At 43.3% G+C, this 144,179-nt stretch overlaps 1 protein-coding gene across 2 annotated transcripts; it reads left to right on the forward strand.

Annotated features, from left to right (window-relative positions):
- The first annotated feature begins 19,454 nt into the window (after positions 1 to 19,454).
- Positions 19,455 to 106,093, forward strand: Fam78b (family with sequence similarity 78 member B). Of its 2 annotated transcripts, XR_007212595.1 has the most exons (3): positions 19,455 to 19,857; positions 96,251 to 97,178; positions 105,696 to 106,093. XR_007212595.1 is itself a non-coding variant. In XM_048357490.1 (2 exons), exons 1-2 carry the CDS (start codon positions 19,595 to 19,597, stop codon positions 96,771 to 96,773), a joined length of 786 nt encoding a protein of 261 aa, XP_048213447.1. In that variant the 5' UTR covers positions 19,455 to 19,594; the 3' UTR covers positions 96,774 to 97,804. The 2 variants fall into 2 exon arrangements, 1 of the variants encoding a protein (XP_048213447.1); XM_048357490.1 differs by lacking the exon at positions 105,696 to 106,093 and having other exon boundaries at positions 96,251 to 97,804.
- Positions 106,094 to 144,179: the final 38,086 nt, after the last annotated feature.

A 144,179-nucleotide genomic window follows, 5' to 3' on the forward strand; every position in this document is an offset into this window, starting at 1 on the left:
TTAAAAATTGCCTCATCTCACACATGAACAAGTGTTCTACATCACTGGTCATAAAAGAAATGCAAATCAAAACAACAGTGAGATTCCACCTCACACCAGTAAGAATGTCCATTATCAGGAAAACTAACAATAACAAATGCTGGAGGGGATGTGGCCAAAAGGGAGCCCTATTTCATTGTTAGTGGGAATGTAAACTTGTTCAACCACTCTGGAAAGCAGTATGGAGATTCCTCAGAAGGCTAAACATAGAGCTCCCCTACAACCCAGCAGCCCCACTCTTGGGCATCTACCCAAAAGACTACAAACAAGAACACACTAAAGCCACCAGCACAACAATGTTCATTGCAGCACAATTTGTCATTGTTAAAATATGGAACCAACCCAGATGCCCCTCAGTAGACAAATGGATCAGGAAAGTGTGGTACATATACACAATGGAATTTTATGCCTCTAATAGAAAGAATGGCATTTCCCTATTCATAAAGAAATGGAAGGGCTTGGAAAAAATTATACTAAGTGAAGTGAGCCAGACCCAAAGAAACATAGACTCTATGGTTTCCCTCATAGGGAATAATTAGCACAGGTTTAGGCAAGTCACGGCAGAGGATCACAAGAGCCCAATAGCTATGCCCTTATGAACACATAAGATGATGTTAAGTGAAATGAACCCCATGCTATGGAAACGAGTGTTATATCACTGTTGTAATCACTTTCAACATGCCATGTGAAACCGTAGCTTTTTGTTGTTGATGATCCTTTTGTATCCCCTTCCTGTGGTTGTCCCCGCACTATCACTGTATCTCATCTGAGTACCCTGGATACTGTACATACTAGTATTAGAACTAGGGAAGGGAAAGGGAATATCAAAATCGAGAGACAAAGGATAAAAAGACAAATGACGGGGCTGGGAATATGGCCTAGTGGCAAGAGTGCTTGCCTCCTACACATGAAGCTCTCGGTTCGATTCCCCAGCACCACATATATGGAAAACGGCCAGAAGGGGCGCTGTGGCTCAGGTGGCAGAGTGCTAACCTTGAGCGGGAAGAAGCCAGGGATGGTGCTCAGGCCCTGAGTCCAAGGCCCAGGACTGGCCAAAAAAAAAAAAAAAAAAAGACAAATGACTCCAAAAGCAATATTTACAAAACCATTTGGTGTAAACTAACTGAACAACTCATGGGGGGAGAGGGAAAAAGGAAGGGGGAAGGGGGAAATGAGGGAGGAGGTAACAAATTGTCCAAGAAATGTACCCACTGCCTTATGTATGAAACTGTAACCCCTCTGTACATCACTTTGACAATAAATAATTATTCAGAAAAAAATGGTCTGACCTCATCTAACAAAGTTTAAAAGCAAACCTCAAAAAGATCACACTATTTGATCCTCAGATCAAAGCACAAACACATTTAAAGGAGTATAAAATTTCAGCACCCAAAGTATAAAATGTAAAACGTTGGGCACCAAGTAGAAAATTGCCAAGCACACAAATAGAAAAATAAAAATTTTAAGGGCAAAAATTATTCAATAGAAGTAGATCAGAAACAGCACAGGTAAAATTATTAAACAATACCATTAAATAACTATCACAAATATGTTACATAGTCTCAAGAAGATACAAGAAATCATGAGTATGATAAAGGTAAAGATAGTTCAAAAATGTGGCCAGGCATGATGGTACACACTTGTAATTCCAGCTATTCAGGATGCTGAGGCAAACAGATAGAAAGATTAAGGCCAACATGAGCACTTTAGTGAGACTTTGTCTCAAAATAAAATGAAAAAGATGTTAGCTCAAATGTAGAGTGCTTACCTAGCATGAGCCAAACCCTTTGTTCATTGCCCTGTACTTCCCCCCAAAAAAAGAAGAAAGAAAGAACAAAATTTAGCTTTCTACATAAAAATTAAAAGAATACAGTGGATGGCATTAAACTGATCAGGCATTATAAAAGTAAAGATTATTAATAAATATGTTTTAAATATTGACAGAAATGAATGGACCATGAGTGAGCCATGGAGCAGCTTCAAAACACATAAAGTAAGTATAAAAAATTGTGAAGTTCAAGGAGAGAAAAAAAAATTCCCAGGAAGACAGGAAGAAAATAATTTCAGAAAATGATGAGGAAAGAAAAAGCTTCAAATTTGATGAAAACTTAAAAACAGGCTTAAGAAATGTAAAACAAGGAACATTATAGAAAGTATACCAAGGCACTTCATAATCAAATTGTTAAATTCCAAGGTACAGTAAAAATATTTTTAAGTCCAGGTTTTTTTTTGGGGGGGGGGGGAGAAATACATCACATAAAAGGAACAAAGATAAAGGAGGCATCTGTGGAAACAGTGTAAGAATTGTATGATACCTTTATGGTAACAAAAAAAGAGTGTCAACCATGATTCACCAGGTATTTTGAAATTAACAACACAGCATTTTTTAAATGCTAATGAAAGACATTATTAATAAAGACAATGCTCAAAAGAAAGTTGATAACCCTAGAAAAGAAGCAAAGTCTCAGATGAATGGTGGAAGCAAAATCTGATTCTATAGCAGATTCATAAACTCCTACACAGATTGATCACAAATTTAATGATCACAAATTTTAAAAAGTATGATGAATGACACAGCTTTTATCACTACTGAGAGAGTAGCGGTCCCAATAGATTCCATATAATTAAAAGGTAACATGGGAAAATTATGAAGAACTAGCTCAGGCTACTTTCAAACCTGTACCACCTTGCCTGACTTTTTTTGTCATTTTAAGCCAATAAATGAACTTTAATTTGTCACAAATAACAATAGAAAATCAATACATGAACTGAACACTTCTAACTTACTCCATGAGGCCAGTGTAATCTTGACTCCAAAACCAGACAACAACATTACAATAAAGAAACCTACAGAACACAAGCACAAAGTATCATTCAATTCAATCTAACTATATATTCAGAGGATAATCATCATGGCCAAGTGGGATTTACCCCCATGAAAGCTACTACGTGTTCAAAGTCATTGCTTTACTACTATGGCCCAAATTCCTTTGGATTTAGCCTCCAGCCATCCGGCCTGTGTCATCCACCTTTCCCCATTCTTCCTCTAGCTTGGGTCTTATCAGCCATCCTTATATTTCCTAACTTAGTAAAGACTTTCCACATCCTCATGCCTTTCTCATATTATTTCCCTGAAAATATTGTCTTCTCATTCTCTCTTTAAGCAATTCTTAAGTGTTCATTGCACCCCAGGAAAAACATAACTTGATTCTCTGAGAAACTTGGCACTTCCTCTTCAGCTCCTCTGCTCCATCTCACCTGTCTTTCCACAGCACTATCTTAGGACTTCTACTTTGGAACTTCACTTTCTATTCGACCTATCTTTTTTTTTATTTTTATTATAAAACTGATGTACAGAGAGGTTACAGTTTCATATGTTAGGCATTGGATACATTTCTTGTACTGTTTGTTACCTTGTCCCTCATACCCCCCTATTCGACCTATCTTTTTCTTCCTAGACTATAGATTGCAACAGAGAATGAATTATGTTCAATATATCTTTGAATCTCAAATGCCTAGCACAGTGACCAGCCCTTCATAAACTATTGATCAACAAACAGTTTAGTGGAGATACAATCTATGGTTTGGGAGATAGAGGGAACTAATACAAAAGAAGAAAAATGGTCCTCAGAGAGGAATGCAGAAGTTCCAAAAACAAACATAATATCTTTCTACTCAAAGTTACATCACATAATTTACATGCATTCATCAACTTCACCATGTCAAAACATTGATAGGATCGTCTCTTTGGGGCACTAGGCAGAATGCAGTTGATCCTCTTTTTTCAATGAGGAAACTGAAGTTTGTGAAAGACGTTATTTGCCCAAGGCTGTGGTATGAAATAATAACTTGGCACAGGATTAATTTCTAGCCCGGTTTACTCTTCAGTGCCTAACTCTGTCTACTCTTTTAAGGATATGTCATAGTTCCCTACAGAGAGAGAACAGAAATGAAAACTACCTTGGCACTAGACTCTATACCTCATCTATTCTCTGAATCATCTGCCTGCTGGATGAATCTCATGGCAGATAAAGTGCTAGAAATCCACCATCCCTACAGAAAAACAAGCTGTCTATCTGATCCTTAGACCTGGGCATTATTTTATGTCTAGCCACACCCTCAGTATCCTTTACTTCTCTCTCTAAATGCTAGTACAAATGGAAAAGAGGATACATTTGAATTGAAATTTGATAGTTATAGACAAATAGGATAAGAATCCAATGAGTATTTCTCACATTACATGTTAGCAACCATCTCATCTCTAAGGTTCAGCCCTCCAGATCCATCAAGATCATTGGTGTGTTCTAAGGGTCATTGATTCAGCCTAATGTGCTGAAAAGTGGCCCTTTTTATTCTTATTTGACATGGTGTTCATTACTCTACTACATCTTACTACATCTTACTCTACCAATTTCCCATTCTATCCTTTGGCCTTTACTACTATTGCTCACTTGTTGTTACATCTCTATTCAACTGTTTCCATACCCATGTAAAACATGGTCAATGTACAAAATATTCCTTTTTGTTTTTTACCTTTACTCCTTATCTTGAAAATTGCCTTTAGATTCCCCCCTGCCCAGTCTCTCACACTGTCACCTAGAAAAGAAGCTGAATTTCCTTTTGTTGATTATTCACTTTTTCATTTGTCTGTCATATTTTAGTTTCTTTTCAAGCAGGAAATTTCTCAGTCTCTTCAGATCTCTGCCAAATTTTTCACCTCCAGTTCATTTTGACTATTACCATAGCATTTTCAGAAAGAAGATATCCTGTTGAATAGCCCTTGATCTACAACAACCAAAAAGAAGAAAGAATCACCCCTATGTAAAGTTTCCCAAATCATAAATTGAGTCACAATGCCTGGTAATACAAGAATACAGGGTGTTAAGCCCTGTAAGAGTAATAACAGGCTGGTGCCAATGAGTCCTGCCTGTAATCCTAGCTACTCAGGAGGCTGAGAGCTGAGGATCATAGTTCAAAGCCAGCCCGGAGAGGAAAGTCCATGAGACTCTTATCTCTAAATGACCACCAAAAAGTTAAACGCAGAACTGTGGCTCAAGTGGTAGGGCATTAACCTTGAGCAAAATAGCTCAGGGACAGCATCCGGACTCTGAATTTAAACTGTAGAACTAGCACACACAAAAAATTAGTAATAATTATATTGGGCATTGATTTAAAAAAAACTTTTCATATGCATTGTACATCTTAGGATAACAATGTAAAGTCATCAAAATTGATAAGTTTCTAGCAGTAATAAAACTTATTCCCATCTTAAGTGCACACAAAAACTTCTGTTCTTCAATAACAAATGTTGGAGGGGATGTGCCCAAAAGGGAACCCTACTTCATTGTTGGTGGGAATGTAAACTAGTTCAGCCATTCTGGAAAGTGGTATGGAGATTCCTCAGAAGGCTAAACATAGAGCTCCCCTCTGACCCAGCAGCCCTACTTTTGGGTATCTATCCAAAAGAACACAAACAAAAATCACACTAATGCCACCAGCACAACAATGTTCATCGCAGCACAATTTGTCATAGCTAGAATCTGGAACCAACCCAGATGCCCCTCAGTAGACGAATGGATCAGGAAAATGTGGTACATATACACAGTGAAATTTTATGCCTCTATCAGAAAGAATGACATTGCCCAATTCATAAGGAAATGGAAGGACTTGGAAAAATTATACTAAGTGAAGTGAGCCAGACCCAAAGAAGCATGGACTCTATGGTCTTCTTTATAGGGAATAATTAGCACAGGTTTAGGCAAGTCACAGCAGAGGATCACAAGAGCCCAATAGCTATACCCTTATGAACACACAAGATGATGCTAAGTGAAATGAACTCCATGTTGTGGAAACGATTGTTATCTCATTGTTGTAACTACTTTCAATGTCCCATGTGTAACTGTAGCTTCCATTATTGATGATCTTCTTGTATTCTCTTCCTGTGGTTGTACCTACACTATCTCTGTATCTTATCTGAGTATATTGAAAACTGTGTATACTGGTATTAGAACTAGGAAATTGAAAGGGAATACCAAAATAGAGAGACACAAGGTAAAAAAAGACAAACAATTACAAAAGCAATACTTACAAAACTGTTTGGTGTAAATGAACTGAACAATTCATAGGGAGAAAGGGAAAGGGGAGGGGGGAGGGGGAATGAGGGACGAGGTAACAAACAGTACAAGAAATGTATCCAATGCCTAACGTATGAAACGTAACCTCTCTGTACATCAGTTTGATGATAAAAAAAACTTATGTTCTTTTACTTATTTTCCCCATTTTATGTGTGACTTGGACATACTCAGGTCCTCCTTAGCCTTAAGAAAAACTTAGATTGATTCAAATGACCTTTCTCTGCCCTCAGAAAAACACCAACAGAGAGAGAGAGAGAGTTTATATATAAAGAACACTTTTCTGACTTGGAGACACAGAATAGTAGCTCTTTACAAAAGAATAATATAAGCCTCTTAAAACACTGAATAACAGATCTTCCCTGTAATGAGAAGATGTTCCTACTCATTTTGGTAAGAGCTATGGTTTGGATATCAGGGTCATCCAAAGGCCCCTGCACGGGTTCACTAGTATTTGCTCCACCAGAACTCCCATATGATAAGCTTCTTTGACACAAGAAAAAGACAACAGGACCAATGAATCATGAGGCAAAACCTCCAAAACTGTGAGCTAAAGTAAACCTTTCTCTTTGTAACTTGATGATCCCAAGTGTTTGTTATAAAAATGGAAAGCTGATTAACTCAGCAAGCCTCCCACTCTCTACTCTCTCTTGTTTGTCTTCTTTTTCCTCTATTCTCTCTCTACCCTCAAAATTCATATTAATTTCCATGGGAGAACTAACTAACATCATTTTATCAGGTCTCCCAAATCTTTCATGATCCAATGGTCATCTTCTTCCTCAAGTATTATCAAGGTATTTCCCAGGACAAACACAGGAGGAAGTTGAAAGACATGAAAATAGTCTTTTGAAATACAAATACAAATGGAGAAAGTGAGGCTCAGTGAATTTCTGTGACCTAAGACCAAACGAGCTAATATCATTGCCAACTTTTTCACTGAAAGACTCAAAACCTCAGAGATACAACTCTTCAATAAAGCTCCCAGTAGCAGGCTATGGGACTATTTTAAGACACAATCAATTGTGCTTTGAACATTTTAGGGAAACAGCATGCCTTTTTCCATCCAGCTCCACAGGGGGGTTATGAAATGGAATTGTGATGTGTGACGTGCCCCATACTAGTCTCATGTTGGTACAGGATTCTGGGTGTTGTCTCCAATTGCCTCAGGAAGTGTAAACACCAATGTTATTTTACTTCTACTGTGTGTGATACTTATTGAGTGTTTCAGATAAAATTAGTTTCTATTCCAGTAAATACAATACTCAATTTAAATGGATTCTTGGGTTTTCTTCTACTCTTTTATATTATTTTCTTCTTATACTGCTCATTTCCTCTACTATAATGTGATTTAGAGTTGCTTTCTATCCATAAATCAATACTTTCTCAGTGGTAATAAAAAATAATTACTTATTCCAATGGTAAATGCTCCCAAAGATTTCTGCTTTTGTGTTGTATATATTTAGCCTGTACTAAAGCCCACACTGGATTTTCTAAGTTAATATAACACACACTAGTGCTCCACAGACAATCAGCTCCTACGAACCCCCTCACCAGTGGCTTATAGTTTCATGTGGAGGCACTTTTCTCCAACAAAATTTGGGTGAGGCCAGATTGTGGTAGCCAGGACCTGGAAGTAACATGAGGATCTCAAAGCAGGTGCTGGAAGAAATGCATCTTATCCCAAAGGTTCAACTCATTGTCCAGAGGAATAACACAATGTTGAGAGGACCTCACCTTAGCACAAGATCATCCAAGATGAAGTCATGAGTATGTCCTGGAAGGGGGAGAAGAAGGACAAATTCAGCAACAGTGAAAGGTAGGCAGTATCCAGCAAGGTGAACTCTAAGTAGCAGGGTCCAGTTACCACGATAAATGAACTTCAAGGATCTTTTGCCCGCAAAGAGGAAGAGGAAGTATTAAGTGTTAAGGGCAGCATATCTAGGAAGACTAATATACAGGAAAGTCTACCAAGGAAATGTCCCCAAATTAATTCATTTAATAAAGAAATCATTTTTAAAGTACTATATACAAGTTTTGTTTTTAGGGCTGGAGACAGTGATTTTTTAAGATAAAATAATTTATCTCTTATCCCCATCTAGCCAAGAATACAGGTCATAATTAAATAATCATACACATGTCTAATCTCTCTTATGATAGATGGCATGAGGTACAGGGGAGCTTTAGGAACACAAAATAGTGATCTCTCATTTGAACTGAAGTATGGCTGAGAGAGTGGCTTTTGGGTTAAGTATAATGGATGTGTTGGCTCTGTGAAAGGGTAGATGTCAGACATTGGAAGTCAGCAAAAAAAGAAGGAAGAACAATCCCTTCAGAAGAATGAGCTTGCACAAAGGCCTTGGGACATTAATGAAAGAATATGTGCAGGTGGAACTGCTAAGCCAGACCCTGGTGCCTGACAAGGCAGGAAAGCCAGGAGCCAGATCATGAAGTCACTTGTCATAGTCATGGTTTCAGTTAGTTGGATAATGAGGTCCCAGAGAAGTGGAAAGCCATTGGAATATTTTTTCCAGAATAAGTGACACGATCTTTTTGTAATTTAGAAAGGATTATTATTGACTGTCCATAACAAAATAGTTTGGGGGCAGGAAATAAAGGCAAATGTGGAGAAGTCAGATGAGAGGCTATTGAGAACTGGAAAGAAGCTTGTTCTTCCTCATTCTTAGGCATGTTGGGCATGTACTGGATAATAGGTGTAGGGAGGAGTGTTCCAAGGGAAGAGATGGTGACTCTGGGACCAGGAACAGAGTGAACACTGGCCCTTCAGAATGAGGCTTTAGCTTCAGTTTGCAATCATAGTGTCTTGGCACATACTCAATAACCCTATATCCTAATAAGCTTACATTTTAAGGTACTGACAGTTTGGACTTGTCCCTCTCAGAACACATCTCAACGGAATAACAAGAGAGTTATATGAAATGGAGACCACTGGGCAAGACCTATCTTTTGATACAGCGATAAGACTATTTATCTTGATGAGAACTTTGCTTCCACTGTTCCTCTTCTTTTTATTTCTGAACAATTTACCGATCAGCACCAGGAGATTTATTGAGAAATTTATTGACAATTTATTGACAAGCACCAGGAGACAAAAATGAAAAAATATAGAGTGACCACTCTCAAAGGAGCATACACACTGGTGGGAGGCACTGGCATCTAAATCAGCAATTCTAAGATGTCCTGATCATTGCTGACGTGGGGAAATATACAGAACAGTGAGAAAAGGGAAAAAACTCACAGTACACAAAGAGTAAGTCTTTGAGGGTAGTGGATACCTTAAAGTCTTCACAGAGGAAGTGACAATTAAAGGATAGGCAGATGTTCTCCATAGAGAAAAGAGCTTGAAGAAGGGAAATTAGCACACGTAGAGCATTCAATCTTTGTTAAGTGCCTACTGCATGGTAGGATCAATTAGTAAACAACAAAAAGGCAAAGGCCCTTGCTCCTGGGGAGCTCTCATGCCTAAAGGTTTGAAAAATAAAAAGTACATGGGTGTGGAGGGGGCGGGCTGGGAAAATAGCCTAGTGGCAAGAGTGCTTGCCTCGTATACATGAAGCCCTGGGTTCGATTCCTCAGCACCACATGTATAGAAAACTGCCAGAAGTGGCACTGTGGCTCAAGTGGCAGAGTGCTAACCTTGAGCAAAAAGAAGCCAGGGACAGTGCTCAGGCCCTGAGTTCAAGGCCTAGGACTGGCCAAAAAAAAAGTACATGGGGTGAGGACATTAGGACAATGCTAAGATCCTCAGTGTGGCTACAAGTAAATCAGGTGGGATAGGTGTCTAGGAAGTTGTGTAGGAAAAGGCCAGAGGACAATGTATTTTTCATTACACAGAGGATCATGAGTTCACAAGAAGCCCCCACATCTGAATTTGCAAGGGCAAGGAGAGTATTTTCATCTATCTCTGTCTCTCCAACACTTCATGTAAGGCCTGATGCATGGAAGCTACTCATAGCAGCAAGAGAATGAGTTATTGAATGAATAAATGGCTTTAGACAGGCCACCGAACAGTAAGAAACATGTATAAGAAAAATATTTTGAGTATAAAGGTAAAAGAAAGGATTGAGACAAGAGGACTAGTTACAACAAACTGGCAATTGTCTAGCTCCATATTTGTCATTCAGGTTTGCTTATTTGTAAGTAGTACACGTCAATACCACAACACTGATATATTCATTAATAAAACATGCATAGAAGTTTTAATTGAAAATAAATGGAAAAATTAAAACTCTATTCTTTTCCTTCCTCTGTCTCTGTAGAGACCACTAGGCCTGAGTGGTGGCAAGGATGAAGGATATGTAGAGGAGGGGGTGGCTCTGCCTTACATACAGCAGAACTCAACATCAGCTGGACCTGCTGATGAGCAACACCTGAAGTGAGGTGTCAGCACTGGACTGCTGCTCCAGTACTGAGCTGGACAAACCTTAAATCTTGATCCATTAGCTGACCTATAAGGAAGTATGGTGGTGAAACACACCTTGCCCAAGATTAGCTGCTGCTTGGCAGGAAAACCCAAGGGTACAGTAAGAGGAAGAAGAAAATATATTTAAGAGAACTATGAATAAGGCCAAAGCAAATCTAGGAAAAGGAAATACTTTCTGTTAGACGTTTACAAACCTGGGTCTCCTGAAAATTGAAATTGTACCCAAGGCCCTGAACCATGTGATCAATTTACAACTTACACCCTTAAGCCATAAAAATCAAACAGAAATGGAGGAACTATAGCTAGGAGGCCCATCCACTCTGAGGATTTGACCACTGTGGAAACTCCTACATGCAAGGGTTATTGCCTGAATGAGTTTTTCCATCTGCCCAGACTTCACATTGTCCATCAGTGCTAATGGTACCAGGGTGTGCAGATTCCACACTTGTTCATCAGAGGTAATGGTATCAATTCTCACTACCACCCACTGAGTACCTACCAGGTACCAAACATTACACCAGATGTACATTTAGGTAATGCTCATAGCAACCTCATACAGTAGACATTGTGTGTTCTCCTTATTCTCATTTTTATAGGCAAGGAAAATGAGGCCGAGGGGTGTTCAGAATATACAGTTAGTACTGGCCCAAATCAAAATTAGGAACCAGGGATGTCTGACTTTAGCTGCATTAGCTTTCCACTGTACTTCTCTCTGCATTGTGTAGACACTGGAATCTACAGGCTTTTGTCCTGCCTTCCCTTTTTAGCCTATCTCTCTATTCCTGCACCTCATGTGCTATGACTGACTGTAGTAAACGTCCTGCAACTCCCTAATATCCCATCTGTCCATCATGCCGCTCAGACTCAAATACCAATGCTGCTGGTCCTCAAAGAACACAAGAAAGGCAGGCTCTCAAGTCCCACAGGAGACCTACTGCATCTGAATCTGCATTTTAACAAGATCCCTGGGTAATTTGTATATGCATTATAATTTGAACCTTTTCCCTTACTCATTACTAGATCTCCTTTTCGTTTGTTTGTTTTGTCAAACTCAGGGCTTAGGCACTGTCCCTGAGCAGTTTTGCTCAAGGCTAGCACTTTACTACTTTGAACCCCAGCTCCACTTCTGGTTTTTGAGTGACTAATTGGAGTTAAGAGTCTCACAGGGACTTTTCTGCCTGGGCTAGCTTTGAACTGTGATCCTCAGAGCTCAACCTCCTAAGTAGCTAGGATTACAGGCATGAACCATCAGCACCCAGCTAGGCCACCTTTTCTTCACTATCACTTTATATGTATAAGGAGCCAGGCATTGTTCTTGTAATTTGGGACATAAATGAAATAAATATGACACACACACAAAATAAACCTCAAGACAATGATAATGTATTCACAAAAGAGATACAAATGTTACATTTTTAATGTGAATGCTGTGCCAGGTATGGTAATACGTACCTGTAATCCCAGAACTCAGGAAACTGAGGCAAGAGAACGTGGCAAGACCCTGTCTCAGAAAAACAGAGAGAGAGAGAGAGAGAGAAAGAGAGAGAGAGAGGTGAGTGCTATGCATAGGGAAGAACAGAGTTTTGTATCTTATATGCTTCAAAATCTTCAAACATCATCATAATACCAGGCACCATTGAAAGGCTGAGTGGTATTTCTGGAAGAAAAGTAAGGGAGGAAAGTGATAGAGAAGAAATGAATGAGGAACAACAGGAAAGAATTTCATTGAACTGTTGTTTTCAATCTGACCATGAAAACAACATGGGTCCATCCATGGCTTCTCCTGAGCAGCTTTCCTTAAAAACTTTGGTATCAAAAACCAAAAGGCCCCAAACCACCAAACTCATTTCTTCCCGTGCCATTAACCCGAACAAGTGTGTTACTATCTTTTCAATTCTTGGTCTAGAAATCCTGGACTTATCTTTGACTTGTCCTTCTTCCTTGATCTTTCAATAAAGCTATCATAAAATCTCATTCATGTGTTCATTCATATTTCAGTGTCTAGTCTGTGTTCTGAGCAGGGCTTCAGGGATGGAAAAGATCATCTATAATGGAAGTGCTCACAGAATTTGTCATGGGAGTCAGAAAGTCATTTGTGTGTACTTAGATATACTCTAGGTTGTGGCCCATCCACTTGCCCCCTGTGACCTTAGGGAAATCCCTTGCTCTCTCTGCCACTGTGCAAAGAAGTTATCTACAAAAGAAGATAATGGCCCAGTGCCAGTAGCTCACACCTGTAATCCTAGCAACTCTTAAAATTGTGATCCAGAGTAATACAGTTTGAAACCAGGCTAAACAGAAAACTCTGTGACATTCTATCTCCAAAATCACTAGAAATAAAGCAGAGCTGGAGGCATGGAGCAAGTGGTAGAGTACCAGCCAAGTAAGCAAACAGCAAGCATGAGGCCCCAAGTTCAAACTTTATACCACCAAAACAGGGATAATAATATCATTTTATCAACTTGTACAAGTAATAAATGAAACACACATCACTGGTTTAGTACTCATCACAGAATAGGATGGGATATGAACATACTGTGAGAGAACATGGCTTAACCAAAATAGAGGAGAAGCCTCTTGATGAATTATGTGCTTGAGTTGAGGCCTGGGGTTGGTGAGAAGCAATAGGAAAGAAAGCTAGAAAAGGAGGTTGGTTTGGGTCCCCTCTTGAAGAAATAAATACCAGTCTGAGGGATCTGGGGTGAATTTGATGGTAATGATTGAACTTTGAAGGTTTTTACAGTAGTGAGAAAAATGATCAAAATTTTCTCTGCTATGTTAGAATAGAATGACAAAGGAGAGGGAGGAGGACACAAGGTTGGTTGTTTTCCAGACTGTGAAAACACTTGAGCTATCAGCCAGAAACAAAGCATCTGAAAGTAGATGATGGGAAGTGTCAAGTCAAAAGAGAATGATCATAATACATACAAAAGGGAAATAATTGAGCAAGCACATAGATGTAGTGGCCTCCATTAGAGAACACAGAGAAGCTTAGAAGAAAAACTTCTATGAAAAAAAAAAGTTAAAAACCGATACTTTGGTAAATGCCATAAGGGGCTACAGGCGGAAGAGGGGAGACTCTTAGTTAATGCTACCTTGTGGTATGGAGAAAGCAGGAGTCACCAGAGAAGCTATAAGGAGAATATGAAGATTCATAGGATTAAGGGGAAGAAAGAGCCTCTAATCCAACTGACAGGATTTGAATGTGGCAGAGGCAGAAACAGGATAGCTGAAGAACCAAGGCATTGTTTCATGTAGCACTCAGAGACTAACATAATACAAACTGGTAAATGCTTTTATAAAACTGGGTTTAAGTTGTTACATATATTTCACAGTATACATTTTCACAATGATTAAAATTGTCATTCTACTCTACATAGCTTATGAAGTCTATGATCTTTAACAATAAAATCACTTTCTCCATTTTGGATGATATGTACATTACGTTCCTTTTGTTTAGTAACATCTGTTCCCTCCTTCACTCATTCCTTCCTTCCCATTACTACCCATGAGTTGCTTAGTTCCCTTTCATCTGTGTCCAATGTGGCGATAGTCACTTTGTTGTTATTACTATTCTTACACACCTTTCACTCATTATGTGTCCTCTTTGCTTTTTACTGTGTTTTTGTATCTTGAGACCTACAAACTGGTAAGTGTTGGCTATTTGAAGCAACTATACTATTGGCCTGGCCCAATCTATGCTGAGTTTTGCCTATTCTAGAAGAGTAATTAGTTACTCTAACTCTGAATTGGTGGCCAGCAGAGTTTCTAACCAAAAAGAATTGCATCTTTCATTTCACATTCTTGGAACTTGAGCATTCATTTAACCTCTTGCCTGTGTGTAGGTCATCTGAGTTCGATGGAAATGCGTCTGTAATTGTAGTGATGTCAGAGGGAATTCCTCGACTTTTGGTAGTCTTTTCTGAAGTTTCTGACAATCCTTGCCAAGGTCAATGAGAAAATAGGACCTTCTGACCCAGACTTTCTAAAAAAGCACACTTGACAAATGAAGTAATGAGTCAATAAATCGGAAAAATAAAGTCAGAGATGACCCTCTTCTGAAAGGACAGAGTGCAGGGTCATGGCAGCTAAGGGAACAGATTGTAGTGGTGGCACAGAGGACAGTCTCTTAGCCAGTGTGCTGGAGGGCCAACGCATGGGGAACTGAGGAGTTCTGTCCCACTCAAGAACATCAAAAGCATGAAGTACAAAGGAGCATTTGTGCTGTTCCCCAAGAACAAACTCCAACAAATTGGTTCTGAAGGAATAACTATCATCAAGGTCTTGCCTTTGGAGGCTTTCCAGTTCCTGGTGCCTAGAACTGATGATCCTTGGTGTTGTACACAGTGCTCCAAGATACTATCAGAGAAGAACACTGAGAAAAACAGGGCAGTAGGCACAGTGCAGAATGGGTAAGGCTCATAGGAAAACCATGGGAAATAAGGTTTTAACAGATTTCCAAGAATACTTTTTTTTTTTTGCCAGTCCTGGGCCTTGAACTCAGGGCCTGAGCACTGTCCCTGGCTTCTTTTTGCTTAAGGCTAGCACTCCGCCACTTGAGTCACAGCACCACTTCTGGCCATTTTCTATATATGTGGTGCTGGGGAACTGAACCCAGGGCTCCATGTATATGAGGCAAGCTCTCTTGCCACTAGGCCATATCCCCAGGCCCCCAAGAATACTTTTAATCTGTCAAATGTTCACTGAACAGTAACTCCATGCCATGTACTAGACTGGGAAACAGGAAATGGTGGCACATTCTCCCAAGGAGAGTACTGGGAGAGGTAAATGTAACTAAACAACCATGAACAGCATGACAGAGAAACTTAGAAGGGTTTGGGGTATAACTAGAGTGCTTGCTTACTATGTTTGATGTCCTGGGTTTGATCCCTGACACTAGAAGACTGGGAAGGAGAGGGAGGAGGGGAAAAGTAGGGAGGAAAGGAGAAGAGAAAGGAGCAGGGAGAAGGGAAGAGGGAGAGGAACTTACAGAAGCACACACCTAAGTGTTTCTTGCATGTGTGAGGACTTCATTTATGCAGAGCTGCACTGGCCTTTGCAGACTAAAGATTCAGGAATGGTAATGGCCTCCAATGAATGACCTGAAAGGCCCATGTTGTGAGGTTATCTGCTGACACACAGCTTGAATGGACTCCTGGAACGGGTGGGAGGACCTCATCCAACACCTGGCATTTGTGTCCCAGTACAGCTTAGCTCTTCTCCTGGACATCAACATAGTATTATCATGCTATAGTTAATTCCCTTTCTTTGCAGAATCAGAGAAAAAATAAAATTAATAAGGTAGATGTATAAGGTAATGAGGTACATTTATTTTAATGGTAAAATTTATTTAAATACTTTTATGAATTACCTTGGTCAAATATTTGTAGAATTATTAAAAGACAGAACGATACCCTTCATTTTCTAGTTACACTTCACTGAATTTTATGGTGGAACTTGTATGTCATGGTGACATTTATAATTTTAGAGAGTCACTAAGGTCTTGACAAAATCAAGAGTCCAAGCCTGTGGATAATGTGTGAATTATGTTTTATTGATACTCTACTGTATATAACAAGGTCTATTTTAAGTTTGAAAAATAAAATGCATCCTTCTTTACATAATTTTCCTATAACTTAGGGGAAATATCATTCCCTTTCCATTTGTGAAGGCTTACCATATGCTACTAGAAGACAAAGGAGGTATTTATCCACAAACTACTGCCTGAAAAGTAACTCAAATTAGAGAGATAACCTAATTACCCAGCTGAATGATTTTCTTTTTGGTCTCTTTCCTGGAATCTAATAGCTACTGAAACTCAAACTCTGACCCTTGTACCAAATAGCCTCCAAGAACCTCAAATTTAACATGATTTTTCCAAACCTCAACTTGCTTCTTTTATCTCCTTTTGACCATATATATTTGATCAATGAAAATTGGATCCAATGTTCCTTGGATATCCAGACACTAAGTATATCCAATTTACGTCCTAAAAGCTCTTAAATACAGCTAGGCATCTGCAGCCCCATAGCACTACCCTAACTTAAGGCTGAAGCATCTGTCATCATAGGATTCTGAAATCCTGACTTTCCTATTTTTCCACATTGCTTCCATTGTAACATGTATAACATAGTGTTGCTTCTATCGGCATTCTGTTAAGAGCCAGCTCTGTTCTTATCAACAACAGGTTCTTGGACAGTGATCTGATGCCCAAGCCCCCCCCTCAATGTGTGTGTGTGTGTGTGTGTGTGTGTGCTGGTTGCAGGTACTAGGACTTGAACTCTCAGCCTTGAGTTCTTATTTAGCTTTTTTGTTCAAAGCTTGCTCTCTATCACTTGAGCCACATCTCTGCTTCTAGTTTTTTGCCATTTAATCAGGGATAAGATTGTCTCACTGCTTTTTCTTCCCAGGAGGATACTGAACTGCAATTCTCAGCTCTCAGCTTCCTGAGTAGCTAGGATTACAAAGTGAGCCACCAGTGCCCTACTCCAGAGATAACATTTTGAGAAGTGTTTTGACTATGAGCTGTTCTGCCTCTGAGCATCCTGAATTCTTTGGTACCTCACTGCATACTCTCATTTTATCTCACACTTTCACTATGGTCTTCTTGGAAAGCCTCTATCAGTCCTTCAGGACCTATATATAAGTCTCAGTAGCCCTCCTGTCTAGTCTTTCATGGCACTGAATTGGATACATATCACTACTAAAGCCTGTGTCACCGGTGATTGTGACAACTTGTTAACAGATTTATCTTCTCAGGTGGTCCATGTGCTTTTGTTCTACTTTTAAACCCTACTACTTAGCAGTCAGGAAAGAAAGGACCTGGTCTGTGGCCACATGATAAAATGAGAGGCCTGCCATCAAAGGGGAAAATGCCTTTTTTGCTAACTATAAAGTGAAGTAAGGTGTCGGAAAAGTTAAAATAAGGATGAAGAGTGCTTTTAGATCTCAACCAATTTTTAAATTACTCATCACATCTCTTCTAGCTAAAGACTAACTCTGGTAGCCTCCTGCAGCCTGTTAAGAAGTATTTCACACTAGGGTACCAGGCAGGTCCAGTAAATATTCAATGATCACAGAACGTATAGCTAAAAAGCAGCTACTGACTTTGAACTATAAATGCAAGAAAATGCCCAGTAAAAGCATCTGCTAGATATTCTTTCTATTTGGCACATTTAGCCACAATTACACACACAAGACAGCAGCCTCACTGTATACACAGCATCCAATCAATGTATGTGGCAGCAATTCATTCATTCATTCAGTGACAACTGCTGGGCAGTCACTATGCACCAGTCACTGTGAAACACTCTGGATAAGATAAAAATGGATCCCTGAGAGCCCAGGCTTTCTAGATGAGTTGCTACAGATGGGTTTGGCAACTTTGTCTGATTAAGCAGTTACTATCTAATCCTGCTGGGTTCCAAAACGTTCTCAAGTTCCCTTTTGTATCTAGCAGGCCTTGGATAACCTCCAGAAAACCGCTAAGCATTCTAATCCAGCTGAATGGCTACACTAGGCCTGTGTCAAGATGCAAAGATATTCAGACTGCAGGGTTTTTCAAAGAAGGGCAAGTTTATTACTGCTCCAACTCTCCAATGTGTGTTGTTTTTCTTTCTAAGAGCTCATTCCAAAGATGGAAAAAGAAAAAAAAATACATTGAGAGCGGGTAATGAGTAAAGGCTGAACTGGTGCCTCACCCAGCATCCTGGCATTTCGGTGGTTTTCGCGTTAGGGTAGGGAGGGATCCCTTAGGTGTTCTCACTATACACAGTGGAGGAAAGAAATGCTTCCAGTGCAGAACCAGTTAAGGAAAGATGCGAAGCCACTGCATGTTAGCACCCTTGCTGGAGTCTGCACTTCAGCCTTCAGGAATGCAGGTCCAATCTAACTACTCTAACAAGCTGTGCTGTGTACACAGCTACCCATCTAAGGCAAACCGCCCCGTGGCCCCTCAAACATTCACTATCACTGTATCCTCAACCGTACTGCTCCTCCCACGGGACTCTGGACAGTGCGGCGCCCTCCGGGCCCCACCCTCCCACCTCCACGAACCCAGGCCACCCCTGTACCACTCACCCGGACCCCACATGCAGGGTCCCACCCGGGCGCTTGACGGCCCTTTAAACACCCCCACCCTGACACACCAACCCCCCCCCCCCGCCCGGACGGCAGCCGGAGAGGGACAAAACTCGTGGCGTACAGCCAGTGTCTTCCGCGGAGCACGTCCGGGGCAGCCCCAGCCCGTGGGGTTCTCCACCCGGGGGGGAGGGGGTGATAGCCCCCTTGCGCCCCCGCCAGGCCCCGGCGGCCTGGCTGTGGAGTGTTCTCGCGGCCCCGGCTACGGGGCGGGGCCGGCGGAGCGCGGTCTCCCCCGCTGCCGCCGCCGCCGCTGCCTCCGCCTGCCGCTCGGGCCGCCCGCTCGCCCGCCGCTGGGTGCGCAGCGCGCGGGGAGCAGCCGCGGTGCAGAGGTTCATGCAGCGGCGGCGGCGGCGGCGGCTGCTACTGCTGCCGCCGCGGAGGCAGACAGACCGGGCGCTGCCGCCGCCGCCCTCCCCCGGCTCCATGCCGCCGCCGCCGCCGCCTCCTCCGCCTCCTCCTCCTCCTCTCCGGCGAGGGGCGGGGGGCTCCGGCCCGGGCTGGGCAGCTCTCCTTACAGTGCCGCTCCCCTCCTTGCCCTTAGCCCGGGCGGCGGAGCCGGCGAGGACACCCGCTGCCTCCTAGGAGCGCACGCTCCTCCGCGCGCCCTGCCGGAGCGAGGGGGCGGGCGTGGGCGGGCGGCAGGGCAGCCGCGACCCGGCGCGGCTACAAGAGGAGGGGTCTTCCCTGGAGGATGCCCGGAGGCTCCTCACTCCTAAGCGCGAGCTGAAGCGGACCGGGAGCGAGCAGCGCGTCGCCATGCCAGCGTGACGGGCGCCCCCCGGCTGCCCGCGCGGGCCCCCACGCTGCCCCACGCCGCGCCGCGCCGGCGCCGGGGAGCAGGATGGGCTGTATCCAAAGCATCACCTGCAAGGCGCGGATCCGGCGCGAGAACATCGTGGTGTACGATGTGTGCGCCACCATCGACCAGTGCCCCACGCGCATCGAGGAGACCTCGCCCATCGTCCTGCGCTACAAGACCCCCTACTTCAAAGCCTCTGCCCGCGTGGTCATGCCCCCCATCCCCCGCCACGAGACCTGGGTGGTGGGCTGGATCCAGGCGTGCAACCAGATGGAGTTCTTCAACACCTACAGCGACCTGGGCATGTAAGCGACCCCGGCGCGCAGCGCCAGAGCGGGGTCCTGGTCCCTGGCTCTAGCTCTACCCCGACCCCCGCCCCAGCCCCTTCTTGCCGCTGCCCCTACCTTCTTTCTAAACCTTCCTCCCGCCTCCCCACCCACCTCCCTCCTCCCTGCGCTTTTGTTTCAGTGACAGGGCGGGTGACGGGAGGCTCCTCGCGAAGGCATTTTCTCGTGCTTTGCTTCTGACTCCCCACAAACGCGAGGAGAACCGTGCGGGGCGGGCAGAACGCGACCGGGAGGGTTTGAGGGGTAAAGAGCGGGGGTGGGGGAGGTGGAGGTGCTGGCAAATAGCTTTGGAGTTGCTGGGCGTCTGTGGTTGTGGGGTTCCCCCAGGAAGAGTTTGGAGGAAAAGGTGGAGCGAGAATGGATGGAGTCCCGGGGGCGCATGGGCTGTGGCGCGCGCGTCCTTTGGAGAAAAGCAAGCCGGTTTAGAAGAGAAGGTCCAGGGTGGCCGAGCAAGGAGTTCGTGGAGCTGCCCTGGCCCCTTTCCGACTGTTGAATTTGAGCCTCTGTGCCCCAGGCTAGGGCGGCCGGAGGCATTTCCTTCTGGAACAGCAATTGCTGCAGTCACCTCTGGCTCCGCGGGCCGGGTCCAAGAGTTCAGAGGCGGTGGGAAGCTGGAAGGCACTGGGCGCGTCCTGGCCAAGCGGGGCTGGTGGCCCTGTGCTTGCAGCGGGCTAGTGTGGCGCGGGGTGTTTCTGATGCTTAAGAAAACGAGGAGTGCCTCGATGTGACTTGTAGGGTCTTTACTTTTCAAAACTTTCCTAATTGCTGGAAGGGATTCCCCAGCGCCCACCGCCGAATCCTGGCGTCAGGCTGGGAGCTCTCCAACTTCTTTCAGCAGCGCTGGTTGGTGCGCGCTGGGTTTGGCGGCTGAGGTGGCCCGGCACGCAGTGGCTCCGCCGCCGCCAGGGGCCGACAGCCTGCCCGGTAAGCAAGCTTCACTCAGGTCCAGGGCTTCTTTATTTACTAAATTTTTATAACTCCTCGTTTTCTTTCGAAACGAGATAGCTAGAAGCTTTGGGGCCTGGATTCTACTTGCTGTGACAATGTAGGTCTACAATATCCTAATTAGCCTCTAGCCTATAGGGAAACGCTTTTTCTGGAAACGCAACCTCATTTCATTCCTTCATCTGAAACTCTAGAGCTCCCAATTTTTACCTATTTAATATGGATATGGGGTGGGGGAGTTCTCATTTTAAAAGGTCAAACCATCTTTAGCATCAGTTTGCAGGCTTTTTCTTTGCACATTGAGAGCATGTAAGTTAACACTAGTCATAGGCGCTAAAAGAAATTTTGACAGATAGCTTTGTTTTCTCCAGAGTTTGCACTTTTTTCTTTAAGCATGAAAGCTCAGTGATGGGGAAAGCTCATTCCTAGTGAAGAACCGTGGATCTCAGTTTGCAATATGCCTCGGCACACTGTGTTCTTGTCTTTCTGGAAGACAACTTGTTGTGAGAAATGGGGCACATAACTATTTGGGGTGAATCATGCGATTTCAAAAGACACGCCCTCAAAACTATGTGTCTATCTTAACACATGTGTCTGGATACCACTTGTTTTTGCTTGTCTTTCTTGAAACTCATTCTTTCCAGCCCAGTCAGAGAAAGCCACAGACAGGGCAGTGGCCCGCATCATCTCATCCCCTTGGTGGCAGTGGCTAACCATGCTGGGGAGCATAACCACTTTCTCTGGCAGCCAGGAGCCCCCAGTAGAGAAGCCAGGAAGGATTGACCAGAAGCAGACTCATTTTCCAAAGACTGCCCAATGAGGCTCTGTGTGGCTTCAGATCTCTTGAACTATCCTTTTCATGAACTATAAAAGACATTCTGCTTCCAGAAAAGTCAAGTGGAGATAGAAACAGTCAGGAACAGTAGCACTTCTTGAATCTAGAAGAGGAAGCTCTATCCATATGGGAATTCAACCCCATGAATCAGCTGCAACATATTCCCTGCCCTCCCCTACTGAATTCTTGCATTGGGGATTTGGAAAGAGGATTTTTGTTTCCTTTTAACTACCACTCTTGATATTTCAAGATGTTGGGTTTTTGTGTTGTTAGTGCAAGAGAGCCAAAATAAACCCCTAGGAAATCATAAAATGTATTATTATAGATCAGTATCCAGAATCTACCTGTCTCTTAATGGCTGTAATAATTGCTCTGTGTTGAAGGCCACTTTGGAGCCCAGATTTTACTAAACCAATTTCCACAAAATGTTTACACTCTGAAAACTTTGCCAACATAAACTTTTTAACGGGTACTCCTCCTGCATGCAAGTCACTGCAGTCTATTAGTCATGTCCACTTTCGCCAGTACTTGAGTGGGGAAAAAAACACTGCCAGATGAATTTTCACTCCTGCTCAAGCTTCTGTTGTGTGAAGAATGATATGACAAAGGGGTTCGGGATAGAAAGGTGACTTTTCAACATTTTTAAAAAGCATTGTGCCAGAGGAAATCCACAGCTTAAAATGGTAATAAACCTCTATTTGCAGTGTTAAAAGAAAACATGAGGTTTTTGTGGTTTAAATGTTGCACATTTCCAAGAAGACCTAAAAGAGCAGTTGAAATAGCTGATGGCATGATGGCTTCATTTGAACTGGAGCTCCAATGACTTGGCATTTCCTCAAAGGATTCTATAGAAGCCAGGTTGGTTAATACTTGTAGCACTTATTTATTTGGGCCTGGTTGGATCCTGTTAATTCAGCCATCAAACAGACTTCTGTAAGACTTCATCCTTCAGGGAAGAAGGGCCCTGCTTTTTCTCAGTAAGCATACAATAAACAAATGTTTACCAAGTGCCTCTGGTGTCCAAGCACTGCAAAGAAAACAGTGAAATATGCAGGTACCCTCACTGCGTGCTGGCTCTCTCTCTCTCTCTCTCTCTCTCTCTCTCTCTCTCTCTCTCTCTCTCTCTCTCTCTCTCTCTCTCTCAGAGAAAACCAGTAATCTCCAATGCTGTAGGAGAAATGCCTGAGAGAGGAGGGGGACCAGCCAGGGTTTTGTAGAAAGGAAAAGACTCAAGCTGGACTCCAAGGGATAGAGAACATCCAGCTAGGCAAAGAAGAGGGATTACATTCACAGGAGAAAAACAGAAGATGTTAGGAAAATATAAGTTATTTCAAGGAGGCATACATAGGCTGCTGTGGAATGTTTAAGGAGAGCAACACATGAAGTTTAAAGGGTAGGGCTTGCAATAATAACCTGGAAAAGAGAAAGTCAGATGATCTTGACCACACAGTGGACATCAGGGGGCTCTATGTGCCTTCTTCATATTTCTTGAGTAGCAGGAACTAGAGGCAGAAGACTTTCAAGTTGAGCATTTCTGAATGCTGGAGGACAGCACCCAAAAAGTTTCCTGTGTGATATTTGGGTCAAGGAATGGGGCCTTCTGTCAGGGCTGAATGAGGTGAAGCTGAAGTCTGAGGAAACCTGTGGTAGATAAAAGACCTTCTATTTGCATTATGTTCTACTGCTAGAAGCGAATCTTCCAATCCACTGACAGTGGGTAGCACACGAACTATCTCAGGTGCTCATTTGAATTGCCTATCTTTTATCTACCATGCTATTTTTCTAGGTGTTCTTCTGTATTCCTTTAAAATCTAGTTCATCAGAATGTTTCTCTTCTCCTCTTATATAGTCCCTGGGAATTTTACCCATACCAATGGCAAGAGGTGCTCTCTGAAGTGTGCAGCCATTTCTAGTCCATGTATGTGTGGCTATGTAAAATTTCCATTTGATTGTTAGAGGTGTAACAACCAAATGGAAATTTTGAGATGTAGGTCCCACCCAAATGCTGCACCTCACCCATCCCTCCCCATCTTAGTAAATAACAACCCTATTCTGTGAGTTACTCAAATTAAAACACCTGCCTGTCACCCTAGATACTCCTCACCTATCCGGTCCATCACCAGTCTCTGTAACATACACCTGTAACTCAGCCACCACTCTTTGTTTTCACTGCAATCTTTAAGACATGTCACTGTTAGCTACCATCAACTAGTTCCTGCATGAGCTTTTTCACTGAACTTACCACTTCTGTTCTTGTCCTTTCTCCAGTCTGTTTTCCTACAGCAGGGAGAGTGGTGGAGTGAAAACATAGATGTTATAGCTTTCCTGCTTCAAGTTTCTAGTGACTTTCTATCACAATGGACATTGAAAAAAATCTCTTCACCCACATTATCTGTGACTCTCAGAATCTGTGGAGATTTCTTAAAGGCCTTTCCTCATTGAGTCTGGCTCTCCTAAGCTGGAGCTGAGGTACTGCTACATGTCCAGCATGGATTGGAGAATAGCCCTCATTGATCCTAAAAATCCTCCTTTGGGCATTTTGCTCTTGAAGTCCAAATCAGCCCATCTGTCCAGGGAGCCTTGTGAGTCTAGATCTCTTGATCACACCCATGTCTCCATCCCCATTACATTCTAGTCAGGAGGCTCATGACCTACAACTCACCAGAAACACAGGGGACCCTGGTCTAGAGCATCAGGTGGGAACACAGGATCCAATTCCCTGCTGCATGTCCTGAGTGCCCTTGAGGGGAAGATGGCCTAACCCTTTTGCCTCTAATCTCCTCCATCTCTACAAAAGAGGAGCAGCAGAGGATTAGCTGGTTTTATCAGCAAAGCATTAAGCTCACTGGAGATAAAGCACAACTCTAGGGTGGGGGTGAGGAGAAGGCTGAAAGGATATGGGAAGAGACAAATGGTTAGGGAAAAGGAAGAAGGAAAGAAAATGTGGCTTGTGTCGCCTGGGATGCCAGTCTGAAGCTTCATGAACACTGGGTAGATTAAGGAAAGCAAGGAAAGGAGGAAAACCTCAAAGGCATCAGTCACCTTCTTCAGGGGAGCAGGGGGAAATGCTGTCTTTGAGGCTAGGTCTGCTGGGGCATCAGGTTCCAGGTTAATAACGAAGCTGGCAATTGGTTCAGGAAATTAAAAATTGTGGCTGTGTGGCATACAGAATCCCAAACATCTCCCTTACCTCTTTCTTGTGGGCACTCTGAGCCCTCCCAGCCCTCCTGGGTGAAGGTATTATCATCATCTCTGTTACTGTAGCTCAGTGTATGAAGCATCTTGCCTGAGACCAGATATCTAGTCAGTGGCAGAGTTGGGATAGCAACTGCCATGTCTTCTGACCCAGTGTCCTGCCATTCTGTACATAGACACAGATTGACCTGTAATGAGGACAGGTTGTCCCTCCATTCATAGAAAATCCAGTACATGCTGAGAACCCTTTATCCAAAATGCTTGGCATCAGAAGTACTTCAGCTTGGGGATTTTTTTTTGGAATATGTGCATATACATAACAAGATATCTTGTAAATGAGACCCAAGTCTGAACACAAAATTAACTTATGCCTGATGGTAATGTTATACAATATTTTTAGTGTGCCTGTGTTTTGACTATAACCCATAAGATGACATCAGGTGTAGAGTTTTCATTTGTGGAACTGTGTCAGAGCTCAAAAAGTTTCAGATTTTGGAGCATTTATAATTTTTTCTACAGCTTCTCAGCTGTAGTTGCAACTGCTATATCACTTGTCCTAGCTCATTAATGCAGAGCTTCTTGTGGGAAAGTCAGCATTGCTCAAAGTCCTCAAGTAAATGTACATATGTATGTATGTATGTATATATGTATGCATGCATGCATACATGTGTGTAGAGAGAGAGAAGAAATACGATATTTATAAGATATATAGACATATATATAGATATATATTCCACACCATTTTACAATATGATGACAGAGGCCCCTTTTCTTGTTAGGTTAACACTAAACAGGAAGTGGCTAGAGTTTAGAAGTCGATTATTATCAACTCCCTTGAGAAGAGAAGTAACTGGAAATTAGCAGTAATGGCGTATTCTGGTGAACACTTACAAAGAAGCAGAGTCTTTGTGGTGCCCATAGTCCCTGGGAGGTCTGGAGCCTGCATTCCAACAGCATAATGCTCTCATGTGGGCTTGTTACCCACATAGACAACCTACAGCAAGTACCTTTTGTTTTCGTCAGTCCAGATCAATGAGGTATTTAAGGATTGTTCTGGAGTTGTCATCAATTTTAGTAAAGAGAGGGTAAGTGTGTATATATTGGACAGTTTTCCATATCAAGGAATGCCTGAGGAAACTAGCAGCTGCTGCTTGGGAAGGAAAAGGAAAGGAAAGATAACACACAAGTAAAGGTTTATGTGTCTGCCAGTATGCCTATATCCTTCATACATGGCTTCATGGAAAACTTACCCAGTGAAGGTTTTCCTATTGCCGGGTTCAGGGAGGCTTGATAATGCTCGAAGGCCTCACAACCAGCAAGCACTCAGACCAGGAGACAAACCCACATCCTCCGATGACTCTATTTCTAATGGACGCCTTGCCTCCCAGGAAAGAGGCTCTGTGAAGTTGTTCTGCAAGATAAAAATATTGAATTTATCCTTATTGTTTTTAATCTGACATGTGCCTTTCCTCACTCGCTTGAAACTAAGCTTTGAGATCATAAAGGTAGACCTCTGAATTCCCTTAGAAGTGATGAATACTAAGAGTTTATAGAAGGGTAGGAACAAAGATAGCAGGAGCTTCTCCTCTGTACTGCAGATCACTGCCTGGGACCTAGAGAGTACCATCCTCTCTTCTCAGGTACCGCACACTAGCCACTCTGAACCATACATTCTAGCTATGTGCCAACAGCTCCAGAGCTTTCCTGGGGTCCCACATCAACCTTGAAAGGCAGTCCTGGGTTCCAGTAGACAGTGGCTCACACCACTCAGGGGCTGGATTTGGAGCTCAGTTCAGTTCTTAAACTCTGGGTGGATGACTATAAGGAAAAAGAAGATTCCATTCTAGTGGTGGAAGATACTTATGGCTCTACCATAGCTCTTTGGATGATCTGAATCCTCAGAAATCTTCTAACATTCCTCTTATCAAGCCTTATGAAAGCCTCTCCACTGTGTGAACTCTGCTTCCTGGTCAGGTTCTGGAATACATACCATTTGGAATGACTCACTGTGCCAGCTGGAGATTTAGCTGCTGGCTCCCCAGCACAGGGGTTCAAGCCAGAAGACCTCGGTTCCAATGCCTGCTTTGTGACCTTAACAGGTTCCTTAACAATTCCATATCTACTTTGCCTGAACATAGATGAGCAATAGTAGTCGTGTGTGTGTGTGTGTGTGTGTGTGTGTGTCCTCTCTCCTATATACTAGATTCGAAATCAGGTGAGATAAAAAGTATAAATGCTCTCCAAACCATAACATACTACATACATGTCTTTATCTTATTTTATTTTATTTTATTTTTTATTTTATTTTTGCCCATTGTGGGGCTTGAACACAGGGATAGGGCTCTGTCCCTGACCCTCTTTGTGCTCAAGGCTAGCACTCTACCACATGAGCCACAGCACCACTTCTGGCTTTTGAGTGGTTAATTGGAGGTTAGAGTTTCATGAGGCTTTTTCTGCCTGGGCTGGCTTCAAACCAGTCTTGAAATCTCAGCCTCCTGAGTAGCTAGGATTACAGGCGTGAGCCACTGGCGCCTGCTTACCTGTCTTTATTATTACAAAACTTGTTATTGTCAGTAGAGGGTCAGCGTTAAGGAACAGGGAGAGAATAAAAGAAAGTGATTTTGATCAAAGTACATTATATACATGTATGGAAATATCACTGTGATGGTCCTGTACAGTTAAAATACACTAATTTTAAAAATGAAAAGAATGACAAAAAATAAAAGAATGAGATACGTAGAGGTACCAAAAAAAGGCATTATGGAGTAATTGTGGAAAACTCTCCAAAAAACATTAAGTGAAATACAAAATGTACAAGGTAGTACATTAAAAATGAACAGCAAGGTACTGGTTGTGTCCTATGACCTCCAAGCAGACAAGGCTTCAGAGGCTGAAGGGGAGGCCCTGATATATCAGCTCCCCTCAGCCCCACTCAGAGCAGGAGGAGAGGAGAAAGGCTTTCTGTGTGACTGTGAAGCCAGGGCTGTTGTTTTCTACTGATACTCAGTGAGGGAGTCACTCCTCCTCCCATTCCCCCCAGAAGTCACCCTTCAATTCTGTTCCAGGTAACATCCAGGAACTTAGCTTCTCTGATTGATAACTGTGGCCTAGAAGAATCTTCATGGGGACAGCCTGTCCCATCCCAGTCCTCCTTTGGTGATAGTATCAGTTGAGCTTGAGTCAGGCGCTACAATGTACCCAAGGCAAGGACTTGGGGACAGGGCCCTACTACAGCCTAAAAGCCACATTGTTCATGTCCAGGAAAGGTGTGGATTTACCACATTAGAGGAGACAGATGAGGCTAACACCCAAAAACATTTATATCCAAAGCAGTTTTTGTTGTTAGTCATGAGGCTTGAACTCGGGGCCTAGGTCCTCGGTGCCTGAGCTCTTTTGCTCAAGGTTAATGCTACCACTTTGACCTACAGAGCCACTTCCAATTTTCTGGCAGTTAATTGCAGATAAGATTCTCAAAGACCCTCCTGCCTGGGCTGGTTTTGAACTGGGATCCTCAGATCTTAGCCTCCTCAGTAACTAGGATCACAGGCATGAGACCACCAGCACCCACTCCAAAGCTATTTTTAATATTACTTATTCTCTCTCTTTCATAATTTTGTCTCATATAAGAGGACCTCATGATAATCATGAGACATATTTAAGGGCAACAGATATTCCCAATGCTAGATAGGCAAATTGAGGCCCAAAGAGATTAAATAATGTGTTCATTGTCATCCTGGTAAGCACTGATAGAGCTGGACCTGGTGCTGAGCCTCCTGCCCCACTGTCCTTTCCCAAGCCATAGTCAGCCAACCAGGGACAGAGACTGGTGACAGGTCATCCTCAGAGGTGTGTTCAAGCCTCTGGATCAGCCAGCATGTGGGTATCTTTAAGGGCATCACTTATGGCCATTGAATACCAACATGAAGGCAGGAATTAAATGCATTCCACAAACACAAAAGAGAAATCTTTCAGGCTGTCAGATTAAAACAAAATAATTGAGGCCATGTGCCATGGATGGTCCATCAGTAGGGTGATTGTGTCAGTCCTGTCTCAGAAACCTCCATTGGTTCTTGCTCCCAGAGTCTGACCTTTCCCCGGATGGCTGGTGGGCCTGTAGCAGGCTGATGCACACAGAGGCTGTCAGAGGTCTAGCTAATGGGAAGCACTAAATCGACATCCTCAGTAAGCAGCCTTTACAGCATCCTGAAGGGCCAGACGGTCCAGGGCTGCCAGGGATAAGTGGTAACAGGGACAGGCTTTGGCAAGGCTAAAAGCTGCCAGAAACAGGCAAATTAGATGTTGCTTTGCCCTTCTCCTGGTGTGATGGGGAGTCAGGAGCTGGGAGGGAGCATCTGAAGGGAATCTGAGATGCTGCTTCTAGGACAGTAGGATCTTATCTGCTCATTCCTCTTTTTTTACTGACAGCCATTTCAAAATGGCAGCCTCCTTCTACATCAGGGCTGAGGAAATCATAATGCTCAACTCTGAGTACCTATTTCAAACTTTCTTAATCCATTTTCACATTCTATAGGGAGGGCGAGAGATTTGTGCTACCAAACTAAACCCCAGACTGCAGTTGAAAATAAGAAACCTGCGTTTTGATAGGCATACCTGTATGCTTTGAGTGATAGATGCATGCTACTTACTTTGTCTCCCTCTGAAACTACAGTCAGCTTACTCAATGATAACAAAACTATTTATTGAACATTTTGCTAGTGCTAGATACTTTATATGCTTTGTCTATATAAGGTAGTTACCACCATTATTTCTCTTGGATTTAGATAATAAAACTGAGGCTTAGAGAGGTTGGGTGGCATGCCCAGCATTACCCAACTAATCAGTTGCAGACAGATTTAGAAACTAGATTAAACTAATTCTAATGACTGTGATGGTTTCTTGCCTCATAAGAGTTGAATGGGGGAAAAAAAGTGAGCGAATGAGTAAATGATGTATAAATGAATGTGTAAATAGGGAACTGAAGACATTGCCTTCATACTTTCTAAGGGGATCTGGGAAACAAAGAATTTAAATTAAATCAGAAATATCTAGTATACTCACCTCTTGAGCTGCCTGACTCACTCAGTAAGATCAAGGTCTTAGATCCAGATACAAAGATCATCTGAGCACCTGAGTCAGTCTCTTTGCCTTTCCAGCCTACTTTGCCAGTGACTGCTACCACCTTCAGTCACACCTTCTACTCTTCAGACTGAAGAGTAGAAAAGCAACTAGGAAAATGCAAGTGGTGGGTCAGCAGAATCCTTCTGAACTCACAGATATTAGCATAGGAGATCATCTTTTCAGCCCTCTACTTTTCAGATGGTGTTGTTAAAACACAGGGAGTAGCAATGTGAGAATCTGAAGGCTCAGGACTAGGAGTCTGTCTAACCCAAGAACCAATGGTCTTCATCTCTAGACCTTTAACAGTCGTGGCTAAAGTCACCCAGTCTGAAAACCAGTCATCGGAAGTCAGCACCTCCTAATTTTTTTAATCACTCCTCCTTCCCTGTTTGCTGAGGGTCCAGATCTTCAGGTACAGGTGGCCACCTGCCAAAAAGAGAAAGCAGATGGTGTACAGGAAGAGCCCATCCCTTGGCAGTACAAAGAGGAACTCAAATCAGCCCAAGGGATATCTCTGCAGTTGCCAGGAGCAGTGAGACCAGCCTATTCCCAGCGTCCATACACAGTGATTAGCAAGTTAGAGAAGAATGGGTTTCCCCAGAGACATGCTTCACAGATGGCAGGAAATTGGAGGACCTGTCAATCAAGGTAGGAGGAATATATGGAGAAATTGAGATTCAGCTGGGATGCCCTAAACCCCGACCTCTGTTCTCTACCCAGGTTACTCCCACTCCTGCCAGCCCCGTTGCCAATAGCAGGCAGGCATGGACCTTCTGGCTCCCTACCCACAGACATGCAAGGTATCCTCATGGCCCCTGGCAGCTCCAGAAGAAACAAGATCCAAATAGTGTCAAATATGACAGATTGTGAGGGGGCCAGAGGCCCTCCCCTGACAGCAGGGCTCAGCTGGGAGGGCCTGGGGAGAAGAACAGATGGAGGGAAGTCTGAGAGGGATATCCTAGCAGCCTGGGGACTGTCTCTGTTGTGGCTTTTCAGTTGTGTTTCAGTCAATTTTTTCATTTCTTTTTGGGGGAAGATTGGTTGGTTTATTTTGTGGAAAAAAAAGCATTTTAGTATAGGGGCATGATCTAATTGTGCTGTCTGCTTACTCTAAAAGAGGCAGGATGGGGAAGAGCAAAGAAGAACAAATCCATCTTACTACCTTTTGCTTTACTTTGGTTAGGATCTAAGGTGGATATAGAGAAAGGACTGCAGAGGAGGCAAGTATAGATGTCCTAGCAATCCATCACTACTCTGTGCTGGCTGACTCCAAAGCTGTCCCTTGTACCAGTCCAGGCTGCTTCTCATGAGGAAGACTTTTTAAATCCAGGGTGGTGTCATGGGATTTACTTCTATTTACTTCATCCTGTTTCAACCTTGCCATGCTCTCAAAACCTCCTCTAGAGCCTAGTTCCTGCCCTTGGAGAATAAGGTATCCCCAAGTCTTCTAGCCAATTTGGATTCCCATTCTTGTGTATCCACCTGTCCAGCATGGCCTTTGTAAGCCCTGTTAACTTTCAGAGCTCTGGATGCCTGTCTAATCAGTCCTGCTGCCTGATTTTTTTTTAGTAGTGGTTATCAGGATCATGCCTGCCTTTGTCAAGATCTACTGCTTTTCCTGTTCTTATGCCCATGTCTGATACTGTATTTAAGATGGCCACCATTTCCAGCTGCTAGATCTAACTGTACTGCCTATCCAGATCCACTGTCCTCTTGGATCCTCTGGCTTCTAATTAGTTCTCTGTCTTGGCCTCACACATTCCCTCTGAGGCTGAAGAGACAAAAACAGAGAGAGACACACAATTGAAAGACCAAAGCTGTCCTCCCCCTTTCTCCTCAGAGCTCATAAGCCATTCTGATTTCTACCTTCTCTCCAAACCTGGCTGGGCTTCATGGTTTTATTTCATGAGTAATCTAAAGGCCCAACTAGATTGTAGTTCTAGATGTCTGATGAAGAAATCAAAACTTAGTTCAGATTAGAGCTTTGAGGACGCAGAGCATTTGAATTTGGAATTTGGGGAAGAGGAGGATTGAACTAGCAAGCACTAAGGACCAGCTCATTCACAGTAAGTCCACAGGAAAGAGAATGGGCAAGAAATAATTTGGAGACCATAGTTTTCTACCATTGTGTTTTTGATAATGATCAAGAGCATACTCTAACATGTGAAAAAAAAGATAACAGAGTTCTGAGAGGTCAAAGGAAAATCACAATGGGCCTAGTCCCTGCCTGATGAGGCCAAACAAATTCTCCACCTTTTGTCATGCTCCATGTTACCAGGTGTGAAACAAACCCCATGCAAAGTTAGTAGCTACTCTCATCCCTCTGCCTGGTACCCTCTGCTGTGGTACAACCACCATGGTGTCCCCTCCTACAAAGTTCCCCCAAGGAATCCATCTCTAAATGAGTGGCTAAGCCTAGTAGCTTTAGCTCTTGAAGAGGTTCCTGAGAGGAAGGGAAGGTAACAGCCAGAACACTGAAGTGGTTCTTATACAGCCAAGGTGGGTGTCTCACTGTACTGCACAGTGCCTGGGCCTCTGGAACTCTCAAGTGTCTCTGAGACAGGATGTCATTGCAGCACCTGAATCCTAAGTGAATTTAGACCACTTGGATACCTGAAGGTTGGCTCCATCACAATCCAAAAGACTTTCAGAGATCAGTGTGCTACATAATTAGACCGTGAACTGGACTGGAATGGTGACTTTTCAAAAAGAATCATAGTACAGACTTAATGCCAAAGAGCCCCTTTCTCCCACAGGAGCTATCAGGCCCTTGAAATTGAATAGGAGGAGAGAAGTAACTTCTGTGGATGTGATAAAGTTTTTATAGAAGCCCTGTCTGTTGATCTTAGGGTCTGTGCATTGTTACTTTTTCATGAACTAACCAACTCTCTGGAGCTAAGTTATTCAGTAGTTAAGTGGATCTGGCACTTGAAGCACAGTGCCTTAGAAAGAGCCCTACTGGAAATTGTTTTTGAATGCCCAGAACCTTGATGCAGTCTTCTCCACTTATTTTGCCTTTTATGTCACTGTTTCAAACTCTAGAAGTCTGAAGGGCTTGTAGACCAGGTTATCAGCACTTAGTCAAGAAGAACAAAAATACACAGGAATGTCTTAGTCTTCATTCTGAGAGGGAAAGCCACATGCATGTGAAAAAGTTTTTGTTGTGGTGGTGGTTGTGTTTTAAATTTTTGTTTGCTTTAAGCATCTGATACTTCCTGAAGTGTTTGGTTATCCAAAGTCATGTTCAGAATTAGACTGTAGAATCTTTGCTTTCCAATTCCTCCTTCCCCCTCCCCAAAAATCTCTGAATGTTTTCATGCCACCTCTCAGGTGAAAAAGCACTGAAAAACATTCTGTCAGAAATGCCTTTGGTGTGGGCTGCGGATATGACCTAGTGGCAAGAGTGCTTGCCTCCTTTACATGAGGCCCTGGGTTCAATTCCCCAGCACCACATATACAGAACGGCCAGAAGTGGCACTGTGGCTCAAATGGCAGAGTGCTAGCCTTGAGCAAAAAGAAGCCAGGGACAGTGCTCAGGCCCTGAGTCTAAGCCCCAGGACTGGCAAAAAAAAAAAAAAGAAAGAAAGAAAGAAAGAAATGCCTTTGGTGGGATAAGAGAGTAAACCAAGGGGATGAATTTGATCAAAGTACAGTATACATGTATAGGAATAGTACAGTGAAATTCATTTGTATAATTTATGCTAATACAAAAAAGACAGGGGAAGAGAAATGCCTCTGGTCGAGAAGAAAATGGATGAGACAGTCAGGAATATATCCATAGTTCAAAGGGCACAGACCAATTTACAGGGTAGTACTGCATTCCTGAGCAAGTCTACACATGATCATATTCAGCCTCAAGTGTTCTGCTGCTTCTCCAATGTTGTATGATCATAGCATGATACTGAACTATCTCCCTGGCCTACAGCCTCCTACTTAGAACAAACATCTCAATTCTGAGTCATTCTGTCAAACTTCTGATTTGCTTCTATGTGTGCTTTTTTAAAAATCTGTATTTCTTATGTGTGTAAGTTCAAGCTTATGGATTGTATTGAGCAGATGTTCTACATTATTCTATTCTATAATTTATTCTAAATTATTCTTGGTAATATTGTTGGCTTGATCTATCAGTGATTGAGATCTGCTGCAGTTTTTCTCTGTGTGTTCATGATGCTTCTTGAAGTTCTTGATTTTTACTTCATACCTTTTGAGGCTAACTGTGCTTACCTCTTACATTTTTCTTTTCATGCATCCAAAGAAGAAATTTGTAATGAACATATTATCCAAGATATTTAGTTGATAATGATTTGCTTACACTATTCCTCAGTCCCTCTATTATAGACAGAAATAAGCTTTTAGTGGCTACTTTTTCTAGTTTGAGTGAATGTCACTTTGCAAAATAAAGAAGCTGTGTAGGCAAAACTCTTTGGTTAAATAGAACAGATTTTGTAGCAATCTGCTATTAAGGGTTGAGAGAGGAGCCAAGGCACCATGAGAGCTATGGGTCTAAGGACAAGGACAAGGGAGCTCAGCAAAGCACCCCACAGTGCATTGGGCATGGCCAACGGGCAAATTGCTGCCTCAGCAGACCCAAGTTCTCCAAGGTGTTGGAACGGACTCTGCCGAATGACTACGGCCTTTGTCACCCACCCGTCCACACTCTAGGTAGTGCTGACTCTGCCCTGATAAGCCTAAAGTTTTTTCCAGAATGAAAATTGCATTCCAAGGATGTTTCAAGGCTCTCCTGAAATGTAGCCACCCTCAGCATCTCCCTGCAGCATCAGAGTGACAAAGAGCTGGCTCCACGTTCCCCTGCACCTGTTCCCTGGCCTTACCCTTAGGGTTCATTGTGCACTGGCATTGTGCTCTGGCTTCTGGCTGGCAGGAGCTTGTCTGCTTCCTTTTTTCCAGATGGTTCTGAGAAAGACAGAGGGCTAGGGAGGTTTGGCGGTGGGGCGATGGGGCAAGGAGGTTAAATGTCTGCCATTTGAAAGGTGTTTTCTGGGGACAAGCTACACATGCCTAATTTCACCCTGACAATCAGCAGGCTGACTTTCTCTGTCTTTTCATTCAGCTCTCTCCAGGCAGAATCAGCCAGTTCCTGAAAGTGCCTTGTAGGTTCTCACTTGGTCATTCTTTGTACTCTGCTTTCAAAGAAGATCTATCTTGACCTGTTTGTTGGGAAAGGACTTCACTCTTCCTCCTCACTGATCCCACCTAGGAGTTACTATTATCCTAGCCATACCCTTGCTTTTTATCTTTATGCTGTAGTAGATCATTAAGAATGGTCAGCTCTTACCCTTGACTGCCTTTAGGATACCTTTCTGGATGTATTCAGGTACCAGGTACCAGCCTTTCCTATTCTGGGAACAAGTTTCCCTTCTCCGTGGCCTTCTTCTTCCCTTAAAAACTGAGCTTCATTCCCACCACTCCTACAGGGAGGTTCTTTCTTTCATCTCCTCCTAGACCTGAACTCACCAGACCTGAAATTCAAAGTCCTAGAATTGGGTTATGAGGAATCCTAGTGAGTGATGGATGGCATGTGACCTAAGAATCATGCATACAAGAAATTGCAGGTCGTTATCAACGTTGTAAACTAAGCCTGAGCATTGAAATTGGAGGGAGATGGAGGGACTTAAGCTACCCAAAGGGGGAGCTTTGGATAACTCCTACCAAACAACTTAAAGCAAACACTGATGCTTTCTGTCTGTTTAGAGCTTGACTGAGATGTCTTCCTAGGATTCATTTTCCATAATGCTTTCTAGGTTCTAAATTTGAGAAGAAGCATAATGCACACCCCTGGCCCATTGTGTGGCCTCATTCTCCTTTTTCTGGATCATCTATACCTGTTTATAGAGAGCCTTACACCATCTAGATGGTTTCCTAAGTTTTATATCTTTGCCCACTGGTATAGTAGAGCTCTGACCTTGAAGTGTTTGCAGCTGAGTTCCAGGTTACAGAATCTTCTCCTAACACTGGGAAATAAGGACCATTTTTCTCCTTATCCTAGGGAACTGCATCGTCCTAACTAGCTTATCGATAGGTCTTTACTCATTATTTTATCATTTTTAAATATCAACTTTACATCAACCACTATTATGGGAACTGGAAGACCAGGAAAAACAGTAAGTTTAAGTTAGAGGTAAATGTAATTCCTTATTTCCCAAGTACCAAAAAAACCTGAATGAAAAAGAGAAATTTTCTTGTAGAGTCAAAAGCCTTTGTAAAAAATTGATTGTGGCAGTAAATTCTGAGACATCAATCCATCAAACTAAAGGCATAAAAGCACCTCCCTGAATTGTCTTCAGGGAAGATTCTGGACCTGCTGGTAGTAGATGCTTACAGGGTATTCTTGTTTACATAGTTTTTGTTCTGCAGTAGCTGTGGGGGGAAAAAAGAGGCATCATCTCTTTTTTTTGCATATGAAGTAACTATTGAGGCTCTAAAAAATTATATGACCTGTCAAAGGCCGAAAGAAGCAAAAAAAAAAAAAAACTCACTGTCTACTACTCCAGGTCCTTGTCCTAGTGGTCTTCAGGTTCTGAATTGGGAGCACCAGTTTAATATGCAGCCAACAACAAAAAGCATTAGTCACCTTTCATTTGGAAAGCTTGCATGAATGAGCTCCATTTGGTGCCAAAATTGTCTCTGAATTGAGCTTGTCTTTCTTTGATAAGGTACAAATCCAAGACCAGACATTTTGCTGACTTTTGCTAGCGTAATGTTTTGAGGCCTGTCTTAGAGTCATAAAGCAGCTGGACGGGAATTTGGGGAAACATGTGACTCATCTCTTCCTTTTTTTCACACAGTTCAGAGGCAGATAAAAATCCTCCTCCCTGCAGACTCTTCCATAGCCCTGTTGCCCACTAAGAAACCTTCTTCCCTGCTGGAAACATGGGCAAATTACCAACACCTTGTTGGCTTTGGGCACCAATCCACAGGATGCCCAAGAGGGCAAAATGCCAGGTGGCATTTTGGCTGAGGGTAGAGGGTGGGGTGGGCAATGCATTCTCAATGTAGAATGCCTTGGAACCATATTTACAGGGTCCCCTCCAACTTGCAAAGATGAATGTCTTGGAAGAAGCACTGATGGAGGAGAGGGAAGTCTGAGGATATGCTGTGGTTCCTGCAGCTCTTGGCTTCCTAAGTCTGTGTATATCAGAGAAGGATTCAGGTGCAGTGTCCCAGTACCATCCAGGTGATACCTTCACCATGCTATGACTAGAACAAACTCGTTCTAATTTGAGGCTGTTATCTCCATGTTCCCACGTGTCTCCTTTGGCATAGCTTAAGACTCAAGGAACTGGGGGCTCATGTGAACCTTTAAAATAAAAGTCAAGTCTAACAATTGGTATTAAGCTCCTGCTCTTTCTCTGGATTTCTTCAAAGAAACCCAGAACTTCATTTCATGAATAAAGGGCAAAAGGAAGAGATTGTCTTTTTTCTGCAAAGATGAATGCATTTGCAAACAAGCCTCCGGTCTGGAGATGAAGAACAATGGCAGGTCTCTCCTCCCCTGTGGGCTCTATAGCTTTTCCCCTCACCTAGTCCACTCCAGCTGAAGATTTTGCCCTGAAGAAAGTTAGTTTACACATTGTTACTGAAGAAAATAGCTGAGGTTTAAAAGATAAACAGCCACCCACTCCCTATCTGTCAGGAGCCAGCACAGTTTAAGATGAATGGGGACCTCTCTCTGCTCCCTTCTCCACCTACCCCATTACTTCGTGATCCATTCTGCTCCATGCAGAGGACAGCTAGTCTCCTCCTCCCTGGCCCTCCCTCCCACCTGTGGAGGGAGACAGATCAGAATTGAGGTAATCCATTAAGAAATGTTGAATGTTCATATGCCTTCACGTTCCTTGCATAAAAGCAGTTTAAGGGTTCCTGTGGTTCTGGATTTAACTCTGTCTCTTTCATTTCCTACAAATTTATTGCCATCTGTGATTTCATTCCTGTGACACCCACATTAAGATCATTCATAAGGAAAATCCAACCCATTCCTAGACCCTCTCCCTTACTCACAGCTCTCTGTCCCGATGCCTGAGCTTGGATCTGTGAAAATGCTTACATACACACACACACACACACACACACACACACACACACACACACAGAGAGAGAGAGAGATTATTCGGCAATTCTGCATGTTGGTGTATGTTTTCTAAATAATTCCTTTGAAAAACAAGGTTCCTGGAACCATTCCTTGGAGCTCAGAATTGTGTGTGTGTGTGTGTGTGTGTGTGTGTGTGTGTGTGTGTGTGCCTTTTGTCAACTGTTTTAGCTGTCTCATTACTTGCTCCTTTTTCACTTTTATGGAAAGTAAGTTTTCATCTGTCCTTCAGCATCTAATGATAGCCATTCCCTCCTGCTTCTACCTCTCCCCTCCTCAACACACTGAGTTTGGGCAAGAGCTATATGAGATGTTCCACATACACTTGTATGGCACAAGGCACAGCATATGGTGAAGGACTTAGTATGTATTATTGCTACTGGCAAAATTTTAGTGTATGCCATACCAGTTGGTTAACCTGGTCTTTATCAGACCTGTAGTCTGTACTCTATCCACTCCGTCAGTGTAGGTCTCACCATTTCTCACAGCCATTACTGCCTGCCTACCCCCAGCCCTCCTGTCTTCCCCTCTACCACCTGTCCTCCATGCCATACCACAGCAGAGCAGGCAGGCCTAAATGTAAATGCACACACACACACACACACACACACACACACACACACACACACTGAAAACCCTAAGTTTCTGTTTCCTTTAAAAAATAAATCCAAAATTATCTGATGCTGTCTTGTGAAGAAATCAGGACATCTCTAACCTGTCTTATCCTCTGTTCCTCCATAGTACCTATGACATGTAGCTCCTAGCCATGATGCCTCTATGTCTTTGCTTATGCTGTTCCCCTGTGGGGGTTGCAGCCCTTCCACTGAAGACACCTCTACATCTCCCCAGAGAACTGCCATGGCACCTTTTCCAGGTTTGCATTCGATATCCCTCACTTATATACCCCAGCCTCTCCTATATATTAACAGCTAACATGTGTACCCAAACAGCTCATATGCTTCACCTCATCTAGTCTTTACAACAATCCTTTGCTAGGTACTGGACACAAATGACTGGGTTCTAGAGTCTACACATGGAATTACTTGGCTCTGTGGTCTCTTGTGCTGTTACACAATCCACTAAAGCCCAGCTGTCTCCAGACTGAGCTTCTAAACCATATGTTATCTAAGTCTGAATGTGGTCTGCTTCACTGCCTGGCTTAGGAAAGAGGTATAGTTCTTTTTTCTTTTTAAGATAGAGTCAGTTAACTGGGAGAGAGCAAGGAAAGAGATGACATTATGCAAAGAAGAATTGTACTCCTTACCTGACTTTTGTAACTGTCACCCCTTTGTACTTCACCTATAATAACAATAAAAAATGTCTTAAGGTAGAGTCAGCCTGGACTTGAACTCACAATCTTTTTGCCTTATCCTCTGAATGCAAGGATTATGAATGTGAACCACCATGCCCAGTTTACAGTTTCTTTTTGGTTAAACTTTTCCATTCTTCCATTGTCTGGGAACTTAGTACTCAGTAGATATTAAAACTAACTTGCCACTGAACAAGTTGTCCACATGTAGTTCTTTAAACAGTGGTTTTGGGAGTGCCTTCCAACTGCTATAATGGTGTGGGTCAGAAGTCTAGAAGACTGGACTCTACATTAAGAGAACTTACCATGTGGTTAAGGAGATATTAAAAAAATACATAGACACCTATAATAATGATTTCTCTAATCACAAATAGAATGAGGGAGTTTTTTTTCGGGGGAAGGGGCTTTGTTTTCTGGTCAGTCCTCACATTATAATGGTCTCTCTGTTTTCCCATCTAGATGCCCCTAGAAGTTAGGGTGCAGGTATTAGACATAACTGGTACTCAGTACTCAGTAAAGCCAGTGTTCATGCATCTTGCTCATGGGCTTAAGGCTTTTGCTGCTTCCCCGGGTGCCAGCCTGTGCTAGGCAATCTGCCCAGGCCTGGCTGAGGAAAAGCATCCAAAAGACCCAGGAATCTGTAAAATTCCAGGTTGGAAACAGATTTCTAAGGACAGAGTGTGAAGCTGCAATAACCTGAGTATTCAAGACACTAAAACCTGCTTTAAGGATAGTCTGACATTCCCCCCTCACACACACACACACACACCACCCTCTAAAGATTTTCCATTGCACAATGTCCCTTAGTGACCCTTAGTGTCCCTTAGTGACCCATTTATAACCCTCCACAAAGCAGTTGTCCTTGTCTTTACAGATATGACCCAGATAAGTAAAGCTCTGGCCACAACTCTGCCACTCATTCTCACAGTCAGTTCGAAACCCAGGGCCTATCATAGGTGACATGCCCTACAGACAGCACTACAACTTTGCAGGACTAGTCAGCACCTACCAGCCTGCCTCTTTCCCTTCCCAGAGCTGAGTCCTTCAGGAGAAACCATGCCGATGCAGGGCCTGTGTGGTGTGTACAGTGCATGGACATCAGGTAGCCGCCAGGACAATCAGAAGTGGTTGGAACCTATCTTCCTCTACGCCGCCCACATGCATGTACACCTTTCATCCTCCCCATACTGGAACACTTTCCTGTATAATAGGATAGACATCCTACTCTTGAAGCTTATATATTTATTAGTTTGATGAATATTTGTTAAGTTCCTGTCATAAACCCAGCTCCCAACATGTAGCAAACAATTGCAATAGCTTCAAGAAAATCTGTTTTGGGCTGGGGATATAGCCTAGTGGCAAGAGTGCCTGCCTCGGATACAAGAGGCCCTAGGTTCGATTCCCCAGCACCACATATACAGAAAAAAACGGCCAGAAGCGGCGCTGTGGCTCACGTGGCAGAGTGCTAGCCTTGAGCGAGAAGAAGCCAGGGACAGTGCTCAGGCCCTGAGTCCAAGGCCCAGGACTGGCCAAAAAAAAAAAAAAGAAAAAGAAAAGAAAATCTGTTTTGCAGTTGTAAAACTATGAAAACACACAGGAATTTCACTGTGAATATTATGTCCTCTTTCAATTGTTTGATGATCTGTGTGGCTAGGTTATGTGCAGCGAATATCTTACTCTGTAACTGGAGTAAAATTCATTGAGATTTTCATGTCCCCAAACCTCCAGCGTGCTTAACATCAGCGCTGGACCAGTTATCTCACTGAGATGTAGTTACATGATGACTTGTTTCTTTACTCCCATAGAGATCATAGAGGCAGAAATTGGATCTCTATACCTTACACTCCATTGCCTCCAGTGTCTAAGCTCTTTTCCCATCGTTTAAGGCTTTTCATACATCAAGGTATGCCTTTTCTGAGGTTGGTCTTTGGTGTTGGGGGGTAGCAAGAGAGGCAAGAAGGGGTATACCTGACACATTAAAAGGGTACGCATTCTATAACCCTCAATGCCTCTCTAGATCTGATACTTATAGAAGCTTTATTGCCCAAAGATCAGATTGAGATCAAGGTGTTCTGTTGATCTGTTCTGTGAAATTTGAGCAACTTTCTTAGTTTCTCCAAGCTATAGTCTCATTATAATAATACCAGCCTTGAAGGGTTATTTTTAAGAGTGAACAGAGTAATAAGAATCCATAATTCTTCAAGCCACTTCCTCTCTATAGTACAGACAAGTGAGAAACTAATGACCAGGCAAGATATGAAGCATGACCCAAGACAGGCTTGTTTGTTGTATTTTATCATTAAGTGTTTTCTTTAAAAAATCTCAAACAAGCCATATGGTGTTTCTTGTAATCAGCCACATCCCACCACTTCACAGAAAGGAAACTGAGGCAAGCAATGAGAAATTAATCAGCATCAGTAAAGTAGAAAATAGACCTCCTACAGATTATTCCCATCACTCTGTGTAAATGATGGCTCCTCTGTCCTTCTTCTGGCTCAGTTAAGAAATTAAGTGACCCTAATTGTTGCTTCCTAAAGGTATAAAACTTGGTGAGGCTACTATCTGGCTTCCCAGGCTTATAATTACTGTTTATAGCCTGTAACAATATCTGGAGTTTGATTTGCATGTCCACTTTCACTGTCCAACCCACATCCTTCCAGGTAGCTGGCCTGCTGCAGCTGATCCTCTGCTCACTGCTTCCTAACAAGTCAGCCTGCTCTCTCCAAGACAATGCCAACACATAGGAGCCACTAGTTAGCAGTGGATCAGGCTATGGGAATAAATGTAACATGTGGCCTGCATATTGGAAGATGTTGCAGATGTAGAGAGAAATGCTACTGCTCCTGGAAGTTCAAGCCATAACTAGACATCTTCTCTTATAATTTAGAAGATTTTAAGCCTGTTGGAGGGTATCAGAAGCAAGTGTGCTCTAAACTTTCTTCTCTGCTTACTTAAAGCAGTCATCTTCAGGGATTTGCAGAAACTGACTCCATCTTCTCCTTCATCCTACATGTCCTTCCAGGGGGCCTATAGAAGTGGTAATATGGGTTCTTCAACCAAGCTTCACATCCAGTAGACTGCAGCCTCTTAGCTCAACCCTCAAGCACAACAGCCCAACCTGACCTTCCATGAGGAAGCTGCAGAACAGGGCATCCAAGTAAAACTCTTCAGCTCTCTGCTTGAAAGACCATACTGGGCTGCTCCTGGAGCAACAGTGGTGATACTATACAGGAGGAGCGGTGTCTGGGATTCATCCATTTGGCTAGGGCAGCGGGCAGCCTCCTGTGCCCTTATTCAAGTGCAAGCTAGTAACACAGCCCAAGCCAATGGTGTCTTTGGGGTGCTCAAATGCTCCTCCAGGAAGACTTTTACTATAGGAACTCAGGACTCCCCGTCCTTCCCTGAAGGTTTTCACTAATGTGCTTATATCACTAGAACCATTTTGTAAAATGTTTACTTGTCTACTTGAGTATCTTCATTAACTATGCCAAGTATGTAGTGCCTTTTCTTTTTCAGCTCTGTATTTTTCCAAACCAAGTACAGCACCTGACACATATTCTCGCTGCTTGTGTATGAATAAAGAATTTGACTGCAGGTTGCAGGTATGGATCAATGGTAGTGTTTTTGTAATCATGTATAGGTCCTTAGGGTCAATCTGCAACAGGAAGAAAAAAAAATTGAAAGGGAAGAGGAGTGGAAGAGAAAGGATGAGATGTAAAGAAAGGAGGACCAGAGAAAAAGAAGGAGAGAATGAACCTGATTGCATATAAAACTAGTGGTTTGTCTTTGGCTATACTAGTTTTTCAAACTCTAGCACTCAGATGGATAGCATCAAGAAGATGGAAAGTACATTGATCTGGAATTTCTTGTACTAGAAAGTCTCTGCATCATGGAGCTTATCTCCACTCCTGCTGACACTGGCCTCTCTTCTGAATAAGATCATCAGCCCAGGTGTCTCATTCTAACAAAGCTGCTATACCTTTATGGACTTCCATTTTCTTATCTGTAAAATGAGAGCACAAGCTAACTAGAAAAATTTCCTATGGTCTGAGATTCTGGAGTATATTCAAAGAATGCCCCAAGAAGGCAAAGGGTTTGGATATTCTTTATATAATGTTCATGGGACTATAAATGTTTTGTCAGGGAAAGAGACAACTCAGGGAACATGACAGCTGTCTTGAATTATTTCAGGGGCTGTCATGTAAAAGACAAAAAAGATTATATTCTTTTTGAAAGGCCCCAAGGACTATAAACAAGACAAATTATTAATTCATTCAACAATTTTTGTTTGAGTGGCTGCCATATGGTAGGCACTATACTAGGCACTGGCAAGGCAGTGATGATGAACAGTGCCCATATCTTTACCTTTATGGAGCTTACATTCTAGTGAACAGAGATCATCCAAATTAACAAATCCCATGGATAGGAGCTTCTGAGAGCCTTCATATGAGCTAGCTGTGAGCTATTGAGTTCTCTGAGTTAATGTCAGCTAATGTTCCATTGCTGTGATGAATTATCTGAGAAAAATCAGCTTAAAGGTAGGTTCTTTTTGGCTTATACCTCAAACTCAGCTGGCTCCATTGCTTTGGCCCTGAGGCTGTTGGCAGTATCATGGCAGTGGGAGCTTGGGCTGGAGGAAGCTGTTCATCTCAAGGCAGCTGGAAACAGAGAAAGAAAGATGAAGGAACCAGAAACAAAACAGAGCTCTCAAAGGCACACTCCCAGTGACCTACTTCCCCCAACCAGGCCCCGCCTCCTAGTGGCCCATTCAACTAAGTCACAGATGAGGTTAAGAGCCCTGTGATACATTCCCTCCACCTCTGAACAGTGCTGCTATGGGGATCAAGCCTTCAATACTTTAGGCTTTGTGGGACCCTTCATGTGTCTATCTGAAAATCAAAATGCATTTAGTTTGTCTACAATAGTCCCCAAATCTTAACAGTTATCCCAATCCAAATTATCTTCTAGGCAGCTCTTAGCTGTAAGCCCTATTAAATTAAGTAAAATAAAATAAAGTGAAATAAAATTAAAAGTGCACTCTTCTAACATACAATACTGGCACAAGCACAAGGTGAAACATTTCTGCTCCAATATGAAGGAATAGGAAAATAGCAAAGAAGAATTAGCTCAAAGTAAGACCAAAACCCAGCAGGAGAGCAGAAAGAGAAGAGAGGAGTGGAGAGGAGAGAAAGAAAGAAGAGCAGAGAGAAAGTACAGGGGAAAAGAGGGGAGAGGAGAAAAGTCTAAGAGGACCAAAGTTCTGCCCTGTCAGGAGCTTTTAACCTCCATTCCTACACTCTGAAGCAAACCTAGGACCTGTTGCCTCCAGGGTAGTATGCTCTTCTTTTGCTGTTAGCTTTGATTTCCGCCTAGTCTCCTGCACATAGAGGTTCAGCATGGAAGCCTGCAGGTGTGGAGCAGGTAGATGCAACTGAAGCAGAATCCATGGCCCTAGACTGCTGACATCTAGTAACGCTCTGAATTTTGTAAAACTGGCTGTGCTTTTCAGTGTGTTCAATCTGTTGATTGCATCTTGGTATAGTAACAAGGATACAGCTCTGGGAGTCAAAGTTCTGAGATTCTGATATTTCGTTTGATTGTCAGCAATTCTATAAGCTACATAAAGTGAGAAATATTCCTTCCAGTCTTGAGTGAGGAAACCAAGTCACAAAGAGCTCATTTCCCTATAACTACAGAGCTATAACTAGTATTAGCAACAAGATAGTATGTCATACTAGAGGTGGGGAAAAAACTAAATGTTCTGAATTTACTATCCAGAACATAGATTCAAAGTTCAGCTCCACTGACCTCTAGCTGTGTTTATTAGTATCCACCTATTTTCTGATACATTGTTATCTATGAAGTAGGTTGGGCCAGAAAAAGATAGGTGACACCTGTGGTATATGATCCTTTCTGTGCCTGTGGCAGACATGAGTAACTGATCATCACATGCTGTCCCACTGAGCCAGCAGCAAGCCCCAAGGTGCTTAGTACAGAGCCCAGATCCTGCTGAAAGTCAGAGTTAAGTGAACAGAAGATTCTTGCCATCCCTCAGCCAGCTAGCTCTCCAACTTCTTTTCCTATCTAACATTCTGGGCATAGAAAGTGATGCCCAGTTTCCCCACTCCCTTTTAGCCTCACCCCCTCTCCATCTACATCCCTGTAGATCACAAGAAAATAGTGACAGGCTGAGAATGAGAAGATCTAGAGTCAAGCTCCAATTTTGCCATTTTGAGCTTGGCTTCCTTGTATTTAAGTAGAGATGGTTTTGAGAAGTAAAGGGATAAGGTATGCAATCACTTTTCTAAGCTGTAACGTGCAGTCCAAGGGCACTCAGTTGGCAGACCTCACTGTGCCTACTCTGTGCCAGGCACTGTTAACACATGGGAACTGGAACTGTCCACCAGGCATCTAGATCCTCTCCCTCTCAGGGACAGCAGAAACCTAGACTGTGAACCATCAGAGAATCTGTGTTGCCAAAACTGTTCTTCATCAGTTACACTGCTCATCAGAGGCTGGGTCATCCAAGGCCTCCAATAGAGGTGGAATTTTTTTGTCACATGATGTTACCTTCCATGAGCTCACTGCTTTTTAATTTCAACAGATCTTCCCATTCCCCTTCACTTGCCTATCTGTTCTTGGGCTCCTTTAATCTTTGCCATGCTTATCAATAAAGAGCTGAGAAAAAAAAAAAAGAGAGAGACTGTGTGTGTGTGTGTGTGTGTGTGTGTGTGTGTGTGTGTGTGTGTGTGTGTGTGTCCAGTTCATAACAAAACTGGGAATGGGAATATGCAGGGTGACAGCAGCTGAGAAGGGAGAAGGACAAAGTGTCTGGAGACAGCTGTCTTGTTACACACGTCACTGATCCACTCATGGGAACCAAGACACAGCTAGCTAGGAATCAGCTTCCCCAACCCTTACCCTGTCCCTGTAGGCTCAGGCTTTCCATTACCAGGTTCTGTGAAGATTAATGTGTCATCTTTAAAGCACTTGGTGCTTCTTAGGAAAGGCACGCTGTGAATTCAGGCATGACTAAAAGATTGAACTCTTATTAAGTCTCTGACACCCTGCATGCATCAAAATTCTTATAGCCTTTGCTATTACCTCCTCAGTGTCCCATGCTAACTCTCAGCTACTGCTGTCGACAAGGAAATTACTGTCAGCATCTGGTTAGGACACTGTATTTAGCTCAGTGACAGTACTGGTGAATAACAAGTCCCTTTTAAAAGATACTTGGAAAGAGGCCTCCTATGTTTCTGCATTTCTCCCCCTCCATCTCTTTTATTTAGGGTTTTGGAGGAAACTTACTAATTTTGCAAGGCAAAATAAGGACTAGTATCTGAAGAAAAAAAAAAAGTACAATCCCAGTTAGTGTCTGAAGCGAAGGTTTTTTTTTTAAATAGAAAATCCCAGCATCATGTGTTTCCAGATATATATATATATATATATATATATATATATATATATATATATATACAGAGAGAGAGACAGAGAGAGAGAGAGAGACTTGACTTCAGGCCAGACAATGGCCATGGGTCTACTGTGTGTGTGTGTGTGTCTGTGTGTGTGTGTGTGTGTGTGTGTGTGTGTACTAATGCTAGGGCTTGAACTCTAGGGCCTATGCTCTTGCTTGGCTTTTTCACTCCCAGCTGGCACTCTATCACTTGAGCTTCGATCCTGGGTTTTGGCTGGTTACTTGAAGATAAGGGTCTCAGATTTTTCTTTCCCAGGCTGGCTTTGAACCTAAATCCTCAGATCTTAGTCTCCTGCATAGCTGGGATTATAGGCAGAAGTCACAGGCACCCAGCTGTTTGTTTACTTCTTGAGAATGTTAAAAACCCCTGGGGGATTTCCTAGGTCTTAGGAGATTAGATCTCTCCTTATTATATCAAAAACCAACTTTGGAAATTTTTGTCTATCCCAATTCTAAAACACCTCCAGTTGGTAATCTTTGCCCTCTTCTTGTAGTATACACATAGTATGACTATTTAGGGGAGAATATACTTATCTGGGCCCTGGCTTCTCCTCGCCACTTGACAAAGTCAAGATGTGGAATTCCAGCCATTGTTCCTGCCTATATTGGGCAAGGTGGGAAATCCAAGGCCCCATGACCATGGTGGACATTCTTCCATTGGGAATTCTCTCTAGCTTGATTTCTCCTCCAATCCTTTTCCTTCCCTAGCAGCAAAAGGAGAGTTGAAAGCATCATCAGTTGTTTTTGTATCTCCAAAGAGATAGTCTTCACCCAAGATGTCCCATCTTTGCTTTTGTAGTAAAAAGCAACAACAACAACAAAAACCCTGACATTTAAATTACTTAGTGTTAGCTGAGTGAAACATACAAGGAACAGTACATTAGAAATCTGTATCAAGAAGAATTCCGATAATGGAACATAACTCTCTCTTCATCAGGATAGTGATAGATGCTAGTCCATCTGCCTACTTCAGTTACTAGCATTGGGTACCCATTCACAATGTACCTCTTGGTCAGAAAGCAATTGTTTTCAGAGTGTTGGATTTTGAAAACAAAAAGAACATTTTTCAAGTTGTCACTTGATATATTTTATATATTTCTGCCCTTGAGTTGCATATTCTTTACATTTTTCTTCTGGATCAGACATAAACCATGCCCAGATAGGTGTCTAAAGAAAAAAAAATCCCTACTGAAATAGGTTCTGACTGGAAGTCAGCTGGAGAAGTCAAGCCCTTGGAAATGGACTGAACTTTTTCAGGGAACTTGCTGGAACCTCAAAATTGGCCTAATTAATGTGTTTGCATAGTATTATGCCTGTTTTCATTGTAGACTTAATTAGCGTCTTTAAAAATAATTCTTCAGGTGAAAGATGTTAATGGCTCTTCATCCTGCCCTGCTGGGCAGAGCCAGAGGACTCAGAAGTTTTAGGCCAAATAGAAGGAAGTAGTACTTTTCGCTGTAGGTAGTAAATATGTGAAAATCATTGCTCTCAGAAACAGTATGGGCTGGAATTATAAATAGATCCTAGGAATGAACTTTTAGAGAAAGTCACAGAAGACAGGCATAAACCAGGTTACTAAAGGGCAGTCGGGACATTTCCTAAATTTTTAAACTTAACACTGTGAGTGGGTCATCCATGTCCTCCCATACCCCTTGTAATATGTTGCCAACCCTCAGGGACAGAATATGACAGCTGGTCTACTCAGTTGTTCTAAGATACTCATTCTCTACTCTTTTTAAAGATTAGTCACTTTGCCTTCCTTTTTTCCCTTCTTCCTTTTTTTAAATGTTCTAATCTCTCAAAGGGGTACTTCTTCAAGACTCTGAACTGATCCAGAAGTCATAGCTTACTTGATCCAACCACTGATGACAAACCTAGCTCCAATCATGTCTCTACCACTAACTAGTCATTTATCTATCTAGGATTCATTTTCCCAACTAGATATCACTACAATCTCCTGCTTGCTTTTTTTTTCCCCCTACTACAAAGATAAGAAGTTGTATTAAATGCCTTCCAAGCTTCTGCTAGTATTAAAGTCTGTGAATCAATCAATCAATGTTATATGCACACTTACTCAGGAGGCTCCTAGAGTAAAAGAACAGTGACAAGTGGAAGGTGTTGCTTTGTCTTCAAAAGAATAAAGTAGCCACTTCGCCCTCCTGACAAAAGAGAATGAATACTACAAACAATGTAAAGAGACACCGATCAGCCTGGAGAAACTCTCCAGACAACTTTTCCAAGAGCCTGGGGAAGGATATGGTGGGGAGAACAAAGGTGTGGGAGTCAGGAAAATCTGGATTCAGATGTGGCTTGGTCAACAGCTGAATCTATCTCCTACTGGTCAAATGACAATAGGAACATATAGCTTATATGTTAAGATGAGGGTAGGAGCCTAAAAACACATTACTTAATTTCTGGTGTGGGGCAAATGTTCAGTAAATAATCATGCTTAGAACCAAGGAAAGTAGAGGTTAAAATCAGGGTAATGACAAGAGTAAGCTTCCTGATAATCAAGATAAGGAGAAGCTAGTATAGGTGAAAGAGGCACCCAGGAAAGGTCCCAGCCTGCCAATGAAAGCTGTGCAGATCATTATAATTAAATTGGCCTTGGATTCATGTTGAAGTACATATCTAACCTCTAAAATCCATGTGTTGTATTATAACTAGGTCCATTTTTTTCTCAAGGTTGCTTAACAGATTAACAATATTTGAATGTTGCATATCATTTACTAAATCATTGGAAATTGACATTTGTGGAATTTGAAGGAGATCCTTACATGAAACAAAGGTTATCTTGAGGGGCTGGGAATATGGCCTATTGGCAAAGTGTTCACCTCATATACATGAAGCCTTGGGTTCAATTCCTCAGCACCACATATATAGAAAAAAAAACAGAAGTGGCTCTGTGGCTCAAGTGGTAGAGTGCTAGCCTTGAGCAAAAAGAAGCCAGAGACGGTGCTTAGGCCCTGAGTTCAAGCCCAGGGTCTGGCAAAAAAAAAAAAAAAGGTTATCTTGAAATTCGGCTATATATTATTGTCACCTGCTGGTGGAGTGTTCAAATTGCATGTTCTTTTGAAGAAATTGTACCTCTAAGATGCATCTTTGGATAGTGTAACTGTAACCTGAAGCTGTATAGTGACAAGTGTTCTCTCTCCTAACACATCTGGAGGAAGGAAGACTAGAGGAGTCCTTACTAGGCATTTCAGCACTGCCATGAGCTGCAGGATCAGGGCCTACAACTGGATGGAGCTCAGCATTTGCACCCACCCAGGAGGCTGAGAAAAGAGATAGATCCTATCTTTAGCAGAACTCTTGATCTCAAAGAGAAAAGGAAAATGACTGCCATCCTCAGAGCCAGCAGTCTCCTTACTCCACCAAGTTACTACCATTTCAATAAACACCATACCTCCCCTCATTGGAAACTCCAGTTCCTCAATGAACTCTCCATGCTTCTCATGACTAAAGATCATTCCCATATTCCCAAAGACATACACAGGACAGTCAGAACCTTCCACATTATGGCAGTGGTTACACTGCCATTGCTGTTTGTCTTGGGGAGCCCACAGATATTGTAGAACCCACAGATATTGTGAAGCATTTCCTTCTTGATACAGAGCTGCTGTTTTATCTAGAGTCACATTTATCTAACAGTAATCTGGGGCAGGAAGCAACAAAGCTGACCTTACTGATCCACGTACGTTGATATAGTCTAATTACAGTATGGAGAATAAAACACAGAGGACTGGACTGATCATTGCAGTGATTCCATCACAGAAAACTAAAGGCATGTGGCTTTTGAACTTTGTGAGTTCATGTAAACATGAGAATCTTTGGCTAACCAGGTAAAGTGATTTAATTAGAAAGGACAGCAGGTAGGGAGTCATCCATGGAGGGATGGGGAAGTCTTTACGCGCACCACATGGTGGCACAATGGGAAATCTTTTTGTCACAATAGTAGACTTATTCTTGGTTTAGGTCCTTCACAAACAGCTCATTTAATCCTCATAGTTACCCCATAAAGTAATAGGAAACTGTAACATAAAAATTAAATGACCAGCTGGACACCAGTGGCTCAAGCCTGTAATCTTAGCTACTTAGGAGGTTGAGATCTGAGGGTCGCATCCAAAATTTACCAGGACAAGAGAGTCCATGAGACTCTTACCTCCAATAAACTACCCAGGAAAAAACAAAAGTGGTGCTAGTGGTAGGACACTAGCCTTGAACAACAAAAAAGCTCAGGGACAGTGCTAAGGTCCTGAGTTCGAGGCCCAGAACTGGCAAGAGAAAAGAAAAAAGAAAATTTAAATGACGTCGAGTCAGGTGTAGTGATTTACACGTATGACCCTATTTATTTGGGAGACAGAAATCAGAAGGATTGGTGTTTGAGGCCTGCCAGGCAAAAACCATGAGACCCTGTCTGAAAACTAAAGTGAAAAGGGGTTGAGGACATAGCATGACTTAAGTGGTAGGACACCTATCTCTAGTAAGCATAAAGCTTTGAGGTTAAACCCCAGTACTATCATTAATAAATACCCTGTCCAAGATCACACTTAACTTTCAGCACCAGACTTTTAACTTGGGCAATATCAGTCAAGACCAGTTGTCTTGTTCTGTTGAGGAAAAGAGATTTGGAATCCCCTCTGAGTAACAGAGAACAGAACATCCAAAATGCTTTTTCAGTTATTTATGAGATTGGCTTCATCCCCAGGTTATATGATGGTTATGATAAGATGTCACCAAACAGGTCATATTCATTGTATAGTAAGTCTTCTTTCATGATGACAACTAATAAGTGTGCAGACTTTGTTACCTGTTGCTCTTACTGTAGAGCCATTTGCTGACAAATGGATAAATTGGAGAAAACTGCTTTGGTGAGTTTTTATGCCCTTCTTGGCTTTGGGCCTCAGATCAAAGCACAAGCCTGGCCCTGCTGAGGTGCACAGCTCTCACCAAGTAAAAGAAATGCCTGTATGACACTTCACTGCAGTTTAAATCTGGCTTTCATTCACCAGAATGCCTCCGGCCACATGTGGTGGGGGGGGTAGGGGGGGCGGAAAGGGGAGGCGGGGTCACACCTGACACCTTAGAGAGGCTTGCTTGCTGCTAGAGTCTTCAGCTGGAGCACTGCAGTTAGCACATAACCTTGCCTTTGCCCTCATAAAAGACACTAGAAACTTAGAAGTTTGTAATTAGGAAGTTCCTCATTGTCCCAAAGAGGTCATCTAGCTTACCCTGAATTCCAATCACATGGAATTTTGTGCTATTTTAGGAATTCTTCCTTATATTGAACCCACATCTGTCACAAATCCCAGCCCTATCCACCAAAGCCTCTGGAGATAAATATGCTACAGAGCCCAAGTGCATCTGTAGATTCTCTGGAAAACTATTCGTACTCCCAGTCTCTTCCTCTCTACCACAGTCCTCCTAGCTCTCTTCCAAACCTCCACCATCCTGAGAGATTGCAGGATATGGACTTGCATGGTCTCTTTGTCAGTCAAGCCCATCCTCCTTGATGCCAGCAGGCCCCACTCTGCTCCCGAGTCAATACAATACCTAGACTTAGAGTATGATTTCCCAGTATGGCGTTCCTATCACAAGGATATCTTCTGTCCTTGGGCAGCCTCCCAGACTCCATCACAGTGCTTTGAGCGGAGAACTGGCATTGCTATTGTTTCATGTCAGCAAAGTCACCTCTGCCAAGGCTCAGTTACCCATTGTCAGGGGGTATTTCCCTCCTCCTCCCTCTAGCCTGCACCAGTTCAGCCTTCCCCAGACTACTGCAGAGGGTGGGGTCAGTGGCTTACCTTTTCACTGGGCTCTGGCATTGCCCGGTACTGTCTTGTTTAATTTGGAGAACATAGAGAAAGCACAGGAGAGGAACTCACAAACTATGTTATTCTGCCTGGACACATAACTTTGTGTCACTATGACATCTACCTAGCTTAATAATGACAGCAGTCTTTGTCAGCTTTTTGCCACAATTGTGTGACTACACAGCTGGACAGCTGATCTAGGAGGAAAAAAACACAGGTCTGAGAATCAAGCTACTGAGGTTCAGGCCTATTTCTGTCACTCAGAAACTGTTCTCTTGGGAAAGACAATGTAACTTCTTCGTGCCTTTGCTTCTTCAACTTGATCATGAGGTTAATAATGCCTATTGTACATTAATTCAAGGTTCCTGAACAGCAGTATTATTGACATTTTGGCCTGGGTGAGCTCTTTGTTGTGGCAGCTGTCCTTGGTGTTTTCAGATGCTTAGCAGCATCGTGCCCTCTCCCCAATAGAGCCAAGTAGCACCTCTTAGATGTGACAGCCAACAATAAGCATCTCTAGACTCAGCCTAGCTCCCCTGGGGGTGCAGTTGCCCTCAGCAGACTGCATTAACTCAGGATTACCAAGATGCTTTAAGTGATTTCAGGGGGAGATGCAGAGTGTATTGTTTCCTCCTTCTCCCCAGGATTTTAGTCTTTTCTGATGTGTCTGTACTGATGTAGAACCAGAGGAAGAAACAGCATTTTTTTTAATTCCATGCCTCTCCACACAGTCCAACAAGTAACTTTATGACCATTCAGTTCAAAGAAGCTTCTCCCTTTTAATGTATTTATGATCTGCTGTGTGCGAAGAGTCACAGAGGTGAGTAGCGATGCCTATTTCCATGGATGATAAATTCTCACAGGAGGAATACTGAAGTGCAAAAATGATGAGATTCAAAGTCTATGTACCCAACACCAGAAAGAAATGCTCAGATCACATAGAGAAAAAGATTCCATGCAAGAGATGGTGTTTTGGAATAGGCCCTCTGGGTTGAATAGGATTTCAGCAGGCAAAGGTAGCACAGCATAGCCTGAATGTGGTCAAGGCAGAGGGGGGCAGCATGGTCTATGGCTGAGAGCACACAGGATTTGACAAGAAGGCAACAGGAGGTAAGCCTTTGTAGCCAGTGCATGAAGGCTATGAATGCCAGGTCTGAACATTATGCTTAACATAGTGGGCAATGGGAAGGAGAGAAAGCTGGTAGAGGGGTGAGGCTGGAGTAACAATACTTGTAGGGACTGAAGGAAAGGGAGAAGGCAGAAAGGAATAAAATTTCAAATTTCAAATAGGGATCCCTGAGAAAATAGAGCAGAAGAAGAAGACAAGAAGAGGAGCCAGGAGTCAGGAACTTTGAGCACTGGAAAAGGGCCAGGGAAAAGCATTAAAACTGATGATTTCCCAGATTTTTCCACAGCCATGCCTGGAAAGGTCTCGCCCACTTCCTGTGGGAAAGGCATCTGAGTGCTTGCTCAGAACTTCACTTTTTTTTCCTGTGGAGATGAGCTTCCCAACTCCATTTATAATTTTTAGGGACTGTTTATGTGACCCTCAAAAAATAGTACTCAATGGGAAAAAAAAAACCAGAAAGGAAAGCAGCTCACTCTGGAGCTTTAGTCTCTGTGAAAATCGCCTTTTTATAAGCAGGAAGAATTAAGACTTAGAATTTAACTTAGTTAACAGCAGGAACAGAATTGCATGCAGAACATATGCCATATGCTGGGTTTTTTTCCTAATATTCTAACATCGGGATGCTCTGAATCTATATACACAGGAATGTGCCCCCAGTGGGGTTGCCGCACTGAACTGGTACAGCTGGGCTTCCAGATAAGTGAGACATAGCCCAGACTTGGGAAAGTGAGCAGGATCTCGTGTTTGGATTCTGGCAAAAGGTTCCCACCCTTTCCTATGACTCCTCAGTTTCATTCCCATTTTTTCCTCCACTGGTAACTTGACTTCTGTCCATTTTTTTCTTCTCCTCTCCCAATTCTTTTTATTATTTCATTCCCACACTCTATACAATCACAATGTTGCAATCCTTAAATGCACCTAAGAAGGGACTATCAAAATGATGGCTCCCAGAACACCCATCCATCATCCACCCTACATACATATATACTCATTAATGTTTATCTGCTCGCAGCCAAAACAAAGCTTCATGCCTCAGGACATTTACCACAGGGAAGAAGGCCTCCCTCTCTACCACTCTTGCTCATGGACCCACACCATGTGTACCCAGTAAGAAAGTGGGAGGAGATGCCCAAGAATCTGTTTCTCCTTAGCTTTACTCATGGATGTTGGCAATGTGATCCAGTCATGAACCTTTCTCTGCTTTATTTAGTCTGATAACCAAAGAACCCTGGTTTCATGTGGGTTTTCACACTTGGGTAGGCCTTTTGGCCACCATATATCCACTCTGTTGTCATAGTGGAAGCTGACGCTGTGACAGCAGTCATATTAACCCCTTACTTCAGAGGAAATAGAGGTAAGAAGAGAATGTCAGTGACAGTAGAGGACCATGCCTGAGTTATCTGACTGCCAGTCCCCGGGCTGCCCACTTGAACTGCTACCTCCACCTCTGCTTCCTTCATTCTCTTTCTACAGGTTCCCTCCTCCCTGTTTCACTGCTCATCGTCACCTAAAATGGAGTGAAGAATAAAGGAACAAATTGAATGAATTAGAGTAATGAATGATGAATGAGTAAAAATTAAAATGAGGAACACAAAAAATGAAGGAATAAAAGGAGGTATAATAGGAAGTGAAATGCAAGGGAGAAAAGTTTAGTTACTGTTAGTAGGTCTAATTATGATATCAAAACTCAATTTGTGCCTTAGCTCTCATATTTCTTTCTCTGTTTCCACATTTCTCTCTATCTCCTGTGTCCTAGGCCTTCATTTCTCCTGAGTTTCCCAGTACTCCTACAATAAAGTCCATACTACAGATGCAAGTTTCACAGATTGTCATGTATCAAATAGTAGACAATGATGTCTAAACAGTTGGCTCTGTTTTGTACTAATTATTTCTAAAGTAATTATTTTTGTATGCCAAGCAAGTGTGTATGAATCCATTGGCTACCTGATGGCCAGAGTTGTTACGGGTGAGGTCCCATCTGAGCATTGTCCTCAGCCTTCAGGCTGTGCTCTGCATGCTCACTGGCATCTGCACTCTTTCCCATGGCAGTCAGACAGTGTTGTAAATTCTACTGTCTTCCTCTTCCCATCACCAAGGTTTCCTTTACCAACAGCCATGCGAACCAGCTGTATATTTGTGGTGGCAACAAGTTCCATTTCTACTGTGAGTCTTATTAACAGTAATAACAACAATTTATTGAGTACCTAAATGTATCTAACACTTTAAACAGAGCAGTGAGTGCATACAGTAAGTCCTGACTGGTTGTGGTGGGGGTAAAGATTTGGATCTTTAAGGCTAGAAGCATCATCCCAAGTCCCTTGGGAGGAAGTTGTATTGACCACTGTGAGGATAGGAAGTGGCATGGTACCCCCAGTCCCAGGTAAAGCCCTGTTCCCAGGGCCAAGCTTCCCACTGGATTGGTGGTGATTTGGGATAGAGCCTCTCAGTACATTCCATCTCTGTCTGGAGCAGTACTGAACTTGGATTTTCAGTGACTGCAGCTGCACCTTGGACAAGACATTTAACCTCTCTATCCCCAGCTTCCACTCTATAAAATGAAGTTCATTGTGATGCTTACATGACCTTGCATGACCTGGCCCCTCATTGTGCCTTACCCCCATCTTCTCCACTCTCATTTTATCCAGCCTCACCTGCCCCTCACCATTCCCTGAGCACTTCAAGCAGTGCTCCCACCTTCTGCCTTTACCAAGAATCCTCCTTCCCCAGACTTCCACATGGCCACTGAGGCCAGTTATTATAGTCATCCTTATTCTGCAACTGGAGAAACTGAGTCAGCACCTTTGAAATCTTACTTAAGGAAAGACAGTGAGTCAGAGCCTTCCTTGCTTGCTTGTGGTCTAGCAACTAGAGGATAGTAATGCTAAATTGAGGGACATTACAGCAGTGGGTAAAAGCCACCCTAATACATGGGAGCCCCAACACAGGACTTACCAAATTACAACCACAGAGTTTCAATGATGAGAGCTCTTTGCAGAAGCCTCCATTTCACTTTGCTAGGTGAGCCTCAGTTAACCACAGAAGCCAACTTTTCCTCAAGAAGGTAGAAACGCATCAGAATGTCAAGTATAGTTGGGTTAGGAAGAGATGTTTTATATTTCTCTAGCTAACTTGTTTAGCGTCTTGTTGCCCCTAAAACACTATGTCTCCCAATCCAATCAGTTTGGGACTAAACCCCTCTATCCTCACAGCCCTTCAAAATCCAACTTCCAGGGACCCAAGTGGCCTTTCCTCCTTCCCTCTTTTTTCCTCTGCTCCTACTCCAAGAGAATTCTGTTCAGTTCTGTCAGAACGCTGTGAGTGACTCAGGTGGCCCCAAGAATGTTAAGCTGGCAATCACAAGCCCTTCTCTACCGCTCAGCTGAGTAGATGGAGGCCTGCTAACTTGCTCTACAGAACACAGACTCAGAGCTGTGATCTAGCTGCTGCTTATGTGCTTTGTGATCCCAGGCAAGTTACACAAGCCATCTGGCCTCATTTCCCTTACTCATATAGTGGGGTGCGTCACAGTACCTACCTACTGTTGTGAGGAGCAAGTGAGTTAAAATGTGTACGAGCCAGCTGGGCACCAGTGGCTCAGGAGACTGAGATCTGAGGGTTGTAGTTCCATGCTAGCTCAAGCAGGAAAGTCTATGAGATTCTTTCTCCAATAAACTCAGAAAAAGCCAAAAGCAGCACTGTGGCTCAAGTAGTAGAGCACCACCCTTGAGCATAAAGAGGCTCAGGAACAGCACCCCAGACCTGAATTAAAGTTCCAAGAACAGAAAAAAAAAAAGTATAAGTGCCTAGAATTGTGTCTGACATACAGTAAGTGTTGTCATTGTCATTGTTATTAATAGTAGTATTCTGTAACAATTACAATAAAGACATGGGTGTGCTATGAGCACAAAAAAGACAGAGTCTAGGAACTCCGGGAAGGAGAGGTTTGTTTTTTTTAATTACTTTTTTGTTATTATAAAGGTGATGTAGAGAAGGGTTACCATTACATATGTTGGGTATGGAGTACATTTCTTTTTGGATAATGTCACTCCTTCCCTCACTCTTTCCCAGTTTGGGACGGAGATTCTTGGAAGAGATGATGATGAACTGAGAAGATGACTAGGCATTATCATAGTAAAGAAGGTGCAATGACTGGTCCAGGAGATGGGTGTTGAAAACCATGAGAGCTATGAGGAGACAGTAGGCAGTCTGATGTGTGCTAGAAACAGGACAACTAGCATAACTGTGGTGTAGTACAATTAAAAGTAGGATCACTTCCTGGCAGGCTTTTGTCTTTATCAGCTCAGCATTCATAGATTGACTTATTTTGCCTAGATCTCATTCCTCCCTTCACTTAAACTAGGCCTAGTCATGAAACACAGACACTCATCCCATTCCCCCATTGCATTGGCAACAATACTGAGCAATGGACATGTGACCCAAACTGACCAATTGTGATGCTCCCCTGGGATTTCTGCAGTCACTGGGGCAGACTAATGCAACTTGCCCCTGAGACCTGAAGCTGAAGTTCTGGGCCATAGAAGGTCTCTTCCTTGCCCATGGAGAAATCTTAGCCTCTGAGTTCCCAGCAAGCTGCCATGAGATCTTCCCTTCCAGAAGGTCTTTGTGACCTTCTCTGCTTGAACTTTCCAGTTCTCTGCCAACAAACTCTTTTGTAAAAACCTCAGTTTCTTCAAGTCATATTCAAATTAAAAGACCTGACTAACAGACTAAAGAACTTGGATTTCATCCTCCAAGTAGTGACAAGCTACAGAAGGGAGTTAAGGTGAGCTGAGCATGTGAGACAGCCATACAAAGGAAGAACTAGAGGAATTGGGAGCCATTATCCATTGTCCAGGAGAAAAGAGGTGATACCTATCTGAGATGACTGGGGAACATCAAGGCAGTTCCCTGAGGACAGGAGCCAACTGGGCAGAATGGAGACCAACTGTCAACTATGTCTCCATCCATGAAACCAAGGGCCAGAGTCCCCTGGGCCAGTTGCATACAGTCCAGTGTAGGAGGCCTAGCTTGGCATGAAGGTCAAGACCCCATGGGTATCTGCTTGAGGCCGCCAGAGGTATCTATTTTCTCCTTGCAGCTGAAGCTTACACCACACTATCACCTTGCTATGTAGGGGCCCAGGCCCCACAATTCCACTATCTGTGCTACTGTAGGATTTCTCTTAAATATGCCTTATCTAGTCTGACCTTTCTCAGAACAGTCCTTGATCAAAGTAGGCACTCCCTCTGCAGTTTGTATACCTTCCTTCTAGGACTCTCAGCCTGATAGCATTCTTTATACAAAAGAGGGCTCCCTGCCAGTAGCTGTGCACAACCCACTCTAAGATTTCCTGGAGATAACCCGGGGCAGAGTCTCCCAGGAAAGAGGAACTAAGAAGAGGGAAAATAACACTTTAAATGCACATTTGTATGCCAGAGGCTTTACATATATTATTTCATTTAACTTGCAATGATCCTGTTAGATACTCCTGTTTTCATTTTGCAAGTAAGCAACATGAGATCAGATGACATACACAACACTACATAGATGCTAGGGAGCGTCGCAGGAGATTTGAGTTCAAATCCATTGTAAATCATATGAGTGGATTACACCAAATCTTTATTCTGTGGACTGTTAATGTCTGAGATATGTTAGGGTAGCTTATTGACAGCAATCTTACAGATGTATTAAATATCAATAGAAAGTGTTTTCCTTGGCATTTACTACCTGAGTCATGTAGATGGATTTGGCTTTCAGGAGGATTGAAATTAGACACAGTGGCTATTTGTTCATTTCCCCAACTCAAAGGCTGTTCTCATCACTGGCTGCTAGAAGTCCTGCTCAGCTGGGGTTCTCCTCCTTCAGGGAGATCAGAGCCCTAAGTAAAACAGCCTTCTCCTGTCAGCTATGCCATCGAAGTACCTCAGACCACTCTCATCTCCTCTCCCTAGGGAGTCCATCTCTTGTGTTGGCTGAGGCAAGGGAAATAGTCCATGTGCTGATTTATCTCCAACTCTCCAAATTGATACTTCAGCAAATCCAAAGCACAGATCTGGAAATTAGCCTGTGATTTAGCAAAGCAACCAGAGATGTAAGGCTATAACAAAGGGTTGTTCAAAAATTCATGAGCATCAGCCACAAGTATAGATTCCTTTTTTTTTCCTTTTTTGTTATTATTACATAATAAGAAGTTACAATAGGAATAGTAGTAGGAAGAAGTTACAATTCTATAAGTACAGTAGACCTTCAATAGTGCCTGGCTGGGCTCTGTCTCTGGATACTGCCATAGAAACCATATATGTGTCCTAGAGAGCTCTGTGATGTGTTCAGGGAGCATGGTATAATCAACAGGAGTGAGGTCATGCATTCAGAAGACTTGATTCCATCACTAAGACTCCTGGGCAGTTGCTTATCCACTGAATCTCAGCTCCTCATCTGTAAAATGACATTAATAATGTTTCCTACCTCATAGACTTTTATGAGAAGTAGGCAATTTAACACTTTAAAATTGTAACACCAGGACAACTGTTAATTACCAGTAGTATTACCACATGTTTCTCAGTGAATATTAGCAAAAATCATTACCATGCTTTGATCTGATCCTGGCTCCACTCTTTAGAAGGCCCTGTTCTGTCCCTTTCTTGTGACTTTGGATACAGAGCTCTGAAGAGCTAAGAAAACAAGCATATACCCTTCTTCTAAGCCATTCTTTGGGAGCAGCCAGGATTATAGAATTCCTTGCTTAAAGAGCTTTGAGCTCCCAGGGTCCATATGGGTCTTCTCCCTAAGTTGCCTTCAAGCCTGTGCTCTTGCACCGGGTAAACTCTCAAGGGCCAAAGGGCACCTGACAGCGAGGGTGTGTGAGGAGCCTCCTCCGGTGGACTCCTTTGTTCCCACCATGAGTGCACAGCCCTTCAGAAACTGTGCCGTCTGCACATTCATTCAGCACCCCTTGTAGACTCTGAGAATTCTGAATTTGAACCTGATCTTCCAGATATGAAGATATGCTTATAGAGGCTGAAGAAAATCACATTTTATCTAACAGTTTATAATTTTTATACATGTGTAATAATTTGTATGCATTTTATAAATTTAGACTAAATGTTATAAATTTTATAGATTTTAATTTTTATATAAATTTAGGCTTAACTTTTAAATACACAGTCATGTAGTAGGTGGGCTTTTGTTATTCTTTCCCCAGACCCTATGAGCCTTAAAGATGGTGAGAAGGAAATTTTTTTTTTTTTTTTTTGGCCAGTTCTGGGCCTTGGACTCAGGGCCTGAGCACTGTCCCTGGCTTCTTCCCGCTCAAGGCTAGCACTCTGCCACTTGAGCCACAGCGCCGCTTCTGGCCGTTTTCTGTATATGTGGTGCTGGGGAATCGAACCTAGGGCCTCGTGTATCCGAGGCAGGCACTCTTGCCACTAGGCTATATCCCCAGCCCCTAGAAGGAAATTTTTAAATAAAAATAAAAAGATTACTCTGAGCTAACACCCTGAAAATCAGTGCTAGGAAGTAACTATTTCACTCTATTGACTTGCATTATCACTTTTTCCATGTGAATAGAGGGAAAGGGATTGGAATAGGTATAAAGAATAACCCAAGGGGTATTTGCCAATATTTCCAGGCTTCTGAAATCAAAAAGGCACACCTGCTTAGAGCACCCACCCATTCACCCTGGTTCAGTGTGAGTCTGCAGTGGAGATCACCACTCACTACCCCTTCTGCTCTTGGAAGCAGCTCTTAGCTCCTCTTCTCATCCACCCACCTCACTGCAAATACTGCTGGACTTTTATGCCTTTGTTACCATTGACTTTCATTACAAGGGCCCACAGGGCCACCTGTCCAGGATGTAGGTGAGCATAGTTTTCTGTATATCTGGCATTGTCATAAGCCACGATCAATCACACAAGTTCACATCACACCATCTTTTGCCTCTCCTCTGAAGATGATTTCCAGTTTCCACATGTACTCAGTCCAGCACAGTGTATAGCAATGACTGCATCTGTGCCTCCAAGCATGACCTTGCAGTTGCCAGCCCCCTGCTGAGTGTGCACAGCACAGTCAGCCAGCAACCCCACCGAAAGAAAACCTCCAGGGAGAAAGAGCTTTTCCTTTTTGGTATCTGTCTCTTTTCACCGCTCAAATTTAGCTGCAACCTACAACGCTACAAAATTCATGACACTTAATTTATATAGAAATATTGCATTCAGCCTGGATTCCCAGCTTAGAAATATCAAATAACTTTTCCTTGATTTTTATTTAATGTTGATAATATTCACATGAAACTCTGCAAAAAGAAAAAAAGTCTCCAGACTCCAGAGGTGATGCGGTATGATAGAATGTCCCACCCCATCATTGTTACTTCTTTGATTGTGATTGCTGCATGTATTAAACAAAAATAATACTGACCCTGCGGCTGTGTGAGGATTTACAGTAACAATATATGTAAAGTTCGTAGCACAGTACTAGGCACAGGTAGATTCCCAATAATCTAAAGACAAAGTCCTTATTTGTCTTTGACCCCCAACACCACACACAATGCCTAGAACAATCTAGATTCATTTTCATTACCTTTCAGCTGAGAGGAGCTGCCCATGGGGAGGAGTGAGCTGAACTCAGAGCTACAAGTTCCACTGAATTAATTCTCAGCAGAGCTGCTTTTGAGTCCTTTCAATTCTCTCTCTCTCTCTCTCTCTCTCTCTCTCTCTCTCTCTCTCTCTCTCTCTCTCTCTCTCTCTCCTCTCTCTCTCCCTTTCCTCCCTTCTCCCCCTCAGCCTTAACTTTCCTCTGTAGGCTAGCAAATGTCATCTTTGAGATGACATTTGCCATCTTGTGTCTGAGCTGGGCCTGAGCTCCGTGGTCCAGGGAGCCACTCACATGCCCAGGCTTCAGGGAGTCTCATGTGGCCGCTTCCAACATGTGTCCTTTCTTGTCTCAGCCACATCTGCTCCTATTGCTGATGTGTTTTGAGCTCTTGCATCTGTCTGTCCTTGAGAAATGTGTAACAAGCAGAAAGTAAAGGCTAATAACTGGCAAGGGGTGGGGGAGAAAATGGCTCACTTAGGGGGACAGCTGGAAAGAAGGGTTAAGAGAGGAGGACATTGGCTTTCAATTTATGTCCTCCTGGTCAAATGTAGATCATTTTGAAGTTCTCATTGATTCTTGTCACTCTGGGAAATCTCCCACTCATAAAACAGAGGCTCAACCGGGGCTCAGATTGGCTGCTCATTCCTTTAAAGTATGATTGTGAGTAGATAGAGATGCTTGTTTCTTCCCCTTTTCATCGTCTCCTTTGGATTCTTTTCTTTCAAAAGAAGGTAAATATCAGGCACTCATATGTTTTGCTGTTTGTAGCAGATGCCACTGAAGGAATTGACGGCAGCTAGGTGTACTAAAATCATTTTAACCCATCAGGGCTGCTTGGAGTAATTTCCCTGGAAACCTGTGAAAAAGGTTTTCAAGTTGAACTCAAGACAGTTGTAAATGTGTCCTTTTGTTGGACAACAGAACATGAATGCTAATGCTGAGAGGGACTTGGGGAGCCATGTTCTTGTCTGCAAAGCTCTTAGAAGTGTTTTCTGCCTTTCAAGACCTCAGTTCCATGGACTAGCAATTTGGAGCTGTTTCTTAGGGGTCACAACTTGCATGTGTGAAGCATGTCCTCTGGCAGGCAGGCAGGCAGCTTAGGTGAACCTGGGCCAGTCTGTTCACTTCTGCTTCGGGGGCCTTGGGTCTGTAGCATAATGTGGAGCACACTGATCAACAGAGCAGCTGAAGGCAAAACACCATGAGCAAACACAGAGACAGGCCTGCCTGTTAGATCTCATGGTTCTGGTCCAGACACAGTCACCAACCAGCTCACCTGAAGTACATCATTTAATGCCTGTTAGCCTCGGTTTTCTTTCCTGTAAATAATGAATCCAATTATATCAAAAGGTGGAAAGCAGCTGTGAGCCAGTGGCTCATGCCTATAATTCTAGCTATTTGGGAGGTTGAGAGAAAGATCACAGTGAGAAGACAGACTGCAAAGGAAAGTTCATAAGAACCTATCCAAAAAATAACTGGAAAAAAGCAGGGCTGAAGGTATGTCTCAAGTGGTAGAGTGCTAGACTAGCAAGAATGAGGCCCTGAATTCAACCCACAGTACAGAAGAAGAGGAAGGGGGCAGGGAGAGGGGAGAACATATTTTTTCTAAAGGGCCAGATATTAAATAGGCTTTGATGGGCCATATGATTTCTGTTGTAACTACTCTATTCTGTCACTGTCTTGTGGAAAGACTAGGCAATATGTAAACAAGTGGGCACGGTTTATTTATAAAAACAGACTTGATTTATAAAAATAACAAGACATATTTTTCCAACTCTTGGATTATATGATCAGTAAGGTTCTTTCTTACAGTGAAGTTAGTATGTTTCCTCTTGGGAAAGTATAAAATCTATCATCATATAGGATTATCTGTTCTCTGAAAGCATACAATAGTTTGCTTGGTGTTGACACTTAAAGAAAATCTAATAGGATTTCAGATTCTCTAAGCTCCAGTGACCACAGAGATCCTGTAGTTCCACTGTCCTCTCCATGCTTGAAGCTCCTCAACAAGTTCCTAATGCCTGGCTACCTCTATTCTGCAAGGAGCTTGTCATTTCAGGAGACAGCCCACTCCATCCCGGCTCTCCATCTGTCAGCAGGCTCTAGCAAGGACAGACTCTGCTTCCTTGTAACTTTTCCCCATGGTCCTACTTGATCCTGCTCCTGTATCCTACCTCTGTCTCCCGTGTATAGGGGCTGCCGTACTTGGTTGAATACATTCACCTTAAAGGACCTCATCTCTGCCTATTTCCCTCTAAGCCTAACCTGTTTTCCCTGGGACCAACACCCTGGATTTGCTCAACTTTGCCCAGCCATATATGGGGAGAAATACTCTGCGACTATTTGCTTGTCTTCTTGTCCAGCTGCACACATGACTGTCAGTCAGACCCTATTTGTACCAACCTCTGTGTTCTTCCTAGATATTTGGAAGCTCTGCCTGTCCAACTCTGGGCCCCAGTTCATCCAGAAAGAAAGTTTAGAACACATAACAACCAGTTAGGTATTTAAAGTCTGCTCTTTATCAGACCAGTCAGTCTTCCAGTGCCTCTCAACTACCCATATACTCACATTTAAATCATCCTGCAGAAGTAAAACAACTAACTGCTTTCTCAACAGAAATTTGAGCTAATGAAAGCATGCAGCCATAGGAAAAATAAATACCATTAAGACTAGAATGAAATGGAGGCCCTAGGAACTGTACTTCTCAGATGGTAGTAAATGGATACTTACTGTTATTAGCGTATCAGAGACACAGCAGCTTGTGCTGATGAGGAAACATGATACGGGGGTGCCAAGATTGTAATGGCTGATTGTCTAAATGAAAAAATGAAAATGCACTATTTGGGGGCCTATTAATCTGCTTTGGTATTTATTGAGCACCAACAGAAAACTTTGTGCTCCCCAAGAAGCAAAATGAGACAAGAATCCTACCCAGGAGTTTATGAGTTTACTAAACTACAGAGACCACAACCACAGAAAAAAGAAGTCAGGTCAAAGTCAAGGGACACAGTGACCACTTGATCAGAACAGATAACAGGATACTTGTTAGAAACACAGGATCTGCCAGATGTGGTGAAATCATGACTATAATCCTACCTACTTGCGAAGTAGATATGGGGAATATGGTTTAAGGACAGCCCAAGCAGAAAGTTAGCAAAATTTTACTGACATCCCAGCTCTACAGGAAATGTAAATAGGAGGATCATGGTCCAAATTGGCTCTGGGGGAAAAAGCATGAGACCCTATTTGGGAAAAAAATAACTAAAGCAAAAGGTCTGGGACATAGTTGAAGTGGTAGAGCACCTGCCTAGCAAGCACAAAGCAGTAGATTCAAACCATGCTGAAAGAAAGGAAAGGAAAAGAGAGGTGAGGAGGATGGGAGGGGAGGAAAGGGAAGGGAAGAGAAAAAGAAAGGAAGGAAAGGAAAAAAAGAAGGGAGAGGGGGAGGGAAGGATGGAAGGAAGGAAAAGGGAGGAGAAGGTAAGGGAGGGGCCATAAAATACTAGGAAGTTGCAGATAATATTGAGGTCCTCAGAACACTGAAGTTCTTGAACCAGGCTAGTGTTTTCCTATCAATTAACAGTGATATTTCAGCTAAGGAGCTGACTTACTGCAGGAAAACTCAGGAAATTGGAGAAAATATACCTGGAGGTGAGCTATCTAAGCCTTGGAGTTTGGGAAATGAGGCTGCTCTTCCTGAAGGGACCCTGGGAAAGGGCATGTGGCTAGCACTTTATTCAAATTTCAGTGTTGAGAGTTGGCTGGTTGGTTTTAAACTATGATCTGGCCAATCTTCCCATGAAATTTTGCTCCCCTAAATTCATCTTTCTTTTGTGGAGAGGGCAAACTCTTCTCTTTCTCTGGCTGATCACCTCTTGCAATGGAGAAAAATGTAACTCTGGGCAGAATGAAGTCTGGCTTATGTGAAAATGGCATCCCCCTCCCAAATGCAGACAGATAGAAGAGGCAAGTGGCCAAGCACCTGCTCTATGGCTTCCTCTTGTCTGGTTCTAGAGAGTAATGACAAGGTTCCACCTCCCATTTCTGTTGGGTAAGATGAGGAGTCCAGAAGCAACCAGTAGCTGGCAATTACAATTAACTATTGGTGCAGAGGTCTCAAGACAGTGCCTCCAGCAACCTCACTGAAAGCCTCAGACCAGATCCTAGACCCAGAACCAGGAATCCTTTATAGGTTGAATGTTCTGGTCTAATGGATGGACTAATACAAGAAGCTCATGAACCCACCCACCTGTGTACACGCTTATAGTCACAGGTGTGTAGGAAGAGAAAACATGCAGTGAGATTGCAACCGTACTGTACATCTGTCTAGTGCTTTACAGTCTTCAAAGTATTCACACCTTGACCTTGTTTTCTCTTTAGAGAAAATATCTTTTTTATTCTCATTTTATGAACAAGGGAGTTAGAATTCAGAAAGATCAAAGGACTTGACCACGAGAAAAGAAAGCAAAACTGACTGCAGGACACAGCCGACCTATGGCGGGCATACCTCATAACTGCTCCTTCTAGTTTTCACATCATCTTCCCTGGGAGTCCTTGCCTAGGTCCTCAGCTTCCCCCCTGCTATCTCTCTCACACTGATCATGGAGTCCTGGCCTTCTTTTGTCTAAAATCCCTTTGTAGATCAAAAGCTGCATGAAGGCAGAGGCATAACTTGGTCATCTTTTTGTCCCCAGGCACTAGGTCATGGTTGACACATGGAAGCCCTTTCTTTCAAAACAGCTTCCAAGAGCTGTGGGATTGACACTACTGCTATGCCCACTACCTCTTAGACCACACCTCTACCCTTCTTCTCCACACAAACTTCAAATGTATGAAACACTTTTCTACCTCAAAGCCTTTGTTCTTCTTGTCCCATATGTCCAATATGACATCTTTCTCAAAGAGACCATACCTAACACTATGTACTAGAGGCAGTCTCCCATTTCCAACCACCTTAATTTGTTTCTTTTCTCTTCCTCCTAGCAGTAGATAAGCTCTTTGACAGTGGGTATGTTCCGTTGTTTACTGCCATGATCCCACACTTGAGATAGTCTCTGGCACTTTGGCAAGATGAATGAAGAAGCCATACTGTTCCATGGAGGACATGTAAGGCACCAGGAACTACTTCCTCCCACATTTAGAGAGGGCAGTAGAACTGCATATCCCTCCTGGATGTCTCATTTTTTATTTTTCCTGTGCTCCAGACATCTGAGAATTACCACGTCTGTGTCATCTAATGAAGAATGTTGCAGGGAACTTGTTCTGCAAGACTGAACTGCATCTGTAGAAGTTAAGAGACAGGTGTGGCCTATCTCTGCTAAGATCCTGGCTTGGGATAGTCATGGTTTCTGAGTTTTCCGAGAGAAAAAAAATAACAAGAATCTAAATGGTGTAATTTGGATTCAGTGGTATCATAGTCTGTTTTACAATAGAGAATTCACATTGTTAGACTGTCGTGGTTGGCAGATTCCACATCTATGTCTTCTTCTCTGCTAATTAGCACAGCTAGTGATACACAAAGGCCACTTCTGCCCTAACACCAACCCCCACCCCCACTGTTAGAAAGCAGGGTGGAGCACATTTTTTTTTTCAAGTTCAGCTGGAAATCTCCTGGCTGGAAACCTTCCCAGACACCAAATTTTCTTGCTTGAAATGCACTTTCTTCTTTTCTCCTTGAAAATGAGTGTAAGAGAATTTGTCTCTATTGTACCCCCATCCTTGTGGGAGGTTGTAATGTATTTAAAACTCACACAGAACTTTCTAAATGCCAGTCAGCCTTTGTTAAAAGTTGACAGATCTTTACCAAAAGCATTAAAATCTATTCTGAGGGGGGAAAAAATGGTCCAACCTTGACCATGATAGGATGCACAGTGTTGGAGACCATGCTCTACCTCTATGCTAAAAGGCCACCCAATAGCACAGATAACCCTGATTTATAACAATATTTCTGCATTTGGTTTTGATTTTTTGAGATAGGAGCTCACTATGTTGCCCACCTTGGTCTCAAATTCCAAAATCTCCTCCATCAGTCTCCTTAGTACTGACTGAGATTACAGGTGTGTACAACTACATCCATGTTTATATTATTTTTTTAGGTTGTAAAGCATTTTTTTCTCATCTAAATCTCTCACTCCTATAACTCAGACAATTTAACAACATACTTTTTTTTGGTGCTTGAACTCAGAGCCTCATGCTCTCCCTTGGCTTTTTCATTCAAGACTGGCACTCTACCACTTGAGCCACATCTCCACTTCCAACAACACACTTCCCAAAGTTCCAGAAAAGTTAGAGTCTAATGGCTCAGTATCCTAACTGGAGAATCATTAGTGGCATGACTTTGGCTAATTGGCACCACCTCTCTGTTTGCCTCCGTTTGCCCATCTAAAAAATGCCGGTAGTCCTAGTATGAATCTCAGAAGATTGTGGCAAAGGTGCAATGAGGTAATTATAATATAGAATAAGTACTTAGCACAGGGCCAGGAGTATAGAAAATTCTTGTGCAATCCTGGGTGGTCCAGGTCTTTGCTGCAATAACCCCATCTACTGCTGGCTTGAAGCAGAAGTCTGCACAACACCTGCCCCTTGGAGTGGCAGACCACCAGCACATTCCAGCCACTCCTTGCATAGTAGAAAAGGGAGCGGCTGCTGGTATGGGAAGGTAGTGTGTGTTCTGTTTGTCATCAGTGGAGACCACGATTAACATCTTCATGGAAAGCCTTTCTTCAGCCAATTCCACGGGAGAGCCTGGAGTGTGGTTCCATGGTGCTGGGAGTCAGGATCTGAAGGAAAGAAGTGTCCTTCTGGGCTCTAGTGGTTTCTCCCCTAGGCTAATGCAGATTGATTGTTGACCTGAAAAATCTACCTAGAACATTTTAATAAATGGGTTGAAATGGGGTGAAGATCAGAAGCTAAGGAAAAAGCTGGACTTACTGGGCCATGCTTTAGGCTCACTCTTTATTTCCCTTCCACTTTAGTCTGTTTTGTATCCATCTATCAGGAGACCAGAGTTGTGAGCACAATTATAATAGAAATGTGATAAATGACTAAGAACACTAATCCCTAGTAAATCTGCTCTCTGAAAGAGAATTGCAGAGCCAGTGAAGAGATTCACCCCAAGAATTTATACAGAGGTGGTAATGCCAGAGAGGCCTGGCTGCCTTGGGGGATGAAATTGCAGAATTACAGCCAGTGAGGCCACAGCACTGAGTAATGTCTCCTGATGTTAATAAAGTCCTTGGGATCCTGGATCATGCAACTTACGAACTTAATTTATATGCTCTTAGGTAAAAATCAGCATGATCTGGATAAAAATTTAGCCAGAGAATAATAAAGCATGAGAAGCCACAGGTGATAAAGTAACCTTTGAGAAACTAGGAGCCCTGGTCAATGGCTCATTCTATTTTAAATGTTATAGGAAAATTGAATGATATTAGGCCTTTACTAGGTGCATATTATGTGTCAAGAATTTCTCTGTGAACTCTGATGCTCTGCATTCATCAGATCCTCTCAAAAGCCCTGAGCAGTAGACATCTAGTTCACTAACCACTTGACAGTTTGCTGCTGTTACAAAGATAGTCTTTGACCTTGGAAGTTTGACTTTTCCATCACATCAGGTGGCCAAAAAGAAGTGATCTTCCCAATTTTCTATAGCAGGAGACTTATTACATTTCCAAAACAGACCAGAGGCACAGCAGGGATATTACATGAACCGCAGTCAATGTGTCATTGCTACAGACAACTATTCTAGCCTCTGTAGCAAGTTTCTCGTGTGAGTGTGTGTGTGTGTGTGTGTGTGTGTGTGTGTGTGTGTCCATAAATCCAAAGTCTCCTTAATGCAGGAACAGTAGAAGTACTAATCCTTGGACAAAGTCTAGCCACATGGACCCCACGGTTGCTTAACCCAGGGTAGATAAGAAAAAGGTCAGGTCTGGGCCAGTGTTTCTGGATGGCTGGGAAGCCCCAGGTCTATAGTAGCTCACCAGCTTGTCTTTCTCCCACAAAGGCCTTACACATTACCTCTTCTGAATTTGATGATCAAAGATTATAGATCTGCAGGACATCAAGGTGCTCACCTATAATCCCAGCACTTGGGAGCCAGAGGTAAGAGGATCTCAAGTGCAAGGACAGCATGGGCTACATAGCGAAACCTTGTCTCAAAAACAATTACAAAAAGATTCATCACTCATACTGGTCATTTTATTCATTAGGTCTTCTGGCCTCTTTGTATTCACCCAGCAAGAACCTCAGAGGTTTCAGATTCTTGTGCACATATATGAGACACAGAACCTTCCAAAGTTTAATTATATAGTTCCAGGATGTGCTCAGTTTTACAACTTCTTAATTCACAGCCTGTCCTGAGACCATTTAAACCCACTAGACCTTTTGCCTAACAGAGGCAGATATGCTCAGCTTTCCCAAAGTTCTTTCAGATACAGTGTCAGAACCTGAGTCTATAAACCCATAAGGTCTTCTCTCTCCAAAATTAGGGGCTCCAGCCTTCTCTCTTTGGCTCAGTTCTAAGTTTTACAGCATGAAGAATCACCATTGCCAGCCTAGCCACCACCCAGAGTACACATGACAGGGCTGCTTCAGCAGTAGACAGGCAAGACAGTAGTTGCAAAGTCAGCCACATTCTGGGCTCTGGGCAACAGTGCGTGAGAAGAAAAGCCATGATTTCTCACAACTTCCGTTGGCCTCGGCCACGGGGAAAAAATGATAATGAGTAATGTCCAGCACATCAGAAGTAAGAGAGCAGTTGCAGTCTCTTACTGCCTGACTCTGGGGAGATGCCTAGCTATGCAGAGCAAAGATCCAAAGTTGGGATTTCATGATACTTAGGGAACAGGAGGGTCAGAGCTAGTGATAAATCCCCACGCTTCTTTTGAAGACAACTTATCTCCTCTAAATCCTACGTCACCAAGCTGGTTTCCCTAGAAACTGACTAGCTGACTTCCTAAGTTAAAAATCCTGGTGGGAGGGGTGGCCCGCCCAATGGGGAAGCAAGCCTACCTGCCATAGGTGGGTATTCAGGGAGGATGGCCAGCTCATGTGGAGAGGTAACAGGAGTAGGGAGAGGAGGACTTTTGAAATATTTTAGGTCAGAGATACTCTTGCCCTGCTTTTCAGATGAGGAGACTGAGATCTAAGGTGCTAAGCAACTCGGCCTTTGGCACACTGCTAGGACACCATCGAACCAGGAGTCGGATCTATCATAGACTTTCCATTCTTTTCAAAAAAAATAGAGGGCTGAGAGTATGGCCTAGTGGCAAGAGTGCTTGCCTCCTATACTTGAAGCCCTGGGTTCAATTCCTCAGCACCACATATATAGAAAAGGCCAGAAGTGGCGCTGTGGCTCAAGTGGCAGAGTGCTAGCCTTGAGCAAAAAGAAGCCAGAGACAGTGCTTAGACCCTGAGTCCAAGGCCCAGGACTGGCCAAGATAGATAGATAGATATAGATATAGATATAGATATAGATATAGATATATGTATATATAGAGATGTATATGTATATATACATAATATATATATAATTTTACTGTTATTATTAAGGCATCATATAGAGGGATTACCATTGACTTTTCCTTCTTAATAAAGAAAATGGTTACTGCTGGCTAGCCACAGAGAAGTTGTGCACTAAAAGTTGTTTTCATGGAAACAAAATAGGTAAAAATGGAACTAGGTAGATATAAGGCTATGGCTGGCCTGCCCGTTTGTGATATAAGTGGACCAAGCTCACACCCCCTAGCAGAAAAGCCAGGCTGTGTGCTGACTGGTGACTAGCCTGCCCCCAGCAGTGGCTCCTAAGTAACAGTAGAGTCTCCAAGACCCAAAGGACACTTGAATTCCAAATATGTGTTTGTCCCACCATCCAGAATAACTCAGGATGGAAATTTGCTGAGAGCAGCAGCAGCTCCTGGGATGACTGGCAATTTGAGTTTCTCAGAGACAGACAATATGTTGGTACCAGATGTCATCCTAAGCTAAAAACCTATGGTTATGTTGCTTAGATGATCTTTTTTATTTACTCTAACCCATAATCCCAAAGCCATTCTAGATTAAATGTGAGCCATTGAGCATTCCTGGGAGAACCACAGCTCGGTATTTTTAGGTGTTGCCATTTCTAGCTGGGGAATCACATTTCTGTCTGCAGCTTCCTGCGTTTAGTATTTAATTATCTCTGTGTTTATTCTGTCACTGGCCCTTAGTAACCGGCACCTTACTCCTCTATACCAGAGGAGCCTCACAATAGTTTGCTCATCTACTCTAGGCACAGAGGCCTCCTGGGAGACAGTGAGTGCGGTCTCTGCCATTTGGACAATGTCCTACCCTTTTCTTCCTACCAGAGCCTCTGTGTATTCACAGAATTGTGGAAGTGACAGGAAGAGAGTATTGTGTACCAGGCATTACCTTGCCAGTATGTGACAGAGATGACAGCTATAATGCTGGTGCTTCTCCCCATCAAGTCCTTGAGCTCCCCTCCCCTGGAGGCTTTGGGAAGCCCATCCCCCAGAACTGGGCTTCCATAAAGAATACCTACATCCCCATGTGCACTTGAGCCTTAAGGCCGGCACCAGACCTGCCTGACCAAGCTGTATTTTCTGACTACTTACCCTCTATCACTATCCAACCAGCCTGTCCTGGCCCCTGACCCAATGGTATACTGACTGCTTCCACCCTCCTTTTACCTGTCCAGACTGCTCTGTGCACTCTGGGTGTCATCTGGCTGCCTGTATGCTCTTCCACTGCCTAAAGGCCTCCTGGACTCCCTCCCATCCCAGCAGCTCTGGCCTGTGGCCAGAATAGCAGGAGGTGCTTCTGCATGGAATTGGCCATGCTGGAAGGAAAGGAAATCATCCCCATACAAAGTATTTGGAAATAATAAAGGACATTACCCCAAGGGCATGTACCCTGGGCATACAGTGGCTGTGTGTCAGTAGACTGCCCCAATGGGGACCTCCACTGCATTATCAGTGGTTGATGGTGGCTTTGATAAGGTAGGTGTATCCTGTTGGCACAGAGACCTTCCAGTTCAGCCACCAGCTGACTTGATCACCTTGAATAACTCAGTTCAAGCTCCCTGAGCTGGTTTTCTTGTAGTGATGTTCCTCAACTTGAAGTGGGTCTATGTCCTGATAAAGCCATTGTTAAGTCTAAAATAGTATATGAGTTGGGTACCAGTGGCTTATGTAGTCTGAGCTAATCAGAAGGCTGAGATCTGAGGATCATGGTTCAAAGCCAGCCCAAGCAGGAAAGTCCATGAGATTCTTATCTCCAATTAACCACCAGAAAACTGGAAGTGGGACTGTGGCTCAAAGTGGTAGAGAATTCACCTTTAGCAAAATGAGCTCAGGGACAGCACCCAGTCCCTGAGTTCAAGCCTTATGACCAACAAAATAAATAAATAAATAAAATAGCAGAATTTTTACTGGATGTGATGGTGCATACTGTAATCCTAGCACTTGGGGAACTGAGGCAGAAGAACTGGAAGCCTGAGGCCAGATTGGGCTACATAGCAAGACCTTGACTTTAAAAATCAAAACATAAAATTAAATAAATAAAATATCATAGGTCTGAGATGCATTTAATAGGCCTGACCTACCTACCACCACAGGCTAGCAGCACCACATACTGCAGAGTGTGGGCCATTTCCCCTGATGATGGTGGGACTGGATGTGAGCCTTGGCATATTGCCCAGCCCAGCATCATGAAAGTGTTACACAGCATGTCACCAGCCCAGGAGAAGGTTAAAACCCAAAGTGTAGTTTCTAAGGAATGCTAATCACATTTGTCCATCATTAAGTTAGAAAAGCATAAATCAAAACTTCTTAATTTGGGGATTGTCTGTACATAAAATGAGTAACATACTATCCACAATTGCAAGAAAGTTATTCTGAGAACTGAATGAAGAGCCCTATGTAAAATGTTCTGTATCCTCTGGCATTGATAAAGGGTATAAAGGGGGTACTCTCCAGGAGAGGATCAGAGGATGAGGGAGAAGGAAAGGAGAATACTGAAGAGGGTCAAAGGATGAATGAATATGTAACATATATATAATCACATATATATGTATATATGCATTCATATACATATATATTTACATACATATATTTTCTAATATAGCATAAGGAAACATAGCAAAGACTGTTTAAAAAAGAGAAGCCAGGGGAGGAATGGGAATGGCAGGGGAGGTGAAATTGTTCAGAGTACACTGTGTACATGTGTGGAAACATCACAATGAACCCCTCTCATAAGTGTATGCTAATTCAAAATTAATTTTTTAAAAGGGCTATAAACATCAAGAGCTGCCACTGTGACCGTCATTATGCAAGGAAGGGCATGACTCAGCCTCATGCATTCTTGACCACCTTCCTGTCCTCTCAGGCCTCCCTGTAGAATATAAGACCATTCTGATTCACAAGGTCGAAAGATTCACTGCAGACAGAAAGTATGGCACATTCTGTCCCCACATTTACAGAGCACTCGTTCACTATCAGTCTTCCAAGAAAAGTGCAGATTGTTTAAAGCTGAGGGAAATCTGCCCTGACAGAACATGACAGCCTGCATTCACAGGCTCATCTAAGTGCAATGCAGCATGGCCAAGGGCAGCTCCAGGTCCACCTTGATTGGAAAATGCCCACTGCAGCTCTCTGCCAGAGTGCAGGGGTCACAGCACTCACACCCTTCCTGCAAGAAAGCCCTGCTACTGCACTGAGCACAGAACACAGCTTCTCCATGCTGGTCCCCCTAGCAAGGTGCTGGCCTTCTGATTCTGTCTCCTCTGATGGACTCCCTGCAGCCTTCCCTCCATTGGAGCCTACTTGACTCTCATCCCTAGGTCCCCTGCTCCTGCCCCTCACTTACCACCATTTTCTCCTGACTGTGGAGATAGGGACATTGTTAAAAGCAGGTCCCCACAGAAGGCTTCTGCCCCAGGGCTCTGTTGAGCACCTGATGTTAAAACTCTCCTGCATCCCCACTTCCTGCATCCCTGTGACTCCCTAAAGCATAAACTCAACACCTCACACACGTGCACACATGCATTATTCTCATTCACATGCCTGGGTGCCCTCCCCTGGGTCGCCATCCCCCTCTGCGCATACAGTTGATTCTGGAATGGAATTCCCTCCACAGCATGCCTGCCTGTCTTGGGCCAACCCTGCTTATCAGAACACATTGAAGAACAATTCAGGTCTTTCCCAGGGGAAGAAAAATCCATGCTTGCCTTACTTCCAGTGCCCAATCTATACCTGCTAATCTTGCTGCCCTCTTTAAAACTATAATAAAGGATGCATCCCACGTGACCCACTTGTCTGCTATTCATGGGCCCCTGAGAAGTCTCTGCTGAACAAGATGTTTTTCATTCTTCCAAGAATGCTCTGACATACTTTTTTCACATGGGTTTGTCCTCCATTAATTTGGCACAGATTCCAAAATAGAGCCTTTACGTATGTGAGAAGGAATCGAATTATATATTAAAGAAGGCCTTAAAATGGGGACCTGTAGTTTCTGAACCCCAGACTCATTAGGGCTTGCTGGCTGCATTTGTTAGAGAGACAAACATCCTCACACACCCTTTTGTTTTGGTGAGGGTAATGGGAAAGGAAGTAACTGGGAATAACTTCCCCTTGGAAGGAGCCCTGGTCCAGAGGGCACCTAGGAGAACCAAGAAAGATTGAACATCAAGGATGCACATCAAACAGGCCAAGCAAAGAGGCCTTATCATATGAGGGACACTTTTCTGGCACTTTTTACTCTTCACATCAATGCTTGCCTCCATTCGCAACAGATAATTACCATAGACATTGCTCATTAGCAAATTATTTCTGGCTCATGTTTATCAAGTACATTACAGGCAGTTTGTATAGATCTTTTCTCCCCATGACAAGGTCTAGAAAAATTCTCCAGAAACATATACTTTTGACACAAAGTACCCAGTTTTTGTTTTGGATAAAAATGATGGCTCAACTAGGCAGGCCACAGAGCTTCCAGATTCTCTCTCCTGCTGTCTTGCCTCAGTGAGGAGAAGAGCCAAGTGGTGGAACACATCACAGAATGTGGGCATGTGTTCAAGCCCGGACTCCATCACTTACAAACTCAGACCTTGGAAAAATCCTGTAGCCTTTCTGAGCTTTAGTTTGTTTATTAGATGGAGGACATGATATCTACTTTGTGAGATTGTCATGAAGATTAAATGAGGAATGTTTTGTGAAATGTACCAGTCACTATCAGATTATGGATCCTTTCCCATTCATTCCGTCACCAAATATGGGGAGCATCTCCACGCAGTGGGAAGTGGTGGTCTCAAAGCTCTCAGCATAGGATTTTACTTCTTGGTACACTCAGGGGCAGTTGTCAGGACTACCACCTCCCCACCAGCCTGATTCTATGCTTCATGCCCTTGCTGTACCATTGGGCTGTTGTTCATGCTGCTTGCTTTCCTGTGTATTCTGCATCCAGAAGTATACCCAGAAACCAGCCAGCCTGTGTTCAACTCTTTCAATGCCTTAGGTTAGTTGCTTCATCCCCCCAAATCTCAGTCCCCACCCTACCCCTGTGGTTTAAAATGAGGATATGACTTCACAGGGTCATTGTGAAGGTTAATCAGTGAAGGCCTAAGGATCACAGGAATGAAGCCAGCAGACAGAGAGTCCTCAGTCAGCATTGGTTGTCCTTGTTGCTACCACTATACTGCTCTTCACAGCCATCTAGGCTTTGTTGTTGCACTTGGAGGGCTTGAACTCAAGATCAGGGTACTCTCCCTTAGCTTTGCTCAAGGCTGAGGCTGTACCCTTGAGTCATTTCTACTTGCAGTTTATATGAGTCTCACAAATCTTTCTTTCTGGGATGGACATGAACTAAGATCCTCAGATCACAGCCTTCTGAGTAGCTAGGGTTATAGGTGTGAGCCACCAGTGCCCAGCCAGCTGGGCTTTTGCTGCTGTGTCAGAATGCCTACCCTCAGATATTCTACGTTGTGTGGTTATGATCTGACTCTAGGTCATATCTCCTAAATATTAGAGATACTCTCTCAGAACAGGGATACTATCTTGTGAATCATAGTACTCTGTATACTCAGATCAGACTCAAGTACATGTTGAGTGGTTAAGGAATCATTAAGCTGGTACCAAATGAACCCTATCTCTGCAGTGGCTTTTCTTTGTTACTGGTTTTGAATGATACTGCATTACCTTCAACAGGATTGGTCATAGCCAAAGAAGGGTAGGTTCATAATCTGTGATCTTAGATAGTTCTTACTACATTGTTATTGGAGAAGTAGCTCCTTTAGCCCATGACACCTGCTTCCCTGCTCCTTTTCAGCCCCATCCTCTGGCTGAGTAAGGGTTCCTTTCTAAGAGTGAGGCATTGCTCTGTCTGTCCAGGGCTGGATGGACAGATAGTCACAATGTCCCTGGTCTAGAAAATGTAACCAAACCTGTGATTATGTGCACAGGAGCCTTGAAAGGTGGTATAAATAGGGAAAGACTTCTAAATGCCCAGATTTCACATCAGCATCTTCCAACCTAACACCAGAACTCAGGGTCAGCACATGGACACTGGGAGGAAGAATTGTAGTCTGTAGGAGGGACAGGCCAGCGTTGTATAACTGACCTGGGCACGAACCCTTATTTTCAAAGAGCTGCTTCTGCACAAGGCAATTACTAGCTTCCTGTTTGGCTCTCCGGCCTCCCATGCCTCTGCTGTTCAACTTTGTAATTGCTGCCAGGAGGACAAAGGCTTCAAGGTAACTCAGAGACAGTGGGAGCTGAGTCTTGGGATATCTTTACAGTTTTGCCAATCAGGGGTCCCAGATAACTGAGGAAAAACTGATTTAACCTACACTGTGGTTGTTAGCAGAATCTCCTATTCTTAGAGCCTCTACTCTGGCAACTGTAGAAAAGGGCTGCCAGATCACTTACAAACACAAACAACATTGGGTCCCCCTCTACAGAGCCCTTTCCTACTTCCTGGCCATTTTCTCAGCTCCCAGGGCACTTTGGATGGCCAGCCACACCAGAGTCCATCAGAAGATCCCCTCATCCACTTTCTCAGAGCCTCACAACATATTGGCCTTTGTGGCTGCCTTTGAAATCTTCAGTCGAATAGTTCAATAGACCACTCTTGGATCTTTCTTCTGGGCCTGAACTGTCATCATGCAGACTCTCTCCCTCTTCCTCCCTGCTAGTCTGGACTGCCACCATTGCTTTCCCTACAGCCTCCACCTCAGCCCCTCACCACTACCCCCAGTAGGATGTTCACTCTGCACCCACCTTAGGAGATGCCATAATCTGCCAGACAGGCAGGGCTGGGTCTGTAGTAGTATCAGAATTAACATGTCCAAGCCCTCACCAAGACACAGATACTAAGCATTTGGTAAGTACACACATATAAGTTATTACAAATGGCAATATGTAATTACAAATGGCAGTCAGTTAAATGAAATCAGAAAAAGACAAGATTCTTGACCCTAATTCAGTTTTGGGGGGGGGGGGGGTGAATCAAGGCAGGCATCCCAGAAGAAGTGATACTTTTTATTAGACCTGGAGATTATTTATAGTTATCCAAGTAAATTGTAGAAGACAATACTTTATACCCTGCATGTTCCAAGGCCCTAAGGCAGAGTCTGGCATATTTGAGGTCTGTTAAAGAAAGCTAATGGAGATGGAGATGTAGGCACAATCAGAGGCCGGATTATGCAGGACTGTCGGGGGTTTTTAGCCTCCCGGGCTCTCCTGTCCTGCAGGAGAGACAGGAAAAACACGCCCCACCCAGACGGGCCAGGAAGAGAAAAAGGCCCACGAACTGCCACCCCAGCCCCCCTTTTGTCGGAGGACCCACAGACAGTCCGGGAGCCAGTCAGTGCTAACACTAGCTTAATGGTGGCAATGAGCTGGTCTTTTAAATGGGTAGGAGGGCGGCGGAAGGGGGGGGGGTACGTGCACCTACGTAGGGGCTGTGATTGGATGCCTGAGCTGTCTGTCAGGGTGGAGCTCCGAGGGACCTCCATGAGGGGCAACCCACAGGACCACCTCTGGGTTCACCACCAGTGGCCATCTTGGCTTACACGCAGTCCGAGGGGGCCGAGGCCTCCAAGGCGGGAGGCGGGTCTAGTTAGAGCCGCCTTTCTGGTTCCGGACTGGAGAAGGCAGGCGAGGCGGGCTGGCTAGGACCGCCTTTTAAAGCTGCAGGCCAGTTCCCCCACGCAGGACCTAAGGAGCAAGTCAAGGGTTTGGGTTGTATTCTATCAGCAATAGAAAGCCTCTAGCTTGTAACCTGCCTAGGCCAACAACACAACATAAGTACCAGATTAGCCCATTGTCTACTTCCTCCACCCAGGCAGTCTGGAAATCAGGAAGCCTGCCATCACTGGATACCACTGGATGAAGCCTGGATACTATGACATATAAAACCTAACATTTCACAGACCTTGCATGACCTTCATGGTAACTCTGCAAGCCGGCATTGATAACCTGGTATACAGCTCAGGAGACTCAGGTTCCACAGAGCCATGTCACTGGCAGAGCCTGAAATTGAGTGACAGACCAGAATGGAGACCTGAGTCTTCTGACTCCGAGGTCAATGCTGTTTACAATGCATCCAGCAGGGTCTACAGAGGAGAGGAAATTCCCCCAGATGGATGGATCCTGGTGGAGCAATGTGTCATGCAGGTGTGGCACCAGTGCTTCATCCAGGCCCTGGAAGCTTCCTCAGCTTGATTGGCTCCCTGCTGAAAGAAGAGTCACAAAGCTACCCATTTCACTGTAACATCTAAGGAGGGAGAGGTTGCAGAGGCCTCTTTTGCAGGCCAGCTCCCCCGCTGTCTCACAGGCTGATGCCAGAATCATCAGAGCAGAGGCGATCTATGCAGGCACAAAAGCCACTGCCCAGAGTGTTTGAAGGAGATGACCAACAGCCTGAGCAAAATTGGTTCAGAGAAACTTCAGGCTGGCACCACGCTGGGAAAAGCTGGCCTCCACCAATCCCCATCCCACGATACAGAGAGGGGGCAACAGGTGCCAGTGTTCTCTGCCTCTGTACCTGGCATGCCAGATCCCTCTCTAACCTCACCAGCCATCTCCTTCCTATGCCTAGATGACATATGCCACCCAAGAGCCAGTTAATAGGCATTTTGCCACACACACACACACACACACACACACACACACACACACTATTGCACAGGACTTGAAAATTACTTCTTAAATGAATGCTAGTCAATAAGCAAAGTAAATGAGAATGGGGGAATGTAGATAAATGACATAACTCATAGAAACTGAGAGCAGAGCACATTCATTGGTTGCATTCCTAGCCCTGACATGTGCGAACTGAATGAAGGCAGACAAGTTATTCAACCTCCAAATGAGTGACCACATTCCTAAGACAAAACTAACCATCAAATGAGCTCGCTGTAGGAATCAGTTAGCAAGACACCCGAAAGACAATGGAGACCCAGGATAGCTGTTTCCTTCTTGGCAGCTTCAGTGAGACTGGGGAGGCGACTGCACTGGCGACTGCCTCTGTGACTGACTCCAGCTGTTCTGTGGGACATCTCCCCAGCTCTCTGTACCTGTTGCCTCCTTTGCAACTTGGGGCTAATGCTCCAGCAGCCACCTTGTGTGCTGGTGCAGATTAAGGTGTGCAGACCATTCACAACTATGAAAGCTGACAGGGCAGCCCATCTGGATATGCTGAATGTGACTCCCTAACCTCATTGCAACCTCTCGTGCCCGCTAGCCATGAGAATTCTTCTGTCCACACGTGTGTTGCTGTGGCCCTGCCTGTGCTTGCTGCAGAAAGACACTCCTTCTGTATGTTATTGAGACATTTCCCTGGATCTGCCACCAGGGCACACTCAGATGCCAACCCCCTCATAGCTGCTGCCGCTCATCCCTCACATCTGCCGCCCTGCTCAGCATGCGGTGAAATGCGGCACACCACGCTGAGAACACCAAGTGGAAACTTAATGAAAACCATAAACTCTGATTTTAAGATCTCTGCCACTAGACCACTCTACCTCTATCCTTTGTTTTCCTGTGCTTGCCTGCCTCCTCTGCTCAGCTTTTGGGAACTGGCCTCTTCTCCTCTCTGGTGTTCTTTTGGTAGGAGCTGGGAAACTCCTTCAATCTTCCCACCCTCAGTGCCAGCATATGAGATGATTCTTCCCAGCATGGAGTGTTGGTTACAGCACTTGAAAGGCTGAGTCAGAAAGATGATTGAGAGTTCCAGGCCAGCCTGGGCTACACACTGAGTTTGAGACCAAACTAGGCATCATATTGAGATCCTGTCTCCTGCCTCAGAAGGAGACAGGAAAAGAGAAAAGGAAGAAGGAAGAAGGGAGGGAGGGAGGGAAGGAGGGAGGGAGGGAGGAAGGAAGAAAGGAAGGAAGGAAGGAAGGAAGGAAGGAAGGAAGGAAGGAAGGAAGGAAGGAAGGAAGGAAGGAAGGAAGGAGCGAGCAAATTGGCTTATGATGCTGGCAGCATCTGTCTGCTACCCTACATCCCCTTGCAGCATGCCTCAGCTCTAGTGCCATCAGTGCTTTGGGGATTCTGGGGACAAGAGGAGACTGAAGTCAGTACTGGCTGGGACGTCCTTTGGTTCTGACTGAGGAGTGGGCACAGGGGCTGCTGAGTCAGTATAAGGTCTCTCCTAGCTCTGCCACACCCTTGTTTTGTGGTATCAATGAACTTTTTCCCTTATGCAAAAGAATAGGAGCAACATGCTGCCTACTTTGAGGTTGCTTTAGGAAGCATTTAATAGAACATATGATACATCATAGCCCCCAGAAAATAAATATAAGTGGTGCCATTTTTAATAATACCTTACTTTTGAGGTTTCCACCTCTGCCTTGATCAACCCAACCTTGTCACCACAAATGTTTTGCTCTGTTGCTCCCCAGCCTTCGTCTGGCTCCAGTAAACAGAGGTCTAACTTTGACTTCATTTTCTCCTTTTCCAGACTTCAGACCTTTCTAAATTACTGAGATTAAGAACCTCACGGGGGCTGGGGATATGGCCTAGTGGCAAGAGCGCTTGCCTCGTATACTTGAAGTCCTGGGTTCAATTCCCCAGCACCACATATGCAGAAAATGGCCAGAAGTGGCACTGTGACTCAAGTGGCATAGTGCTAGCCTTGAGCAAAAAGAAGCCAGGGACAGTGCTCAGGCCCTGAGTCCAAGGCCCAGGACCGGCAAAAAAAAAAAAAAAGAACCTCATGCCTCCTCCCCACCCCTGCCCCCCACCTCAGCCTGTCCTAATTCCCAGGATTTCAGACTCCTTTCACTTCTTCTGAGTCCTACCCTTGGCCTAGATCCAGGATCTATCATCCTTCACCCTGGACTCTCAACCTTGTTGAGGGGACAACTCTAGTCTCCTCCACCCTCCCCCCCAAAATAGTGCCCCTTGGTACAGCCTGAGCCATGTGAACTTTTCTATGTGGCTAGTTGGGGATGGAGTTGGGAGTGGAAAGGTCACATGCACTCTAACCCATGCTAGGGGGTACTAAAGGATCAGTGAGCCCCACCCAGCTCTGGTCACAGGAGATGGATTTTAACTTGATGTCAATAGACATGTCCTGGTTATGGTCCCTTCTCACTGGGTCACTGATGCTTTAGTAACCAGCAAGGCAGGTAAAGGGTAAAAAAAAATGATGTCTTATGTGAGCACACAAGTGGACCCTTGCGTGGCCACTCCCATATGTGGGCCCTGGACACGTTCCAGTTCACTCATTCATTCCTCTGATAAATACCTGGTGGCACCCTGCTCACCTTGGAGAAGACTTGGCAATCATGTCCAGGCTGTATCTCGTTGGTTTGAAGATTAGTTTCTATTAGTGATTCCCAAATCAGATGGGAAGAAATCACAGCAACTGCCATCTGGGCCAACAGATCTGGAGAGAGCTTGAGTTCTGACCACAGCTCCCAAAGCCGGCACAATGACTTTAAGTCCAGACATCAAGGGATAGCAGAGTGGCCCTCCTTAATCACTTATAGGCTGCCCAGAGCCTCCAGCCCAGCCATTCTCACTCTTCTTTGTCTCCATTATATACATATGGTCCCATTCAGTTCAGCCACGTGGAACTCATCATGATTTTATAAATAGTTACAACTGCAGTGTTCTGCACTAAAGCCACCCTGGAGACTGCAGAGCCAGCCTGGGTCAGCAAACCACCATGGGGCATATAGGGGAACCCATGATGCCCATTTCTTTCTTTTTTTAATGTGTGTCAGTACTGAGACTTGAACTCAGTGACTTGAACTTTTGCTTGGCCTTTTCGCTAAAGGCTGGAGCTCTACCACTTAAGCTGCACCTTACTTCTAGAGATGAGGATCTCATAGGCTTTTCTGCCTGGACTGGCTTCAAACCACAGTCCCCATACCTCAGCCTCCTGAGTTACTAGCTTTACTGACATGAGCCGCCAGTGTCCAGCCATGATGCCCTTTTCTTAATGACCCACTAGGTCTCCTGCTAGGAATCTCCACACTTAAAATGACATGAAAGCTTATTTACTTTTAGCCATACCACCTACCTGTCTATGACAAGACACAAACAGAAGGAAAAAAATGGAAAGAAAGGGGTTGGGGATATGGCCTAGTGGCAAGAGTGCCTGCCTCATATACATGAGGCCCTGGGTTCGATTCCCCAGCACCACATATACAGAAAATGGCCAGAAGTGGCACTGTGGCTCAAGTGGCAGAGTGCTAGCCTAGAGCAAAAAGAAGCCAGGGACAGTGCTCAGGCCCTGAGTCCAAGCCCCAGGACTGGCAAAAAAAAAAAAAAAAATGGAAAGAAAGTCTCCATCAAAGTCTTTCACAGTCACACGAGTTGTGGGAGTCTAGACTCCGGCAAGGGGTCTAGGAAAGCCTGCCTTTGGGGCTCACATAAGGCAATGTACAGACAGGAGTGGGGCATCCTTTTACCACCTGGTACACAGCATGAAAGCCTAACAGCTAGCAAGTCTGAAATGCTAGTCAGAGTTCATACCTGCACAAAGTTCAGTGCAGGAGATTCAATCAGAAAGAGTTGGGAGCCTGGAGAGGAGAGCAAATGAGGACCCAGGCCCAGGGATGCTACCCTGAGTCCCCTGTGACCTTAGAGCCTAGGTGTGCATCAGCTGTATGGGATTATGTTTTCTGGGAGCAACTCATTCATGCATAATAGCCACTGCATTTCTTCCTTCTGAAACTATAACTTCTTCCTCCCTTTGTGAAAGAAAACCCCACTCACTATCAGCACAAGGACCAAGGTCTTGGGTCAAAGGAGCTGGCCCTCACCTTATCCATGAGGTTGTTTATTGTGCCATCTTGGTTGTATAGATGAGAAAACTGAGGATAAAAAGTTTTGCACTTGGAGAAAGTAGCTAGCCCAAAAGTCTCTGAGAAGAGCTTGAACAGCAGCCTTTGGCCAGGCTGGTAGCTTCCAGAGCAGGTATTTTGTAGGTTTCTCCCCATAGGACTTTTATGAAATGTGTGTCTGTCTGTCGTTTAGGTCTTATGTGTTATCCACAGAGTCTAACAATGTTGACAATATAGGGGTTCAGAAAAATCTTTTGAGTGCCTACATGCCCACGACTGGATCATTTCTCTCCCTATTTCAGTGTGCCTACTAAGGAAATGATGTGTGGCCATCTGCCCTTCTGTTACTCTGTCAGAATAAAAAGGAAATACTAAGCTCTTGTGTGCATATAGGGAGGAAAGTCCCCTTTGAGGAAGCTCGGGTATCAGCTAGTCGACAGGAGTTTCAAAAGTACAACAATAATGGTTTCCATTTGAAGCACCTATTTTGTGCCAGGCTCTGCTTCCTCTTGGACATGAGCAGTACTTTGCTCCTGTGGGAGAGCATCAGGCCTGACCGCTCAGGTGAACTAAAAGGTGCTAGAGGATAGGGGGAATAACACAGCTTGGCACTAGGCCCTAGCATGCTACGGAGTCAAAAGGCCTTGCTACTAGTCCAATGATCATGACCCTTGTGAAGGACGGAGGCTAGGTCTGCACAAGTGCCCTGAAGATGAGAGCAAGCACACTTGAATGAGCAAAGCTGGCCAATCTTGGCAACCTCACTAGAAGAGGAAGGACACTTTGCTCCAAGAAATTCAGAATTTGATTCAGAATCAAACTGTCCTCAGGCACAATCCAGAAAAATGGCTGCCAAGTGAAGCCCTCAAATAGATACAAGTCAACAGAGACCCCCAAGAGAGCATCCAGGACCTCCGTCTTTCATAGATGGATGACTTACATTGTAAGAAAGCATCTCCAGTGCTTAGAGAAACAGTTGGAACAACATGAGGGTAGGGAACGAGAGAAGCCTTCCCTTAAATATGCAGCCTCTCCCAGTGCTGATGACTCTTAGAAAACACTGGAAATTGTCTTTTTCCATGAGAGGAAAAGATGCTTTTCTGTGTGCCAGAGAGAAAATGATGTGGTCAGAAAGGAAGGCAACGGAAGGGGAGGTGGGAGGAGAGTATTTACAGGCTTCTTGGAGTCTGACATAAACAGTGCAGAATGAGAAAAGGCCTAATTTTAAAACTTACTCTGTAATCATGGTGCAACCATCTTGAGAATTGGGACATACGCCAGAGCCAAGGCTGGGAATTTGGTGTTGTGAGGGGCTGAGCAGCTGCCCAGAGGCAGTGGGCTTCATGACTCATCACATGACACACCATTTTGGCTTAGGTCCCCTCCAACTCCTCCTACCTGCCAGCAAGCCCTCTTTCCAGCCCCCACCTGCACGGTGCCTCATCTCCCTTTTCCTCCCTCCAAAGATTGTTGCCCATTCCTCCCAGGAAGGAATTTGGAGGGAAAAGCTGTCACAAAATTGGAAATGACAGTGTGAGGCTCTCCTCAGCACTAAATGGAGAAAAGCCTGAATTCTCACAGAAAGTAATGTTCCCTTTAACTAAACTTCCCTCATCCCTTGATGGTAATTCCATAGGTTCCAGCCATGAAGGTTAAGAGGGAAGATAGGAGTATTCTTACCTCCTTCTGAGCACAGCACAGTTAACTCAGCAGCTGGCATGCCTTTAAAGAGCAGACTTGATACAGCGGTTAGACCACAAACTCTCTGAACAGTACCGGCATGGAGGAAGTTACAAGTCAGCTCTGATGCTGGGGTGATGGGATGAGAACTAATTGATTCTCAGCCTCAGAACTGGAGCTTGGGTCTTGGAGTCTTCTGCGGTCCCTGCATTAGCCCTGTAGTTGATGGGTTTGGGAAAGGTGGAGATGAGAAGCTGGGGTAGAACCTGGATAGTTAGAGAAGAAACATTGTGAAGAAAGGGCAAAACTAGTCAGGAATGCTTCAATGTTTTAACAACTGGTAAAGTCACAGCAGCGCATATTCAGCTAATATCATCCACGACTATTATCACTGTTTCTTTGAGCTTTGGGACCATTTAGTACCACGCAGGTGCCCAGAATGTGATTTAGAGTCAGATCTTGGGTTTGCCACAGAGATCTGCCCCTCACTTTCTGTGTGACCTTTTCTTTTTTATATAAAGGGAGGCAGAATGATCCTGCCTGATGTAATTGGTGTTCAAAGTGAATGTGATGCTGTTTGTGGAAATATTTTGTAAATGTAGAGCCTAAGCAGGTAGGAATAAAAATATGTAACAAAAGAGAAAAAATATGGATAGGAACTAATTAGGGTTCCAGAGCTGGGCACCCAACAGTCCTATCGTTTGTCCCTAACATTTGTAGGCTCAAGGCTAAGAACTCAGTAGCCATATTTCTAAATAGTTAAGTCAAACTAATAGAATACTAAGTTAAGCAAGTTCTATCCTCTTACCAAAACAACATACCTTTATCACAACTACAAGATGAGATTGGACTTTAGAATCTTAAACTCAAAAGTTCTGTGTCACAGTATGGTAGCAGAATGTAGGGGTTCCTCAACCCCACCCTGTATCCTGTTAAGAAGTAAGCACCCATCAAGCGGGACCGAACTCTTCTCAGAATCCTGACCGACAGCCATGTTCTGACCATCCCTTCAGCTCAAAACTAAGCACACACAATAGACTGACATTGGGGAGCTAGACTGGGAAATGGTCTTCATGGCCCCTAGATGCATGTTTGGTGTCATTTGGCCTGGGAATACTTAGATCCCAGGTGCTCTAGGAGTGCTCTCAGCTCTATAAGCTCTTTGTCCAATGGGGAAGAAGATACTAGAATTATTCCTTGAAAGTGTCAGACCAGGCAAGGTCTCCTCTTACTTGGGTCTAAAGTCAGCACCAGCCTGGGTCCCAAGCCCACCTAAAATCATACATCTTCCTTGTGTGGTTCCCTTCCTACCATCCCACACTGCATGAGAGGACAATCATATAAGCAAAGTTCCTTATACCTGTCCATGCCCTGACTCCAGGCAGCCCCTGTCCACTCCAGGTACCTTAATGAATGCAAGGCTTCCAGAGCTTCTCAGAGAGGTTGCTCTGGCCCTCATATGCACTTGGTTGGGTCTGGGTGGAGCCTGGACTTTAACTTAGGCACCGTGGGTTTTTTTGTTTGTTTTCTTGTTTGTTTTTGCCAGTCCTGGGCTTGGATTCAGGGCCTGAGCACTGCCCCTGGCTTCTTTTGGCCCAAGGCTAGCACTCTGCCACTTGAGCCACAGCGCCTCTTCTGGCCATTTTCTATACATGTGGTGCTGGGGAATCAAACCCAGGGCTTCATGTATATGAGGCAAGCACTCTGGCCACTAGGCCATATTCCCAGCCCGGCACCATAGTTTTGAATGAAATGCTTAGCCTGAGCTTCTGTGGTTGAGATTTGCCTCTTTCTTCTAAAACCAAGATATACAAAACACAAAGGTACAATAATCGATGTTTTCATTATTAGGCTCATTGGCAATTCCATTAGCTGTGAGCTTTGGGTCAATGGCTAATTGTCTAAACTGAAGACACAGTTTATCACAGCAAGGAGAAGGGTTGTGAGATAAGGCAGGAAATGAGATAATAACTAATATCATAGTGTGTTATGGTTTACAAAATGCTGCCTCAAACACCATCACTTGATCCTTGCATTCATTGTGAGAAGTAAGGAAGCCTGGCATTGTTTTTCTCTCCATTTTTCACATGAGGAGCCTGAGGCTGACAGGAGGAACTTGCTTGAGGTCAGCCAGCTCTTAACTTGAACAAACACTGACATCTTCTGGGGGAAGTTTTGGTACTTTCTCTGATCCTACACTAGAGACTTCAAGGAAGAGTTTATGATGAAGAGCTCAAAGGAGCTCCTCTACAAGTGTGGCGCTGTAATAAAAGGAAGGAGTTGAGGTCAGAGAGAGCTGGGTTTAAATCCTACCTCAGCCCTTTCCATCTCTATTATTTCAGATGATTAATCTGAGTTTCTTTTCCTTTTTGTATGAAGTGCAATTCCTGCCTTGTGTAGTTAGCATCAAATGTTTTGACTCTAAGGGTTCCAGGTTCGTTTCCTTCTTTCCCTAACCATGTCTCCATCTCTTGCTTACTACTACCTATGCCATTTGCCTTGTGCCATGTACTGCTAAGTATTTCCCTTTCATTATGTTAATTTTTACACCAAGTATATTGAGTAAGACCTCTTAACATCCCTGTGTTATGGATGAGAAACTGGTACCAAAAGGGTAAAGGTATTGTCCAGGTAGGCACACCCAAACAGTAGCAGCACACAGTTTAAAAGCCCAGGGAATCCAGCTCCAGAAATCATTTTGTGGCCATTACTGTCAACCAACTCTCCACCTCATCTCTCTCTTTCCCTTAATTGCCCAGCCTCTTAAAGCATTGATTCTTTCTTGTGCTTGTTCATTCCCTCCGTAACCCCTTACAGAAAGGCCCACACTCATCCACCTTCACTGTTGTCTTGATAATTAACAAGTCCAGTGGCCTTTACTGAATCCCCACTCTGATTTCTGTGGCTTTTGACACTGCCAGCTTCCTGAAATTCTCTTGGTTTGGGATACTAATTCTTCCTTGACTCTGATTACTTCTCTGTTTTGCACACTCCTATTTCCCCCATTTCAAGCCTCTGAAGATCCGTCTCATTCTCAAATCTCTTACCCAGCAGATGATTGACTGATGTATATCTCTAGCTCTGACTTTCTTTATAATAATAATAATTACTATTATTATTATTATATTTAGCTTACAAAGGAGTTGCCATTTAACAAAGCAGTTTATAAATGCATTATATCATGATCAGTATCATCCTTTTCAACTTTCTCTCCCATCCTTTCCCTACCCAACCCATCCCTCCCTCTATATAATTTTGTAGGATATACATTGGATTCTTGTCTGTATTTCCCCCTCTTCTCCTCTTCATTTGTCTACCCCTTTTCTAACTCTGATTTTCTCCTGAGCATTAAACCAAAGTTTACAATGACCTCACAGCCAGGATCCACCTGCCCAGTTAACTCTACAAAAGTAGCAGTGTCCAAATTGAAACCATGATCTCCTCATATCTTTCACTTCATATCTGTTCAGTCCTTACTTATGTGATCGTTTTTTGCATCTCTTACCATGTTCTAGGTGCTGGAAGATACAGCAATGAATGAAACATATGAAATCCCTGCCTGTTTAGGAGTTGTAATTGGGAAATGAAATGAGGGAAGACCTACCATTAGCAATAATAATAATAATAATAATTTAAATAGCATATTAATAATTTAAATAGTATATTATTATAGTATAATTTCAAGTTTGTATATTAACTAGTACACTAGTATACTAAGTAGTATATTAATAATTTAAGTAGCATATTAAAAGGAGAGAAACTACAAAGGTAGATGGAGAAGAAAAATGAAGCCTAGTTAGGAGATGGAGAGGACTAAGCAGAAGATTTTAATTTTAAATGTGTACACCAGGAAAAGTTGCACTGAGAATAGGATATTTGAACCAGGAAAGATTTAAACAAGGGATCAAGCTTTTCAGGTAAAATGACAAGTAAATGTAAAGGCCCTGAGGTAGGAGCTTGTTTGGCATGGGCAGTGAACAGCACAGAGGCCAGGGATCTGCAAGAAGGAGAGGAAAAGGACATGAAGTCAGAGAAGAAATAGAGAACCAACTCATACAAGGTCCACAAGGGTCATTCCAAGGACTTGAGCTTTTCCTGAGTGGTATAGAAGATTTGAAAAGAAGAAAAGGAAGAAGGTTTGAGCTGAAGGGTGATGTGATTTTACATTTATTAAACTAGATCACTGCAACTAGATTAAAAAAAAAAACAGAGGCATGAGAACTAGCGGTATTAGCAAAGAGTCATGTAATAATTGAGGAGAAATGGCTGGCACGGCGCCATCCAGGAGCTGTGATGAGGTTAGTGGAAAGAGCTGAATTCTACATATATTTGAGAGCACCAACAGGATTTCCTGGTAGATACTGTGAGAGAGGTGTTAAGAGTAAGTTTAAGTAGGACAATTGAGTGGATTGGTGAGTTGGGAGAAAATTATTAAAGGGGTGACATTGATCAAGATGCACTGGACTCATAAACTGACATGCTGATTTGAAACCCCTCTGTACAAGTACTTAAAGATTTTTTTCAATAGTGATTTCAATGTTTTTGGCAAGTGGACAGCTGAGAGTATGGATTTGGAGGAAGCATTCCAGTCTGGATATATAAATTAAGTACAAATTAAAACTATGTGACCAGACAAGATCACCAATAAAGTACAAATCAGTGGAAGATAAGAGGGAAAAAAGGCTGATGTCTCCAATGTCAAAATGCTGAGAGTTGAGGCAGAACCAGGAAAGGATGCTGAGGAAGAGCTGGTAGAATATAGGAAAAAAGAGTGTGCTAGCATGTCCTGTGTGTCTGACACCATGTTTGTGGCTCCATCCCTGCTGTCTCACAGAGAAGCCAAGAAGCTCTGCAGGCTGAAACACTACTGTGGGTCAGAGGATGGGTATAGAATGTCAGAGACATGAGATCACAAACTTGCTACCTCTGTGAATGATCTCACAAGAAACAGACATACTCCAGGAACACAATGGGATACCAAACCTAAGAGTCTAGCTTTATAGTATCTCTCTCTTTTAACAAAGAAAAAACCTCTGGAGTTCATTTCCATAAATATTATTTTGTATCATCAGATGCACATAGGCATTGTGCTTTTGTGTTCCTTCCCTATGAGTATCCTCCTTTGATCTCACTGTGTGTGAATGCCTACAGTCCTGTATAATTTATCATGCCCCCCTATATTTTAGGTCTAGCTTCATCATAGGAGAAAAAATAAGCAGTTTCTCTCTCTGAGCTTAGTTTACCTCACTTAACATTGTAGTAGCTCTTATACATGGTGCCTCCATCCCTTTCACCATTAGCCTAAATGAAAGCCTTACTTAAGATTACCTACCATATTGTAAGGGCTCCGAAATATCCTCACTCCCTCTAGCTCTAGAATTCCCCTTTGTATATTTCTTGGCTTCCTAAGATAGCCTCTCTTTAGCACAAGATAAAGCCCAAATGCTGAAGCCCATGATTAAAGTCACTGGCTTACTCTCATTCTTCCCAGCACTCGCCCCTTTCCCTCAAGTGGTCTCCCAAACATTGCCTATTTGTGTGTATGGTAATGCTTTGACCTATGATAGAACCACCCACTTCCTCCTGAAGCTTCCCCACTGCTCGAGCCAGTGTGGATGTTTGTGTTTCTGAGATTCCTATAGTATTTGCAGTCTCTGCCTCACTTGCAGTCTCTGCCACTTGTTTGTTGGTATGTAATGATTATGAATCATCACCAAAGTACATTAATACTCCTTCATTCAGTTTTATTTAAGCGTATCTTGCCTCTCCTTTAAGAAAAAATAACTTTCATTGCAAGTCTTAGAGCTATCCTAATAATAGATTTTTAAATGATAATGGATGTTAGAGCTGTAAAGGTGAGAAAATACATAAAGTGTGAAGCTGTGATTTAAAAACAACAACAACAAAAAGAAACCTTTGTTGTATACACGCTCTACCAAACTCCAGGAATATAGCATGAAATTGTTCAGATGAAATATTTAATCCTTAAATATTTATTAAATCTGACTGTGTACCAGCAATGTGCTACACATTAAAGATTCAAAAATAAGTCACCATTTCAAGGAAATCTTAATTTAATGGGGAAAATAGACACATAAACTAAAAGTTATAAGCTGATCTCTGTAGATCTGAGCTTATCCATGGGGAGGTGGAAAGGAGGCTTCTACAAGGAGCTGATTGGTGTGATGATTTTCAGAGGACAGTGACATTTTATTAGGAAAAGACATGTGTAGGCACAGGACACAATGTGAGAAGCAAATGGGGCAGATGTGAGAAACAACAGGATGCCTGTATGAATAAGACAGATTCTGGAGAGCCATGTCTGTCCTGTTAAGGAACTTGAATTTCATCTATGGGTGATACCAGTGATTTCCATGTAGAGGAGCCCTAGAAAGGTTTTTTGTGTGGCAAGAGCATAAACAAAATTGCATTTCTCAATACTTGTGCAGCCGAAGGGATAAACTGAAGAAGAATCAGGGTTGGCTAGAGAGATACCAATTATTGATAATTTATTACAGTAGACTAGATAAGAGAGATTTAGGGATAGATTAAATGAAGGCAGTAAGGGTAAGATAGAGAAAAGGAGATCAATGCAAGCATTACTTATGTGACAAAAATTCACAGGATGCAGTGGTGTAGCAGGTAGAAGTCTAGGTAAGGAAATGAGAAGAGTCAAAATTGTCCCTCATCTCTGGCCTAGAAGACTGAATACAGCAGCAAAGGTCCTGGTTTATGTTAGAAATGAAAAGTTCAATATGGGTAAAATGGAATCTGAAGCGCCTCTGGCTCCCTATTCATAGCATTTCTCTTATGTGGTCATTGGGGGACTTTCAGGAATGGTAATTCCTGGAAGTTTTCAGGGACTTCTAAGAAGCCATTATCAAAACCATTTTATCAACCACCTAAACCAGCCAGGCCTTTTCTTAAGAATAACGTTTTTTCTTTAGAAAATAAAATCCACTGCCTTGGGATAAACATAATTGTTTCCAGAAGAAATAAAGCATACTTTTCTGATAGGGCGCCACTCCCTATTTGCTAAAGTCAAGTCATAATGAGTTTTGACTACAGTAGATCAGGTTATCCCTTAATTATAGAGATCTTGGGTCTCACAGGCTGCGGAAGAGAATCTGCCTCACTTGTGAAGTGATTCAAAAACAGCCACAGAAGAGAGAGTAATGTACATGAAACCAATGTGTCACCTCCCAAGGACTCTAGCCTCAAAATTTCCTTGACCAGATGTTTTTGTCACATTATGATAACTAAGGTTACTAGAAAGCCAAGAACTGGTGGTTCATGCCTATAATCCTAGCTACTCAAGAGGATGAGATCTGAGGATTGTGGTTCAAAGCCAGCCTGGGCAGGAAAGGCAGGAAAGACTCTTGTCTCCAATAAATTACAAAGGAAGCCAGAAGTGGAGCTGTGGCTCAAGTGGTAGAGTGCTAGCTTTGAGCAAAGAAAAGCTCAGGGACAGTGACCAGGCCCTGAATTCAAGCCTCAGGACTCACCCCCCCTCTACCCACACCCCCCACTGAAAAAGTCTAGATTCTCTATTCCAGAGATTGCACAAAGAAAAGGGTCTATAACGTCTCTGCCAAGACAGAAATAACAATGTACCTTTGTTGTTGTTATCTCCACTTTCTAAAAGAAAACCTGAACCAAACCATTATATTGACCTTCTGAGCCAAGTCTCTGCTCATGGCTGTAGGTAGGAAGTAGAAGCAAAAATACGAACTGTAAAGTTTCTATAAATAAAGTAATTGAATTAGCCAGCAAGATAGTCAGTGTTGTAACAGAATAAATAGAATAAAATGTACTTCCAATTAAAACCATATTCCCTAGGTAATATGCCACAGCCGGCACAATGTTAAAGATGCTAGTCACATAGAAGAACACAAAGTCCAGCAGGGCTTGGTCCCTAACCAAAATTAAAAACAGGGTTTGGGAAACACAGAAAACAAATGTCTGCTGACTAGTAAATTGTCTTAGCCCTTTGGCTTGGAGCTCAACGACTCCAGTGTGGCCAGTTCTGTGAATCGAATAAGCAGATTGGTTTCCACATTGTATGATAATGTTCCATTCAAATAACATGGGCTCCCCTTTGTCCAGTAAGAAGTGGATATAAAATGATCTTGGAGTTGCACAGCCAACTAGCATGTGTATCAAAATGAAGTCTCTGACTCTGTAGAAGGTCAATTCCCATTACTTAGCTTTTTCCAACCACCATATACTATATTCCAACAGTTATCAAGGGTACGAAGACAAGAGAAAAGGCTCTTGCAGCTATGGACTCACCTCCTTCCCGAAAGGCAGTCTAACTCCCCTTTCACTTACGATGGGATGACTGGAATAGGAAATGCTGTGGGACAGTCACAAGCAGAGGTTGGTGACTTCACATCCCCATGGGATGGTAAGCAAGGCTGAAAGATGCTGATATGTTATCAACATCACCTTGACTCTGCAACTCCCTTTTCTGCCATTTGGATAAAGCCCTGAAAGATCTTTTATCACTTCCTAGCAGAAAGAAAATTCCATACCAAATAAGGCCACTATCTATCAGCTGGTAAATGAAACAGTCACATTTCTCTATTTAATTATTAAAATCTTAGACATTATTACCAAGCATTATTTCTGGTTCCAGAAGTGGAAGTATGGAGACTGTCCTTACTAGGTCCCAATCCAGCTCCCTATGGCTACCCTAGTTGCTATTATCTCACTGAATACAGCCTGAGTCTCCTCCTCTCTGGCTTCCTCCAACACCATCTAACAGTGCATGAAAACAGGGAGATAAAGTAGAAGCAAAGAGTTTGTAGTCAACTCCCAAGTCTACCTCTTACCATCTGTTAGACACTTGACTTATACTTTTGTGGAATATTCTGAACTTGAACTGAGACAACAAAGTACTTCACACAATGGATTGGATAAAGTAAGCACTCCATAAGTATCACCATCATCATCATTACATATCACTATATATGAGATATCATTGATAGGATATATATCATATATCATAATCATCATATACAATGTTCTATGATGAGGAGGGAAGAAACATGGACTAGAAGTGAACCACATATCTTCCTCCCTCCTTCTTTTGTATAAGGTGAGGGTAAATTCAGGAAGAATCGAAAGACACCCAGAATATCAAGTAAACTACACGTCCAGGCTGGACTAAAAGCCACTGGGAGCTCAGTGTGTCAGAGGCCACATCTGTCTGTCTGTAGTGCAAAGTTCACAGGTTAAGTAGTAGCTTCTAGATGTCTCCCTTTGAAGACCCTTGTAGGGTCTTTTTCTATATCTATGTTTTCTAGGTGCTGGATTGGTTAGTGAATGGAATATAAAACAAACTTATTGTGAAGAAATTCTGCTACTGTGATTTTCTAAGAAATGTGTACATATCCTTTAATTTTTGTCTCCTTTTGTTCTCTTTTCCACCTGGTACCTCCTTCGAGTAGATTAAATGCCAACCACTACTTTTTCCTAAAAAGCAGACCTTACACACACTCATACCCCACCCCCAAAACTGTGGTTTCTGCAATGGATTGCTTCTCCTCACTGGTTACCATCATCCCAACCGGCTGATGCCTCATTTTGATCTCACAATTGCCTCTCTGAGCTTCCTGCTTTCAATTGGGTCAGCTATGGTTTTATTTAACTTGTTTTGGCATTGCTTCTTTATTTTTATTTCTGTTTCAAATTGTTCTCATTTAATCCAGAAACATCACAGCATAGAACTTTTTGGCCTGAATTCCCCCTTCTGAACGGCTCCTTTTGCCCAAGTTGTCTGTGTTAGTAAGTGGTGGGCACATCTCCAGCTTTTGAAAAATTCATTCAGCCTCTTCTTTTCTTGTGCATCTCTTCTGCTTTGCCAGGTCAAGCTGGGAACTGCCTGACTTGAGGGAAGGGAGAGTAAAAGCCATCAGTGACTCAGATGGGGTGAGCTACCCTTGGTATGGAAACACCACTGAAACTGTGACCCTGGTTGGCCCCACCAACAAGATCTCCAGGTTCTCCGTCAGCATGAATGACAACTTCTACCCCAGTGTGACATGGGCTGTACCAGTGAGTGACAGCAACGTACCACTGCTCACAAGAATCAAGAGGGACCAAAGTTTCACTACCTGGTTGGTAGCCATGAACACTACCACAAAGGAGAAAATCATTCTACAGACCATCAAGTGGAGGATGAGAGTAGACATTGAGGTGGATCCTCTTCAGTTATTGGGGCAACGGGCCCGGCTGGTGGGCAGGACTCAGCAGGAGCAGCCTCGGATTCTGAGCCGGATGGAGCCCATTCCCCCTAATGCATTAGTGAAACCCAATGCCAACGATGCCCAGGTCCTCATGTGGAGGCCCAAGCGGGGGCCACCTCTGGTTGTGATACCTCCTAAGTAGAAGCAGACTGGCCGACTGTGTGTGGAGCATATGCCACCGTGACACGCCTTGAGGTTGCCAGGGGTGGCAAGAGCCAAACTGAGTTTCTGAGCCAAAGCAGACCTCTTGGTTTGCCAGCCTTTGCAGCTACTTGTGAAAAGTAGAGCTGCTCCTTGGGTGGTAGAACCATAATCCTTAGGAAAAGCCCCTTCCTTTTAGGAATAAAGAAATCACTGATTTGACAGACTTGCTGTGATGACCATGCAAGTAGCCATATTTCGGAGCTGACAAGGATGATTCTTTTATTCGAACTATTGACCATTTCTTTCCTGTGAGACACAGGGGATGGAAATGAAACTATACAGTGCCTGTGGCAAATGCTGCTTCCCAACCAATTAGAAGTGGGAGTGAAAACATCCACACCAGGTGTTCATAAGACAATCATGTTGTCTGCCTAGAGGGTGCTGGGGAAATGGATAGAATGGAAGCCCAGTGGTAAAAGATAACAGGTGATAGGGAAAGGAAAGATTCATCATCAGATTGTCAGCACACTCACTGGGATGAAAGGACCACTGAGAATACTGGGGAAGTGGTATTTGCTCCATCCTGAGGGAGAAACCTATTGGGAGCTGTCCAAGGTGCTGATGTAAAGGTGGAGACTCCTTGGTTCCATTCCATTTACCCACTTTTCTTCCCCCAAAACAATTGCCCATCCAATGCACTTTTGGTCATAATATTTAGAGGTATAGTTCCTGTGTTCTGTAGTAGCTAGGATATTTGGGTCTCTCACTATGTTTTTTGTAACTCAAATTGTCATTTTTACAGCTTCTTATTCTATTCCCATCACCAGTCCTAAATTTACAAATAAGATTTAGAAGCCATAAAGTCATGTAGGGTTTCAGAAAACATTTCAACAGATAGGAACAATATTTTCATTATTTTTTGTCTCTGGATAATTTGAACAATTAAGTTCCCATGCACATGCCTGCACACACATACCAGGATGGTATCATAACTAGCATATTTGCCAACAGTGCCTACATCTGTACCTGTGGCCTTTGTTCCTACAACACACATGCACCATATACTCTTACAGGTTAAGTCCAGCTCTGTTTCACACAAGTTTGACTTTAACTGTTGAATATTGTGAAGAATTACTTCCTAAGGCTTCAGAACTTTTTTAATGAAGATCTGAACTACAAGCCTGTATATGGCTGAGAGCTAACCAATAAAAACAGGAATCTAGGATTTCTTGAGTCAGGCCAATAATAAGGAGTTTCCCATCTTTACAATGAGAAGTTTCTAGTCCTCCCAGGTTAAATCACTACTTCCCAATCTCTCCAGAAAGAGAGCTTTTCCCCTTTATTCTCAATAGGGCCAGTTATTCTTCTGCAGAACCCCCCCAAAAAATTATAATAATCCCATTATGTCATTGTATGTTTAATATTAGATATTTCAATCTTAACTTGAGAGTTGTGAGAGTTCAAGTCCTGAGCAATTATGTCACAGTCCTATGGTTGGGTCTAAAGATCTATCTTCTACCTGAGTTTGGAGATGGAGAATTAAAAAAAAAACATGAGGGATTATTTATTGTATTTAAAAAGTAATTTAGTCTAAAAAGTAATCTAATCCCAGAGTATGGTACTTGTTTACATAAGAGTGGTATCAGGTCAACACCCCAAACATCAGCTCCTCTTTTATGGATTAGTAATCAATGACTGGTTATTTATAGCAACACATCAATGACACATCAGTGACTCACAGACAATCTGGAGATATTCCACTTAGACATAATTCAGTTGTTACACCTGGATTTCTCTGTCCCTTTCTGAACGTCCTTTTTTATGGGAAAGGTAGCCAGCCACAGAGCACTCCACAACCGAAATTACTAAGCTATGTATTTTCTATTCAGATCTCCAAAACAGCACTCTTTCCTCAGACCAAATTTAATGCCATCTTTATGGCACATTGGAGAGTAAATACCAATCCTGGAATCAAATCCATGTTGCTCTACTTTAAGAAGACCTGATATTTAAAAATCTAAACTTATAACAACAGATCAATGAAAAAGGATTTATATTACAAAATCTTATGCAAGGTGTCAGTCTTCAAATTTACCAAGCCTGTTAAAATAATATATGCCTTACATGATTATGTTTACACATAATATAAGTTTTTCAAGGATGTATCTGTACTTATAAAACAAGGTGCTGCATACTTACTTAGACTTGTTCCTCTTGAAAAAGAAAAATCACACTTTTAAGAGCTCTAAAGGAAATTACTTCAAGGCAGTTTTCTGGGAAATTAAGTAACAAAATATGAGAAAATAGATAGAAAGGGCTTATGAAAGTTAAAAGCACTATGCAAATATACATTATGGCTATTGTCATTCGATACTATTGCAAACCTTACAGTTGGGTCTCAGTTCAAAATCAGCCTGGCAAAAAGAACAATTATTTTTAACTTATCATTGTTTTACAAGGAAATGACCCATTTACTCCCTATGAACTGTGGATCATTACTTTTTAGCTTAGTCAGGAAATTGCCAAATAAAAGGTATTCTTGCAAGAGAGAATTAACCTTGAAATCTCTGTTGGGCTACCTGTATCCTGTTATCAGCCATCCTTCCTTTGAAAATACTTGGGTCTGACTTACCAGGTACTATCATTGCAAAGGGACCAACATAGTTCCTTACATTTCAGTTGAGTAGTCTTAGAGCTATATTTGAATTCTACACATACACGTGCGCACACATTCGCATACATGCAGTTTCTTGTTGGCACAGCATCTTGAATTTCTGTGTATTTCACTTTGAATTCCTGGAATTACAAAGATCTTAAATTCTTAAGTGAGATCCTTTTGGAATCTTTTAGTATAATCTCAAAGGAAATTAAGATCCATTGAAATTAGGTTGTCTATTCAGGGGCACCTACCAAATCAGCCAAATGGGCCAGAAGAAGATCCTGGGTCTCCCAAATCCCATCTCACAACATGGCCACATGAGTTAGGATCTGCAATCTCTCCTGGTCTCCAGCCAAAGCATTATCATATCCCTGAACCATTCACCCACAAGCCAAGTAGCCTAAAAGTTAAAGACAATTGGAACCGTCTATTTAACAAATGGAAGAAAATTCTTGTTTTCAAAAGTTAAATAATGAATATTCCTGATTCCTTTTTACCTGGACCAGCTGTTTTGAAGTTGCACCCTTAATCTATGCTCTCTGTTGCTCTGTTGCATGTGTATTATGTTCCTGGGTTATTTCTGTGGCACAGACACCGAGCGGCAGGAAGCTTGGAAGCTAGCTCCTTTTCTACCTCCTTTTGACCCCTATGATCTCACAGGTCAAATTCATGTCCTAAGTTGTAAAAGAACTATAATTTATAGTATACTTTACAAAAATGCTTCCCAAGGCATTTTTATCCTCCCTAAATAGTCTTACAAGAAGTATAATACTGTCTTGTTATTACTCACATTTTACTGAGAGAAAATTGAGACCAACGAGGTTAAGTGAAATATCCATTGGCACACAAATAGAAAATGTCAGAAGCCAGGATTTAAGATCAAGGTCCCAAGCCGCTCTTACTCTATATTTGCTGATAGTTTGTTCCTCTTTAGAGAATATACACACATAAAAGAAAAAGCAAGTCCCTTGCACCTACAGTTATCTAGTCCTTACCTATGTACTAAGCAGACATTTAAAATGAGAGTATGAGCACTGTTTTCTTATGCAAAGAACCTTGTCATCTCCAGGGAGGTTGGCTCTGTCAAGAGCTGCAGCATGGGAGAGCTGGATGTTGCTCAGCAGCTCTTAGCCCAGAACTTGTAATTAGAGGAATAGCAAATCTGCTCTCCTGGTCTCAGAATCCCTTATATACCACACATACAAAAACAGGGAAGAAGTATGCAGACTGCAGCTGAAGTCCCAGTTGAGCACGGCCCTGCCACCCGCCATCCCTCAACGGGCACAGCAGGATCAGCCCAAGAAGTAGAAGCAGTATTAACAATGGCTTTCCAAACCCTGCTTGGCACATTGAACATGCTTGTTAGAACTGAGGGCACAATTAAACATTGCTAGAGCCAGCTTCCAACTGAGTTGTGAAGAAAGATGTAAACACACACACACACACACACATACATACATACACACACACACACACAAAGGCCCACCACACTCACAGACTTTGCAAGCTGAAAAGAAAATTAATCAAAAGCCCAATGAATGCCTGAACTCTGTAATTAAGCCTAAATGATCCTTAGATAGAAAGCGAGCTGAGTGAGCAAGCTCAGTGCACACAGATATTTTTACCCCAGAGCCTTATTGCCATTAATTTCTTTTGAGAGCTTAAGTACATCTGGTTCCCACTTCCCTGTAGGACATCTGCCTTTAGAAGCCTTTCCAGAGAGTTGCCAGCATGGTGGCCAGAGGACAGCCAAGGTTATTTGGCCATTCCCAGGTGCTTTCTTTGGAATGCACCTGGAGAGATGGAGTGCCATTCCCCCCATGGGAACCACGCATTCTTCCATGACAGTCACAGTGCAATCATGTCTGAAAACACTCTAGAATTATCAAAAGCAGAGCCTGGTATTAGACATTTCACATCAGGAGAATCGCAGCGCCTGAAGCGCACAACTTGGAAGCCAAGAACCGTCTCAGAGATACTCACTCATTCCAATTGCCAAGTAAGGCCTAGCTTCTCCATGAAGGATATGGGGCTCTGAGTTCTCCCCAACCCCCCAGCCTCCTTGCTACAAAGGCCTAGACCTTGGCAGCCCAGCAGGAAGTAGCCCATGAAAGACTCTGTAGCTGCAACTCTAAAGAGACCTTCTGGAAAGGAAAGAAATTTGAGCGTCAGGTTTGGGAGCAAATATGAAATCCTAGCATGATTTGCCAAGTTGAAATGGTTAGAGAAGCAAGCCAGGAATAGCTGCAGTTTTTCTGCCATGAGTTCAGGCAAGACATTCAGAGGGAAAATGGAAGTATTCATATCCTTATACGAGTCTCTACTGGCTTATCTAATCCTCCCATTTGGGCTGGACTACGCAATTGAACATTACAGATTTTGTCATGAGTACAAATAAAATGAGAAAATAATTCTTCCCAGTTGCCCACACACATACAAACATGCCAGGTTTTGGCTCTAGTCTTTCTCCGCACCTGCCTGCTGTGCCTATTCCCCATGGCCCTACCAGGAGCAGCCACGCCGCCTTCCTCAGGACTGGCCCTTGTCCCACACCCTGAATTGCACCTCTCTCCCAAGTGGGCATGGGTGTGGCCCCTAAGAGCACCTAACCAACTCTTTTTACCAGTTCAAACATAAAACCAATCCCTTTGGCAGCAGGCCCTGTGGTCAAGCACAGAACCTCTTTTCTGCCTCCAGGCCCACATTTGTCCTTAGCTAACCCAGAAAACATGGGATGATCCTTAAAACAGCTGGGTGCTGGGTCAAAATGCCCAGGAGAAGGGAAAATAGATGTCAGAATAGCAGCAATGAGAGGGAAAGAGCCAAGACACAGCATGACCCAGTACTACATGGCACCTACTGGGGACTCTTAACGGGACACAGACAGTGTTGTTAATCTTTTAAGTAGTGCTATCACTGGGGCTACGGCAGATCTCAGGCTGAGGGCCACATTATAGGAGCAAGAAAAAGGTGGAAGACAGGACAGGAAGCTGTACTTCATGCCATGCCTGGGACTAGAGCAAGCCAAGCAAGGCACCTAGGACACAGAAATGAAGAAGGCACTCACTATCAGTTCTGTGCAAACAGCAACCATGCACTTGCATGCCACTGTGACAGCCAGCTTCCTTGGTATTTTATGAGGTTCCTGGCCTCCCTTCCTAGTCTCTACCCTGCTTCACACCCACCTCTGACTCACACAAAGAGCAGAACTGGGAGGCTATCATAGGAAGCCTTTGAATTCTCATTCCATCAATGAGGTTTTATATTGTCCTCTGTGCCCAGTGCAACAGAGTCCCTGCCCTCAGGGACACAGTGTTGGAGCCACTCCATTACTCCTGGGTCCCACATGGCTGGCAAGTCTTTGCTAAGTCTTGGAAAATGCCCCTAGTCCTCTCTGTTCAGTGTCAGCCTGGGAGGGGAACTTGCATGTGAAGATGGGTAAGGTGACAGGCCATCTTACTGTGAGCACTTGGGAAAACCTTCAGCCCTAGCACTTGGGGTGGGAGAGATAGCTGGTTATCTCTCCATCCATGCTGGCTCCTTCACCCCCACCCTTCAAGCCAATTAGTATATTCCACACAGATAGGATCCAATGAAAAAAATGCTAATTGGAAAAATACCCAGAAAGATAATACATGCACTTCAGGCTAAGAACTATTTCATTAAACTGGGCTCTGAAAGCAAGACAGCCAATTAAATTATTTTCCCCCTTTACTCCCTCACATATCAGAAACTACGGAAAGCTATTACTTCTGAATAATTAGGAAAGACAGTGACTGCACATACATATCAGATGAGCAGAGACTGAGAGGCTACCCCACTTACCTCTTTGTGTTGCTCTCCTGTGTAATATAATTGTGTGCATACATGTCCTCATGCGCTCAGTCTCTCTCATACACACACAAACACACACATACACATCAGAGGACTCATCCACTTCTCATCTAAAGAATCAAGAAAATACCAGCTACCCTCGGGAGGCTAAGATCTAACTTTTTTTAAGCTAGCCTCAGCAGGCAAGTCCATGAAACTCTTTTATCTCCGAGTAACAGCAAAAATAAAACAAAATCCTGGAAATGGAGTTGTGGTTCAAGTGGTAGAGTGCTAGCCTTAAGCAGGGACAGTGTTCAGGCCCTAGATAAGCCCTAGTACAGGCAACAGAAAACAGGAAGGAAGGAAGGAAGGAAGGAAGGAAGGAAGGAAGGAAGGAAGGAAGGAAGGAAGGAAGGAAGGAAGGAAGGAAGGAAGGAAGGAAGGAAGGAAGGAAGGAAGGAAGGAAGGAAGGGAGGAAGGAAGGGAAAAAATATAGCAGTTATCAAGAGCCACTCAAAAAACCAAAGGAAAATTCATCCTTTGGTCATGTTCATTAAAAAGGGAAGGGGACACTGGTTGTGAAATAATGTACAGATTTACCCAGGCACTGGTGGCTAATGCCTATAATCTTAGCTACCCTAGAGGCCAAAGTCTGAAGAGCATGGTTCAAAGCCAGTCCAAGTAGGAAAGTCCATGAGACATTTATCTCCAATTAACCACCCAAAAGCCAGAAGTAGAGCTGTGGCTTAAGTGGTAGAGCACTAGCCTTGAGCAAAAAGTTCAAGGATAGCACCTAGGCCATGAGTTCAAGCCCCAGGACCAGCACCAAAAAAGTAAAAAAGAAGAAGAAGAAGAAAAAAAAAAAAAGAATAACAGCTTTAAACTCAGTTGGAGTCCAGACCTTCAACAGACAATAAAAATGATCCTGTTTTTCCACTGTCAATAATTTGGCCCTTCCAAGTTAATTTTCTATACCATATAGATGCTCACTGGAGCAAGACAGTCCTATGGCCACTTGCTTTTGAGTTGGCTTAATGCAGATCTTATATACATCACCTTGGGGACCTTCACTTTTCCATCTGTAAAATGGGAAGGCCTATTCTCAGTGCCATATTCACTGTCTCAAGCTGTAAACAGTGAAAACACATAGTCAGAGAGGTCTGTCTGAGTTTCTTGTACATTTTCTTAGGAAATTAACAGACAAAATTCAATTGTGCCCTTAAAAATATTTTCTGTACAAAATTGTGGTAACCCAAAGCCATCCTCCTTGTATGATGCATATAATAGAATATAATATACATTATACAGTATGAAGTAATGACAGTGTTAAGCAGTTGCCCTGGTGTTGTAACTTTTGCACACAGACATCGCTCTACATATACATACATACCTGTGCCATATCTGCAGTTCTGTCCCATACAAAGTATTGAGGGCTAGCAAAACAGAACACTCAGAAAATGCTAACTCTGATTAATCTCATTATTACAAGAAGAGGAGCTGGCATTTAAGGACACCAAAGAACATGGCCATAATTCCAGCTTCCTCTGCACCCGGTGTACAGAGAAACATTTTTCACATAGCTCTTAGGCCAAGTCCCCATTTGTATGTAGAATGGGCTCCTGTACTAATTTCAAACAAGTGAAACAAGTTCTTTTCATTTGACCATCCACCTAAGAATTTTGGACTTCAACGACTGAAATCATGTATACAATCTGAAGAGGCAATGGTGTTGCAAGCACAAGGCCCTAATTCAAACCTCAGTAACCCCCTCCAAAAGTGGGGGGGAGCAAAGGATGCCTAGTACTTGACTTCACCTCAAAGCAACTCCTTTCATGAATTCAAAAACACTTTCTGTTTTATTTTAGAAATTCAACTCACCCACTTTTTTAGGGCCACAACTGTTACATAAAGCAATATATACAAGTACTCACCAAAATAGTAGCAACGTTTTTTCTTTTTAAAGAAAAATTGATTGGCTACTTCAAGATGAACAATAGAGAGGCACACCCCAGAAGGGAAATTTAGCCCAGGTGGTGTGAGACCATGACAGAATGCTGATTGGACAACACAGATCTGGTCAGTTAGGTTCCTGCAAATCCCGGTGGTTTGGGGTGCTAGGGAGCCAGGCCACAGGGTGTCTGGGATTCTCACCCATTTCTGTAGATCCAGTGCTTTGCTAATGGGTTGAACATATAGATCACTTAGAATATTGAATATTATTTGAGTGTTTCATCTTTTTTTAAGCAACCAGATAGATGACAATAACAGACCCTCTTGATGGAGAAATGCATGTAAAAATAAATACCAAAAATTCTGCATGAAATTTTAGTTCTCGCCCCCTTGAAGTCTATTTATGGAGCCTAGATTATGATGATCTGCTTCTAAGGAATGGCATTTGTTTGGTCACTGTCTTAATGCCCACTCACGTGTCTCCATGTCCACATGCAGGTCTCCTAGTAGAACAAGGCAAGCCCACCAAGCAGAACCACATGGCAAAGACTAAAGGAGGAGGAAGTGAGCAATGGCTGCTGGCTCTGAAGCTGAAGCCTTGACAGCTGATTGCTCATTAAAACGCGTACCATCCTACCTGTCTTCTCGCCGCCCTCCATCCTGGGACGAGTACCTCCTACCCACCCCAACTTGTGACTGACCAAGCTAGCTGGTTGACTCATGGGGTGCTGTGTTGAAGTAGGAATTGTGCCTGCTTGTATCTTCTTGTATGTAGAAAGATTGGATTCATCCAGACCTCAAGCCCATCCCAACCTTCCCAATGAAGCCTCCCAAGGACAAAACTGGTCAACATGGACCTCAGCGCCTCACATGATCCAGCCCTGGTTCCCAAACCCTGCTCTACACACACACACACACACACACACACACACACACACACACACACACACACACACACACACACACACGTGCGCGCGCGCTCCAGTGGGGAAAAGAGGGAATATGAATCTCCCTCTCTTCCTCCCTTCCTCCTGTGCGTGGTCAATGTTTCTGCTGAGGTTTCTCTAAGGTCTCTGGTCCTAGAGAGCAGACCTTTCCCCTTCCACAGCCAGGCTGATAGCTTTCAGGTAATGGAGTGCAATTTATGTCACAAGGACCAATGGGATGAGAGGAAAACTACCCTAAGGGCAAAAATGGTGTGCATTGTTTTATTTATGGGTTTATTTATTAGCATACTTACTGATTTATTTATTTATGAAATATATATTTATAACACAGCAGAAACTTTACTTCCATCTTTGAAACATCAGCCCTAAAATGTATGTTCTTGGCCCCTCAAAGCACAGAGAATGGTTTCTTCTTCAAAGCCACAAAAAAGAAAAGAGGAAAAAAATTTCTCTTCCTGTACCCAAATACCTTCACCCCAGCCAGATTTTCAAAGAAATGGAATTAGGAACCACCAGCTGGTGAGGCTATAAAGCCACACAAATCAGTAGAGGCTCAATTGTTCAGAAAATTATACTCTTCAGTTCCTCTGGACACCCACCTTTTACGCCATCTCCTCCTCTCCACTTCTCACAAACTTAAGTAGGGAATGGTCAGCTAGACTCCTCATTCCACTAATAATTGACAGCAGATACATACTAGGGCCATGTGAGGGGCTTTGAAAGACCTGTGCTCAATTTCTATCCCGAAGCAAGTACAGCAGTTTCCCAGGGTAGAGGTTGGGCATCCAGTTTCCTTAAATTCCAGAAATTTCTAATTTGAAAGTAATGTTGAGAAATACATCTGGTGTGTTTTTCACTGATCCCCACCAACTAGATCCCTTCCTCCTTTAGTTTCCAAGTTCCCTCTAGAGACTTCTCATCCCTCCAGCCCATCCTCCTCACTGGATCTTCCTCACCAGCTTCCCGGAGAGGTAGCAGGTCACAGGAGTCCTGAGATTGGTGTTGGCACCCAGCCTAGAGGCTGATCCTAGACAGTCTTTCTAGGAACAGAAATGTGTCCCCTACTCAGACTCTCTCTCCACCAGTACTTCCTTAGTCTCCCAAATTCCAAGAGTTTAAAGGGCAAATTATGACAGTTCTGTCTTCAAATCCCAATCCTACAAGTAAGGCTCATGTCAGTCTTTATAATCCAAGGCTTGGCCATTTCTGCAGAGCCACCTGAATTAACAGAGTGTCTCCTGGTGACAAAGGAAGGGGTCACATTTCCTTAAGTCAGTCCTTTGCCCACAACCTGGAAGCCACTGCTGAGCAGCCAAATCCTGGATAGTTAAGAAGAGGTTTGTACACACTTCACATTTACAAGATCTCTATGACCAAGTGTGAGGGAATGTGTATATGAGTGTATATGTGTACAAGTGCATAGACCCATCTACTCATAAACACCTGGATCTACAGAGATGCTAAACTTTTAACTTTATAGTAACTGGTGACATTTTACACAAAAACAACTGAGTTGTCTTTCACTCAATGGAGTTTCAGTTCTGTGTTCCCAATGGAGCCAAGCAAATTCCATATTGATGTACAGATGCAGAATGTTTAATATATACCACAATTGAAAAACACACATAGCATACAGTACAGCACAAGAAAGCTTATGATGTGGGAAGAGTTCATTTTCCTTTCCCATCTTCCCTATCTAAGCAATTTCCCCAGGGGAAAAAAAAATATTTTTCCACACTCCCTCAGCTGCCCAGCCAGTGCGTTCCCTGCATTCACGGAACCAAGCCTTCTTATTACTAGTCATAATCTCATGCCCAAGTCCCATCTCTCAGGGTCATGCTCTCTAACGGTTGACAGTTCAGTCAGTGGGTGCTAAAGAGTGAGTGTTAAACTTCCTAGGTGACATTTACATTTTTATCGGGGCTTCAGATAATGCCTTAATCCAAAGGAGTGGCTCTGATAGTGGAAATTTCAGGCACAGAAACAGGCCAGTATGGGAGATCATTTTTTAATCAAGAGGACATTTTAGAGGCCCCCCTCACCTCATTATACCTATCTCAAAAATCAACCCTTAACCTTTCATAAGTGCATGAGCACAAACAAGCACACTTACTACATACATGTTCCATAATTTTGAGATCCCTCCCTTTCATTGGCCATAGCTTTAAAAACAGGAATAAAAAAGGAACCAGCTAAATGAATTTAAACTTTATTGGGAAATGTAGCCTATTTTATTTTCACAAGCCACTAGCCATCTGGTCTACCCCACCCTGTTCTAGTTCCTTCTTACTCCTTCTCTTTTCTTCAGTTACTGCCACATCAGTTAATTTGTATCTATGTATCCCTCTCTGCTCTCTCCCTGCTCTTCCCAAATGTATTTCCTTCCTACCCCATTTACCCCCTTGGAAATGTGCTTGGTTTTGGTGTTGTCAAAGAGCAGGTTAAGAGCATGAGCATGTCTGTATCATTTTGAAGAAGAGAAACCAGGTATTCTGCTACAGTTTGGAGAAGAAAAAAAAAAAAAACAACGAAGGAAGAAAGAGATGAAAGCTGGCTCTGCAGAGTGCCTTAAAAATGACTTTAATTAGGAAAATCTGAGTTGTCAGTCTTTGGATGTTACATAAACTCAATCAAATGTTGCATTTCACTTCTCTGGGATTAAAAAAAGTTAAATACAATGTGTATTCAACAATGACAAAGTATATTTTCTCTTTAATTGGATCCTTAAAATTGGGTATATGATTTCTTATGAAACCTGAGTAAAGCTGGGGGTGCATACACACACATCTCTGTAACATAAAGAGGGCAAATGCACGAGTCCCTGACATGCTAGAGAAATTGTGGCATGCAGAATGCCACAAAGAGAGTTAGTCTAATGGGAAATTTTATGATGAGAAAAGAATTTCACTGCATGGTGAGTAAGGGAAAGAAAGACACCAGCTGTCTTAGTCTGCTGAGGCTGCTATAACAAAATACCACTAATTGGGTGGCTTATCAACAACAGAGATTTGTTTCTCACAGTTCTGAAGAGTGACATATGGTTCATAGACAGATTTCTGTGTCCTGGAATGATGACCCTTGGGCTTCTTTTATATGGGCACTAATACAACCAAGATGACCCCACCCTCCCAATGTAATTGCCCGTCAAGGGCTCCACTTCCTAACACATCACTTTGAGAGTTCAGATTTCAATATATGAATTTGGAGGAGGGACACAAACATTAGATGGTAGCATCCCTAGCCTATGACTCAGTGTTGTGAAATGGAAAGAGAATGTTCTAGAAATGCAAAGGGCAAACCTTGCCCTTGAGTCTTTACCAGATTCCACTCCTTCCTGGAGCACCTTTGGCTAATTTCTCCTTTGTTTGCAATAATTTCCCTTCAGTGTAACATTCAGCCATCAAGGATCCAACTAAACTGGTCATTTTGAAGAATCTAAGCTCCTGAGGGAAGTTAAGTTTGTGAAATGTCACTTTCTCTCTCTAAGAGTTGCAGGTGTTTTTCTCATCTCAGCAAGAATAGAGCAGGCAGGGCTGAGAGGGAGGTACTGACACTTGGATTCTGAGAACTCTGTGAAAGTGGGAAGGAACAGAAGCCCCCAGCTCAATCAGACCCTCTTTTTACCTCTCCACACCTCCTGCACCCTGGCCCTGCCATACCACTGTAGACACCAGTGTCATCCAGCTAGCAACTGTTCTCTCTGCTGGGACTCTTATTCAAATTGATCATAGCTTGTTCACACGGAAATGCAATCCTTCAGTGGGATCAGCAGTTTTAAGATGGTGAAGAGTGACTAATTCATATTCTCACACATACCCACCAATCCAGAGAGGAGAGAACAAAAAGACTGAGATAGAGAGTGAAAGTAGTTTCTGCCTCGGGAAGGGGGTTGGGGGCAGAAATACACACACACACACACACATACACACACTTATGAAACTGTATCTATAAGATGAAACTATATGTGTGTGCTTAAATATATATGAGAAAACTTCTTTTATACATGTCACCCATGACATGTATAAAAGGACATGAAGGAGATACTTTTTTTTTTTTTTTTTTTTTTGGCCAGTCCTGGGGCTTGGACTCAGGGCCTGAATACTGTCCCTGGCTTCTTTTTGCTCAAGGCTAGCACTCTGCCACTTGAGCCGCAGCGCCACTTCTGGCCATTTTCTGTATATGTGGTGCTGGGGAATTGAACCCAGGGCCTCATGTATACGAGGCAGGCACTCTTGCCACTAGGCCATATCCCCAGCCCCCAGGAGGAGATACTTTTAAACATACACATAGATAGCCTAAGATAGCCCCACACTCCACACTCTCCATTATTAGCGCATGCTTACTCTGCCAGAAGCAACTTCACTGATCCAGTTTTGGGGTTCCTGCATCTTCCCTATCAGCATACTCTGAGGTCACTGTCTATGAGAGCACATTTGTAGGGCTGTCAGTGCAGCTCAGCAGTAGGGCACTTTTCTAGAACATAGAAGCCCTAGGTTCAACCCCCCCAGCACTGGGGGTAGGGGTGGGGGTAAGTATTGCACTTTTCTTTAGTTCATTCATCTTTAAAAAGAAGAAGCCACCAGGAGCCAGTGGCTCACACCCGTAATTCTAGATACTCAAGAGGCTGAGATCTGAGGATCATGGCTCAAAGCCAGCCTGGACAGAAAAGTCCATGAGACTCGTCTCCAATAAATTACTCGGAAAAGGCCAGAAGTGGTTCTGTGACTCAAGTGGTAGTGCACTAGCCTTGAGCACCAAGAGGCTCAGGGACAGCACCCAGGGCATGAGTTCAAGTACCAGCACTGGAGAAAGGAAAGAAAGAAAGAAGAAAGAAAGAAAGAAAGAAAGAAGAAAGAAAGAAAGAAAGAAAGAAAGAAAGAAAGAAAGAAAGAAAGAAAGAAAGGAAGGAAGGAAGGAAGGAAGGAAGGAAGGAAGGAAGGAAGGAAGGAAGGAAGGAAGGAAAGAAGGAAGGAGCCAACACTTCACTGTGTACATGTATGTGCTCAGTTCTAATGTGGAGGGGATGAGGATTAGTGGAACACAGTAAGAGTTGAGGCAAACTGAAAATATAAATGGTATTCCTTCCTCACTTCAAAAGAGCTTGTAAAGTTTGATGTTAAACTCTGTAATGATTAGTAACTAACTTCCATATCGTAAAAGAAGACACTGGGTACTGAAAGACACAGTCGTCAAAGTTGTAGATTTATTGTTGCCTGGATGAAGAAATAGCATCCTAATCAACTTGGGCTACAAAATATAGCCACTTTTCTTTTCTTACATTCTCTTATCATAGAGTACATAAATCCCTTCTTAAGGTTTCTCTAACCTACTCACTGGGAATTCTGCAAAAGTCTCATATCCTACTCACTGAACTGAGGAAATCAAAACATCAAGCAGGAAAAAAAAAAAGTGTCAGACTAACCTATTCCTAACTTTCTTCCCAGTTCTTGAAGAAAAAGGGAAGTTCCCTTCAGGACACAAGTCAAAATCTGTGTTGGACATGATTCTATGCCCAATCTATTCTCAGAGCACAACAGTGTTAAGATTGCTGGGGCTTTATTATTCTATGTCAACACCCTGAACCCCTCCCCTCCCTGATGCATTGAGCTCACCTGGGCTCTGAGCCCAGGTTTGGGTCCTCATGGAGATTCCAGTGGCCAGCCCAACCTCAAGCTTTGACAAGATGAATTGAGCTGTCATTGCTTACAGAAAGCCCCAAGTTCCCTCACAAGTTAATCTGCTTCTTCGATACCGTACATGCTCTCATTCTCCCTGGAACTTTGCATTTGCACAGCTAAAGGATACTACTGGAGTGATCTGCAGAAGCAGTGTCTACTGGGGCTGGGAATATGGCCTAGTGGCAAGAGCGCTTGCCTCATATACATGAAGCCCTGGGTTCAATTCCCCAGCACCACATATATAGAAAATGGCCAGAAGTGGCGCTGTGGCTCAAGTGGCAGAGCACTAGCCTTAAGCAAAAAGAAACCAGGGACAGTGCTCAGGCCCTGAGTCCAAGCCCAGAGATTGGCACAAAAAAAAAAAAAAAAAGAAGAAGAAGAAGAAGAAGAAGAAGAAGAAGAAGAAGAAGAAGAAGAAGAAGAAGAAGAAGAAGAAGCAGTGTCTACTATAGAAACAGACAAGAATCCATCTCTCTGGGAACATCCACTCTAGGAGGAGGAGAAGTAAAATAGGTATATATAATAAGGAAATCAGATAAGTGGGCAATGAGAAGTACTATTCCAGTGGAACCAAGAGGACTGGTAGAATTAGTTCCAGGTAATTTTCCCATGTGGGTTCTACCAAAAGACAGTTGTCCACTGTTTACTAAGTGTAATCATGGTGCTGGCATCCTCTATTCTCACTGTATTCTCTGTGTTGATGGGCATCGTGTTCCATGGAAACTTTCAGTCTACATGTCATAGATTCCAAAGCAGAATCACTTTTAACATTCTATCTTTGCAGTAATCCATGGGTACCACATTTACTGCATCAGAGAAAGGTAAAGTGACTTTCCCAAGGCAACAGGGCTAATTAAGTGTCAGTGAGGATCCCAATCCAACCAGGGGGGAAAACTTTCAAACTTTCCCCACAAACATAAGACTGGATGTGAAATTACATTATAAATTATAAAATTGGGAGGCTTTAGGGCAAGTCTGCCGGCTGTCTCAAAACTCCATTTACCTACTGTGTGATTCATTGAATAAATAAATATAATTAAAAGGAGATATTTTTATAACATACTGCACATAACTCCCAAAGCAATCCTCACTTGAGATGGAAAAATTAAAACAGTATATATTTTCTGTCTATAAACTAATTATCTGATTCAAATGAATTCAAAGCAAGCTCATTCCTAAGGTGTTTCTAAAGCATGTGCATAAATACCCTCCATGTACTTAAGAATCGCTAGTGTGTGGCCCTTGATATGAGCCTTAGAGCACTCCATGTGTAACCCGTGAGCGTGACAGATCCCAGGGGTACAGAGATAACTGAGAACATCCAATCAGATTTCTTGTCCTTTTTCCAGCCAGGATTCAGCTTCTGTTTGTTATTCCAATGAGCAGAAAGGTCTTGAGTTGGGCTGAAAGGCAACTGATACTGAGTTCATCCGCTTCAGCTAGTAAATAAGACAATTCAGCATCTTGGAGTGCTTAGACGAAGCAAGCTCTAAAGGAGAGGCATGCTATATTTTCGTAAAAGGCCTTGAAATCTAGTTGCCTGTACTTCTATAAAGAGAATGTTCTGCCTTCAAAAGCATCAATAAAAATAAAAGCAAAGCAAGCCTTCATAGAGCTGCCCAAAGTTGCCTACTCTCTTCATACCATGGTCACAGGAGACTCTAGAACAAGGACGGACAAGTATCCTCCTTACCGTGCCCCCAGGTTGGGAAGAGACAAGAGTATCTTTCTTTCCTCTTAGGTTCTTTCCTATCAAGAATCTAAGCAAAAATAGATAATTCCACATAAAAGATATATGGATGAGCCCAGGCTGAAAATGAGTCTCATTTTCACTCAGAGAGAATTTTAAGAATGGAGGAGGAACCAAAGTGGAAGATGGAGAATTCCAGGAATGAGTAAAAAGCATATAAAAGGTGCCAAGATCATTTTATACATATATACATACATTTTATTATTATTGTAAAAGTGATGTACAGAAGAGGGGTTACAGTTACATAAGTCCAGTAATGAGTATGTATTTTTTTGGACAGTGTCATCTCTTCCCTTCCCACTAAGATCATTTTGATCAAAGTTTCCAATCAAAAATTCATATTCTGAGCCTAAGACACAAAATAGTATGAAGTAAACAAATTACCTAAATGCTCTAGTTGTGTGTGTGTGTGTGTGTGTGTGTGTGTGTGTGTGTGTGTGTGTACACGCGCACCAGTCCTGAGGCTTGAACTCAGGACCTATGCACTATCCCTGAGCTTTTGTGCTCAAGGCTAGCACTCTACCACTTGAGCCACAGCTTCACTTCTGGCTTTTTGATAGCTAAGTGGAGACGAGTCTCATGGACTTTCCCACTCAGGCTGCCTTTGAACCATGATCCTCAGATCTCAGCCTACCAAGTAGCTAGGATTATAGGTATGAGCCACTGACACCCAGCAGCCAAGTCTATGATATAGTAATTGTTTACATGTTCTACTGCAATTGTCCACATTGAAGATAATCAGAACCAACTATTCCCTCTAACTATGTTTCCACAAAGAGAAAAGGGCTCCAAATGAAGCCCATTTTGGTATGGGTTTATTTTGAATGTCTTGTTAAGGTTCTAAGAAAATGAAAGGAAAGTAGTACCTGGTAGAAAACTTGGAGTTTCCCCTGTTCCCTTTCTTCTTTTCCATCTTCTTCAAGAGAATGGTCCACAAAGCAAAGGCAAACACAGCAGGATAGAGAATTTGTCCCTGAGAAATTCTGAGTTGACAATTTTCTTTTCAAATTTTCGAGGTATTTGATGACTAAAGGGACCCCCAAAATTACACTCCTAGAAAGCTCAGCCCCTGGAGGAGCAGTACTCATGTGTGGAATGCAGGACAACTTAGGATGCTCATATCCAGGCCGTCATCTGAGGATGGCAGAAGTGGCTGGAAATCTGATTCCCTTGAGTATTTAACAAATATCTCCTCTATGTCAAATAAACAGTTCCCCTGTAAAGCTACCATCCATTTGAGAGACAAAATCAGTCCAAATGCCTGAAAATTACTCATATATCTTGTTTCCCATGTTCCTCTCTTCCTCATATTTATAAATTCTTAAGAACTTTCCAGTGTGGTTTACAAATCACTTGTTACGCCAACACCCGTATAGAGTGTTACCTGCACTGATTTACCAAATGAAGAAAATGGTGAAAAGACAACTAATACAAGTCAGAGACAATGTATTAGAATTTCAAACACTGGCTTATCCCCCACACACTTTACATGGTGCCATCTTGGAAGTCTAAGTTGAAAACATTCATACATTACACCATGTGGTTAGAAGCCTACCTGTCTCAGTCATGGCACTTTATGAATGAGAACACTGAAATCCAAAACACAACCCCATTAGCTTAGCCAGTGGCTTCCCCTGGCCTCAGCAGAGAGTGCTCTCCTCCCCTTATCACTCAGCTGGCTGCACTTTCCCCTAATTCAGCCATGGAGGGGCTGCCAGCCCAAAGAAAAGACCCTTGAGAGCTGACTCAGAATGGGTCAGTCTCTCACCAGGCTTCTCCCTCTCCAGCATATAAGACAAGCAGAGAAGGCTCCAACTCACTACCTCTAAGGTTTTGTGCCCTGTCTGTTCTGTTTTCAGTAAAGCCCTCTAGGTACTGCCATCCCCCATCATAAGATCCTGCCCAAGCCAGAGCTCTTTCCCTAACCCCCAGGGCATGAGGAAGCCTCTGGGGAACAACAGCAAGTCACCAATTTCATCTGTGATTTTGAGTCCATGCCTAAAGCTACCTTGGAGATGGGGCTATTTCAGGAAGAAATCTCATTTTTTGGAATTTGAAGCTCTCCTGTTTCTGCCTCCCCAAACATCATGGATATTCCTTAGAAGGTCTGAGCCAACTGATTCACAACTCACCCCTGTGCCTGCTTAAAGACTGGAATCCCTAGGCCAACACCACAAGCTTCCAACCACCTTTCAGGCTCTCAGGAAGTAAAGATGCCCTCTGTCTGTAGAAAATGAAGGCTGAGGTAAAGCCGTCAGAGGTCCTCTCAGAGTACCTGGCTTTCTGCCAGGGCCCCACAAAGGGTAACAGATACCCCCAACCCTCAGCTATGAGAGAATGCCCCTCTTCTTAGTCAATTTTAGAAGACTGATTTTAAGAAAAGTATAGGCTGATTATTGCACTCCATACGGGAATACGTTTTAGAAAAGGAGCTCAGTCCCCAACCCAATCCTGCCAGTTGCCTATAGTATTTTTCCTCCCCAGTCCTGCCCTTCATAGTTTTCTTCTGTGTCACCCTCTTACAGTGTAATCCCAATCTTCCCCAAAAAAGAAGTGTGGGTTGCTGGGATGTCTCAGGGTGGGTAGAATGAAGACCAATATCATTCCAAGGCAACAGGTTTCATAAATGTGATGTTTATTTAGTAATCCAGCAGCCCTGGTTCCAGGGGCAGGGAGGGAAGCCATGACAAAACAGCAAGAAAAAGAGAGCCCCAATGCCAAGATACAAGCTCACCCATGTCTCCTTCCCCTAACTGAACAGCCTTACTGTAGGAGGGGTCACATAGGCTGAAATAAAAGCTGTGGGCCTCTGCTTAGCACCTGTGTAGCCAAGATGTGCTTAGAAAACACAGCCAGGATGTACTAGTAAGGTAGCCCTGAAAGAATGACAGGAGTAATTCTAGCTACTCAGGAGGTTGGAATCTGAGGATCGCAGTTTGAAACCAGCCTGGGCATGAAACTTCCTGAGACTCTTATCTCTAATAAACTACTCAGACGAAGCCAGAAGTGGCCTTGAGCCAAAGAAGCTCAGGGACACCATCCAGGCCCAGACTTCAAGCCCCAGGACCAGAAACAAACAAACAACAATAACAAATCCCCAAGTCAGGATTATGCCGGTGAACAAGGAGGAACTGGACACTTCAATCCCCCAGTTCCTGGATAGGTTTGTTACCTGCATCTAGTCAACACACATGAAGCCCCTAGGAAAAAGGCCATGGACCTCACTCAGCTTTTTCCTAGGATGTCCCAGCTACAGTGCTTGATATCTGTTTAAGTATGGCTCCAAGAAGACCACTTTTGAGAAAAGAAAAAATCCATAATGCTCAGGATGCATGGAGTTCAGTACTGTGCTGCAGATGCTTGGTTCGTTTTTTCCCCATAATGCCACTCAGCCTCTGCTAAAGACAAGCTGCCTTTCAACAAATCTAAAATTTTTCCTCTGTCTTAAATTAAGCACATTACATGCCCTTTTATGGCCTTGGAAAAATGCAATTTGCCCCTTGCTTTGGGGACACCAGGTGTTTGGGGGAAACATATTTTTACAAAATGAAGGGCAAGAAAGCCCTGAGCAAATAACACGATTTGAACACAGGTGTTGATAACACATGACTGACTGAAAGTGTGTCCTCATCAACTAAGCTGCATAATGACCACTTTGGAATTTAAATTTTCTTTAATCTCTTTGGTTTTGTTTTGTTCTCTCTGTTGACCATGCTTAGTCAAAACCACATGATGTAAATCTACAAATAAGGCAGCTTATTTATCCAGAAAACATGTAGTTACATATCTACTATGTGCCAGGCACTGTTCTAAATCACCTGAAGCACAGACATGACCAAAGCAAACAGAGCTTACTTCAGGAACTCCTGTTATAACTGGGATCTTGGAAGTAGAATATTAAAGAAATTACCGGAGGCATGGCCTAGTAAGCTCAAGGCCCGGAGTCCAATCCCTAGCACTGCCCCCCCCCAAAAAAATAATAACTTTAATTTCAGCTGAGCGCCAATGGCTCACGCCGATAACCCTAGCTACTCAGGAGACTGAGATCATGGTCCAATGCCAAACCAAGAAGACAAATCTGAGAGTCTTATTGCCATTTAACCAGCAAAAAGCCAGAATTTGAGAGTTGGCTCAAATGGTAGAGTGATAGCTATGAGCAAAGAAGCTGAGAATGGAGGCCCTTAGTTAAATCCTAGCACAGACAAGAAACAGAAAAGGAAAAGGATCGTTGGCCAAACTCTTCAGGTGCTCAGAGCCTCTTCTCATCTTGAGTTCCTACTTATTAAGAAAGTCTGGCTGGGTGCCAGTGGCTCACACCTGTATCCTAGCTACTCAGGAGGCTGAGATCTGAGGATTGCAATTGAAGCCAGGCCAGGCAGAAAAGTATATGAGAGTGGTCCACTTGTCCATCAAAACAAACAAAGAAGTAGAGCTGTGGTTCAAAGTGGTAAAGTGCTAACCTTAAGCAACAGAGCTCAAGGACAGCACCCAAGACCTGTGTTAAAAGCCCACAATTGGCAAAAAGAAGGAGGAGGAGGAGGAGGAGGAGGAGGAGGAGGAGGAGGAGGAGGAGGAGGAGGAGGAGGAGGAGGAGGAGAGGAGGAGGAGAGGAGGAGAGGAGGAAGGAGGAGGAGAGGAGGAGGAGGAGGAGGAGGAGGAGGAAGAGGAGGAAGAGGACGAGGACAAGGAGGATGAGGAGGAGGAGGAGGAGGAAGAAGAGGAGGAAGAGGAGAAGGACAAGGAGGAAGAGGAGGAGGAGAAGGCTAAGGCACAGGACAGAAAGGAAAGAAGGAAGGAAAGAAGGAGGGAAGGATGGAAGGAAGGAAGGAAGGAAGGAAGGAAGGAAGGAAGGGAGGGAGGGAGGGAGGGAGGGAGGGAGGGAGGGAGGGAGGGAGGGAGGAAGAAAGCCAGCCTGGCCCAGGGACAGTGCCTACAAATCTGCTGGAAAGGGGGCCATTTGATTTGATGGCAACCTCAGGGAATTGTGTAAGGCATTAAAGAAACAGTGACCCTTGCTTCTCCCCCAGATGACCTGAGTGGACAGTTTCACATGATGGAGTAGAAATGCATGTGTATGTTCAGGGACAGTAAGGAATGGACATTGTACCTGATGGTCTCTTCACTAGGCTAGAAAAGCTTTCCCAGCAGTAGTTATGGCTGTGGCTGACCTTCCCTCCACCACACAATGGGTAACAGAGAGAGCACTGGATCCAAGTCCCTCCAGATGAATCTCAGTAGCACAAGACCTCACCTCCTCCCATTCCAGGACCATTGCAGTTTATCCCACTACCTCAGCATGGATGCCTTCTGCTCTCTCTGCCATATCCTAGTGTAGCTTAGTTCATTTCATCATCATCCAGTTTGGTAAAGTCTTGGATGTTAAAGGATTGACCCCCACCCTATTGCCTCAGGCCCATACAGACACCAGGCAGGAACCTCAATATTTGAATCTCACCTAGGCCCAGCTGTAAACAACCCTTTGTAGGCCAAACAGAAAAGCCCAACTTCCTAGACCTAGTGGAGCTTTCAATAACTCACTTCCTTGCTCAGACCCCACATAAGCCTGGTTCCAAATTCACCCACTCACACAACCTCCAAACCCTCAGGAAGGTCTATAAACAGTCCCTGCCTGTTGATGATTGATCGAGTCCAGCCTATTCCTTTTCCATTCTCCTCCATTTTCCCAACAGGTGCCACAGTGAAGTCCAGAGTTATCAATACGCACAGTGCCCAAATTCTGAAGTTCTGAAAGGCTGTGACCCCACCTGCTACAATTCAATTGTAGGACCCTCAAGATACTAGCTTTGCTTGCTTCCTCTCTCTCCCTTCCCTGCCTCTCTCGTTACCTTTTTTTTTTTTTTACTACAAACTTGGGGCATAACCTTGGCATCTAAAGTCAAAGCCATTTGTAGGATTTCCACATGTCCTACAAGCCCCAAATGACCCCATCTGCCAGTAACCACTGGGCATCTCAGAACCGACACAAGGCACAGACTCCCTGGTTGTCTCAAGGTGAATTTCAGCCCACCAAAGTCATTCTCTGGGAAGCTGGGGTCCTCTCTTAGTCAGCACATGTACAAACAGTGCATTAGAATCTAAGTTTCAATGTCCTTCTTTTATTCATGAAAATTTTTCTCCTTATATGGTCAACTTTAAAATTTATTTTTAATGAAGAAAACAACAAATTTACCCCCTATTCTCTCCCTTTCCCTTATACCTTTGCTGACAGCAACACACCCCAGCAACCTTTGGGGCGCTGTCTGTAAATAGGGTCTCTAACAGTTGTCTAAGCCTACAGATTCCCTAGGCACACACAAAGCCAAGGATGTCCTTCCTTAGGGAGCCTCTATAATAGGCCTTCTTGGAGTTTCTGCCTTTGTAGCCTACACAGAAGTCCTGAGGGCACAGAGAGCCTCTGTTCAGATGGGACATATGCCTCCAGGGCATTGCTCTTCCTTGGGCTTTGGGAAATTATTATTTACAGCTTCTTAATGCCTGCTTTCCATTCCTGGCTTCTTACAAAGCAATAAAATGAGAGAGCCACTGACAGCTGCTCTAAACACTCACCTGGCTGAAAACAATGGCTTCTGGTAACATAGGTCCCGCCCTCTCAGTGGGCCTGGGCAGGGGTTCCACACCCTGTAATTACGCTTCTGCTCCAGGGATCTGGGGACGCCCCTTCCCCCAACTGTCTAAACCAAGGTGGTATATTTATGTGTTAGCCAGCCAGCAAGGGCAAGCCCACTGACCTGGCAGGGTGAGGGCCCTAGTGCATGAATTAATCTGGGAGCCTGCTAACACTCAGGGCCAGGAATCCATCAATAAAACATCAAAGGCGGGTACCATTAGAGGAGGCAAAGCAGGATATTTTATTCATGACTGTATTTCGAAGGGGCTTGCTCATGACTCACAAATTATTCATGGGCTTCTTTCTATTTTTAAATATAAATTACAAGGGTGTTTAAAGGGGTGGAAGTTCTACACCATCGCCTATTTGGGGGAAAGACTATTCTCTTTCAGGTAGAGTCCTGCTCCACAACAGAGACACTACTATTTCCAGCAAGGACCCATCTTGCTGCCAGTCACTGAACCAATAGCTTCTGGACACTCAGAATCAGATGCTGCTCTATGTCAGGAGCCACTGTGATCAGCTTCTGCAGCATTGATGGACTTGCTTCTGAATCTCCTGTGTTCTTGCTCCAGGTACAAATCCCTATGTCCCTGGCTGCCTGAATCAAAACCTCTCTGATGGGGTCTGGGAGTCTATATTTTAAGTAACTTCCCTTTCAAAACGATTCTTACATAGAGCACATTGAATTAATCCAATGGGTTCTAGACTTTAGCCTGTCTGAGTGTTACCTATACAACCTCCCAAAACACAGATATCTGGGCCCACCCCCAGAATGTCTAAATCTATAGAACTAAGAATCTGTGTTTCCAGTAAGCTCACAGGTGATACAGATACTGCTGGCCTGGGGATCACATTTTGAGATCTACTGATTCAGTTCATTATCTTCCTGAGGGTTCTTAAAGCCTGGGTTTGATAAAGGACATGCATCTAGGAAGAGGAATAGGTCTCCTGGCTCCAGATCACTGCCTCTCATTGCATCCCCGAAAGATTTTCTGTTCTCAGGGTCCTCTAGCCTGGCAGGATGTAGGCGAAGCAAGGATTTCACTGAAAGACTATGAAGGCTTTGCAAAGCTTTTACCTCCTCAGCCCTTCACCCCAGAATGTTTCATATTAAAAAAAAAAATAGAAGCAAGCAAAGTACTAGAAACTCAGGTCTTTAATCCTAGATACTCGGGGAACTGAGATCTGAAGACCATAGGTCAAAGCATTCCCAGGCAGAAAAGTCCAGGAGACTCTTATCTCCAATTAACCAGCAAAAAATGGGGCTGAAGGCATGGCTCAACTGGTAGAATACCAGCCATGAGTGGAAAAGGTAGAGCAAGAGTATGAGGCCCCGAGTTCAAGCCCTGGCACAGGAAAAATAAAAGTAGAAACACCTGCTTTTTAGAGTATCCTGCCCACATGTCTTCATCCAACAAACAGCAATTCAACAACTAATGTATGTCACAGAGTCACTACCCTCAAAGAAATGACATCACAGAGGGATAAGACACCAGAAGGTAAGTTTAACACAATGCAGTTCTGGGCAATGATAGTACCTGAGAATACATATGGGGATTGTGGGAGCCTGGACTGTGGGGAGAGCTACCTAAGGAGAGGGGAGCTGCCTGGAAGGATGTAAGGAATGAGGGAGAGGGAAGATGAGCCTGAGAGATAATACAGAGATGGGAAGTAACACTCATGAGTGGCAGGCTCAGGAGCAGAGAAGTGGGTTTCTGTAAGTACTCCATCTGTGGTGGCAGCATGACTGAAATTGTCAAGTGATCCACCTAACCATGGTGAGGAAGTGGCAGGAGGTAGAAATGGGACACTTCTCAGCTTTCATGTGCTGGACCAGATAAGGGAAGAGAGTGGACTGACCCACGAACCAAGGACTATCATGAATTTGACCTTAATCTTCAGCTGTTGTGCCAAGTCGCGAAACCACCACCAAGAAGACCACCAAGACTCAGACATTCCGAAATGCAAAAGCAAGGCTTTATTTAAGCGAGCTGCAACTCGGGCCTCATCGACACAGTGGAGGTTAGGAGGGAGCCCCAAGCTGTGATTACACAGGGCTTATAAAGGCAAAGAACAAAGTTACAACAATCAGGTGTTCAAGCAAGCAAGATTAGGATACAGGTACAAATCTGATTGGCTCAGGGTTCGATTCTAGGGGTAGTCAGAGTTAAGCATTCCCAGCGGTTAGAGTTCTAGACCGACTGGGCCCTAATGGGCTTGTCCTGGGTCTGCTCACAGGGCCTGCTTATCTCAGGTTTGCATGGTAAAGTGGGGTTCGCGTGGTAAAATGGGGTTCACGTGGTAAAATGGGGCCTGACTTCAAAGTCTGGCACTTTAAGCCTCCTGAGGAGCATGGCTCCACTGTAGAGGAAATGAAGGGTGTGGGTGGCATATGGGATGTTGGAGAGATTTACAGAAGAGGCCATCCAGCTAACCTCAAGGGAGACAGGTCCGTGGACTGGCCTCAAAAAATCTATGCTTCAAAACTATCCTGAGCAGACAAATCTGAGACTCTTATCTTCGGTTCACCAACAAAATGCCAGAAGTGGAGGCATGTCTCAAGTATTAGGGCACCAGCCTTCATCAAAAAACCCAAGGGTGAGCATAAAAGCATGAGTTCAAGCTCCAGTACTAGTATACTGTGATAGATAGACAGACAGACAGACAGACATAGATGCATGAATACATAGATATACATATATTCACTCACATATATACTTATATGTATATAATTTCTCAAAAGACTTTCTAGCCATACACAGTGGCAAACACTTTGTAAACCCAACATTTGGTTGGCTGAAACAGAAGAATCTTGAGTTTAAGGCCAACCTGGGCTTATAGCCAGACTCTGTCTCAAAAGAAACAAAAATCAGAGGAAGGGGCTGGGAATATGGCCTAGTGGCAAGAGTGCTTGCTTCGTATACATGAAGCCCAGGGTTCGATTCCCAAGCACCACATATATAGGAAATGGCCAGAAGTGGCGCTGTGGCTCAAGTGGTGGAGTGCTAGCCTTGATCAAAAAGAAGCCTGAAAGCCAGAGACAGTGCTCAGGCCCTAAGTCCAAGGCCCAGGACTGGCAAAAAAAAAAAAAAAAAAATCAGAGGAAGACTTCCCTGCTCTCTCATCTAAAAAGTAAATCTCTCCCCTAGTCCTTTGAACTCCAATAGCACCAAATCTGTGCCTCCTATCCCACATCCTGTGTGCTTGTCTTTTCCTGACCTAGATCTGGGTTCCTGAGGGCAGAAGCTATATCTTACTTATTGTTATATCTGGAACACAGCATCTGGTATACAGCCTAGCACATAGTAGGAGCCCAAAAGATGTTCACTAGCTGAGAAGATGAGGTGAATAATTCGAATGAAATCATTTCCCATCATGGCCTCATTCCTACACAGTAGACTAGCCACCATGTGGCTGGAATGAATGTCCCAGAAGAACTTACTCTAGATTACCACCTAGTCTTAGTTAAAAAAAAAAAAAAAGAAGGGGCTCTCACTGAACCTTTCACATGCTGAAACCCTGTAGGAGTGATTCAAACTTATTCCGCCAGAGCTCCTAGGACTCAACCAACAGACAGGACCTACAGAGCTCTAGATCCATCAGAGGCTGACAGATCCCTCTAGACATGCCCTGAGAATAATTAGCTTGTGTGCCCTGGGACTGCAGGCACTTTTGGAAAACAATTATAACAGATCAAGGGCTCAACCAAAGCAGAATCCAAGTGAAATCATATGGACTGCAGAGGTCAGGGAAGGGATGGCTCTGGTCTCTGAAATCCCATCAAAATAATTAGGAAAGGAGGAGGGGATACGAAGGAGGGATGAGAAAAGAGAAGAAAAAGTCGGATCCCTGGCCTTAATTAAATCAGGGAATTGTGGGTAGGTGCAAATCCAGCCTGTCAGATGACATCCCTACTGTCTTCTCAAGTAGGCAGTGGGGGGCGGGGGGGGCGGGGGGAAAGGAATGTCCAGGTTTTGCCAGTGTACATCAACCTTTCTCTTCACCATCCACATCCACATGCACACTGAAATGCCTCTCCTCATAGAAGCTGCTCTTAAGAGGGGATCTTAAGAGAAAACATTACAACTACAGTGTGCTGCTGTGAAATTGCTGAAAACAACCTTTCCCTTGTTCATTCAGGAAATCAGAACACTGTCAAGAAGCAATGTGTGCCCAGGTTTGTGCCAGGTTAAACAATAAGACTCACCCTAATCACTGATGGTTTATACCTGCACTGGGAGGATTAAAACTAGAGCCCACAGTTACAGAAAGCATATGGCAGGCAGAGACTCACAGTGGAGCTGTAGCACACACATCCCCAGGTGCAGGGTGCACAGGAGTATCCGCCCAGCACAGTGCACACATAAAGGAGGTCTAGTGTGCATGGAGGCAGACTAAAGGTATCGTATCACCATTGTCAGAACTCTAAAACCCACCGCAATAAAATATTCCTCTGCATAGCAACAGATGCTCCTTCTGAAATCTCCCCCCATATGCCACTGCTGTTGAAATTTAAATTGCCAAAAAAAGAAGGAAAGTTAACATAAACTAGAGTAGTCTGAGAGTTATTCAAGAAGACTTTCTAGATGAGGAGTGGCCAAGGTTAAGCCTTGACCTGGGAGGATTTCAGTAGTCAACCATCCAGTAGGGATTCCTTCAAAATTTCATTTCTGTCTGCTGTGTTCATGAGTATTCTCCAAACCTAAGACTCCTTGCTGCTTTTCCACCAAAGAGGGTTAAGGAGGAGTCCTTGAAGGATGATCTAGAGCTCCTTGTGGAACTTCCAACAGAGAAGGGAGAAGAGTGCCTTTTCTAAGTAGGCCCTGGGGTGTGCCTGGGGCACAGAGGGGGTACAAGCAAGGTTCTCAGAAAAGAAGTAAAATAGAATAACAAGTTTGTTTGAGTCCTAAGGCAATGAAATGAAGAAAAAGGAAGCACTGTTAAGAATTAGAAAATAAAGCCAGATGCAGGTGGCTCACACCTGTAATCCTAGCTAGCTATTAGGAAGCTAAGATTAGAGAATCACAGTTCAAAGCCAGATGGGGAAGAAAAGTCCTCAGGAGACTCTTATCCACAATTAACCACTCAAAACCAGAATTGGAGGGCTGGGAATGTAGCTTAATGGTACAGTGTTTGCCTAGCATGCATGAAGCCCTGGGTTTGATTCCTCAGTTCCACATAAACAAAAAGAGCCCGAAGTGGTGCTGTGTCTCAAGGAGTACAGTGCTAGCTTTGAGCAAAAGAAATTGGGAACAGTGCCCAGGCCCTGAGTTAAAGCCCCAGAACTGTCAAAAGAAAAGAAAAAACAGAAAAACAGAAGTGGAGCTGTGGCTCAAAGTGGTAGAGCACTAGCCTGACAGAAAGAAAGGAAGGGAGGGAGGGAGGGAGAGAGGGAGGGAGGGAGGGAGAGAGGGAGGGAGGGAGGGAGGGAGGGAGGGAGGGAGGGAGAGAGGGAGGGAGGGAGGGAAAGAAAGAATTAGAAAATAGGAGAACTGAGTGTATTTACCACAATCCACAGAGCATGAAGCAAACAATGAATTGCTCTGTCCCTTAAACAGTTCTCTCTCCTCTCTCCTCCTCCTCCTCTCCCTGCCCCCATCTCAGGAATACCTCCCCTCTCAGCAGGGGGACCTGAGAGCCAGCTTCAAGTAACTGAAGGGCTGTCAGGAGAGAGAAGGATGAATCTCACTGTATAGCTGCAGGGGTGGAATTAGGCTCCATGGATAGAAATTATAAGGAGGCACATCTCAACATAGCATTAGCCTGATGCTGTCTTGTTAGATACCCCACAGTAGGACACTTGGAGGTGATGAGTGCTCAGGCACTGTACATGATCAAAAGACAACTGATGACCACTTATCAGAGAGTTGGATGGAGGGGCTGGGAATGTGGCTTAGCAGTAGAGTGCTTGCCTAGCATGCATGAGGCCCTGGGTTCGATTCCTCAGCACCACATAAACAGAAAAAGCCAGAAATGGTGCTGTGGCTCAAGTGGTAGAGTGCTAGCCTTGAGCAAAAAGAAGACAGGAACAGTGCTCAGGATCTGAGTCCAAGCCCCAGGACTGGCAAAAAAAAAGAACCAGAGAGTTGGAGGGTGCTGTAGGGATATCCCCACTATAAACATGGATCTTGGGGGCCACCTGGAGATTTCCCTTTAAATCTGAGATTCTCTGGCTCCAAGTCCTGCCCTTGAGCACATTCTTAGGTTTAAGTCACTTTACACAATATCCAGACTTTCCCAGACAAATCACGGAAGTATAAATGACAATCCTCAGAGACCCGTGAGTGAGTTCTCAAGTGTGTTCGTAGTCGTGGTTAGTTAAAAAGAACACCAGCCTCAGAAACAGGAGACCTGAGCTCCTCTCTAAAGCTTGTCATTAGCTCTGCAGCCAGGGGCAGATCTCTTCTCCGGCCCTTGTCTCCTTGTCTAGACACATAAGGAAGATGGCCAAAACTGTCTTCACTCTCCCCAGCTCAAAGCAATTCTTCCATACTTTATGGGTGATGGGAATCTGCCCTGTTCTCCTAGTTGCTCCCCTCATAGCACATAGCATAGTTCTTTTCATGTATCCAAAGATCCTATATGAAGGGCTTGCCTCTACCCTCGAAGGCCCATTCTTTCTGTGTATCCAAAGATGGAATATGAAGGATTGACTCCCCACAACCTATTGCCTCAGGCCCATACAGACACCAAGGAAGAGCCTCAATATGGGAACCTGCTTTGATATGCAGGCAGGACATCTCACCTAGGCCCAGCTGTAAACAACACTTTGTGGGCCAAATGGAAAAGCCCCAACTTCCTAGACCTAGTGGTGCTTTCAATAACCTGCTTCCTTGTCAGACCCCATATAAGCCTGGTCCCAAATTCACCCCCTTGCACAACTTCCAATCCTGAAGGAAGGTCTGTGCCCCTCACTGTTCCTCAATAAACAGTCCTTGCCTGTTGATAGGGTCAGGCCTATTTCTTTTCCGTTCTCCTCCATTTTCCCAACAAGGGGGAAAGTAAAAGTCATCAGGTGAGAGTCACCTACTCTTCACCTGCCTACCTCTGAAGCTGCATTCTCTGTCTCTTCTTTTACCAAGATGGAAAGCCTACTTCCTACTTCCTCTGCAGTCTTGTTTACTGCTCATGCTCTGGACTGTAGGTCCCGTAAAGCACTTGGGGCCTGACCTTATCCTCTTACTTGCATCCCCTATTTTCTACTCCCAGCTAGTATATCGGCAGAGCAAATGAGTGGTGTTCGTACAATAAAACTTCCCCCTAAAAACACTTATGAGACAACTTAGAAAAGTGAACTGTAGATATTTGATAATATTGAGGACCTAGTAAAAGAGGAAAAAATAGTAGTATTGTGATTATCTTATTTAAAGAAGTTCTTTCTTTTAAAAATAATCCAGGGAAGCCAGGTATTGTGGTACACACATGCAATCCCAGTACTTGAGTTAGAAGGATCATAGCTCTGGGTTAGCCTGGCCTAAATTTAACAAGACTCCATCTCAGAAATAAGCCAGGTGTAGTGGCTTATGCCTGTTGACCCAGCTACTTGGACAGTTCGAGGCTATGGGCCAGGCAAAAACAAAAGACCCTATATGAAAAACAAACAGGAAAAATACTTAAAAAAAAAAAAAAAAAGGACTGGGCTGTTGTTCAAGTAATAAAGCACTTCCCCAACAAGCTGAAAGTCCCAAGTCAAATCCCTACTAATAACAACAACAATTCAGAGAACAGGAGGAGCCATTGGGGATAAAGATAAAATGAAGTCAAATATGTATTTACCGAATTCAGGTAATGGAGTTGTGGTACTTTATTATGCCATAGGCTTAGTACCTTTAATCTGAAAATCCAGAATCAGAAATGGCTCCAAACTCAGAACTTTCTGGATGACAACATGACTCCACAAGTGAAAAATTCTAACCATGAAACTTTGTTTCATGTATAAAATTATTCAAAATATTATATACAATGGCCACCAGGCTATATGTATAAGGTACATATGGAGCATACATGAATTTGGGGTTTAGACTTGGGTCCCAACCCTAAAAATATCTTACAAGGCTGTCTGCAGATTCACACACTCCGAAACTTTCACATGCCTTGGCAAGGAAGAGGGGTAAATGAGCTTCACAGATAAGACTCAACCCCAAAAGGCAAGTGGAGAAGACAAATATGGTATTCCCAGGTTCCACTCTGTAACTCTGAGATTGCACGATCCTGAAGTCCCAGCAGGGGGAGCAGTCAGGTCTCACGCAAAGACGTGCAAACCAAGAGGAAGAAGCCTTGTCCATCCTCTCAACCTACCCAAAAGCCCATGGTAGCTCCCATTTTAATCCAATGTTTCACTGTTTCCTTATGCAGCATCTCACATCCCTTCCCTGAGAATAGTCTCAAAGGACTGGTGAAGATGAAATCATTCTCCTCTGTTTTGTTGATGAGGAAATGGAAGTTCAGGGTGAAACAGCAACTTGCCCAAGGTTATATAGATGGTAAGAGGCAAAGCTGGGACTAGACCCCAATTCTCCTTTCTGCCAAAGCCATATTTTTTTCTCTATCTTCTCACAAACTGTAAACTCATAGAGGGTAAAGTTCAAAATTTTTTAATCTTTAAAGCCCAAGTGCAAAAATCATTCTGGAAACAATAATAGTTTGGTGTCTACTGAATGAAAGAACAGAGGGGTATGAATTGAGCCCCCACATTCATTGTACATACTTCTTTGGGGCAGACATTTATCACAGCTTGGTGTTATAAGCCTAATGAGCATGCCTGCTCTCTCTCTCTCTCTCTCGCTCGCTCGTCTCTGTGTGTGTGTGTGTGTGTGTGTGTGTGTGTGTGTGTGTGTGTGTGTGTGCATGAGTCTTAGTGGACTACAAACTCCAGTGCCTGGAAGAGATAAGAAGGCTGCCATGATTCTGTGACGCCCATGACGTCTGGGCCAAGAGGCAGTCTGGAGACAATGGTTGGGAAAGGGCATGGTAGTAGTGTCCCCATTAGAAGACCGTTTGTTATTTTCTCTTTCAATGAAAGACCATTGTTTCATTATCACAGAATAAATAGAACTGCAATTTATGAGTCGCATGCTGATTTCTGAACTGTTGACATATGTCACTTTTCTGACTTTTGTAAATTATTCTCTCTGTGTCATTGAAAGTCAAATTGGGATACTGGGAGCTATATCCTTTCTCCATCTCTCCACCTCCCCACCCACTTTGGGATCCCACAGGCTAGGGTCCTTCTCCATTGGATAACATGAGATTTCTCCGAGCCCATCAATACGTTGGCAGAGGCTTAATGGGTCTCAGAATTCACTGAGGACTCCACATGTCTCAGCCCTGGCAAATGGCAAGACTTCGTACTCTCAGGAACACTGAACAGAACCAATTGGTTAACAGGAGGTGGGGAGGGCTAGGGAAATGCAAAGTTTAATTTCCTTCTCTGGCTCCTAGCCAGCTGGAGATGACAGCAGCTGCTAATATATTTCAAACAGCCAGCTTCACGCAACACTTGTAGTGTAAAATCTGGGTTTTTTGTTTTTTGTTTTTTTAATCAAACCCTGGGAAGCTATGATGGTGAATGTAGTCTGAGTGGGCCTGTTCCTTGACCCTGGCAGTTCAAATGGATAAAAGCTTTTCACTAGACCTGGCCTAAATACTTCCCACTGGGTGTGAGGTGGCGGTGTCTGCCTAGAGCAGTGTGTCACTGAAGCTACCCCATCAGGCATTTTGAGTTCATCTGGAAATTTCCCAGGGATTTTAGGGATCGGACAGATCAGGAGTGCTCAGACACAAATTAGGCACAAAGCAATCAGGTTTTTCATAAATAGTAACATGCCTGTGTGCTTCTAACCCATTCCTGGCAAATCCACCTGTCTGTTCAGGATGAGAAACAGGAGATCCAGGGATGATTGAAAGAATTACCAGTCAGAATGAGCTGATATTTAAGCACTTTCTCCTCTACTAAGGGGCTGGGTAAAACATACCCCATGGCCACTCTTAACTTTTAAGCTAGAGGAAGGGTGAATAGACAACCCTCAAATTAGCTTCTAGCTCAGCCCTTGGAGGAAAGTGTGCCAGGTTTCTGGGGAGAGAGAGCCTGTGACTAAAAGGGGTAAATGGAGGCTTCCAGCACTGAAAGTTCTGTTGACACTGACAGGAAGATGATGTTCTATGACCCCCATCTCTTCTCAGAGTGAGCAGCAAAACAGGAGCAGAAGAGACCACTGACAGAACAAGAGCTGAACCCACGCTACTGGCCTTTCCCCAACCAGGTGCTCCTCCTTGCCAGCCTTAGTTGAATTATATTGGTGATGCTCTAGAACAGATATCTGGAATCTACTTCAGGTTCACCAGGTTTTAGTGCTGTCTCTCCTTGCTCCAACAAACAAGATCGGCTGCAATGTAATAAACAAGTGAGACAGTTCTTGTGATTAACACAGATCCAAGACTGCTGCCCCTTTTCAGGGGGTACTCTAAAAATAACATTGACAAGTGTCCAAATGACCCCTGGGCACTCAATGCCATTACACAGTCACTCATAGGCACACACATTCTGTCTCCAAATTAATGAAGGCTGTTCACTCCTGGAACCAGACTCCAAGGGCCCATTCCCAAGTCCTCAGCCTTGACTCTGGGCTCTCAGGGAATTGTCCTTGAGAATGCAAAGCATGCTGGCTCTACATTATCCTGGGGAGAGAGTTTATTACTTTAAGCAGATTCTCCAATGGAAATGTGTCCTATAAAAGGTTAAGCCACTAACCTAAAGCCAGGTGCTGGTGGCTCACTCCTGTAATCCTAGCTACTCAGGAGACTACCATTTGAAGCCAGTCTAGGTGGGAAAGTCTGTGAGACTCTTATCTCCAATTAACTACCAAAAAGCTGGAAGTGGAGCTGTGGATCAACTGGTAGTATGCTAGCTTTGAGAAAAACAAACCAAACCAAAAAAAGCTCAGATACAAGACAGCTCTGAGTTCAAGCCCCAGCACTAACATAAAAAAAAGTCACTAATTCAGAAACAGAAACTGATTTATAAACACAGTAATGTTCTGGCAGCTCTACCCAACACCAGGTTGATGCTTTCACCTTAGATATGAAAGATAAATTCTCAGATTTTCACTGCCTCTGTAATTCCTCAAAACTGTTAAAACTCTCATCCTCTGACAAGAAACACCCAGGGTTTATTTCTCAGCCTGTTTATTACAAAGGCTGGTGACTTCACATTTGCATTGCAAATAGTTCTTTTGTGTTGACATTTCATTTAGACTTGAAGGGCCCATAATATTTTTCCACAGTTTGGGTGGGGTTAGTGGCTCATATCCAGAAACCCATAGCTATTCATGTACTCAAAATATAACAGATGCTCAATAACTGTAATTTGAATGACTGAATAAATGAATGAATTAATTTGAATATAGGTTTTCAACTTCCTAGTAGAAACACACATTCAGTTGTCTCTAAACAATTATAAAGTTAAAAGGCACTGGGTTTTTTTTTGTTGTTGTTGTGTAAAGATTAAGTACTGGTATCCATTATTTATTCATCCATTTAACAAATGTTTGCTCAATACCTCATTGAATTCCTGACTGAAAATTTCCTTGACAAACAGGAAGCAAAGACAGCGACATATTTGGCTAGGCACCAATGATTATCTCCTGGCACACATGCAATGCCCAAGGAATATCTGTTAGGTAGAAATAAAGGTTCTGAGATCTCACTTCCTTCAATAAAATACCAAGCACAGAGGCTAAGAATTTGAGGTGTGTCCTACTTCTAAAATAAGAGTACAAATTTTTAGTAGAGATAGACTTGGTGGCCCTGTGGATATTCATAACACATGGACTTGCAAAGTTGTAATAACCTATTCATATATTCCTTTAACACAAGGATACAGAGCCAAGCCTGACCTCTGTTAAATAGTCATTTCCACAAAAGCCTTTGGATTGCAGGTGAAGGCAAAGGAAGATTTGTTAGCATGGCTAAGGGAGAGGATAAGAATCTGTCCAGGTCAACTGGGAGAGATAGAGGGAAAGGGTGACATGGATTCAAAAAGAAAAGTATTCATGACTTGACTTATGTAACTGTAACCTTTCTGTACATCACTGCTACAATAACAATAAAACCTATTTAAGAAAAAATAATCTGGCCTAGCAGATGTGGACAGTTTGCCAGATGAGTGACATCTAATGGAGATTGAAGGATGAGGAGACTTGAGAGTCACAAAAAGCAGGTAAGGGTAAAGTGTTACAGGACTCTTCCTAAAAGAGCAAAGAGCAGACCCAAGAAATCCTCTCTCCACTGCTGGTCAGATAATAACCGAGAAGTCATCCTTGGTTTCCACTGAAGACCTAAAAGAAGTTTGAAAAGAGAAAATGAAATATCCTAATCTGACTTCATCTCTACCAGTTTCTTCCTTTCTTTATCCACTGAGTGATCACTGAGAAGTGGACACAGAGAATGGGCATGATGGAAAATCTTTCACTGAGAAAGAAAAGCATTCATGAGGCCTGGAGGTCAGAGGTAATGTGGTCCATTGGATGAAATAAAAGAAGCTCAAAGGAAGAGAATGGGAAGATGAAATAAGCAGAGTCAAAGCTTGGAGAGCTCTTTGGTTCATGTTCAGAATTTGTTCCAATTTGTAAGGACAAGAGAATGTGAAGGTAAGCTGAAATGTGATGTCACTCATATTTTTACTTTTAAAATGTTTCTCTACAAGGATTCATCTCAGGAAGCACTTGTATGGCTGAGCACCGGTTGTGACTCAGAATGGATGATAGCAACATAACTCCAAGAAATGGAAGCAAGAAGTTTTTTTTTGTACTGTTTTCGGTTCACACACACACACACACACACACACACACACACACACACACACCACCTATTTGTCAGTGTTTTTTTTAATTTCTGTACTCTTTGTCTTGAATATAAGTTTATCTGATTTGGGGAGGGGAAGGGGAAACACAGACACTGTGGGACAAAGGGTAAATCAATTCAGCAGTGAAACCACTAGACACTATGTTGGAAATGAACTGTACAACTGGGAGGGAGGGATGGAGTCAGGAGGGCAAAAATTGGGAGAGAATGAGGGAGGAGGTGACATTGATCAAAAGGAAATATTCTCATTACCTGACCCATGTAACTGTAACCCCTCTTGAGGAGGAGGAGGAGGAGAAGGAGGAGGAGGAGGAGGAGGAGGAGGAGGAGGAGGAGGGAAGAACAAGAAGAAGAACAACAAGAAGAAGAACAACAACAAGAAGAAGAACAAGAACAAGGGGCTGGGGATATGGCCTAGTGGCAAGAGCGCGTGCCTCGTATACATGAGGCCCTGGGTTCGATTCCCCAGCACCACATATACAGAAAAAAACGGCCAGAAGTGGCGCTGTGGCTCAAGTGGGAGAGTGCTAGCCTTGAGCAAAAAAGAAGAAGAAGAAGAAGAAGAAGAAGAAGAAGAAGAAGAAGAAGAAGAAGAAGACTATATCCAGGATCAATAGAATCCAAAAGGCCTACTGAAATGACTATATCCAGGATCAATAGAATCCAAAAGGCCTACTGAAACAAGTACAAACAGCAGACATGCAAATTACCGATCTGGACCTAAACTCTTGGCACATTTCTTTTAAAAAAAAAAAAAGTATTCTTATAAAGGTGAAGTATAAAGAGGTTACAGTTACATAAGTCAGGTAAAGAGTACATTTCGTATTGGACAATGTCATCCCTTCCCTCACTTTCTTCCAGTTTTCCCCTTCCATCTCCACCCATAAGTCATATAGTTCATTTTCAGTACACTGTCTAGTGAGTACCACTGCTGCACTTGTTTACCTTTTCTCTCTCCATCTCTTTGCCCCACCTTACCCTCCCAAAGATATATAAATGAATAAACAAGACAAAAAGAAAAAAAACTAGAACGAGTGGATCAGGAAAATGTACATATACGCAATGGAATTCTATGCCTCTATCAGAAAGAATGACATTGCCCCATTCATAAGGAAATATAAGGACTTGGAAAAAAATTATACTAAGTGAAGTGAGCCAGACCCAAAGAAACATGGACTCTATGGTTTTCCTCATAGGGAACAATTAGTACATGTTTAGGCTAGTCATAGCAGAAGATCACAATAGCCCAATAGTTATGCCCTTATGAACACATAGTGAAATGAACTCCATGTTATGGAAACAAGTGTCATATCAGTGTTGTAATTATTTTCAACATGCCATGTGAAATCTTACCCTTTTTTTTCTCTTGTATTCCCTTCCTGTGGTTTTACCCCCACTATCACTGTATCACATCTTAGTACCCCGGATACTGTATGTACATGTATTAGAACTAGGGAAGGGAAAGGGAATACCAAAATTGAGAGACAAAGAACAAAATGACAATCAATTCCAAAAGCAATACTTACAAAACCATTTGGTGTAAACCAACTGTACAACTCATGAGGGGGAGGAAGGAAGAGAGGGAGACAGGGGAAAATGAGGGAGGAGGTAACAAGTTGAACAAGAAATGTACTCACTGCCCTACACATGAAACTGTAACCCCTCTGTACTTCACTTTGACAATAAAGGGAAAAAAATTAAAGACTGAAAAAAAGCAGCAACAAAGACAAAATCTCTTCTTTCCATTTCCTAGAGTTCATTTTGATAAAGATTATTCTATATGATCAGAGATAATTTTTTTTAATTTTTATCTTTTATTGTTATTATAAAGGTGATGAGCAGGGGGATTGTGGTCACATAAGTCAGGTAGTGAGTACATTTCTTTTGGGGCAATGTCACCACTTTTTTTGTTCTCTCCCAGTTTTTCCCTCTTATCCTCATCTACCAAGTCATATAGTTCATTTTCAACATAGTGTTTAGTGAGTCCCACTACAGTGGGGCATTTCTTGATCTCTTGCCATATGTCAGACATGGATTGCCTTATTTAATTCTCCTACTCACCCTGTTAGACTGTTTCTATTATTATCCACATTTTCAGTGTCACAGAAGCTGGATACATCAGAGCTAATTTCCAGAGACCACCCATCTTGTAAGTGGCAGAACTGAGACTCAGGCCAGGCACTCAAGTGCCAATCCTTTTCTCCTTCCCTCTTAATCACCATGTCACACCATTTAGGCTTGTGGCTTGGACAGCAGGGAGAATGATGACAACACCATTGACTAAGGGGACAGCACAGAGCTGCTTTCCTGAAGCTGGGTGGAAAGATAGTTAGGAGTGCCATTTTCAAGATATCTATGAAATGGACCTCCAAATGAAATTACCACTGAGTAGACTGGAGTTCAGGAGACTCATATTGGAGGTGGAGGGACAAGACAGAGAGATCCTTGGATGTCATCAGGAAATAAGCAATGATGAATACTTCATGGGCTTCCTCCTAGAGAATGATACTAAGCTCAGGGCTTTCAGAGTGAAGACAATGTGGAAAGATGATGTCAGTAGCAATGAGCCCACCTAGGCCACAACACTGGGAGCTCCAGTAGTGTCTCCCATCAGTCCCATCCATCTCTACTCCCAGGTCTAGTCTAGAAGCCAAGATGTATGGCACCTGACCTCCCCAGTATTCTAGAACCTCAGCCTTCCCAGTGCTACCTGAATACTGCCTCGTGTCTGTACCACACAAGCCAATTCAGTGCCTCTTTAATCCTGATTAACTCCTTCCTAAGAGAGTCACGTCTCCACAGCGCCTGCCAGAATGGTAACTGACAGATAATGCACTGTGTCATTAACACATCCCTGTCTATTTAAAAACCTCCATAGAAGCAAGCAGATGAGCTTTGGAGTTAGCATAGCAGTACAGATTATTGTCTGGCTAATTCTAAACAGTCTTGTCAGAACTCCAGCAGGCAGTAAGTGGGGTACAGTCTTTATCTTCCTTGTGCACCCAGGAATTATGGTTGAAAAATACCAAAACAGCATTCAAGATGGGAAGTTAGAAGGCACATGATAGCCTGGCACACCTGGGCAGCCAGGAATAAGACACACCAATGTAACACCACTATGTCAACCATCCCTTGGTGATCCTCATCTCTTGGTGCTTGAGCCCTTGTGTAACTCATACCTGTAGTCTCAATACTAGGAAGCTGAAACAGGGAGATCTTGAGTTTGAGGCCAGCCCTGGCCACATAGTGAGATCTGTCTCATAAAACAAGAGAAAAACAGGTAAGTCTAAAGGAAAGAGGAATGGAGAAAGAGGAAGATGAGGGGATGGAGAAAAGAACCAAAGTCGAAAAGAAGTGGTGGTAAGGGTTCAGTAATGTCTGTCTTATATGTAGTGTCTCAAGGAGAGTTTATGAAAGAATAAATGAATAATGGATTTTTTTCTTTTTTCTTTTTTCAAATTTTTATTATCAAACTGATGTACAGAGAGGTTACAGTTTCATACGTTAGGCATTGGATACATTTCTTGTACTGTTTGTTACCTTGTCCCTCATGCCCCCCCCCCTTTTTTTTTTTTTTTTTTTTTGGCCAGTCCTGGGCCTTGGACTCAGGGCCTGAGCACTGTCCCTGGCTTCCTTTTTGCTCAAGGCTAGCACTCTGCCACTTGAGCCACAGCGCCACTTCTGGCCGTTTTCTGTATATGTGGTGCTGGGGAATCGAACCCAGGGCCTCATGTATACGAGGCAGGCACTCTTGCCACTAGGCCATATCCCCAGCCCTGAATAATGGATTTTTATCCTTCTGGCAAATAAATATGAGAACAGTGGTAGAGGACAATATACTTAACCATTTTGAGCTCTGTTTCCTTATCTATAAATAGCAATAAATACAAAACTCAATGACATGCCTATAGAAACATTAGCAGAATGTATGAGCGATAGAATGCACCTAAGAAAAATGAACCTGTCAACATAAAATACCTAGGAATAACCTTAACCAAAGAAGTGAAAGACCTCTTTGATGAGAACTTTAAAAGCTTGAAAAACAGGGCTGGGGATATAGCCTAGCGGCAAGAGTGCCTGCCTCGGATACACGAGGCCCTAGGTTCGATTCCCCAGCACCACATATACAGAAAATGGCCAGAAGCGGCGCTGTGGCTCAAGTGGAAGAGTGCTAGCCTTGAGCGGGAGGAAGCCAGGGACAGTGCTCAGGCCCTGAGTCCAAGGCCCAGGACTGGCCAAAAAAAAGCTTGAAAAACAAAATTAAGGCAGAACTAAGGAAATGGAAAAACCTCCCATGCTCCTGGATTGGGAGGATTAATATAATCAAAATGGCAATATTGCCAAAGGCTATCTACAAATTCAATGCAATACCCATTAATATCCCAACACCATTTTTTAATGAAATAGAGGAAGCAATCCAGAAATTCATATGGAACAATAAAAGACCTAGAATAGCAAAAACAATCCTAAGCAGAAAGAACAGTGCTGGAGGAATTACAATACCCAACTTCAAGCTGTATTATAAAGCTATAGTAATAAAAACAGCTTGGTATTGGCACCGGAACAGGCCTGAAGACCAATGGAACAGAATTGAAGACCCAGAAATGAACCCACAGAACCACGCCTACTTAATCTTTGATAAAGGAGCTAAAACAATAGTTTGGAGGAAAGATAGCCTCTTTAACAAATGGTGCTGGCAAAACTGGCTCAACACATGCAACAAACTAAAACTAGATCCTTATATATCACCCTGCACCAAAATCAATTACAAATGGATTAAAGACCTCGAAATCAAAACAGACACCCTGAAAACACTAAAGGAAGGAGTAGGAGAAACACTTGGGCTCCTTGGCACAGGACGGAACTTCCTTAACAAAGACCCAGAAAGGCTACATATCAAAGAAAGGTTGGACAAGTGGGACTGCATCAAACTGCAGAGCTTCTGCAAGGCAAAGGACATAGCTCACTAGATAAACAGAAAGCCTACAGACTGGGAGAAGATCTTTACCGGACATTCAACGGACAAAGGCCTCATATCTAAAATATATGCAGAACTAAAAAAATTACCTTCCTCCAAAACAAAACTGCAAAGAACCAATAGCCCCCTCATCAAGTGGGCTAAAGACTTACAAAGAGACTTCTCTGATGAGGAAATGAGAATGGCCAAGAGACATATGAAAAAGTGCTCTACATCACTGACCATAAAAGAAAAGCAAATCAAAACAACATTGAGATTCCATCTCACCCCAGTAAGAATGTCACATATCAAGAAAACTAACAATAACAATTGTTGGAGGGGATGTGACCAAAAGGGAACCCTACTTCATTGTTGGTGGGAATGTAAACTGGTTCAGCCACTCTGGCAAGCAGTATGGAGATTCCTCAGAAGGCTAAATATAGAACTCCCCTATGACCCAGCAGCCCCACTTTTGGGTATCTATCCAAAAGACCACAAACAAAATCACACTAAAGCCACCAGCACAACAATGTTCATTGCAGCGCAATTTGTCATAGCTAGAATCTGCAACCAACCCAGATGCCACTCAGTAGACGAATGGATCAGGAAAATGTGGTACATATACACAATGGAATTTTATGCCTCTATCAGAAAGAATGACATTGCCCCATTTGTAAGGAAATGGAAGGACTTGGAAAAAATTATACTAAGTGAGGTGAGCCAGACCCAAAGAAACATGGACTCTACGGTCTCCCTTATTGGGAATAATTAGTACAGGTTTAGGCAAGTCATAGCAGAGGATCACAAGAGCCCAACAGCTATACCCTTATGAACACATAAGATAATACTTAGTGAAATGAACTCCATGTTATGGAAACAATTGTTATATCATAGTTGTAACTACTTTCAACATCCCATGTGTATCTGTAGCTTCTATTATTGATGATGTTCTTTTTTTTTTTTTTTTTTTTTTGCCAGTCCTGGGCCTTGGACTCAGGGCTTGAGCACTGTCCCTGGCTTCTTTTTGCTCAAGGCTAGCACTCGGTCACTTGAGCCACAGCACCACTTCTGGCTGTTTTCTGTATACGTGGTGCTGGGGAATCGAACCTAGGGCTTCATGTATTCAAGGCAAGCACTCTTGCCACTAGGCAATATCCCCAGCCCCTATTGATGATGTTCTTGTATCACCTTCTGTGGTTGTACCTACACTATCTCTGTAATCTTATCTGAGTATATCGGAAACCGTGTATACTGGTATTAGAACTAGGAAATTGAAAGGGAATACCAAATCAAGAGACACAGGGTAAAAAAAGACAACTACAAAAGCAATACTTGCAAAACTGTTTGGTGTAAGTGAACTGAACATCCTATGGGAGGGAAGGAGGGAGGGGGGTATGAGGGACAAGGTAACAAACAGTACAAGACATGTATCCAATGCCTAACGTATGAAACTGTAACCTCTCTGTACATAAGTTTGATAATAAAAATTTGAAAAAGAAAAATGAACCTGTCTATTTAGAAATTGTTATGTTGACTCAACAGAGCATCAGCAGTATAGTGAAGGTTCTTTTTTGCTTCTGTGGGCCCTCAAAAAGCATTCACATCTGTGTTAAGGGAGTAAATTGGGAGAGAAAGCCAGATGTTAGAAACAATAATTCCTCCCAGCACCTTCCAACTGTCATGGAAGCACCTGCCTGCAGGTACTGTCCAGCTTTAACCCTCACTTTTGCTGTGTCTATCCCCTTAACCTGTGACCCCATCAACCAGTACATTTAAGTACTGTGTTAGATTATTTCAATGACAAAATAGGTGTCACGAACTACTTAGGAGAGGAGGGACTTATTTTCTCCAGTATTTCAGAGGTTTCAGTCCATTGTGGTAGGAAAGCCACAGCAGAGTAGCTCACTCAAAACAGGAAGAAGAGAGAGAGAAAGAGTGGGGGGGGGGGAAGGACCTGGGACTAGGTATAACCTTCAATGATACTGCTTTCAGTGACCCAGGGACAGTTTTTCCTGCTAGACCCCAGCTCCTAATTCCACCATTTCTCAAAATAGTTCCACCAATTCATTGAATACCTGAGCCCGTGGGGGACATTTCACATTCACACCATAACCTGTACCATCTTTCCAGTGTGCCCTCTGGTGGTACAAGACTGAGAAATCTATTGCCTGACTTGCCTAATCAGGTAGCTATTTCAGCCAGAGACTCCAGAGTTGTGAAACATTCCTTATCAATTTGTGTCCCTCCTACTCCCTGGGGGATTTCAAAAATGCTGAAATTAACAAATCTCCCAAAGGGGGAGGGGGTTGCTTGTCTCCCTTCCCTGTATTTCCAACCTTCCAGATCCTGGTTGGGTGACTTTTTACCATTCTGTGTTTTGTTTTGTTTGTTGGTGGGGGGGGGGCGGTTTGTCACTCCTAGGGCTTGAACTCAAGGCTAGCACGCTACCACTAGAGCCACAGCCCCACTTCCGGCTTTTTTTTTCTTTTTATGTGGTGCTGAGGAATCAAACCCAGGGCTTCATGCATGCTAGGCAAGCACTCTTATCGCTAAGCCACATTCCCAGCCCTTTACCATCCTGTTATCTCTCCAGTAGTTCAGATGACTTCTGCCCTCCCTTCTCCCTCGTTACTTTTGTTCATTCCATCTTTCTTCATCTCTTTCCCACTCTGTCTGTTCATCCCTTCCTTCTATACTCTCTACCCTTACATGCTCTGTGCCAGGTGCCATGACAAAAGAGCAAATCTAAGAGACATGGGGTCTCACCATTTAGTAAGGGGAAGCATGGGTACAAACACTTCTGTCAGCACCTCAGTTAAATCTGTGAAGCATCTCCAGTGTAAGCCAGATATTGTAATCCAGTGTTATTATAATAAGGGTAAAAATAAAATGAGTAGGAGCATAGAGGAAGGAGTGCTGGTCGGCCTGAAGACATCAGGGAAAGTTTCATGGGAGTGATTGTCATGCAGAAAGAAGTATTTCCAAGCTCACTGGAAAAAAATAATCTCTCAAAGGCAGAAAAACCTCATTTTTCCAAAAGCAGTCAATAATGGAAGCACAACTAAAACACACAGCTGTTTGGGTAGCGGTCCTTACAGCTTCACAAACACTGAACTTCAAATGTTCACCAAGCACTGTTCTAGGCACAGTGGATGCCATGAGGAACTTGTGGTCTAGTAACAGAGATAAACTCATAGGAGATAATTCCATTTATAGAACAAAAATGATTGTTGACAAAGACATAGATTTTGTTGTATTGAATTATTCCTTATAGAGAAATATTGTTCCCTTGAGCAGAAGAGCCAAAGCACTGAAAACAATTTACAACAGAAAGCAGATAGCTTTGTTGTGCAGAACACGGCAATGTCCTGATGCTCACATGCTCAGCCTTTTTTCATTTTCTCTCAGAACATTCTCATTCATCTTTCCAAGGTCCTTGTCCTTCTTACAACTGGGAAAAAGAAGTCTTTTATTTAAAAACCTATTTCATTTAAGTGGATTAAGGTGGATTTTTTTTCAGAGTAGAAAATCTTCAACATAGGGCCGCAAATGAGTTACCAGTTGTGAAGCCCTCTGTGCCTGTCCTAATCGAAAGGGCTGACTGTTGACTCTACTTTAATGCCAAAATTAGCACAGGTCAGGAGATTGAAGGACAAGTTTCAAGACCCATGCCGGAATTTTCCTGATCTATAACTCTGAGCAAGTCATCTGTGTGACACATCTGCCTCCTCCACCCAACATATTGTCTAGTAAGTAGTAGATACTTAATTAACATTGAACAGAGTGACTCTAAATATAATTTTCAACCCCAGAAAAAAAAGTGATTAAGTGTTGTTATGATGATAAATGAAAGATGATCATTCAGGTGACAACGTTGTAAATGGTAAAGGGGAATTGATGTTAGGGCTGACTTTAGACTTGGATCTATACCTATCTATACGTCAACTCTAAACTAGTTATGAGATTCAAGACTAAAGAGAGATGTTGTTATTGTTTGAGTTTTGTGGGGAAATGAATTAACCTCAGTGGGGTTCACGGTGAGTTCAATGGCAGGATACTGAAGGAAACAGCATCCTCTCCAGAGCCAAATTGGAAGAACAGAAAACAGATCTTCTGCACTGGCAATGATCACATTTTCTGCCTGATGATCATATTTTTTTAACCTGATTGTGTTATTGAATGTTCTGGCGCCCTCTGTACTTACTTAATTCTTATGATCCTTTGCTTATGGGATTTAAGGTATCATTGTGGTCTCCTCCCTAATGAAATGAGAGTTGATAATTGAGTTAGCACATCAACAGTCCATGACCAGCTTTGACAGGTCACTCTATGGACTCAGACCTGGTAACCGCCATGCCAGGGCTACTCACTCACTTCCTCATGCAGGGTGCATGATAAGAAGGCATATATGATAACCTCAGAGTCTGAATGAAATTTGTCTGCCTCCTACAGACACATACAGAGCTAAACATTCTTTAAGAACGTTCTTTGGGTAGACTGTGCCATAGGACCAGCCTTGGTGCAGAACTCCTCTGGTCACTATGCAGGTGGTGGGGATGGATGTGCCTTTTGTGAAGGAAATATGCTGACTTGGGTTGCCCACTGGGGTCTCCAGATGAAGGAGGCACCATTGTTTTTTTGGAACCCAGAAGAGCTGTGAAGATCAACCTCCAGTACTTAGAGTGGCCAGCTCACTATCTGATCTTCTTAACACAAAAGTGAGCAAAGCAGACTGCTGATGACTCAGATGCCTCAGAGAAGCAAATAAAGAGCTGCACTAAAGGTGGAAAACAAAAATGAAGTCAGAATAATGACATTATCAGCCAGGTGCTGGCTCATATTGATAATCCTAGCTACTCAGGAAGCTGATATATAAGGATCACAGTCATGTTGTGATCACAAAGCCACACTGGGCAGGTAAGTCTATTAGACTCTTATCTCTAATTAACTGCTGTTGAGGACAGCTGTGCCTTTAAGAGGCCACAGCTGGCTTTAGCCTTTAACAGAAAGAGAAGCCCCAGCCCCTGGGGCGAGCACGTGTTGGCCCTTGGGGGATTGTGATCCCCGCCCACAGAGGAAGTTTTATGACATCACTTGATGGGCATCCCAGTCAGCCAATCAGTCACCCCAAGTCCTTCCCCTTCCGCCTTTGTCACCTTAATAAATTCTTCTGCCCGCCCTCTGGGAGGCGGAGACCCATTCAACCATCCAACTGTCTCCACAATATCTTTGTCCTGCGGCTCCTGACACATTATGGGGGGCCGAGGAAGGGATTTTGGCATCCCACTTCAGCTTAGAGCAGTCCGGTAAGGACACGCCTTACTCCTTCTGCTGGTATGAGGGGTAGGGCGGAGTTTCTTCCATAGAATTGAGGTTCAGGCATTCCCCCGGGAGATGGGGGGGCGGGAAAGGGGTCCTAGAGACCCCAACATTTGGGCATCTCCTCTGAAGAAGTGAGGAGAAGGGGTCCTCAGAGGTCCCGACAAACTGCCAATATGCAGGAAGGAGAGCTCAAGTAATAGAGCACCAGCCTTGAATTCAAGCCCTAGCACTGGCACCAAAATAAATAAATTAGCTAAATAAATTAGGAGAAGTTGTCACAAGAAGACATGCTTTGAAAGAAACCTTGGAGCATTTTAAGTTGAAAATGAAATCACAATAGATGCAAGGAAAAAAAATAGAGTCATGAAAAGGTAAAATATGTGTGCAATATTGGCCCTATAAGCCAATCATAAATACATCTGTATGAATTTTTAAGTATGTATAAGTTAAAATACATAGCAACAGTGACATGTAAGTCAGAAGAGGATAAATGGAATTTAAGTACCTCAGATCTTTGCATTTTCTGGGAAGAGGGTTAAATGTACCAACTATGAGTAACAATAAAGTAGCGATAAATAAGTCAAAGCTGTCTACTCTTAGATAATCGGTAAAATAATAATGAGCATGTAACTTCAAATATAATAGAATAAAATGATTTCATTTAATCACTGTAAGCTAGGCACTGGAGGCTCATGCCTTTAATCTTAGCTGAGATATGAGATTTGTGGTTCGAATTCAGCCCAGGCAGAAAAGTCTTTGAGACACTTATATGCAATTATCCAGAAAAAATCTGGGAGTGGAAGTGTGGCTCAAGTTGTAGAGTACCAGACTTGAAT

The sequence above is a fragment of the Perognathus longimembris genome, chromosome 11, assembly GCF_023159225.1.
Source record: "Perognathus longimembris pacificus isolate PPM17 chromosome 11, ASM2315922v1, whole genome shotgun sequence".
In the NCBI taxonomy this organism is placed as follows: Eukaryota; Metazoa; Chordata; class Mammalia; order Rodentia; family Heteromyidae; genus Perognathus; species Perognathus longimembris.

Bases quoted from the DNA above. Each gene is read 5' to 3' on its own strand.
- Fam78b (XM_048357490.1), top strand. From the start codon at position 19,595: ATGGGCTGTATCCAAAGCATCACCTGCAAGGCGCGGATCCGGCGCGAG. The intron at 19,858-96,250 runs GTAAGCGACCCC...CTGCTTTGCCAG, and splicing joins ACCTACAGCGACCTGGGCAT to GTCAAGCTGGGAACTGCCTG.